At 35.3% G+C, this 121,896-nt stretch overlaps 2 protein-coding genes across 6 annotated transcripts; both read left to right on the top strand.

Moving 5' to 3' along the window:
- Positions 1-621: 621 nt before the first annotated feature.
- hivep1 (HIVEP zinc finger 1) lies at positions 622-74,320 on the top strand. Of its 5 annotated transcripts, none has more exons than XM_051136631.1 (9): positions 622-734; positions 4,426-4,587; positions 60,036-60,089; positions 62,666-68,379; positions 68,503-68,639; positions 68,730-68,905; positions 69,540-69,641; positions 70,358-70,902; positions 71,155-74,319. In XM_051136631.1, the coding sequence occupies exons 2-9, from the start codon at positions 4,548-4,550 to the stop codon at positions 72,313-72,315; spliced, it is 7,929 nt and encodes a 2,642-aa protein (XP_050992588.1). In that variant the 5' UTR covers positions 622-734; positions 4,426-4,547; the 3' UTR covers positions 72,316-74,319. The 5 variants fall into 5 exon arrangements, with proteins under 5 accessions (XP_050992588.1, XP_050992587.1, XP_050992589.1 ...); XM_051136630.1 differs by lacking the exon at positions 622-734 and adding an exon at positions 741-1,077; XM_051136632.1 differs by lacking the exon at positions 622-734 and adding an exon at positions 1,272-1,314.
- A 443-nt stretch (positions 74,321-74,763) lies between these two features.
- On the top strand, positions 74,764-78,421 carry edn1 (endothelin 1). Its single transcript, XM_051136645.1, has 5 exons — positions 74,764-75,793; positions 76,179-76,329; positions 76,431-76,574; positions 76,852-76,956; positions 77,523-78,421. The coding sequence occupies exons 1-5, from the start codon at positions 75,733-75,735 to the stop codon at positions 77,659-77,661; spliced, it is 600 nt and encodes a 199-aa protein (XP_050992602.1). The 5' UTR covers positions 74,764-75,732; the 3' UTR covers positions 77,662-78,421.
- The last annotated feature ends 43,475 nt before the right edge of the window (positions 78,422-121,896 follow it).

The following is a 121,896-nucleotide window of genomic DNA, read 5'->3' as shown; positions in this document are numbered from 1 at the left end:
CCGCTGCAAACTATTAAAGGAACAACAGAACACCTAGAGGTAAATACCTCTGGTTTTATTCATTTTAAACACACGAAAAGCGAAAATAACAACAGTGGCTGTAACATAAGTGCACATCTTTTCTTAGAAACGTCAGTCCTGAAACAAGCATACTCAGTGCTTTCAGTTTTGCATTACTGTCAAACATTACAGTTGAAGCGTTTACATTTCCGATATGATTTTGCGTATAATTACACCGCAGTCACACTCTGTGCTGCATTCTCCATTGTTTGCATGGATCTGTGCGGGAAAGCCCAGCGCTGGTTGAGGGGCACAACGTGACCTAACAAACAAGGAACCTCCGGGAACACCGTCAGTCCTGAACTATGCGCACATGGGGCCTATCTGAGGGGTCCCGCGAGAAGCGACGCTTTAGAAATGACTCTCAAAATGCGCGTTTGCATGTGCGGCTCGGTACAAGCGCATTCATTTCGCTTTAGTGCTTTGTTTATGAGGAGAGTTTGCATTATTAGTCACTCTGGTGCTGCTTATCACGTGTTATTCATGTGCCACATCGGCCGTCAGGACACTCCCTGAGCGGCTCTGCTCCGCTTGGGAGGCGGAGACGGGAACCCCGTTGACGTCAGTGGGCCTGTCGGTTTCCTGCAATAGAAAGTGAGAGAAGATAGAGCGAGAGAGAGGAAAAAACAGACCTCTGACCGTTGAAACCCTTGACAACAGTTCAGACTGCACCTGTAAGTACCGAAAGTTAAGAAATTCACGCGACTTCATAAGCGTTTGGACGCATGGTCCAGTGCGTAGCGAACGCATGCGGTGCGTAAACGCATCTCCAAAAGCTGTTGTTTTGAAACACAGTGCTTCCAAAAAAGATTTTACGGGTTGTTTAAAGTTGTGAGCATGTTTGTGTGAGTTGTACGCTGATTTTGCCTGGTGTCGGTCGGTCTGTACCGAGCCGGCCCGTGTTTTGTATTTCGCCGAGAGCGCACGTCTCCAGAATCCTAATACGCGGGGTGTAAATGTTTATCAAGCCCGCAACGCTGCTGGAGAGAGTCTCCGAAGCACCGACCGCGACGGCAGGTAAGCGCCAAAACACCTTCCCGTGACCATGGGATGCAAATGAACGCGTTTCGAATGCGCTTTGCACATCTTCGGCTGGTTTAAATGGCATTTTGTTATCGAATTAGGGAAGTGTTTCTTGTTCATGTCCTGTTGCAGAGGGGTTTTCCCCGGCTCCGCCCTCTTCATGTGTTTCTTAAAGGCAGTAATGCGCCATTCATCCTGTGCGCACCTGGATTTGGCACTGAACTGTGGCATGTAAGCGTAGTGGCTTTTATTGAAAAACGTGCTGGTTTTGTGTCAGGCTTGCACACATGGTGACTCATCGCATGCGGGTCTTATAGGCTGTAAGCATGTCAGTTTGTCACTGGCACCGGTCTGCCTTACAGGAGCAACCCCTGTTTAGTGCCATCTTTTCTGCCATTGCATGCATGCCAACTAGGCTACGTATGTGTCCCATGTGCAGCAGTTTCTGTTGGCTCTGTCAGACTGGTTTCAGGGTGTTTCCTAATAGCTTGATTGACAGATTCTTTTAACATTTTGCACTTATGCGTTTAGCAGATGCATGGCGAGTTAAAAATGTTATTATTATGATTGAATCAAACCCCTGACCTTGGCGTTACATTAATTTGGAAATAACGTAGTATTGAAATTCTGCAGTTATTTGTAACATTCTAATTCTGAAATAAGCAATATTCAGATTATGCAGTAACACTAACATTCCAATTGTGCAGTAATGTTATTATTCAAGTTCTGCAGTAACATTTCACTTCTGCAATGTCCTGTTCAAATTCTGCAGCAACATTATGAAACAACAAAATAATTAATTTATCCAGTAGCATTGTACAATTCCAGTTTTAAAATTACTAAATATTTAAATTCTTCAGTAACATTTTAACATTTCAGTATCTGAAATTATTTAATATTCAAATTCTGCTGTAACATTGTAACATTCCAGTTATGAAATGACATCATGTTCAAATTCTGCAGTATCACTGTAACGTTCCAACTCTGAAATGTTGTCATATTCAAATTATACTGTAGCACTGTAACATTTTAGTTCTGAAATAACACAATATTCAAATTCTGTAGGAACATTCCAATTCTTAATTAACACAATATTCAAATTTTGCAGTAACACTGTAACATTCCAATTCTGAAATAACATATTTTTCAAATTCTGCAGTAGCATTGTGACATTCCAGTCATGAAATTACATCAAGTTCAAATTCTGCAGTAAAGCTGTAACATTTCAATTCTGAAATAACACAATATTCAAATTGTGCGGTAACATTCCAATTCTTAATTAACACAGTCTTCAAATTCTGCAGTAACATTGTAACATTCCAATTCTAAAATAACACAATATTTAAATTTTGCAGTAACATTGCGATTCTTAATTAACACAATATTCAAATTATGCAGTAACACTGTAACATTCCAATTCTGAAATAACACAATATTCAAATTCTGCAGTAACATTGTAACATTCCAATTCTGAAATAACACAATATTTAAATTTTGCACTAACGTTGCAATTCTTAATTAACATAATATTCAAATTCTGCTTTAACACTGTAACATTTCAGTTCTGCAATCTCATATTCAAATTCTGCAGTAACATGGCATTAAAGTGTTTGTCAGTGCATTTTTCCATAATTTTGTCTTTTATGGATAGTCGAGATGAAAGGCTTTTGAAAAGTGGAGACGCAGTGTAACATACATAAACATAATTTTGCAGATTATTTTATGCTTACTATAATTCAGGAACATGTTGTATTTCTACTTTTAAATTTTGCAGAAATCTTAAAATAAGTGTGGAAAATTATGTTAAAAAGACAACCAGTTACAAGACCAAAGGTGCAAGTTTACACCTTATCAGTATATATTCATATATATTTTAGCTTAAAGTATTTGATTATTTAAAAAAAAAAAAAAGTATACAGACGCATTATGCATCAACATATTTTATAAGGATTTTTTTAAAACACACTGATTGTCCAATGACAATATTTTAATAAGTCTCTCTAAACAAACACAGCTAACTCCATGTCGTGAAAAAGAAGTGTTTCCTGAACCAGGAATGAGAAACACTATTGTAGAATTGTGTGTGTGAAACCTGGTGCATGCGCTCTGTGTGTATGAGTGTGTGTATGCTCAAATCCTAGGGGAGGTGATGTCATTGCCGTAGAGCTGCACACAGAGGGAAATCATACACACTCGTAGTAAGCGTTATGTAATGTGGTGAGACGGAACATTCGCGTGGAATCTGGCACACGCTGTGACGGGATGCATGCGGGAATGCATGGGCGAGGCATGTCAGATGTTTACTTCATGCTACAATAGAGCTGAAGAACATATAGAAACAAAAACCTCCTAAACATTGAAACAAAGAGCATCTTGTGTAGAATGTGGGGCTGATTTGCATCTGTTCCTGCGGAGCCAAGAAACGCATTTGCTGTTTTGAGAGCTGCAGTTTGAAAATGTTTTGAAGACTGGTGATTTTCATCATAAACAACCTGTCAACAATACTGGATATATATAAACCACAATCAGGCAGATTAATTGGCTATTTATCAGCATTGACGTAGTCTGTAGTTAATGCACATTTTCTGTTTTTAATACAGTTTATGGTTTTTAATGCATTAATGGTTCTTAATGGTCTTTGGGTGAATTGCACTGCAATTTTCATTTACTTTTTGTAAATTAAATTATTATTATTATTTTATTTTATTTTTTTAAATCCCAATTCATTAGAATTGTGTGTTTTAATGTTTAGGAGATTTTTAATATCTATTTAAATGTATTAAAAAAATTAAATACTGAATATCATTGCATCTACTATTTAGCCAATTTATTTTTCATAGTCGTTAAAACATTTTTGTAGGTTCTTTTTTATTATGCTGTTTGGCTGTTTGTACTATGTATTTAATGGCTATAAATTGTCCTGACAATATTTTTAATGTTTAGAAATATGTCTAATAATGAAATTATTCTGCTATTGTGCTTGTGATGGAGACCCGAATAGCATTTTTAAAATTCCCCGTAGGGTTTGCAGCACGGCAGAGATGACAGTGTCATTTCTCTGTGTTTAATGTCAGACAGACGCAGGTGCGTGTAGAAGTGCAGTTAGTCAACGCATCGACGGCAACAGACCATTAAGATCAGAAATCTGATTACTACTAACACTTCTGTATCTGTGTCAGTCCAGCTAAAACATCAGTTCTTACTGACAACACTAGTGATCTGTCACAGTAGCTGGAGCTAGAGAAAGAGGAAGCCACGCTTGTGTAGTTTCCAGCAGCAAGAGTATGTGTTTGTGGCCTGTTTTGTTATTGCTTCAGTTTACTTGTCTCTCATCTGCTCCAGATGTGCAGAGGGTGTTTTTCCTGTGTGGAATAGGAGATTGTCTTTCCTCCCTGTGACCGGACGCATTCCATCCAGCATCTTTCCGTACGATGTGTCACTGAGCCAGCGCAAAAACCCCGAAAATGCCACGTACAAAGCAAAACAACCCTAAAAACCTGAAAGGTAAGTGTTGTCTTCCGTCTGACCAGATTTCTGCTTGCTTAGGTTGTTTTTGTCCTTTCACAGGTGTCAGGAGGTCATGATGTGGTTAAAATGTCTTTGAAGTTTCTGAAAATGTTCTTAGAATGGAAACAATTGGCTGGTTAATAGAAAAGCTAGTACATTTATTTACGTGGCTTGGGCTATTTTCATATATTTTTGTTCTGTGTGAAATGACACATCTTTATTTACCACAAATTAGATAGTCATTAAGGGACTTACTTGAGTAAAAACGTTATGGTTTCAGTTTTACTTGTCTTTCAAAAAGTGTTTCTAATAATTATATTTTGTCTACTGGCACAGTTTTTTTTTTTCTGTGTTGATGCATTTTCTGTTAAAACAGGAAGGAGTTGAGGGAGGGACATTCTTTTTCTATAAAGCGTTTTTGTGGATCAATATTTATTGACGTTTTCTGGAAAAGATATATCTGCTTACTGTGATTTATAATCAATTTTTAAAAGTACACTAGCATGTAGACACCATCTGTTTAATTACAGCTAGCTATTTTTTTTGTTAGAATTCATCTGTGTATTTTAATCCATGTCATTTTCAGTAAATTAAAAAATACTCGCTGTAGCAGAGAGTGTAGCAACCCAGATTTTGGAGTGTTTGGATGGTTATTGCTTTGAGCTTGGCCAAACAACATGAATAATTTAGTTTGATTACAGAACAGCATCCACCAGAGACGGCTGTGACTTTCCCTAATATTAGTATTATTAAGTGAAGAGAGGGACAACAAAAAAAAAACAAGTCCTTTTTTGCTTTTATGATAAAGACCATAGATATGCCCATGATGATTTTTTTCTAAAGTTTATGAAGGTGTCATTACATATTACAAGCTTTAGATTATGTTAGTAAAACTTTGGTCTTGTAAAAATGATTGATTTTTAACATTGTAAATGGCAAGTACGTTTTAAATGGTGCACAGGGTCATACAATGAAAACCATCAGGGTAAAACACATGAAACTAATGCAATAAACACAGAACACCCTAGTGTAATTACTGATAACAAAAAAAAAAAAAAAAAAAAAACTTTTATTATTTAAAATTATTTATATTAAATATAATCCTTTGGGATTATTAGGAAACTTCTGGGAATGTACTTACTGTCTTTTACCAGGAATTATTCAGTAAGCTTTTACTTGCAAAAACCATAAATTTGTCATTATTTTAAAGGAAATTGCACATAATGCAATGTCTTCTGACCTTATTGTCACCCTGGACCACAAAACCATAAGTTACATGGGTATATTTGTAGCAGTAGCCAAAAATACATTGTATGGGTCAAAATTACAGAATTTTGTAAGTAATATCATGTTCCTTGAAGATATTTTGTAAATTTCCTACCGTAAATATATCAGAACTCACATTTTTGATTAGTTGCAAAGAACTTCATTTGGACAACTTTAAAGGCGATTTTCTTGCACCCTCAGATTTCTGATAGTTTCTAAAAGTTGTCTTGGCCAAATATTGTTCTTCCTAACAAACCATACATCAATGGAAGGCTTATTTATTCAGCTTTTAGATGATGTAGAAATCTTAATTTCACAAAATTGACCCTTATGACTGGTTTTGTGGTCCAGGGTCACATTTGTAAGGAAGCTTACACCCTGAAAAAATATGGAATAATATAAACAAATTTCAGACAGAAATTACTAATGAATTTCACACATATTTACAAAGAAACAACACGTTACACATTGAATTAAACAAGAAATTCTAAAGTAAAAAAACTGAAGTAGTACTTTCTTGTAAAACTAACTTGAATAATCTTTGTTTTATAAAAAAAAAAATACTGCCAGTCTTAAGTACCACAGGTATATTTGTAGCTACAGCTATTGTTAGCTATAGCCAACAATACATTGTATGGGTCAATATTATAGATTTTTTTTTGAAAGATTAAAGATTTTAAAGTACTTTATAGTAAAGATCATATTCTATGAAGATATTTTGTAAATTTCCTACCATAAATATATTAAAACTTAATTTTTGATAAGTAATATACATTGCTAAGAACTTTATTTGGACAAATTTTAAGGCAATTTTTCTCAGTATTTAGATTTTTTTTTTTGCACCCTCAGATTGGATTGCAGATTTTCAAAAAGTTGTATCTCAGACAAATATTGTCCTATCCTAACAAACCATACATCAATGGAAAGCTTTCAGGTGATGTATAAATGTCAATTTAAAAAAATTGACCCTTATGACTGGTTTTGTGGTCCAGGGTCACATTTTTTTTAACAGTGTGTTACTAACAAGGTACCAGACAGTTTTGGAGACAATCAAATGCTTTATTAACTTTAATCTTCTCCAGAACAAGTACGTTTTAGTTACGCATTTCTCAAAGCCAAGGTTGATTTAAATGTTTCTGTGATTGCCAGCAAGGAAATGCACCAAGCATGTCGGTACATGTAGAAATTGCGCTTCCATGCATGACGTTTCTGTGGAATCCCAGACATTTCCTTTTTACCAAGAAAGCCCCCACCTCAAAATCCAGCCGCTCAATTCTTGCCATTTCATGTTCACAAGCTTAGTTCCTTGTCGCTGATATCTGAACTCAATAGTTTGTACAGAATCAAAGCATAATTTGAACTAGAGCCTTAATGTTGAAGTGTAATAAAAGTTACTTGTTTGTTTATGGACTTAACAGCCTTGCATAGTGTGTCACTGGGCCGTGCAAATGAAAACAGCTATGCAGCAATGTTTTGAAAGAACATAAACGTGTGAAAGAGAAAGAAAAATACCAGAACAAGGAACTAGAGGATTCCCTCCTTTGTGTTGGGTGGCTGTGTTATTGGTGTCATGGATACAGAGGTGACCTCTGTCTGTCAGCAGAACACACCCATTCTACAGCATGTCATAATCAAGTCAGATGGCCAAAGCTTAAAAGCATAAAGCTTTCATTGTTCTTTGAGGTTGCCGTGTTTCCAGGCCGTGTTTACTGATAGGTAGCATGTTGAAATCATCGCTAGGCGCAGACTCAGCCAACATGTCAGTCTGTGTTTTGTTTTCTGCGTGTGCGTCTCGTGACTTCAGAGCAGAGCAGGAATGCTTCAGTGACGCAGTTTGCGGGCAAACGGGCAGGAAGTAAGGAACCTCTTCCCCCTGTTGGACTCGGTATGTTTACTTTTCTGAAACAGCTGGTCTCCAAGCACACAGGCGCTCGTGCTGCCGCTCGCATTACGTCGTTGTCGACCCTTATGTCACCTGTTTTTCTGTTTACAAAATTATAAACCACTGAGGGACTATGTGTAGGCCAAAGATATGACACTAATCAGCTCACAAGCATCTGTCTCATATTTTTATGCTGCTTTTTTGCTTTTATGAGTATTTTAACCTTACTAGCTAAAGGAATAGTTCGAGTTGTTTACTCACCCGCAAGTTCTTTCAAACCCATATGACTTTCTTTCTGCAGTGGAACAAAACTTCACAAATGTCTTTTTTTACACAACACTTCATGTTAGCTCCAAAACAGGCTTTTAAGTTAATATTAGTGAATTATTTCCACACAACAAAGTGAAAAAAACTATCATTGTGGCGTTACCTTTTCAAAAAGTGCACTTTTGTACCTTTTAGATGCTAATATGTAAACTTTTAGTCTAATATAAGGTACCAATAAGGACTTTGTAGGTGCGAATGTGTACCATCTGAAGAGGTACTGCCCCAGTGACAGCTTTTGTACCTTTGTAGTGTAGTAGTCGTTTAGGCTGCTTTTTGGTGTTTTTTGCATTTTATTTGAAACTTATCGGGTGTAGTCACTATGAACTATTGTTGTGCAGATAAAAGCTTTGCGAAGATTCTTCAAAAATGTAATTTTGTTTCATGCGTGCAGGTTTGAATTGGCATGAGGGTGAATACATAATCATTCCTGTGTTCAAGTTTTCATTCTTGGGTGGATGGTTGCTTTAAAAAATGAATTCATGAAGGTTAAAAGTGGCTTTTTGTGTTCAGATATTGTTCGTTTTATATGTGTGTTTTGTTAAATATGATAGAAGGGTCAGAGCTCTTGAAAAATCCGAACGGTAGTGAGTTTTCCGCTAGTAAATGTACCGTGAAAGGAGCACGAGGTGTTGAAAAGCTGGAAAAAATGTTTCTCGTGGAAAGTCTTGAAGTCATGAAATTCCAAAGTCAGTTTATTGTTAATTTAGCTGTTAAGGGTTTTTTTCTGAGAGTGTGGATTTATACATATACTGTTTAAAGTGTTTGGGCCATAAATACAGTAAAAACTGTAAAAAAGTGAAATATTATGGGGTCAAAGTGATTTTATGACCATAGAAAGCACATTAAATAGAAGTCTGCTTTTAAGGTTTCAAATAAGTTTTTGGAGAATAAAATGTCCAAACTGGATTAAAATAATGTTACATTGTCATTCAGTGTAACACAATATTTATTTAAAAATTCGAACAACATGCTTATTCTGACTTTGTATTAAAATATATAAAAAAATAAGGGAGCATATTAAATTTTATTGTGTTTCAAATTAGTAAAAAATTCTTATTGACAAATGGGCAAAACCTAGGACAGTGGAAAATTGTAAAAATGTAGAATTACAAAAAAATTAGTATTTGGGGTGAAAGTAATTAGTCTTTTAATATGTCATAAATTGATTTTTGTTGTAAATATGCCTGACGAGATTGTTACACTGAATGACATGTTACTGGGTGTCTTCTGTAAATTAGGGAAAAATGTATGATATTTATTTTTTCCTCAGAAAAACAAAAACAAAAATGCAGTTAAATTAAACAGAAAACTTTTTTTGTTTGTTTTTTTTGGAAAAACAGCAACAGTTTAAAGCAGTATTACACTTCTTGTTTTTATGCTTAAACCCTTTTTTGCCTATTGCAGTGTAAAATAACTGTTTTCTGTTTAATTTTTTTTTCAGCATCATCACTCCAGTCTAAAGTGTCACATAATCCTTCAGAAATCATTCTCATTTGCTGATTACCCATCTTTAATAATACTGAAATGCAGTTTTTAATGCTCTTTTAAAACATTTTGTAGACATCTAATTTGTATGTGTGTAAACCATTTGGTTGGGATTGCCTAGGAAAAAACAAAACTGTGGTTACCAAAACAATGTAAATTAGTCATGTCCTGGTGTCTGCTTCCTTTAAACATGTTTTGCTTTTCTGCAGAATACATTAGTTGTTTATTTGCATGCAGAAAAACCGTGAAGCATGCTCTTTAGAAATGTGGGAGTATGTTGAACGGCGGACCACGTTGCCGTTAACGTTGTCCCCGTAACATTTAAGAGCGGTATTGTTGGCACAGTAACCGTAGGTGGGAAAATTGTGGCATGCCAATGCAGGAAGTTTCTCCCGCGGGCCTTCCTTTACTTCCCATTTCTAAAGCACCTATTAAAATACATTCTCTGTCTGAGACATTGAATCAACCTGCTCTCGGTCTAACACACCTCGCCCACGCGCAGGTGGTGTGGCTCGGAGAGTGTTGCAGCTTGTGTTGGTGGTAGATGACCGCAGAATGCTGAAATGGAAAAGCCCTTTTTAGTGCAGCGGACGCTCAGTAGTCGTGCGAGACAGACGCTGCTGTCGTAATCTGGAACGTCCCTTTGAAGCTGCAAGGGTGAATGTTTTACCCAGAATGCCCGTCTTGATCGCGTGACCCGGCAAACCTGTTAATAATCGACTCCTGGGTTTGTTCGCTGACCTCTGGAGAGTCCAGGCGTGCGCGGGGTGCGATTGTGTAACCCGGTCCGGCGCTGATAATCTCAGGTGTCACGTGCGCTGGGCTTCTCTCGGCCTTGATGGATGGGTCCATAGATTCAGAGTTGTCACTTTAAATTGTTTTTGTGGCAGATGCCACTGTTTCTGTCTCACTTCAGTCTGACTTCTCCGTTGACGCAGGATGAGATTAACCTCCTTTAGGAATAGAGTGGAGGAGAGACACGCATGTTGAGTGTTTCTCGTGGTTTATGAGGTGGGGGTGGTTGATTCGATGTCCTCCTGCATGGCTGCGCCAAGTTTGACGTCAAACAAACTCTCTGTAGGTGTCTATGTATCTATAGATGCACAGTATAAGGTTTTGGGTTTGACTTTTCAGGTGGGCTCAAGCTAAAAAAAGCTTTGTTTTCCCTCCTAGATCCACCTATGCAGGCTGCTTTTGTTGACACATTTAAACACCCTTGTTACATATTAAATGATTAACAGCAATTTGCTAAACTACAGTCATGTTCATTGTTACTGTCTAAGTGGCAGAATAAATTGTGGTAGTAATTTATTATTTATGTATTATTCATTATTTGTTCAAGGATCAAATTTGCAAATAAATAACATTCCAATTCTATTCAAAGGAATAAGTCACTTTGCAGAAAACTGACACAAAATCAAAACAAAAAAACGTTGTAGCCTTTCTGGGATTTAAAATTCAATGTGATAATATTGGTCTGATATGCTAAGATTGTTTTTTTTTTTTTTTTTTTTTTTTTTTTTTTTTGAGACAAAGTCACATAATTTTTAACACACATCTAGGAAAATGGGATTTCATGGAAGTTTTTGTATTTCTTCTTACCAAATTGTACCAAATGTATTCATGTCAAGTTATTGAGCTTTTATTTACATTTTTTTTATACAATATCTCTGCTTTAAAAATACACTGCCGTTCAAAGGGGTCATTAAGGGGTCATTTTTGGCAGCTTTTATTTGAACAAAAATACAGTAAAAACAGTGATATTGTAAAAATATATTATCATTTAAAATATCTTCTGTATCAAAATATTTAATATGTAATTTATTCCTGTGATACAAAGATGAATTTTCATTCTAATATGCTGCTTTCCTCAGGAATATTTCTTATTATTATCAATGTTGAAAACAGTTGTTCCTTGTTATTTTTGTGTAAACCATGATACATTTGTTTTTTTTTCAGGATTATTTGATGAGTAGAAAATAAAAAAAAAAAAGTACAAAAAACTTTAGTCCATTCTTACTGAATTAAAATGTAATGTAATGTGTAATATATATATATATATATATATATATACACACACACTGTAAAAATGCTTTTCTTACTTAGATGTTTTGTCTTGTTACCAGCCAAAATATTTAAAAATTCTTAAATCAAGAAGGATTTTCTGGACAGGCAAAAATTGTCTTGTTTTAAAAAAAAAAAACATCAAATTTAAGGATCATTTGACACTGTAGCCTGGAGTAATGATGCTGAAAATTCAGCTTTGCATTACAGGAGTAAATTGTATTTCAAAGTACATTAAAATGGAAAATAACTATTCTAAATTGCAATATTATTTCACAGTATTACTGTTTTTTTTTTTCTGTATTTTTAAAAACACATAAAAAATCTTACTGATCCCAAACTTTTGAAGAGCAGTGTATATATATCTTACTTACCCCAAAATCTGAAGAACAATTTGCGGTTTTGGACATGCTGAGTTCTGAAAGTTACAGTATGTTTTTATAGTACAATGAACTGTTTTATTTTAAAAGGTCAAAAACATAAATTCTCACATTGTGACCTGTTGAATGAGCCTTAGTATGATGAATATTTTGTCTTATAATTCACATTAGTTGTACACTCCGGTTTAGATGAGATGATGCGATATAGAGGCTGTCTGAATGCAGAGTGTTGTTTTTCTCATGCGTTACCCCAGGCCACTCATTTGTTTCAGTGCTGTAGTGGTTTGACCCTTCTGTCTTCCCCAAAGCATCAGAGGTCAAGAGGTCAGGCTTGGGGTTAAGAACGGGTCTTGAGCTCAATGTAGTGCCTGAATTCTAGTCTGTCTAATCCCAGAGACAGACCCCATGAATATCCCGGAGTTGTTTCTGTCTAAAGTTAAACCGTTCTGGCATCTCTGTTCCTTTTATAGCAATTCAAATATAAAGCTACAGCGGCAGCTGATGTAAAATCAGCATAGTTAGGCTGTCGTTTCATAGTGATATATAAATCAGTCAGTGCGGGTCCTGTTTGAAGGCCTAATCTCGAAGTAAGAAAGTGAATATTTGTGAATATGACATGGTATTGAAATCAAAGCAGTGCATTCCTATAGATGTGTTTACACTGTCATTTATCAGATAAGAGAATAAGGGTTTTTCCCTTTTTGTTTTTAGTTGTTTCGCAAACAATTTGGTAGCTCAGCTGTTGTGCTTATTGTCTGTCCTTTACTTTTGTGATTGTTTGCTAACTTTTGTCTAGTGTTTGTTTTTTATGTTGTTTCTGGTTTGTGTTATGATTTTGCGGAAGTTGCATTGCGCCACCTATAGTACCGAAGTAAACTTCCTTTTCATTCAGTCCGAGAAATATTAGTTTTGGTGTAAACATGACTTGATGAAATAAGGTTTTTATTAGAAATGATATAATTCAGAAAGAATTTATGTTCTATTATGAGTCTATGTAAGCCTGTTTCCTCCACAAAATAAAGTAATTATGACTTTTTATAATACAATTCTTTACAAAACTTTTTCCCAGAATTCTAAGTTTATGTCTCGCAATTCTACTGTTTTCTCAGTATTGTTTACATTTTTTTGTTTTTTTTTGGACATGAAATAGAAAATAAAAAGGTAATTGTGACATTTTATCACATATTCCTGACTTTTTTTCTTCCAGTTTAGAGTTTATATCTCACAGTTTTGACTTTTTTTTCTCAGAATTGTGAGTTTATATCTTGGTATTCTAAGTTTATGTCTCGCAATTGCGAGAAAAACAAAAATCTGAATTGTGAGATAACAGATTTGCATACGGAAAAAAAGTCTTAATTTCTTTTTTCTGTGGCAAAAATGGGCTTCCAAATGTACTTTTTAAGTACTCAAATTGCAAAGAACCATTGTATGCATGCATAGGGCCCTATGAAATCAGTTTTATTTTTTCCCAAATTCCATTTTTTCCATTTGAATTTTTCTGGGCTCATTTTTTTTAATGGTGAAATTACATTGTATTAATCAAAAAGCAAGTCTAATTAATTAAAATTATGAAACTTATACAATATAACATCAATTTATTAAAAGTTGAACAAAAATTACATGTTTAGGGCCCTATGAAATGTTTTGTTTTTTTCTCACCATCTGTTTTATTGTTACCAAATTCAGTTTAAGCATGTCTAATTATTTGAATGCATAAAACTTCAAATAAAAAAAAAAAACTTTATTAAAGTTTATTTTTACAATATTTTTACAATATTTAATTTTTTTCTGGTTATGAAGGCATAAAATATAAATGTAATTTTCTTTTAATCAAAAACTTAAACAAACTTTATTTTTTGGCAAACAATGTTACTAATAAAAAACATGAAATAAATATTGTGTGATTATTCCTTAATAAAATAAAGTTTTAACTATTTTAGTAATAATAGTAGTAGTAGCATTACGTACATTCTACTAAACAATAGTAATGTAAATATGTAAATATATAAATATATTTTTTTGTGTAAATATATGTGTATGTGTGTGTGTATATGTCATTAATTCATCCAAACTTTGACAAATTCCGTGACATTCCACGTTATACAGTAAATTCCATTGTTATGACTGGATTCCATGATTCCATCCGTGTTTTCCGTATCGCAGAAATTATAGGGCCCTACATACATTGTAAGTGTACACAACAGCTGTCGATGTAACTATTATGCATTTAATTTTTTAATGTAATGATTTTATCATTTTTGTTACTCTACTACATTAATTTTAGGGTCAAATATGAGCTTATACATGAAACTATTACATAAAGATTCATATGAACTGACTCGTATGAGTTCAGACTCTGATGTTGTAGATGAACTCTGGTAACTGTTTTAGATAATCTCAAAAATGACGCTGTGATGGAGTTTTGTTGTGACTTCAGATGGCTGGATTTTTACCTGTTGTGTCATGCTTATGAGGGCAAACCAGTATTTCCTTACTTTACCGTACAGTTTGAGTAAGTGAAACCCATGCTGTTCTCTCTCTCTCTTTCTCGCGCTCCTTGTTCCCTGCGGCCGGGATCACCCTCCGTTTTAGCAACAGTAACTAAAACAGATGCGCAGCAACAGGTTTGGCCATGTCTGTTTGGCTCCCTGCAAACCTCGCAGAGAAATTTAAGAGTGTGTGAGAGAACAAAAACTGAATGTGAGAGACTGTTTTTCATAGTGACGTCTGGAACAATTGTGCATGTGAGCGTTATCAAAACCAGTTTTGCTCTGGTCAGCAAAGATATTTAAAACGTGTGCATATAATGAGGGGAAAAGATATCATTCTGCTTTTTATTCTTTTAAGGAATCATTCTTTTTCCCCTCATGCATGGAAACACTGACTCTTTCCAGTAATTAAGCTATAAATTTAACAGCTTAGCTTTTAAAAAAAGTATATTTTTAATGTCTGAAAAAATAGACTGGGTCCAGCAGTTTTGGTTTGCAGTCGTACAGCATGTTTTTTTATTTTTTATTTTTTTGCCCATCATGGGGTTTTCCTGGCATCAGTGGAGAAATGGAGGGTGTCACCTTAGGCCTGTCGGTCAGAAACTTTGCTGGAGTTAGACTTGTCTACTGTAGGATGAAAATAAATTGTTCCCATTGTAATTAATGAAATGTTGCACACTAGTTTTGTTGCAAAAATATGAAAATTTCACATTATACGTACATATTTCACAGGTTATGGGGAAAATTATACTTGGACAAAGTATTTTTAACACACTATGGGTTTCATTCATAAGTAATGAGCAGGAAACTGTAAATATGTTGTTTTAGTGAATTAGCTATATGAATTGTTACAATGAAAATTTGTTATACAATTATCCTGCTGCCTGATTACTGATTACTATTTAGATAGGATAGTATGCATTTTATTTAATAGTATCCAAATAATGTGAGAATTTAAACTATTGTTCAAAAGTTTGGGGTCAGTAAGATTTTTCACAGAGGTTTCTGTGTTGGTTTAATGTTTAGAAGATATGGTTTATTTATTTTATTTTATTTTATTTTATTATTTTATTTATTTTATTTAGTGCGAGTGTGTGTGTGTGTGTGTGTGTGTGTGTGTGTGTGTGTGTGTGTGTGTGTGTGTGTGTGTGTGTGTGTGTGTGTGTGTTCTCACACTTCAGGCCTCCGTGTTGCCTTATTTTCTCCTAATTCACAGAGGTATTTCTGTGTTGGTTTAATGTTTAGAAGAAATTGAGTATTTTTATTTTATTTTATTTTATTTTATTTTATTTTATTTTATTTTATTTTATTATTTTATTTTGTGCAAGTGTGTGTGTTTTCTCACACTTCAGGCCTCTGTGTTGCCTTTTTTTCCTCCTCAGAGGTGATTCACAGAGGTATGTTAATTTTTAGAAGAGATTGAGTACTGTATTTTATTTTATTTTATTTACAAAAATATTACAGTTTAAAATAATTTTTCTATTTGAATATATTATAAAATGCAGCTTATTCCTGTGATGCAAAGCTGATTTTTCAGTAGCCATTCAAGAGAAAGAGAAAGAGAAAGAGAAAAAACATCATATTGACCCCAGAGTTTTCAGTGGTAGTGTATATAAGAATGTTTATGGAAAAATTATATGAAATGTATGGTACATTTTAAACCGTTTGTGTAGGAATTGCTCATAAAAAAAATGATTGTGCTTGATGAATGAGACTATGATTTGTACGTCTGAGATTAGGATTTGAGATGCTGTCTTTCTGCTATGTGATGTTTATCTGCTCATATAAAAAATGATTTTAAAGCCATGACAACATAAATGACTCTGACTAACAAACTGGTTCAAATCTGTTACAATAGCAAGGTGTCATGTTTCAGTTTGTGATCGCTTTTGTGTAACAAGCGAAATCCGTTGTCAAGGTCGTGTCTAAATATATTTACCACAGTTCTTTGAATTGTTACTGTTATACAAGAAACCCTTACAAAAATTTGCCATGGTAACAGTAGTTTTTGCTAAAAGGTACAACAAGACTGCGGTAAGTTGATATCAGTCTCCATTGTCTTCGCTTTTGGCTTTTACGGTAGCAACGGTATCTGTAGTATATCAGTGTTTTGGCGTAAACTATGGTTACCATGGTAAAAATTACCTTCACTCTTAAGTGCTTGTCTTCTCCTCTGAGGCTTTTAGATGTCCTGCAAACCCTCAAATTGCTTCCTCTCATAGAGTTTACAATACAGCCGGAGTAAAATTGCAGCTCACTGCTTCCCTCTTACTGCACAGAAGGTCTTTTTTGGCTATTGTTCGTTCTTGCATTTTTTTTTTTCTCGTTCGTTCCACCCCCTCACTGTGCCTGAACACCATTCAGACTTTCATTCTGAATGTCTGTCAAGCTCTGACTGTGTATCGGACCGAAGTGACTAATGCTGGACAGACGCCACCCACCTGCTATAAGCTGAAAAGGTTGCGCGAGTGTGTGTGTTCTCACGCTTCAGGCCTGCGTGTTGCCTTATTTTCTCCTCAGAGCTGATTCACAGAGGTATTTTTCTGTGTCGGTTTAATGTTTAGAAGAGATTGTGTATTTACATGGACGTTTTCAAGGGATACGCCCACATTCGCCTGTATACAAGAGTTTAGGCCTTTTGGTTTTGTGGTCAAAACAGCTCTGTTTGGCATGACAGATTAAGATAGTGTCGAAACACTGTGTTTTTGTCTCTCTCTCTGTGTTTTCACGCAGTCGGTGCACCACATGCTCGTTGCCGCCGTGTCTGTCAGCATGCTGTAATGCTCTTTTTGTGTCTCTGTTTAAACGCATTGCAGTTCAAACACTACGTCACACTAGTAGCGGACAGAATATTCCAGTGTGTTTTGTTTCTTGCGGTTACAAAAACCGCTGCTTGTGAATGAAAAAACGCCAAACTTGTTAAATTTTACAACGTAGCTTTCAACGGCGCAGATTAATTAAATCCCACAAGTAAATCCCAGAAATGTATCCCAGATCCAGTGAACATTCTTGCTGGTCTTAAATGTGTAACCCTGCAGCGTTTGTTCTTTCTAAGCCGAACAATGGTTTGGATTTGTGTAAGTCTCCAAGGCTTCTGTTCTTAAAGTCATAAAACTGCATTTGTGACCCATTTTGCTGCCATAGTATGATATTATTTTAAAGTGAAAGTGTTCAACAAGAAAAAAAAATGAAGGCCTAATTGATTAATCATGTAAAGTGAGTTTCATAATAGAATGAAGTCATCTCTTAAAGGAGAAGTCCACTTCCAGAACAAAAATGTACAGATAATGTACTCACCCCCTTGTCAACCAAGATGTTAATGTCTTTTTTTCTTCAGCTGTAAAGAAATTGTTTTTTTGAGGAAAGCATTTTAGGATTTTTCTCCATATAATGGACTAGTATGGTGCCCCGAGTTTGAACTTCCAAAATGCAGTTTATATGTGGCTTCAAACGATCCCAAATGCGGTTGTAAACAATCCCAGCCGAGAAAGAGGGGTCTTATCTAGCAAAACGATCGTTATTTTCATTTAAAAAATAATATTTAAATACTTTTTAATCTCAAATGCTCTTGTTTTGCTCTCCTGAACCTTGTGTATTCTGGCTCAAGACAGTTAGGGTATGTCGAAAAACTCGTATCGTATGTTCTCCCTCAACTTCAAAAATCATTTCAAAACCGACCCAGTCTTTGCAAAGTGAACTTGTAAAGGAGATCAAACACACTCAACAAAAAAGGTAAAACAGCGATATAAGATGATTTTAAAGTTGAGGAAGAATATAAGATGGGAAATTTTCAACATACCCTAACTGTCATGAACCGGAAAAAAAAAAACAAAAAAACTTTACTTTATATAGTAAAGAAACAGCAGTTTACAGTTAAAATTACAAACATATTATACTATGTATTTTTTTGCACTTTAGTTTATTGCATTTCTTTTTTTCAAAGCAACATTTCTAATTTCTGTTTAAGTTTCTATTTAATATTTCTGTATTACATACTTATAGTATTTATGTTTTATTTTCATTTCAGCTGTCGCTGACACTTTAGTAACACTTTATTTTAAGGTATCTGTTACACATGTCACAAGTACTTACTAGTGGTGTCAATCAATTAAAAAAGTTGACTAATTAATCACACATTTAGTATATCACAACATGAAGTATATTTTTAATATTTGTTTAATGCCATCTTGTTTTAATGACTTGAAGTCATTAAAACTTCTTTCCTAATATTCAACCATTGACTATAGCCATTCAACATTACAATATAACTGAGAGTTATCAATTTAACACTTATTAGACTTTAAAAAATAACTTCTAATTTAAGTGAACTTAAAACAATCTTAATATAAACCCATTATAATAAATGTCAGTAAATGTATAGCTACCTGTGCCCTTCAGCAAATAAATGCAGCCTAATTTAATAAAGTTATCAAACAATAAAATCTAAATTAAATAAAGATAAAGCTTAAAGCTAGAGAAGCTATTGATTTCCTCTTTTTAAATTTGTTCTGCGCAGCAGCTGGTTATTAGGATATTTTGACACTGCTTTAAATGTGACTCATAAATAATAAATGCTTCCATGCACAGTTTTAAGGCAGTTTTAATTATCTTTTTTGTAACTAAATGACTTAAAGGAGTAGTTCACTTCCAGAACAAAAATTATAGATAATGTACTCACCCTATTGTCATCCAAGATGTTCATGTCTTTCTTTCTTCAGTCGTAAAGAAATTATGTTTTTTGAGGAAAACATTTCAGGATTTCTTCTATGGTGCAAAGTGATGGGTTATTTTCTAAAAAAAAAAATTTATATACTTTTTAACCTCAAATGCTCGTCTTGTCTAGCTCTGTGTTTTTTTTTCGGTTCATGACAGTTAGGGTATGTCAAAAAAAAAACTCCCGCCTCATTTTCTCCTCCAACATCAAAATTTTCCTTCATTGCTGTTTTACCTTTTGTGGTAAAGGTCGTTTGCCCTTCCTTAGACGTTCACTTTGTAAACACTGGGTTGGTACTTCTGCAGCGATGCAGGACGATTTTGAAGTGTTATGAACTGTTATGAAACGGAATACACAGAGTTCATGCAGAGCTAGACGAGACGGGCATTTAAGCTTAAAAAGTATATAAATTGTATATATATATATATTTTTTAAGAAAATACCTGATTGTTTCACTAGATAAGATCCTTCTTCTTTAGCTGAGATCATTTAGAGTCCTTTGAAGCTGCATTTAAACTACATTTGAAAGTTCAAACTCAGGGTCACTATTGAAGTCCACTATATGGAGAACATTTCTGAAATGTTTTCCTCAAGAAACATAATTTCTTTGCGACTAAAGAAAGAAAGACATGAACATCTTGGATGACAAGGGGGTGAGTACATTATATGTGAATCTTTGTTTTGGAAGTGAACTAACCCTTTAACTGACAACATAACCACGATATTGCATACTCGTTTCAGTTAGGTTTGAATATGATATAGCACACGCCAGTGAAGTTGGAGCGCGCATCTGAAAAGTCTTGTAAAGAGGTTCTGTGACTAAATAAATGCAATTTTTTGGCATTTGTGAGTGGGGTGGCCAAACTTAACCCCACGCCCTGCGTTAGTTGCGTTAAATATTTTTAACGCATTAAACTGAAAAAATGAATTCCCTGCATTACCACGCTAATTTTGACACCACTAGTACTTACTAATAAACTATGCACAATTACACGCAAGTAACACTAAGCCAAACCCTAATCCCAACCCTAACCATATAGTAAGTACATGTAGTTATTCAATATTACTTATAACTTAAATGTATAATTACTCCGTAACAAGGACACCTTAAAAAAAGTGTAACTCAGCTTTCTGATAATGAAAATGATTTTAATAGGTTTAGATTTAGAAATGCCAGCAGCAAACACTTTTGTGGAGGAAGTTAAAGCTGAAGGTGAAGTTCACCCTTCATCTCCACGTATCCTGATGATGATGTTCCTTTTTCGAATCTATCATAATTAGCTATACATTTTTTAATGTTTGACAACATTAAATACTGGGTTAACTGTTTTTAGAAACGTTGCCTTCAACGGTAGTCTAAAACTTGTCCTAGCAAGTGACATAAGTCAAAATGGAAAACCACTTTTCAAGTTTATAAAATATGGCACTGTCTATCATGCATTGATAGCTTGTGCACCAGATTGCATTAAGAATGTAAACCAGGACTTAATCTTGATTTTAAAGCAAAGACATCACCTAAAGTTGTACACTCTGTTTTTTTGTGAATGTGGCTTTGTCTGAAAGCAGAATTGCTCTAAAGATATCAAACCCTGACTGCAGACCACCGGAAACCCTTATAAGGATGTTGCGTGGGGCTTGCCTGTGTGTGTGTGCCCGTGTGTGTGTGTGCGAGACGACACTGGCAAAGCCTAACGGTTTACACAAGCGAAGCTCGATCTAGCTGTTGCTAGGGCAACAGGAGCAGCATGAGCCTGTGTGTGCAGGTGCCGTTCCTGCGTCTGACTGCGGGAGGAAGCGGGGAGAGAAAGAGAGGGTTTTTTTCTTTTTTAGGAAGGAGGATTGACTGGGTGAACGATTGATTATCTGTGGGAGAGACCCCAACGGGAATGGAAGGATGACGATAGAGGAAAAGAAAGGATTGAGAGAGAGAAAGAAAGGTAGTTTGATAGAGAGGCAGCCCTGAACAGGAGCCCAAGGACTCAGCGGGAGTCCGGTAACCCGAGTGACTTTCATACAGAGAGGAAAGGAAGGAAAAAAAATGTAGTACAGAGAAAAGGGTGTAATAATGCAATACATTCAGCTATAACAACTAGCAAATGAACACTGTCAAGCTCCAAAAGTGATTTTGAGTCTATCCAGTGCAGTACTGTGTTTCTGGACGAACATTTTTATATTTTGGGTGAACTATTCATTTAAGGGTGTTTTTATGTGTGTGTGAGTGTGTACTTAGATCTCACAGCCAGAAAAATCTGCTGCCTGCACTGCGTTCTCTCTTGTGTGTGTTGCGTGTGTTTTCAGAGGCGCACAAAAGCAGATTTCCCCAGCACAATGCCAGATTCACCCGGTCCGTTCTGGAAATTCCTCCACTTCTGACAGGGAATCTGGGCTTCTCCAGCAGCTGTGCCGACCGCTTTCCTCCTCCATTCACACATGTCCAATCCCTCGTGTCTTTTCTAAGGTCACAATCATACCAGACAGTACAGAGGCTCTGTAGCTTGAGACTAAAAACAGTGCAAGCAAGTGTTTTGGCAGATATCATGCAGTTGGTTGAAGATTATTTTGGTGGTTTTTAGCACAGCTGATGCAGTATATGAATGTAAGTATAGCAAATGAGACTTTGAATGTTTATTTTTATTTTATTTAAATACAGTATCGGGATCAGTACGATCTTTTTAAATACTTTTATTCAGCAAGGATGCATTAAATCGATCCAATGAGACATTTAGAATGTTAGAAAAGATTTGTATCTCAAATAAATAATAATAATAATAATAATAATAATAATAATCAGAATAAGAAGAAGAATCTAAGAAGAAGAAAAATGTTTCTTGCTCACCACATCCCCAAATCTGCTATAAAAGGAATAAATTATTTATTTATTTGTTTATTTTTTAATATACACTGCTGTTTAAAAGTTCGGGATCAGTAAGATTTTTGGAAGGTTTTTTTTAAATAAGTTTCTTATTCTCATCAAGGCTGCATTTATTTGATCAAAAGTACAGAATTAAACTGTAATAATGTAGAATATTATTTAAATGTAAAACATATGTTTTCTATATGAATATATTTTAAAATGTAATTTATTCCTGTGATGCAAAGCTGAATTTTCAGTATCATTACTCCAGTCTTCAGTGTCACATGATCTTTCAGAAATAATTCTAATATGCTGATTTATTATCTGGGTTGAAAATAGTTGTGCTGCTTAATATTTTGTTGGAACTTGTGATACTTTTAGGATTCTTTAATAAATAAAACATGAAAAAGAATTGATATAAAATTGAAAAAATAGAAATGGAAATCTTTTGTAACAATATAAACTACCATTTAAAAGTTTGTAGTCTGTAAATTTGTCTTTCTTTTTTTTTTTTTTTGAAAGAAATTAATGCTTTTATTCACCAAGGATGTGTTAAATTGATAAAAAAAAAACTGATATTGATTTCTATTTTAAGAAATAGCTATAACTGATAAGAGATTTCGATTTTGAATAAATGCTGTTCTTTTTTACTTTTTATTCTTTAAAGAATCCTGAAAAAAAAAATATTAAAGCAGCACAACTGCTTCCAACATTGATAATAAAAGTAAATAAATCAGCATATTAAAATGATTTTCCGAAGGATCATGTGAAACTGAAGACTGAAGTAATGATGCTAAAAATTCAGCTTTGCATCACAGGAATAAATTATATTTTAAAATATATTAAAATAGAAAAACATTATTTTAAACTGAGCATAAGAGAATTCTTTAAAAAAAAAAAAAACTTTAAAAATCTTACTGATCCCAAACTTTAGAACAGCAAAAAAAAAAAATAATTAAAATTTTTCAATTGCAATAATTTTTCAGAATATTACTGTTTTATTGTATATTTAGACTAATAAATGCAGCCTTGTATGCGGATAATAAACGAGCAGAAAACATTAAGACATTAAGACATTAAACAGATTTGACCGGTCCCAGACTTTTGAACAGTAGATGCTGTCAAAATAATAAGATACATATAGTTAATAAGATGCATTATAGTTAAAAGCCAGTTAATCCAATAATTGTAAAAAATTGGTTAATTAAGATTTAAGGCTGTGTCACTTCTCAAAAATGCAGATGAAAAACACATCATGTGGCCAAAAATGTAGACGTTTTGCTGCATTGCATTCTAAACAGTCATAGTCTCATTAACCCTTGAGAAGCTTTTGATAATCCAATGTGCAATATTCCTGCTCAAAAAAACAAAACAAAACAAAACAAAACAAAAAAACCTTTTACAAAAACTGTCTTTTCAAACTGGATTTTCAGAGATTACCTTCTGTTTATCTCAAGTGTTGCAGCCACACCCTTTCTCTTGCCCTCTGACCTCATGTTGCAATCTGTCCATTAAAGGAAACATTTGTGTATATGTACATATGTGTGTGTAAAATATGAATGTTCTCCTTTAAGACTGATTCACACCCTCAGTGGAGGAGAGCCAGAGTGCGTTTTGACCCTCACTACAATCTGTCCACCAGCAGGACACCTCCTCTCTCTCTCTCTCTCTCTCTCTCTCTCTCTCTCTCTCTCTCTCTCTCTCTCTCTCTCTCTCTCTCTCTTTCTGTCTCTCTCTCTGTTTCTCTCTCTCTGTCTCTCTGTCTTCAGCCTTGGCTTTGTCCTTGTCCTTCAAAGCTGAGTGAATTTTCTGTTATTTTCAGATCAGATTGTCTAGAAAAGTGATATAATATCACATACAAATAACTGATTTAGAACATCCAGCTTTCTCCACCTTTTATATTATATTGAAGTGACTTTTAATGAAAATCATAACAATAATTACATTAATTATACTATTTAATAAAGATTCATCTACTTCAATTTTCACATTCAATCCAGTGCAATACTTGCCATTACTTTTGATTCTTAAATGGAGGTTTCACATATTACATGGCAAAGTTGTAAATGGTAATGTACATTTTCATTCACACTTTTACACGTTTGCATCGTTGTTCTGTTGTTGTAGTTTTGCTGGTTGAAAAATATCACTTGCAGCATGTTAACACCTGATTTCATGTCAGGGTGATCATTTTAGATCCACCTGGTGGTTATGCAGGAGAAATCACAGAACAATTAGAGTTAGAGCTCGGAAAGCCAAATAGCCATACGGACAAGCGCTGAATGAACCATTGCGTTTGTGAAGTGCTTTTCAGACAAGTGAAGTGTTTTACATGCAAATGAGATTCAGCACATTATTATTAAAGTGAAGTACCTTGTGGATGTTGTAGATCTTGTCCAATAAAACGCTGTCAGCGGAGACGATGGATGTCAGTCCACTGATCGTGTGTTTGAAGTATGTTTCAGATCAGCGGCGCTGTGGGAAACTCATGCTGTTCGCTGTAGGGTTGGGAGTTTATGGTAGTGATGTTAGTATTGATTGTGTAGGCAGACTTACACTGTATACTGCATGTCCACAATAGCTTTGAACATCAAACCGCATTCACACTGCATTTAGCTTCTGAGTAAAACTGAATGTTCAGAGGGAAAAAAACATGGGGCGGAGCTTCATTTTGCCCTTTGAAATTTGATTAGTGGGTGCTGATGTTACAAATTAATATCCAGATTTTCCCCACCCACCCAGCTATGGTTGTATCTTTCAAAAAAAAAAAAAAAAAAAAAAAAAAAAAATTAAGTTTTATATATATATATATATATATATATATATATATATATATATATATATATATATATATATATGTGAATTAGTTTTTATATTTATATTATTAGCCTTTATTTTATACTGCTTCTTTTTTTGTTTTAATATAACTATTGTTTTATTTTTAATGTTTATTTTAAGATAGTAAACAGTCAATACTCTGAAGCAGTGTTATTTTATTTATATACTATTATAGATTTATTTCTATTTTGAATTATCTTTACATTTATATTATTAACCTTTTTTTTATTGATTTTGTTGTGTGCATTTGTTTAGATTTTTAATTAGCTTTAATATTTCTGTTATTAGCCTTTACATTTTTATTTTTCTTGATATTGTTGTGTGCTTTTGTCAATTTTTTTTTTAGTTCTTTTAAATGTTACTATTATGTTTTAGTTTTTTTTGTCTCCATTATTAAAGACAGTAAACGGTCAATATTTTAAATAATTGTTATTTTATTTATATACTGTTATAGATTTATTTATATTGTAAATTCGATTTTTTATTTATAGTATTGTCGTTTTATTTTTTAAATTTTTCTTAATTTTGTTGTTTGTTTTTTGTTATTTTCATTCGTTCTTTTAAATATAACTATTATGTTTTATTTTTAGTTTCAGTTTTAGTTATTTTTAGTTATTAATTTAGTGCTTCAGCTTATTTCAGTTAGTTTTTTTGTTTAGTTGAATTTTTTTCATCTAATTAAGTCAAAATGGAATTTATTTGTATTGCACTTTTCTCTGTACACTTTGTTTTAAAGTAGCTTTGAAGAAAATCATGATATTAATTTTTTAGAATATCTTAATACCTTAAGTTATTCAGGAATTTTATATTTTATTTGAGCTTAATTTAAATAAAAAAAAAAGTAGTTTTTCTGCATTAAAGTCAATTACCATTCCCAACTAATTTAACTTATTTCAGATGTACAAAGGGGAAAAAAAACTGTAGGGTGAGAGTTGATTACATCTATTGAAAATTTGTATTATCCAGAAACTGTGTTATTTAAAGGGTGTAAGAACTTTAATATTCCTCTTTAACCCTGAAAAGAAAGAAAAATCCATTGCAAGTCTGAAGATGAGTATGTGATGACATCATAATTATATTTGAGAGAATATGAGAATATTGAGAATATTGCGAGAGCTCTGTGAGTGCTGTGAGTGCTCTGCAAACTTAAGAGTTTACAACAGTTTATAATAGTTATTTCTTGTTAACTTGGAAGTAAGAAATAACTTGGTTAACTTGGAAGTAAGAAATTTAAAGAAGTTTCGGACATTTTGGAAATGGCACCGCCAAAGAAAACTGAGCCTAAAATGGACAGCGATATGGAGGAAATCCGCAAGTCACTCAGTCATATGTCCGGGGAACTCGTCAAAGTTACCGAACAGTTGACAAAACTAACGCAAGTTATAGAAGAGGTGAAACAACTGAAAGATATGATAAGTGCTAAAAACAAAATAATCAACGAACTTGAGAGAAGGCTGGATAACATTGAACAACATATGCGAGTGGAGGATGTATTAATTACAGGCTTGACTATTACACCTCGGACGTATGCGAAAGCCGTTGCAAGTGGTAGCAGTGTCAGCGAGGATGCGGAGAAAGCAGATTTGCAAACACTGGAAAGGCAGGTTCTTCGATTTTTGTCAGAGAAGGACATACATGTGGATCCGGAAACCATCTCGGCTTGCCATACTCTACCACGCAAAGACAAGATGAGGCCTGTTATTGTCATGCGCTTCGTTACTCGGAAACATAAAAATGAATTATTGAGCCAAGGAAAAAAGTTGAGAGGAACAGCGGTGTATCTGAATGAGCATCTAACGCAGAAAATGGCGAACATTGCAAGGGAAGCCCGCATTCTGCGGAAAATTGGAAAAATTAAGGCGACATGGACAAGGAATTGTAAGGTATTTATTCAGCTAAATGGGTCAAATTCGGAACAAGCTAAAGTCATGATGTTAAGAGACTCAAAAGATCTCGATCAATTTAAATAATGTGGCAAAATTCTGTTGTGCATTTTCGATGCGGTTTTGATATACCTCAAGATATGCCGATGTTAAACACTGTGGGAATGAATATAATTTTGTCAATATGGAAATTTGTGATTAGAATAATGGATTTATTTGGTTTTGTTGGACTGGGCCTGCACGATTTTATTAGAAGGTCTATTTGTTCTAAGCACTTACACTTTCGACAATGGTTTCAAATATTGATATAAACAGTGATAAAATATTTGACATGGAAACTGTCTGTGCTGAAAATATACTAGCCCCTGGGGAATGTCACTACTATACAACACAAGAGTTTAATGGGATTACACACAGGTTTTCTGATGATGCATTTTCCATCATACACTTTAATAGTCAAAGTTTGAAATGTAAATTATCAAAGATTAATGACTTTTTAAGTGATTAAAAATGGACATTTAAAGTGATTGCTGTAACAGAAACCTGGTTGAAGGAAAAGCAAGTTGATAGTGTACAGATTAAAGGTTACAACATGTTCTATGTTAATAGGATGGGGAAAGGTGGAGGTGGTGTCGCTCTCTATGTTGATGCTAAACTGAAATGTAAAGTAGTTGAGAAAAAAACTATAGCTGAGTTAGATTTGATGGAAGCATTAACGATAGAAATTATAAATGATAAAGGAAAAAATGTGTTAATTACTTGTGTTTATAGACCACCTGGGCCTATTACTGATTTGTTTATAGAAAAAATCATAGAAATGCTTGATGACATAAAGAATAAATCAGTAATTGTATGTGGTGATTTCAATATAGATTTAGGTAACACAGTAGCAATTAATGACTTTAAGAACTATATGGGAATTGCAGGTTTATGCCCAATGATAACCAAACCAACCAGAATTACAACTCATAGTGCCACGATTATTGATAACATATATACAAATTTACATGGTGATATTATTAATGGTATTTTCATGATAGATGTCAGTGACCATCTCCCTGTATTTACAATTTACGATAATTTCTGTATTAATACTATGCAAGATAACTCTTTTGTTATCATAAGGGATAAGTCTAGTAAAGCTATTGAGGATTTTAGAGAAGATCTTAAGAGACAAAACTGGGATCAAGTATATACGAATGACTTAAATAATGCCTACAATGCTTTCATGACTACACTTATCAATTTATATGATAAAAATTGTAAACAAATAAAAATTCGTGCTCAAACTGCGAAAATATCTTTTGACAAACCATGGATGACAAATGGGTTGAAAAATGCTTGTAAGAAAAAAAATTATCTGTATAGAATGTTTCTTAAAAAAAGAACAGAATATGCAGAATGTAGATATAAAAAGTATAAAAATAAACTGGCATCGATTATAAGAAAACAAAAAAAGGATTACTACACCAATTTGATAGATAAAAATAAAGGCAGTATCAAAAATATGTGGGGCGTAATAGACACAGTCTTGCATAAAGGCAAGGCCAAAATTATTACTCCTGATTTTATAACTAAAAATAATTCAGACATATATGTGACCGAAGAAATTGTAAATGAATTCAACAATTATTTTGTAAATATTGGCTCTAATTTAGTACAAAACATCCCAGATGAAAATATTGATTGTAGTATTATTCCACATAGTGTAAATAGTATTTTCCTAGAGAGCGTACAAGTGAGTGAAATTCTGAACATTGTGAATGAATTTGCCAACAAAAAGTCAAATGATTACACAGATATGAACATGTCTTTGATAAAGCAAATTATAGATGTAATTGTAGAACCTTTTACTTATATTTGTAATTTGTCATTCCAAATAGGGAAATTTCCAGAACGCATGAAAATAGCTAAAGTGGTTCCACTTTTCAAAAAAGGAAATAAAAATGATATTTCGAATTATAGACCCATTTCCCTGTTACCACAGTTATCTAAAATATTAGAAAAATTATTTGTGTTTAGATTAATTAAATTTATGGATAAAAATAATACGTTAAATAATAAACAATATGGATTTCGTTCAAATCATTCAACTGCTACAGCAATAGTGGAATTGGTAGAAGAAATAACGAATGCTATGGAAAAGAAACAGATCGTTGTAAGTGTCTTCGTGGATTTGCAAAAAGCGTTCGATACCATAGACCATGAAATATTATTGAGTAAATTATATAAATATGGTATAAGAGGCATAGCTTATCAGTGGGTTAAAAGTTATTTAAAAGAAAGAGAGCAGTTTGTTGAAATCAATAATACAAAATCAAAAAATTGTCAAATTACTTGTGGTGTACCCCAGGGATCGGTATTAGGTCCAGTACTTTTTCTTCTTTATGTGAATGATATTGTAAATGTTTCAAATTTACTAAAATGTATTTTGTTTGCGGACGATACTACTTTATTTTATGCTGGCAAAAATATAAATGATGTATTGCAAGTTGTTGAGTATGAGTTTGGGAAAATTATGAGATGGTTTAACGCTAATAGATTATCTTTAAACATTAGTAAGACAAAATTTATGATCTTTAGTTGTACAAATAAGGATTTTGATGCAGCATTGTCAGTACAAGGAGTACAGATAGATAGGACCCATGAATTTAAATTTCTGGGTGTTTTGATTGATGAACAGTTAACGTGGAAATTCCATATTGACTATGTTAAATCTAAGGTATCCCAAATCATAGCCGTGCTGCATAAGATAAAAGAATCTGTTAATAAATGTGCTCTGTTTTTGTTATATAATTCATTGATTGTTCCACATCTGACCTATTGCATTGAAGTGTGGGGAAGTGCTAATAAGACTTATATAGAACCAGTTTTTAAATTACAAAAACGTGCTATTCGTGTTGTAAATGGAAGTGGATATAGGGTCCACACAAATCCAATATTTATACAATTAAAAACCTTAAAATTCGATGATTTATTAGAATATAGTTTACTAAAAATAATGTATAAAGCTCACCAAAAAACATTACCTGAAAATTTGCAAAATAGATTCATCAAGAGAGTTAGTAGCTACAATTTAAGAGGAACTGAAGTCTTTCAGAAAGCTGAGTTTAGAACAAAATTAAAGGAAAGATGTGTCTCGGTGCAAGGTGTCAGTTTGTGGAATAATTTAAACAATGAAATCAAAATGTCAATATCGTTTTTTGTTTTCAAGAAGTGTGTAAAAGCATTATTGATAGAGAAATATCATGCTTCTAATTAGTTGGAAAATGAGATATTTGAATTATGACATTGTATATTTGCTGTAAATTTGATAAGTATAAGAGCTCCTCATTGGAATTGTAATTTGTTTTATGTTGATAAGGGGCAGATATTATAAGTTTATCTTCTTTCTGCTCCTTTTCATTTCTTTTTCTTTTAAAAGAATGAAATAAATAATAAAATGAAATGAAATGAAATGAAAATGAAATATTTCTGGTTTATTACGATGAAAAGGGAGTGAACTAAATGATTTGAGAGGCACCGATGATTTAAATCGAAGAGGTTGTGAAATATAATAATGCTCAGTATTGATTTCTGCAGAGAAATGACCGTCAGGGCGTGCTTGGGAATAACTCTCGCTCACAGAAGCAGCCGAGATTGATTGCTGAACCAGCGCTAAAGAGGCACATGAAAATGTGGATGTACAGTCGAGATGAATGGGAAGAGCTTACGAGCAGGAAAGGGTTAAAACCATTCTGCCGTGAACATACGGAAAGAGTGAGCTGGGATGAATGGATGTATGAAAAAAATGAATGGCAGTCGAAGGAGATGATTGGCAGAGAGGGATGAATGGGGAAGAGGTGGATTGATGTGAAGCAGGAGATGTGGTTGCGGTTCATGCGTGTTCTCATTTGCTCTCTGGCAGAGCTCTTCCTGTTGCGTAATGGGGGCTGTTCCTTCAGCAGCTGTTGCCATGGGAATTCTGCAAGTGGGGGGGTTCGAGCATTCCTGTGAATCTCCTTCGAGTCTTCCCTCCGCTTTCCCTTTCATAGATTCACAAATTAGAAACAAATTAGTTGGAAACCACGCGTTTCCTGTTGGAGAACAAACGGGCGGTACCCAGACAGATCTGTGAGCGACTGACAGAATAAAATAATGATTTCGGCTGTGTTTGCAATGGAATACTGGAGTACTATATATTATACACTACATGCTGTTTTTTCGTAGACTACCATTCAAGAATTTGAGGTTGGTTCATTTCTAAAAGAAATTGATGCTTTTATTCAGCAGGAATGCATTAAATTAATTGTAAGTGACTGAAAAGATTATGATGTGTGTTTTTTTTTTTTTTTTTTTTTTTTTTTTTTTTTTTTTTTTTTTAATTAATTATTTGCGGCTTTTGCTTTGCTGCTCAAAAAACATTGTATTATTATTATTATTATATATAAAAAAAGAAAAACTTCAGAATTAAAAATTCAGCTTTAAAATCACAGGAATAAATTAAACTTTAAAATTTATTCAGATAGAAAACAGTTGTTTTAAATAGTAAAAATATTTCAAAATTTGACTGTTTTTGCTGTACTTTGGATCAAATAAAGGCGGGTGAGCAGAAGAGACTTCTTTAAAAAAAAAAAACATTAAAAATATTACTGTTCAAAAACTTTTGACTGGTAGTGTATATATTAAAATTTCAGAACAATTTTGTGTAAAAATGTCTTCTTAAATAATGACTAAATCCACAAGTTGTTTGCACTGCGCTCTTCCGTAATGCAATTTTTCATTTTTCAGGTGCGTCAATCATTGAATCACTATTATACAAAACTCTAATTTGCACTCATATAAAGCAAACTTTTCTTTTCGTTTTATTAATTCATCACCGGAGGACAAAGACACAAACATTTTGGCTCGCGGGCCTTCTTCAGTGTGTGAGTGTGAATCAGAGTTTTGTATAAATAATGAGTAAACAAATATATTGTTAATATTGTTTTCGGTTAACTGGAACACCTGGAAATTGAAGGTCAGGTCTGATGCAGTGCATTATAGTTATCCAACACAGTTCAGTAGATATACTGCACAAAATGTACTGAATGAAAAGTTGCTTAATGCATACTGCATGCTACAAAAACCAGATAAGCATTATCATATGATGCTACTCACGACCTAGCTTTTGCTTTTATTTATTTATAGCTTTCAGTCAGTGTTTTTAGCATTTATAAGTCTGTTTGTGAATGTGTGAGGGCTTGTTTATAGGAAACAGGCTGTGAAAGCATGTGTGTGTTTGTGTGCTCTGAGCGTGAGAACTGCTGGGCTCTGACTAAACTGTGCCTGAGGTGTGTAAGTGTGTGTAAGTCTAGGTGTATGATGACTAACTCTGTGTCCGTGTGTGTGTCTGTATGAGTGTGAGAACAAAACTCATCCACCCATAACATGCAGATCTAACAGGTGTTAACCAGAGATTCACAGACAGCTGTGGAAGTAAGCGAGTGTTTGTGTGTGTTTGCACACTTTCCGGTGTGTTAGTATCTAGTACACAGGTGTGGGAACGCGGTCCTCTGTTTCTATATGTGTGTGGGCATAGTTTACCGCAGCAGATGAGAGGAACATATCATGATTATGACTGGCCATGTATTTTGTTACTTTTAGTCATTTTACATGTCCTGTACAGAGACATTTGTGTGTGTTCTTGTTTGTTGTGATGATTAAGAGTTGAGGTTAACAATATGAGTTTCGCATTGCCCAGTGCTGATATATAACACGTTTTTCGAGATATATTTAAAATGTATTATTGGTCATCATTGAGGCTGTTTGCAAGTTTTGACAAATTAGCACAATGTCAACATAGAGTTTAGGTCGAAAGTTTACATAAACCTTGAAGAATCTGCAAAATGTTAATTATTTTACCAAGATAAGAGGGATAATACAGTACAAAATGCGTGTTATTTTTTATTTAGTACTGACCTGAATAAGATATTTCACATAAAATATGTTTACATATAGTCCGCAAGAGAAAATGTTTACATTTTAGTCCGCAAGAGAAAACAATTTGAATTTATTAATATTACCCTGTTCAAAAGTTTACATACGCTTGATTCTTAGTACTGTGTTGTTACCTGAATGACACACAGCTGTGTTTTTTAGTTTAGTGATATTAGCTCATGAGTTCCTTGTTTGTCCTGAACAGTTGAACTGCCTGCTGTTCTTCAGAAAAATCTAGGGACTCATGCAACTATTACAGAAGGTTCAAACGCTTACTGGTGATTCAGAAGGAAACATGATGCATTAAGAGCTGGGGGGTGAAAACTTTTGAATTTGATGATTAGGGTAAATTTAACTTATTGTGTCTTCTGGGGAACATGTAAGCCTCTTCTGTAATAACACAGTATTAAGAATCAAGCGTATGCAAACTTTTGAACAGGGTCATTTTTATTGTCTTGTGGGCTATATGTAAATGTCTTTTATGTGAAATATCTTATTCAGGTCAGTACTAAATAAAAAAAAAATGACATGCATTTTGTATAATGCCTCATACAAAATATGCCTTATACCTTTTGGTAAAATAATTAACATTTTGCAGATTCTGCAAGGCGTATGTGAACATTTGATCTCAACTGTACCTGCTGATTAGTCTGTTATTTACCAATGTTACTCAAAATACTTTAGTGAAAATCTGACTCTAAATCTCAAAATATTGGCTAATTTCTGTAATTGGCCTGGCAGATTTGAGTGTTTTTGTGTGTGCATCTGTGCACGTCTCTGAGCGTGTTTATGTTTTTTTTTTTTTTTTTTGAGTGGGCGGCCGTGCCGTGTGGAGTGTGTGGGCCCGAGTCGTGTATTAATAGGAGTGTGTGGCGGTAACGTGGGCGGTGACTCTCTGCAAGTGGGTTAGAAGCTAATCTGATGCTGACAAACTCTCAGCTCCCTCCGCTGTGTGCGTGGCTCGAAGCGTTCAGCCGAAGGAATTAGGCAACCAGCTTTTTATAGACCTTCCGTCCTGCTTTGTGTCTCTCTCTCTCATTCGCTGAGAGAGGAAGTCAGTGTGGTGGTAGCCAGGGCTTTCCCTGATTTAGCGCAGGGATTAAAAACACTGAAAAAGTAGTTGGCAAAAAAAGAGCGCAGGAGGAGGAGACACAGATAGAAGGAAGGAGGGAACAAGGGAGGGTTGGTAAACGGTAGCTTAGATTGAGTGAGTGAGTGAGTGAGTGAGTGAGCTATCAACACCCAGCCGGCTTTTCAGACGAAAGCGAAAGAAACAGAAAGGGAGAGTTTCTAGGCGAGGTCTGTCCGCTGTGTTGTGGTCGGAGGTGGTTATGCGGTGTGTGTGTCTGCGTGTGTGTGTGTTTGAAAGAGAGGACACACTGTGAGGGGAGATCCAGGTGTTCCCCAGCGGCGTTCCTCTGCGATTCAGGGAAATCCGGCTTGTCCTGATACAGACACGCTTTCACTGGAAGACAAAAAACTGAAGCAGCCCTACCGTCTGTATATCAGCACTGCTCAGGTACTCAATGTTGATGTGTGATATGATATGTTGACCTCCTGTCTTCATATGTTGATTTACTTTTTTTTTTCTGGTCTTGTAGAGTAGAATTGTTGTAAATTTGCATGATTGGCTGTTCATCTGTCTTTTATGATTGGCCAGGTGTGATTAGTTTTTCAGTGTTTAAAATTTTGCATGATTTTCAAATTGCATTTTATGCAAGTGTTGGGCAATTTGTTCATTTTATTAAAAAAAAAAATAATTAGTCAGTTTAAAATTTTGTATTTTCAAATTGTTGCTTAATTGTTCATTTAAAAAAAAAAAAAACATGGTAGCATGATTTGGATAGTTTGTTTGTTTGTTTGTTTGTTTTTCCCTCTTTTTTTGGTTGGCTTTGCAGTTGTAATTTTGAAAGTATGCAACTGGCCAGATTAATCTGCTATTTATTTATTTATTTATTTATTTATTGTTGCACAATTGGCCAGCTTTTTGGAGTCTTGCATGATTGGTCAGCTTTATATTTGCATTTTATGAAAATGTTGCACAATTGGGCATAAAAACGTTTATTTATTTATTTATTTATTTGGTCAGCATAATGTTTGTATTGTCTGTTTATTGCCCTTTTTTAATTGTTATGTTGCTATGCAAGTCCAAATATTTATTTTATTGATTGTTTGTTTGTTTGTTTGTCGCACAATTGGTCAGGTTTTTTGGAATGTTGCATAATTGGTCATCTTTTTATTTGCACTTTATGAAAATTTTGCACAGTTGTGCATAAAAAGTGTTTGTTTGTTTATTTATTTATTTATTTGGTCAACATAATGTTTGTATTGTCTGTTTATAGCCTCTTTTTTTATTTGTTACATTACTATGCAAGTCCAAATATTTATTTATTTATTTATTGTTGTTGTTGTTGTTGCTTAATTAGTCATCTTTACAGTTGAAAATGTTCAATTGGCCAGATTTGTGCTCATCCAATTTTTTTTTTTTAATGAACTGCTGCATGATTGGCTAGCCTAACACTGTTTTTTTGAGTGTTGTACAATTGTTCTGTTAATTTATTTATTGTGTGATAGGTCAACTTATATTTATATTTTTAAATCGAGGCCCAATTTGTCATGAATGCAATAGTTTTTTTTTTTTTTTTTTGTTGCATGATACAGCCATTTCAACATTTTAATTTTCAATTTTATTTATTTATTTACTTACTTATATACTTAAATGTTGCATATATATATAGAGAGAGAGAGAGAGAGAGAAATTGTTATTTTTTATATATTTTATTAAAAATATTTAAAAATATATATTTATTAATTTTGAAATATTTGTTATTTGTCAGTTTTTTTTTAATGTTTTTAATTAAAATATAAAACTTTTGTATATGTGAATCTCTGAGCATGAAGAGTATATTTTATATTTTAATTAAAATATAGAATATAAAAATTCTTACATTTTATGTTTTTAATTACAAATATTAAAAATATATATTTTTTTATTTTACAATATTTGTTATTTGTCCATTTTTTTTTTTTTTTTATTTCTTGTGCATGTCAGTCGGCATGTCGAGATTACTGTCGGTAATCTTATGGTCGATTAGTGCAGCAAGGTCGTGAATCTCTCCTGTCTGGTCTTAGGGTTAATAGTATTAATAAGGCGGCCTACTTTAACGTTGACCACTGGCAGTACAACAACGTAGACAACAACATTTATTTATTTATTTATTTATTGCCACTTTTGTTATCGGAGATTCATACTAACCTAGGAGTCATGATTGAAATTCTGCGGGGTCACAGGGGGCATTTCCCCTCCTCTGCCCTGAGGGCTGAGTGACTGATGGGTTGGGGAGAGGATCAACCCAGAATGGATGAGCCCACAGCGGTTACGTAACACAGTCAGAGATGGACTTAGTGCTATAAACACCCAGTACAGACCTGGCTCGAGAGTTCTGGTTTACATTAACACCAGAAAGACAAATGACCCCCATTAGTGAGCAAAAGTACTGTTAACACAGTCACAGGACATTTCATGCAACCACGTGTGTGTTTGTTTGAGTAAGGGAGTTTGTTTATGGACTGCGATTTTTGGCATTTGATGGACCACAGCTGAAGCTGTGAGACATTCATATGGATGAATCGGACAGAAAGAAAGACAGGAAGTAAGACAAGTAATGTTTGTTTAAGGAGGGCTTAACCGCAAGGATGGGTTAGCTAGTGGAAATGTCCCTATCGGCTAGTGTTGTGTCACTATATCTCAATACTTAATATGATTGATCATTTTTAATGGCAGTTTTTCAAACACTCTTAACCCTATAGATGGGGTAAGCTGTGTCAGAGCTCAACTAATAGTAATAGTAAGTTCATTTGAAATGCATTCCATTACATGTAATTAAATTAATATAAATTTATTGTGTTTTTTATATTTTTTTAAAATAATTTTATAATTTATGTATTAATTATACATAAAATATTTTTAAACACACACACACACATATATATATATATATATATATATATAATATATAATTTTTTTAAAATTAGTTAGAAATTATGTAATTTATTTAATATAATTTATAATTTATTTAATAATTATTTATGATATGTAAATAAATTAATTTTACAGTATTACATATATTTTAAAATAGAAAAGCGAGAAAGAGAGAGTGAGGTGTGGGGGAATAGAGGAGAGAAAAAATTGACGTGAAATTGAGGTGCAAGACAAAAGAGGTAACGATAAAGGGAGCGATGGATAATTGTTATTTGTGGATTCTCCATTTTCACTTGTCTCACCGTGTTAGATTACATAATGCTGCCTCCAGCCAGGCTCTAACCAGAGCGGGAAAACACAGAAAGCGACTCGCAAACACGCGCACACACACGGCTGTTCTGACGGTCTGTAACTCGTCATGTTGCTTTGGCTGACACTCTGAAGCGCCAGGCTGCTTGACATACACTCTCACACACATGCTGCTCCAAAAGAGCCAACAGGAATCAAATCACATTCTCACAATATTTCCCTGTAATCTAGTGCCACAGATTTAGCGTATTGCCTGCATCCTAATTCAAACAGATCCTGAGTAGTCTAGGATTAGTGCAGTGTTTTCAGTGGATTTTAAAAAATATGCACTGGTGCATGATGTTTCAGGCTAATATTACCCACAACCCCTTGCGACATTAAGGAGTTTGTGACAGGTCTCTATAACCACAGTCTAAAATTAACACTTGCTAACTGCCACATAAAAGTACAAAAGGGATTTGTTTAGTAAAGTGTGTAAAATGTTTGTTGGCTGGTGACTTTATTAGGAGTTTTATTAGATTGGGTTAAGTTTGAATTGTGCAAACAATAGCCTCCCTTGATTATGCAAGTTACCAGATGATCTCATTTTACTGTAAGAAAGAAAAAAAAAACTTGTGTTGCGACTTCTAATTTACAATTTGCAATTCACTTCAGTGGAAAGGTTGTCATCTTAGGGCTTCTGTCATCCAGAATTTCATGTTAGAACTTGCGGAATCTTCCTTGTGTCAAGTAAGAAGAACAAAATCACAATGAGGAACAGAACTCACTGTTGAATTTGCAATGACTGACGTGATTATTTACTGAAGTAATGTTGCATCAACCAAAGACTTGATATGTTTAGTAATTTGAACTAAAATGCCATTAACAGAGACATGATGATTTGTTAATGTTAATGCTTGAAGTGTTGCCATGTCCACTTATTATAAGCGATGCATATTAAATGGATAGTTCACGCAAAAATGAAAATTCTGTCATTAATTACTCAACTTCACTCATCCTTCACTCAAACCCGTAAGACCTTTGTTCATCTTCAGAGCACAAATTAAGATATTTTTGATGAAATCCGAGAGCTTTCTGACCTTGCATAGACAGCAACGCAGTTTTTTATGGTCCAGAAAGGTAGTAAGAACATGTTAAAATAGTCCATGTGACATCAGTGGTTCGACCACAGTTTTATGAAGCTATGAGAATATTTTTTGTGTTCAAAGAAAACAAAAATAATCACTTTATTCAACAATTTATTTTTTTCTGTGTCAGTCTTGGACAAAGTACCATGGCGCATACTGACGCAGGAGCCGGCTTTGAGGTACTTCATAAGCCGGTAGCTTCATAAAATTGCAGTTGAACCACTGATGTCACATGAACTATTTTAACAATGTCTTTACCACCTTTCTGGGCCTTGAGTGTGTCAGTTGCATTGCTGTCTATGCAGGGTCAGAAATCTCTCAGATTTCAACAAAAATATCTTAATTTGTGTTCCAAAGATGAACAAAGGTCTTACAGGTTTGGAACAACTTGAGGGAGAGTAATTAATGACAGAATTTTTATTTTTGGGTGAACTATCACTTTAATATTCATTGCTTATAATAAGGGGACATGGCAACACTTCAAGAGCGTGCTCTGTAAAGCAGCCTAATAAACATAATCGAAACACGACGGCTCTGTCAATGGTATTTTAGTTAAAATTGCTAAACATGGTCACTTTACTTAGGTAAATAATCGTGTGTCAGTCATTGCAATTTCAAGAGTGAGATCTGTTCCTCACACATCCCACTATCCCTTTAAGCATCTTTGGGCTTGTTGTCTAAGCTTGGCTCATAAAGCGATCCAGTTTATAGAGTTAATAAAGTAAGCAGGTGCAGTTGGCGATATTTTGTAATGTGGCTTATTTCCAAGATAAAGCATTTGGATTTGAGTTTATTATGGGTTTGTTCTTTTTTTATTGTAAAATCTGGCAATGCTGAGTCAAGATGCACCTCATTTCCTGTGATTTCTCACACTGTGCATAAAATAGAGAGACTCTTGAGAGAAGGCAATTAAATGTGTGATTAATAACTTGTTCAGTTCTGTTCACACTGCATACCTGAATACCTGAATTTATTAGTTAATTTGGTTTTATAACATTGTCACTCCTGAAAAATTACTGAAATGTGTGTGAACAGAACAGGATTAAGCACTAAAGGGTGAATTGGCAACTGAATTTAGCTGCTGGGTGTACGTGACTACTGTATCATGTGGTTTTACAATGCAGTCCAACCGCAAAACATGTCCATACTAAAATCATTATGACTTAAGAGAACAGCTGTTGACATGTTTTTATCAGGTGAGAACCAGAGGAAACAGATCCCAGGTCAGTATGAAGGTGTTGAAGGCTTGGGGTTTTCTGGCTGATACGATAGCGTGTGCTATTCTCAGGTCAGTCTGTGTGAAGACAGGAAGTGTAAACTTCAGATGAACCAGCTAGAGGGACTCTCAGTTATTCCCAAACAGACAGAAAGAGCCCAGAGGGGCAGAGAAACACCTGTCACCTGTCTCCTGAGACTCTCTCACACACACACATATGCAGGAAGTCAGATGATTAGTGTGCTGTACTATTGACACCATAACATGACTAGTGCCATTACTCATACTTGGGTTTAATAAACTTTGCTATGTAGCTCTGCAGGGTTTGTGCTCCCGACATGAATGTTTCTTAAATCATGCGTCTGCGAGAGGTGTGGTGTTACTTTACTAAACAAATGAATGTATATTTTCACCTGGCAGATGATGAAACAAAAGCATCCCAATAGACTTGCAGTGCAGGAGGAACCTGAGTCATATCTAGAGACCACAATATCAGAATATCACTGCGACTTCAGCCAGCCAACCAGAACATCTTAGCAACCGCATAGCAATGCCATAGCAACAACTGGTCATGCTAAAACATGTTATTTTTCACCATGTAGATCATGTGATACTGAAGACTGGAGTAATGATGCTGAAAATTTTCAGCTTTCATCACAGGATTAAATTACATTTAGATATATAATAATGTTACACAGTATTACTGCTTATTGTAGTTTTCATCAAATAAATTCAGCCTTGATGAGCATAAGGAAACTCTTTCAAAAACCAAACCAAACAAACAAATCTTATTCTGTCCGTCACTGCTGAAAATAAAAACAGCTTAAAAACAAGCCTCAGGCTGTTTTCTGGTCTTAGCTAGTCTTTCAGCTAGTTTGAGAGAGGTTTTGGACAGATTGTTGGAAACCAGCTTGTCATTCAGCTACACAAGCTTGATCAGATTATGAGACCAGCAAAAACCAGCTAAGACCAGCAAACCATCATAAGATGTTTTTCTCTCTGTCTGCTTCTGGGTTTTATAACAATTTCCCCTACTGGGGAAAAAAAAAATGCTAAAACCAGTTAAAAGGAAGCTAAAACCAGCCTATGCTGGTTAGATGGACTTACCTGGTTTAAGCTGGATGTAGCTGGTTTAAGATGCACTAAAAATAATTTCACTCAGAAACGGCTAGTAAATTTCACAATTAATTACCAAGAAACAGGAAATAAAATCTGGCAAAAAAAATTGGCAGTAAAAAGGCTGAAAACATTTTGAAGACTGAAATGGTTTTAGCTTTTTTAGCTTTTCTTTTTTATCTCCACTCATATTTCCTTCAGGAAATGTGAATCTAGTTTGGAAAGTAGCTTACAATTTGATGATATGTCTATTGTCATACTGTTGTAACTAGCAATTTTTTTCATGGTTAACATGATGCATGTTTACAAAAACACCTAATTTGGATTTAGCTGCTAAATGGATTCAATTGAATTGAATTCAATTTAACTGAAATTTCAGCTAAGACCAGCAAAATCTACTTTTGGGTTTTATAACAATTTTCCCTGCAAAAAAAAAAAAAAAAAAAAGATGGACTTATGTGGTCTAAGATGGATAATGTTGCTCAGAAACTGCTAGTAAATTTTACAATTAATTTAAAGAAACCGGAAATAACACATTGAATTGAATGTGAAATTTTGCAGTAAAAAGACTGAAATAATTTTGAAGACTGCAATGGTTTTAGCTTTCTTAGCTTTTTTTTTTCATTTCCACTAATTTTTCCTTCAGAAAATGTGATTTCTAGTTTGAAAAGTAGCCTACAATTTGATATGTCTACTGTCAGGTTGCTGTAACCAGAAAAAATGTAAAAAAAAAAAAAAAAAAAAAAAAAAAAAACAATGTAAAGAAAAAAACAAGTATGTGGTTAAAATGACACATGTTTACAAAACACCTAATTTAGATTGAGCTGCTAAATTGATTCAGTTTAATTTTGTTAAAAAAGGACATTTCCAGCTGGTTTGAAAGAGGTTTTGGTCCCTTTTTCAGATTGTCAGACTCGGAAACCAGCTTGTCGTTCAGCTACAGAAGCTTGGTCATATTATGAGACCAGCATAAACCAGCAAGATTTATAATTCCCTATGTCTACTTTTGTGTTTCATAACAATTTCCCCTGATGAAAAGAGAGAGAAAAAAAAACAGCTAAAACCAGCCTATGCTGTTTAGTTAGACGTATCTGGTTTAAGCTGGATAATTTCACTCCTTTCACTCCATTCCTTATCTCCACTCATACTTTCTTTCAGGAAATGTGAATCTAGTTTGAAAAGTAGCTTCCAATCTGATAATATGTCTACTGTCATACTGCTGTAACCAGTAAAATGTTCACAATATTTTCTTGGTCAACATGACACATGTTTACAAAAACACCTGATTTGGATTGAGCTGCTAAATGGATTTAATTCAATTTTGTTAACAGTACAATCCATTAGCCAATCAGTAAATGAATGCCTAATAGCATCTACATAGTGTTATTGTTAATTAAACCCTTGTAGAAAATGTAGCATTTTCTGTGGACCAGCTGAATTCCTTCCATTCTGTTTCTTACAGTGACACTTTGGAATTTCGTAACATGTATAACCCAGGTTATCCAGCAGCACTAAGTCAGTGAGAGAATTCCCATAATGAACGCTAAACATCCCTGTCCTAATGAGCTCCCAGGGATTAGCATGTTCTCTCTAAACATGACACACGCCAATCCCCTCGGCTGCCCCGTAACACACAGCGTTTCTTGCCATTTTAGCGCTCTCGCTCTGCCTCGTCATAATTCACCAATTCTTTCACATTAGGGGTATCTAGTGAAGGCTGTAGCTGTCGACGGGTGCTGCGTAAAAAGATTAATGCGTTTCGAGAGGGAGGAGGTGGAGAGTGGCATGAGAGGTTTCCGCCAATTTAATGCGTTTGCATAAAGCCAGAGAAATCCTGCCCTCGATCCTATCAAAGAAACTCTGACTCGTGATTTGTCAGATGGCCTTGTTAAACGTAACAATGTCATGTGACAACAATCTAGTACTGGAATAGTTTTCATAATGAAAGCTTTTTTTGTAATGTTCTTTAAAAATTTAGTGCATTATGCAGTACACTTTTAGTATAAAAAATATACAATGTTTCTGAAAGTCTCTTATACTCACCAAGGCTGCATTTGCTTGAAAAAAAAAACAAAAAAAAAAACAGTAAAAACAATCAAATATTGTTACATTTTAAAATACATGCTTTATATTTTAGTATATTTATAAATGTAATTTTTTCCTGTGTTGCAAAGCTGAATTTTTATCATCATTACTCCAGTCTTCAGTGTCACATGATCCTTCAAAATCTTTCTGATATGCTAAATTGGTTCCCAATAATAATAATAAAAAAAATAATAACAGCTAAAACCAGCCTATGCTGGTTAAATGGACTTATCTGGTTTAAGCTAGATGTTGCAGGTTTAAGATGCATTAAAAAATAATAATTTCACTCAGAAACTGACATTTTGCATTAAAAAGACTAAAATAGATATGCAGACTGAAATAGTTTTAGCTTTTTTAGCTTGTTTTTCGTCTTCTTTGAAAAGTAGCCTGCAATTTGATGATATGTCTATTGTCATACTGCTGTAACTAGCAAAATGGTCCCAGTTTTTCTGGATTTGACTGCAAAATAGATTGTAAAAAAAAATGAAATTTCAGCTGGTTTGAGGGAGGTTTTGGTCCCTTTTTCGGATTAGGGTTAGACTCGGAAACCAGCTTGTCCTTATTTATATAATTTATTTATTTTTTATATTATTATTATGTTTGTGAAAACTTTTTTTTTTCTACACAGTTCAGTTAAAAAAATCCAAACTTAAACTATATTAAACTGACTAAATTATATTAAACATGAGTTGAATCTTGTATAACTTATTTTTAAAAAGTTGAAAAGTTATTTTGATGAGTTAAAATACAGTATAGAAAGTTCAAAAGTACAGCATTTATTTGAAAATAGAATATTTTTTTAACATTACAAATGCTTTTACTGTCACTTTTGATCAATTTCATGCATACTTGATGAAGCAAATAAATAAATAAATTTAATTTATTTATTTATTGATAATTTTTACATGTTAAAGTCTGTATTGCAGATCTTCGGTGCTTATGTGGGCTGCACAGGTTCGATTCCAGGCTGTGTCCCATTTTGCTGTTTTTGCAAAACACAAAGTAGTAAAATCCCAGAAAATAAATAAAATAATCTGAAAAGGAATGTCCAGTGAAAGCCAGGCTTCACTGCGTTAAACAGTCCGTCTACAAGACGTTGTGTAATTACCGTAAATGGCATGCCAGCTTTGAAAAGAATGCGTTGCCCTTTTCTTCTTTTCATACGGTAATATTAATTTTTGATGAGAGCTGGATTCTTTTGCTTCGCTGGAAGTAGGGATGAAAAAACCTCGGCGGCATAAAGGACGGGAGTGAATGTGCTTTTGTGTCGGTGCGATACAGTCGCGATGACAGCTGCATTCGACACGAACTCCGCAATTCTCTCACAGAGCGCCTCTGAAAGGAAACGGTGATGGAAGAGAGTTTTCTGCCTCCAGTGTGAGGCCTTTTCTCCTTCTTATAATTCAAACTGTCCTTTTGTCACATTCAGATCGGTTTCAGATTCATATGCAAAGAGACTCTTATTGCAAAGCTGGATTCAATCAGAGGGAGTGAGAGAGAGAGAGAGTGATTTCCTTTCAAAATGAGTGTAAAACAGGTACGTTAAAGCACAGGTGTGTTCATTTTTAACCTTTTTAAGTTTGATGTACCGTGCTAGTTTGCTGTTAACCTATTGGATTTATGATTTTCAGTGGATGTTGAAACTGGGAAATCCCATAGACTTCACATAGAGAAATCCCTTAGAGAATGGAGATTCTTTGCTCATGTCTTTTTTAAGCATTCTACTTTGTTATTAAGTTCTGCCCTCATCAAAGGTTTTTTTTTAGTGACATTTAGGGCGTTGGTTTACTATGTTTGTAACAGTCGCCTCTATGACCAGTTAACAGGTTTTTTTTTTTTTAACTAACCAAAGAGGGGCTTTGATGAAGCTGCCAAAATTCCCCTGATATAAAAGCAACTTATATCAGCAACTTACAAAAATTGAACATGGGGATTTCCTACATGTTTATGTGTTTGTTTTCACACTTACGTTTACATTTATTCACATGTAGCCTAAACGAGAATGTTAATGCACTTTTGAGCCGTTGAGGTTTGTGTGTAATAAGTGTGCACTGCACTCTCAAAAATTAAATACTAATTTAATTAAAAAATTAAATAATAATTAAAAATTAAATTAAATACTAGCTGATAGAATTGAACTCAAAAGTTTGCATACACCTTGCAGAATCTGCAAAATGTTACTAATTTTACCAAAATAAGTGGGATCATACAAAAAGCATTTTATTTAGTTAGAATTAGTACTGATCTGAATCAGTCCACAAGAGAAAATAATAGTTACATTTATAAAAATGACCCTGAGTTTACATAACCTTGATTCTTAATACTGGGTTATTACCTGAATAATCCACAGCTTTTTTTTTAGTGATTTTAGCTCATGAGTTCCTTGTTTCTCCTGAACAGTTACACTGCCCGCTGTTCTTTAGAAAAAATCATTCAGGTCTCACAAATTCTTTGCACAAATTCTAAGCATTTTTGTGTATTTGAACCCTTTACAACAATGACTGTATGATTTTTGAGATCCATCTTTTGACACTGGGGACAACTGAGAGACTCATATGCAACTATTACAGAAGATTCAAACGCTCATTGATGATACAGAAGGAAACACGATGCATTAAAGGAGAAGTCCACTTCCAAAACAAAGATTCACATATAATGTACTCACCCCCTTGTCATCCAAGATGTTCATGTCATCTGTTATGTGAAATTATGTTTTTTGAGGAAAACATTTCATTTTTCTCCATATAATGGACTGATATGATGCCTCGATTTTAAACTTCCAAAAGGCAGTTTAAATGTGTCTTCAAACGAACCCAAATGCGGTTGTAAACGATCCCAGCTGAGAAAGAAGGGTCTTATCCAGCGTAATGATCGGTTGGTTTCATGAAAATAATACAGTTATTTATTTATTTTTTATTTTTTTTTTTTTTTACAAACGCTCGTCTTGTCTTACTCTGCCTGGACAGTTTTTGTTCCGGTTCATGACAGTTAGGATATATTGAAAAACTCCCATCTCATGTTCTCCCTCAACTTTAAAATTGCCCTGTATCGCTGTTTTACCTTTTTTGTTAAGGGTGTTGATCACCTTTGCATGTTCACTTTGCAAAGACTGTGTCGGTACTTCTGCAGTGGTGTAGGATGATTTTGAAATTATTTTTGAAGTTAAGGGAGAAAATGTGATTGGACACGACATACCCTAACTGTCTTGAGTCAGAATACACAGAGTTTAGGGAGAGAAAGACAAGACGAGTGTTTAAGATTAAAAAGTATTTCAACTGTATTTTTTCTAATAAAAATAACCGATCGTTTCGCTAGATAAGACCGTTCTTCATCGGCTGGGATAGTTTACAACTGCATTTGGGATCATTTGAAGCCGCATTTAAACTGCATTTTGGAAGTTCAAAATCGGGGCACCATAGCAGTGCATTATATGGAGAAAAATGCAGAAATGTTTTCCCCCAAAAACATAATTTCTTTATGACTGAAGAAAGAAAAATATGAACAGCTTGGATGGCAAGGGGGTGAGTACATTATATGTGAATCTTTGTTTTGGACTTCTCCTTTAGGAGTCAGAGGGTGAAAACATATGGGATCAGGGTAAATTTAACTTATTTTGTCTTCTGGGAAATGTACATATTTTCTGTAGCTTCTGAAGGGCATTACTAAATGAAAACAAAAATAGATTGAGGCAAAATAAGAAAAATGTATATCTTCTTTCTGTTGAAGCATCAGTCAGCATTTGAACCATCTGAGTCCCTCAGTTGCCCTTAGTGTGAAAAGATGGATGTCAGAATCATACAGTCATTGTTGGAAAGGGTACAAATACACAAAAATGCTGAAAAACCAAAGAATTTGTTGGACCTGAAACATATTTTTAAAGAACAGCAGGCAGTTTAACTGTTCAGGACAAACAAGGGACTCACTAAACAACAACAACAACAAAACACAGTTGTGGGTCCCGTGGAATTAACAATACAGTATTAATAATTAAGTGTATGTAAACTTTTGTTTTGTTTTTTTTATAAATAAAAAAACTTTTTAAAAAAATGTTTATAAACTGTTATGTTCTCCTGTTGACTATATGTTAACATCTTCCATGTGAAATATTGTATTCAGGTCACTACTAAATTAAAAAATAACACATTTTGTATGATCCCTCTTATTTTGGTAAAACAATGAACATTTTGCAAATTTTGCAAGGTGTATGTAAACTTTTAACTTTCACATGGTTTGTAGATTAAAAAGTTCTTGCTTTATAGGTTCTTCAGATCAGATTTTTGCTTTCTGGGTTCTTTCAATCACCAGAACATTGATTGTTTTCTAGAAGTAGAGAATAAAACATTCTTTGTGGAAGATTATACAAGCTGTTTTTTGTGCTGCTTGGAAACTGTTTTTAGGGTGTTCACACAAATGCACACACGCAAAAAATGTTTCCCGTACAATTAGGACTGAGAGCTTCTTTTTTCCAAAAACAAATTACAAATGCAATCTTGTTATCCTGACTATTTAGATCTCGGATTAGGCCGTGTCCGTTTCCAAACTGAGCGCTGATTGAAAGTGACACTAATTTCCTTAGCCAAGCGTCATGGAGTTTTCGCTGTGCTGTCCAGCGCAGAATATCGGAAAAGCGGTCAGGAAGGACTTCGTAAAGAGGAGAGGCGGTGTCGACCAAAGTGGTTTTCCTTTTTCTTTTTTTTTAAATCAAAGCTTTTGTGTGTGACTCTCATGAAACCTGTCCAGAACATGTCTATAGTCCAACATTTTAACATTAACTAACATTAACAAAGATTGATCAATACTATAACAAATGTGACCCTGGACCACAAAACCAATCTTAAGTAGTACTGGTATGTTTGTAGCAATAGCTGAAAAAACATTGTATGGGTCAAAATGATAGATTTTTCTTTTTTGCCAAAAATCATTAGGATATTAAGTAAAGATAATGTTCCAATAAAGTCATTTTGTAAATTTCGTACCGTAAATGTATCACAACTTAATTTTTGATTAGTAATATGCATTGCTAAGAACTTAATTTAGAAAACTTTAAAGGCGATTTTCTCAATATTTTGATTTTTTTGCACTCTCAGGTATTGTCCAATCCTAACAAACCATACATCAATGGAAAGCTTATTTATTCAGCTTTCAGATGATGTATAAATTTCCATTTCCAAAAACTGACCCTTATGATTGGTTTTGTGGTTCAGGATCACAAATCTATTGCTTATTGTTAGGTAATGCATTAACTAACATGAACTAATGGGACCTTATGGTAAAGTACAACTGAATTATATGCTCAATTTCCATGAAATTAAAATTCTGAAACTAATTTTGGTAACAGCTTATTTTAGTTTCGTTGTTAATTATACATTATTATGCTTACTATAGTAATAACATTTAATTATGCATAATTCCATGCTACTAGCCATAAACCAAACCCTAATTTTAACCCCAAACATGTAGTTTTTTATTATATTTTGCAAAACATTTATTTAATTTTATTGTTTTTATTTAGGTTTTTGGGTTGAAATGTTACCTGGACTTGATTTTGTGAGATTTACTCTTTAAGTTTATCCTGTGGAATCACATTTATTGAAATCCCCACGGCGAGATCAGCCCAGTGCTTAGAGGGTTAAACCTGCCCGAGAGAAAGAGAAAGCAAAAGAGAAGTCCAAGAGAGACGCTCATAAAAGAGGGATTGTGTGGGATTGTGTGAGGCAGGATAGAACAGGATCGCCCACGCTGAGCTCCAGCTAATGATGACATCATCTGTTTGTTTAGTCAGGAACGGCTCGGCCTGCCCTGACAGGGATTCCCCGTCCACTCCACAGGGACACCGCGTGACTCTGTGTGTGTGTGTGGTTGAATGCCTGCGGTGCATGGTCACATTTACACAAGTGCCTCCTATTTTGTGGAGTGAAGGGTGTGGTTGCATTAACTGGACAAGCAGGAGATTTCTTAAAGAAAGAAGATTTGCCAAGAATATGTCTAGGTCATATTTAATTCCAGAAATTTCAGAAATTATATTTTGCATATTTTATTTTATTTTATTTTATTTTATTTTATTTTATTTTATTTTATTTTATTTTATTTTATTTTATTTTATTTTTTCTACTTACTGTAAAATGACATTTATGTATTAATCATTACATTTTTTTTACTGCCTCATTATAATAATTTGACAATTTTGTCAGCAGATTATTGATTATGATTCTTATATTTCTAAAATATACAAAACAAGTCAGGAGCAAAGTTATTTTAGTATCATTGAGGTATCATTTTGAATTGTGAGAAATGTTTTTATATTTTATTTTCTTACAGTAAACATTTTTTAAGTGTTTCTTTTATGGTTTTAGTTAACTATAATAACCTTGGTGCACTGTAAAAAATGCTTTTCTTAGATTTTTTTTTGTCTTGTTTCCAGCCAAAATATCTAAAAATTCTTAAATCAAGAGGGATTTTCTAGACAAGCAAAAATTATTGTTTTCAGAAAAAAGACATCAATTTTAAGTGAGTTTTTGCGTAGAACAAGCAAAATAATCTTATTTCAAGCAGAAAACAGGATTATTTTGCTTACCCCTATTGGCAGATTATTTTTCTTGTTTCAAGCAAAAACTCACTTCATTTTGACTTGTTTTTTCTGAAAACAACACAATAATTTTCACTTCTTGAAAATCCTTCTTGATTTTAGAATTTTTAGATATTTTGGCTGGAAAATCTAAGTAAGAAAAGCATTTTCAAGGAGAGACAGAGAGTGAGTACTTTGTTTTTACTGAATGAACACATGGCTCTCTGTGTGTGTGTGTGTATTTGCGTGCACTGTCCACTGTTAAGTGCCAAAGTGCAATAAGAGAATCTGATGTTATGGGAGGCGACAGGGAGCAGCTATTCTGCTGTCAGTCAGACAGACGGCTGTAAACGGACAGCCACACACACGCGCACACACTGCTGCACGGTGTTCCAGATTGCTCTGGATCAGATTTATTATCCCGACACAATGAGGAAATGATAACTCACTTCAGAGAAGTGTCACAGATGCAAACATTTCAGCTGTGGCCAAAGAAAACAGGTTTGCCAATCTTTAATTTTTAAAACTAAAAATATACTGATTCTGTATTTAGGTTTTTTTAGACTAACTACAAACCATATTTATTTGTAGGCATTTTTGTTTCCGGAGATCTCTTATTTCTTCTCAATACTATTAAAAGAGCGAAAAATGATACATGTTACTAATTCCAAAATACTGTACTTTAGCTGGTTTTACCTTGGTGTGTTTGGGTGAATATCGTATTTATGACTGATTATCCAATTTGTTTACAATTTGCTGAATATATTGAAGAAAAAGTGTAAGATATTTAATCAAAATAAGACCTTAAAATAAGTCAAATATGAACACTGGAATCTTAAATTACATTTGAAAATTATTTTTCTTATTTATGATTTCTTTTTTTTTTTTTTTCAAATGATTGTATTTTCAGATTCCAGTGTTTATTCAGTATTTTATGTTTTACTTTTACATTATATCACTAAGATATGACTGGTTACATTTCAACCTGTTGCTTTTCTCATCTGGGTTGTGCATATATATGGTTGAAAAATTGTGAAATATTGACTTGATGGTAAATTACCTAATTTTCGAGTCAGAGAAGCTTCATGCCATTGTCAGTTCTTACTCGTGTTTCCCTGTTTAAAGCAGATTCTGATAGTCTTGAGCTTTAACTTTCACATCTGAAATGTGAAAAAAGTCACAATTTCCTAATTAATTAGCAGCCTTTAATCGTAAATTGGTATATGTCTTTTTAAAGTCTCTTTCTGAGACACAGTAATTTATCTTGATCACTGTAAGTTAATAACTTTCAGCATTAATAACTTTGTGATCATATGCCACTTCTTTATGTAAATATGAAACTTTGGTTAATGTGATTTATTAAATTGTGAAATGTTTGCAGTCAGAAACAACACTGGAATGATCAAAAATGACCTTCTTGTTGGTAATGTTATAGAGTGGCCAATACCGTTTCTGACAATTGTTTTATTTTTCCCATTTCATTTCTAGAAGTTCAGTGGTGTTCCTCTACTGTTTATTTTAATACAGTGCTCTGGTTGGGAGCTGTGGTGTCAGGCTGTAATGCACTTGGCTTGTTTCATTTCCTCTTTATGGGAGGTAAAAACAGGAGCATTTTATTTTGCGCAAAGGCTCATATTCGACCGCCGAGCCTTCCCGTTTCCAGTGGTGTGATGTCTTTAGCAAGAACAGCTGTGAACATTGCAGCATCAATACGAGACATACAGCACATTTTTGTTTATCCTCATTCGCTCTTGAGCGAATCCACAGCACAACAGAGCCAATTTAATCAGTTGTGTGTGTGTGTGTGTGTGTGTGTGTGTGTAAAGATGCGCAATGCGTAAAAGTGACTCCTGCTTCCGAGTGCAGGTGAACAGCGACGGGAAGCACATCTACTATGTAGATTCTCTTTGTTAGTCTGTTTAGCATTAGTGTTCATTAATTATTTAACACAACAAGTGGTAGTCTCAGGTAGATCAGCCATTGATGAATAATTAAAGCTGTGAATGAGGTATGTGTGAGAGAGAGAAAAAGACCGCGCAGATGAATCACCCACCCAGCTGGATCCAGCGGGAACCTTCATTGAGAGACGCAGAGTAATTTATGTAGGGAGTCAGTGTGAAAAATCTCAGCATGAACTGCTGGAGGAACTCGACGGTCCTCTTAACAAAATAGAGATTTATCCATTATTAACCATCTAGAACACCCGAGCAACCACACAGCAACACCCTGATAAGCATCCAGAACACCCTAGATATAACATCACCCTGATAACAAACCAGAACACCTTAGCAACGCCCTGACAACCACCTAGAAGACCTTATATATAACATCACCCTGATAACAATCCAACACACCTGTGTAACCACATAGCAACACCCTAACAACCACCCTGAACATCCTAGCACCTGCATAGCTATGCCCTGACAACCATCTAGAAAACCCTAGCAAATACATATCAATGCCATGCCAATTTTCCAGAAGATTCTACCAAGCACATAGCAATGCCCTGGCAACCTTCCAGAACACCCTAGAAAAACATCACCCTGATAACAATCCAGAACACCTTAGCAACACTCTGACAACCACCTAGAACATCCTAGAAAAACATCACCCTGACAACAATCCAGAACACCCAAGTAACCGTATAGCAACACCCTGACAACCACCTAGAATGCCCTAGATATAACATCACCCTGATAACAATCCAGAACAGCCGTGTAACCACATAGCAACAGCCTGACAACCACTTAGAACACTTTAGATATGACATCAACAATCCAGAACACCTGAGCAACCGCATAGCAACGCATTGACAACCACCTAGAACACCCTAGATATAACATCACTCTGATAACAAGCCAGAACACCATAGCAACACCTTGATAACCACCTAGAACAGCCCAGATAAAACATCAACCTAACAACAATCCAGCACACCCGAGTACCTGCATAGCAACACCCTGACAACCACCTAGAATGCCCTAGATATAACATCATCCTGATAACAATCCAGCACGCCCATGCAACCACATAGCAACACCCTGACAACCATCCAGAACACCCTGGATATGACATCACCGAAATAACAATCCAGAACAGCTGAGCAACTGCATATCAACACCCTGACAACCACCTAGAACAACCTAGCAATCAACTCCATAACCACCCTGAACACCCTAGCAACTGCAGAGCAATGCCCTGACAAACATCTAGAAAATCCTAGCAATCACATATCAATGCCTTTCCAGAAGATTCTACCAAGCACATAGCAATGCCCTGGCAACCGTCCAGAACGTCCTAGCAGCTGCATAGCAACCACATAGGAACACTCTAACTACCATTCCCAAAACCAAGATTGCTAGTTCAACCATAATTCATATTTTCTTCAGAAAATGTAAAAATGTAGTCGAATATGATGCGCTCCGTCATCTCACACTCTCTCTGTGTGTTTGCATTATGAGATATAAATATATCTGTAGTCTAGGAGGTGTATGTTTGTACTGAAGATCTGCACTGAATCAATTTTTCACCAGCGTGCCCACGCAGACTTCACTATCAGCTCCGTCTACTGCTGCATCCACCCACCACTTCCTGCGGGGGCAGTCTCGCCACACACGTGTATGTGTGTGTGTATGTAAGGAACTGACAACAAATGGTACTGATTTGTAAGCATTCTCGGCGGGTAAGACGTGTGATTTGATGCACACAGAGATGTTAGTGCACAGGATATCATTGACAGATGCGTGTGGCGTGTGTGGGTGGGACGTGGAGGTCATGATCCACGAGTGTTGTGTGAAATCTCAGGAGAACAGACTAATCGTAGTTTGCATCTGTAGAAGTGCCGTCAAACCTGCAAACAGTGGTTATTTCAGAACTCAGCTAAAGACTAAATGAAACTTACGCTGTGCAGCATCTGTGACAATGTAGATTATCAAAGAAAATCATTTTGTTTTTGTAAAAGTGAGAACTTATGCAAAAATGGTTTAACATTATACAGTACTGTTCAACAGTTTGTGGTCAGAATTTTTAAATGTTTTTGAAAGAAGTCTTTTTATGCTCACCAAGGCTGTTTGTTTTGAATAAAAATACAGTAAAAACAGTAATATTGTAAAATATTATTGCAATTTAAAATACTTGTTTTCTATTTGAATATATTATAAAATTTATTCAAATAAAATTCAGTAATTTATTCCTGTGATGTAAAGCTGAATTTTCAGCATCATTACTCCAGTCTTCAGTGTCACATGATCCTTCAGAAATCATTCTAAAATGCTGATTTGCTGCTCAAGAAACATGTATTATTACCAGTGTTAAGACAGTTGCTGATCCCAAACTTTGAAATGGTATTGTATATGATTTTAAACCATACTTGTCGCATATACTTAGATTATAAGCATGCCGTTTTTTTTTTTTTTTTTATATTTATTGAGAAAATGCAGGAAGCTCATATACGGCTCTGCATTTGAAAGAGTTTCTCTTCACGAGTTTCTCATTCTTTGTGATTCCAGCCGTCTTTTTATTTTCATGCATTATTAAGAGCAGCCACGGGCTCACAGTAGTGCGCCTTATCAGTAATGTGCCGTTCTCTGCCGCTGACTCTAGAAACATCTAACACAAACTCTCCAGACGTTTCCTAAAAGTGCTGCTGTTCTCAGACGAGAAACACATGGAAAGACGAATCCTGAAGGAGTGGTTTTAGAGCTCTCCCAGTTTTCAGGAGATCTTGATTCTTTTGTGTAGATGAAACTATTCGGAGCACTGCAGCACTCAATGTTGTATGTCTTGCGCTCATGCTTGTCTTATCTCGACTCTCAACAGGGGAGTTAGGGAATTACAGAAGGAGAGATTACTCATTTCAGGAGGAAGATAAGAGGAAGTTTGGGCAGCAAGTGATGATGCAGCTAATGAAGACAGAGTGTTGCGTAATGCAGTTTGAGATGCTGTAGTCCTGCAGTGAAGTGTGCGTGTGTATATATTTGTTTGTGTTGGGGTGTGTGTGGGCTCTGACAGTAATGAGGAGGGGAAGGTTACTGACTCTGCTTCTGGTAAGCAGCTCCCTTGTTTGTCTCCTGCATGCTGATTGGTGGCTTCAGGCTCATCCGAGTTTCCTGTAAGGAAACCTTGGGAACCCTGTGAACTCTTGTTGATGGTCCTTTCTCTAGCAAAGGATGGTTTATATGCTGTTTTTTTTTTTTTTTTTTTTCATTGCTTGAACAGTGTTGTGTATCGTTTTCCAGTATTCATTGTGCTCTCTGGTCATTTGGCTGCAACTAAACTTTGCATTGTATTCACTATAAGGTCATGATTTAAAAGGGTCAGATTATAAGAAATCAAATTTCCCTTGACAATTTGATTGTAATTATCAGAGTTTGATGTACTATGAAAACGTTCAGAACACAAAAATTCGCCAGTTCAAAAAATTCAGTTGATGGAAACTTGGCGCATCCAGTCATGGTAAAGTAAAAAAATTAAAAGTAAAATGCAAGAGTTTTTATACAAAACTGGTCTAATGTTATACTTACTGTTCAAGATTTTGTGGTCACCAAGATTGTTATATTTTTTATGCTCACCAAGGCTGCATTTATTTGAATAAAAATACAGTAAAAACAGTAATATTGTGAAATGCTATTGCAATTTATAATACCTGTTTTCTATTTGAATATATTTTAAAATGTAATTTATTCCTGTGATGCAAAGCTGAATTTTCAGCAGTGATTATTCCAGTCTTCAGTGTCACATGATCCTTCAGAAGTCATTCTAATATGCTGTTTGGATGCTCAAAAAACATTTCTTATTATTATCAATGTTGAAAACAGTTGTTGCGTAATATGATGAATAGAAGGTTTATAAGAACAGCATTTATTGGAGATCTAATTTAAGGTCTTTTAGCATTATACACTACCAGTCAAGTTTTTGGACAGTAAGATTTTTAAATGTTTTTTAATGAAGTCTCTTCTGCTCACCTAGCCTGCATTTATTTGTATTTGAATATATTGTAAAATCTAATTTATTCCTGTGATTTCAAAGCTGATTTTTTGTTTAGCATGATTACTTCAGTCACATGATCCTTCAGAAATCATTCTAATATTCTGTTTTTCTGCTGAAAAAATAGCTTATTATTATTATGTTGAAAACAGCTCAGTAGAATTTTTTTCAAGTTTCTTTGAGTAGAAAGTTCAGAAGAACAGCATTTATATAAAAATAGAAATCATTTGTAACCATATAAATGTCTTTATCATCACTTTTGATGTTTTGATTTAAAGCATCCTTTGCTAAATAAAAGTATTGATTGCAGTAAAAAATATGGATTTTCTCCCCAAAAATGATACTGACTTCAAGCTTTTGAATAGTATAGTGTATAATGTTACAAAAGCTTTTTATTTCAGATAAATGCTGATCTTTGGATCTTTCTATTCATCAAAGAATCCTGAAAAAAAGTAATCAACTGTTTGAAATATTGATGATAATAATAATCATAAATATTTCTTGAACAGCAAGTCAGCATATTAGAATTATTTCTGAAGGATCATGTAACACTGAAGACTGGAGTAATGATGCTGAAAATTTAGCTTTGAAATCACAGAAATAAACTACAATATAAAATAAATTCAAATAGAAAGCAGTTATTTTAAATAGTCAAAATATTTCACAATATAACTTTTTTTTTTTGGATCAAATAAATGCAGGCTTGGTAAACAGAAGAGATTGAAAATCTTACTGTCCAAAAACGTTTAACTGGTATAGTATATTTGCTTTCTGTCACTTTTAATCAATGTAATGTGTCCTTGCTTTTAAAAATGTGATATGATCTTTTTAAATGTTGCAAGAGAAGCAAGAGGTCAGTGTACATGTAATCAAAAGGCTTTTCCGGGTGCCGTTTTAAAACAAACAGTTCTGACGTGACAAATAACTCTAAATGTTCTAAGCGGATGTTATTCCAGTCCTGCTACAAAATTCAAGGGTGTAAATCTCAAATCTGATCCAGTGTGGTTTTGTGTGGAAATCCTTGAGCAATCAACTGAGGTTTTTGGCTCCATTCCTCCCAAAGGAACAGCGTGGGATTGCTGGATTTGGGGGAATCCATGGAGTAAATTCCATGATAGTGTGTATGTGTCGAGTACGCGCATGCTCGGATGTTAGTTTCTAAAGAAGAAGTTTTTATGTGTGTGCGAAGTGGCAAGATAAAAGACGTGCAAAGGAACTGCTAAGTTCACTACATTCTTGCAGTATTTCCTCCTGAATGGCGTGATTCTTTTGTTCTGTCTGTGTTTTTGTGGATGTGGTAGTGTTACTGCATGCATGACAGGAGACATACAGGTTGCATAAGATACTTCAGTCATGTGATTGCCACAGAGTGACATAAAAGCAAAGATGCTGTCTGATTTAATCAGATCTGGGGTAGAGGTATGAATACTCTGTTGAGTGTTTGGACATTTCACTCTGATTTAGTGATCCACTGTTCTCTAAATTAGATTCTCTAGTATTAGATTGTGTGCTGTTTTTTTTTTTTTTCCTTAGTGCGTGTGTGTGTGTGAGCCAGGCTGGTTTACGGGCACTCAACCTCTGTATGCCATAACAAGTCCTACGCTATCAGGCAAATTACTTTAACCTTTTGACACCTACTCTGTTATTTGTCAAAGCATGTGGTGTGGAAGACTAACAGCAGTGTTACACTGCAGCACTGCGGCCTCTGATGATTTACATGTTGGATGTTGCAAACTGTTGAGTCTATTTTGCCACTGTAGATTAGATAAAATTGACTTTTTTTATGTATATGTTTTTATTTTCATTAAATTCAAATTGCCTTAAGCCACCTAAACAGATTGGGACTAGCAGGTTTTGCCAGCTCTTGCCATTTCTGTTGCATTATGCATCAGAAGGCCAATGAACAGTCTGAAACTATTTTTCTAATGACCCTGCTCTTTAGGACAGGTACATTCAGTCCAGCTCCCATTTAAATTTGTTTATGTGAATAAGCGCTACCCACACACGTACTGATATTTATAGCTCGTGCTGCCACGGCCATTAAAACCAGCGCTCTGATCACATTAAATTTCCATTAGCCTCTATGTCGTTAGCGCACATACGCTAACATCTAATGAAGTCTCCAAGACCAATCGAGATGACCAATGCGTGTTCCTTCGAGGAAGAAAGCCGTTTCAGAATTCCTTGTTGTCATGGCAGCATTAACCAGGGGAAATTTCAGCCTGTTTTATTGTCCTCATTTGCCACCCTTGTGCAGCAACTCTGTTTTCCAAATCTCACCGCTAAGTGTTCCACTGAATCTGAGGTTTGGAGTTGGTGTGGCTGTTGGTTTGGAAAGAAAATCTTCTGTGTGTGGGAGAAACTGATGGATGAAGAGAAAAAGATCTGGAGAAGCACTGAAGGTGGACCAACTGTTGCCCATCTACTGTTGTTTGGCCCATATGCCATTCAATAACAGTTGGCCGTCATTTCATTTAATAGCAGTTCAGGGAGTTCCTCACAATACACTACAGTAGATCCACCACATCTACATATGAGCTATGATTTGAGAACACTATCAGAGTTGAAAAGCGGAAGGGAAAATCTCTAGAGGAGATTCTTTGCATTGGGTTCATGACTAGCAACTTTTTTGCAGTTTCTCTTCTTCTTTCACTCTTAATTTTGTCATGAGGTTCCTTTCCTGTCAGGTCATCAGACTGTATTTGTTTGACAATTATATTCATTGCTTGGTATCAATTTTGGTATTGTGTTATGTAGCCCCACCCACAGCTGAATCTCATTGGTCTAAAATCTCACTCCACTTTGCGTTATATTAAACACCACAAACGTTCTTATTGGCTGTGATTGTGATGTGTCATGCAGCGTTTACTTTTTTAGTGTGAATGGCCAAATACTTGTGATTGTCCAACCCAGGAAAACTTTCCAGTGATATGTAGAAGTTAAAACCAAGTGTAATTATCTTTGTAATGATCTTCCTTCTATATGCAAAGAAGCCACTTTGCATTCACTTAGTCCACAGTTAAGGAAGCAACACCTGCAGCCACTCTCTTTTGCTTCAACCAGAATATTATGATTTTTGATTCACAGGCTTTGAGTTCTCTGGAGTTCTCGAACACCATCTTATTCTGAGATTTCTGGGATAGGGTTGGACGGAGGAGATCCTATTTGTGGTTTATTGAGTAACATTGTTATATGATCCCTCTGGCGTCCATAAGATCCATTGATTGCACCAAACAATTGAGGGTATGATCGGTAAATCCGGATGTGTGGTTAGACCAAGCGGTTTAAGCTCATCTGTGGTGACTCAGCATCCAGAAATCCCCCAGATGATGGTGCAGAATGCGATTGTGTTATAATTGGTGATGAATGAGATGCAGCGATGTTTAAGGCAGTTAAGTGGTAAGAGAACAAGGAAGAAGACTAGAGTGGGAATGAGTGGAGTTTCCATTCTTAGGGTTTAGATGAGCCCTCCAGAGGCATGGAGGAAGTTCAGGCTCTCACGGACACACCAGTCATGCCGACCTTGGAAATTCAAGCTGTTTTTGCATGTTTACATACAGTAACAGTTAAGTGACAAAAATCTTTTTGTTTTCACCGGGCATTGTGTGGTTAATGATGCTGGATGTGGGTTGAAGGGAAAGATTTGCTAAGTTTGGGTTATTATAAATATACTGGGTTATACAACAAATTGCACCTGTAGAGAGAGAGGGAAAGGGATGGGGGAGTTTTTCAAGGGTGTGTCTTCAGCCCATTCATCGTGACAAAACATGCTTCGACCTCGGTCACTGGGCACCCCCCTTGCAACTCCACCCTGTTCAACTTGCAGTTAAGTCTTTCCCGTTACAGTATCCGGGAGTCTCTTAGTGGCTACGGCATTTTTCCAAACAGCAAACGAGGATTCTTTCCGAAACTGCTTTGGTTCTCGTTCACAGTGAGGCGTTGTTTTCAAAGCAAGCTAGTGTTTGCTCATGCCTTGTAATGGGGTTTTGTGGTTGAAACACACCACACCAATCTCTTCTGCTTTTCAATGCTTTTTTTGTATTTGTGTATGTGGTGGGTGGGTGGGGGGGGTGTATGAGACTTAGGCTAGTGAAAGGAGATGATTGCTTCTCATTCCCCACATCTTGGAGCACATGTACATGCATACAGTACATAAAAACACACACACATTCCTGGCTGCTCTTATATAATAATCAGTAATTGCATTCTAATATTGGGTATATTCTCAGTGTGCATATCCCTCCCACACATACAGAGCAGATGATATGAAATTTGAAATGTCTGCTGTACCCGTGAGATGTGGAGAAGAACGGTCCAGTGTCTTTTGCAGGCTGTTATTGTAATTATTATATTAAAGACACAATATGTATGTATGTAATTTATTTTTTAATTAAAATATCCAAAAACCACTAGAACAGTGTTATATATTTTGTTGACTTGTGTACTTACATTATCCCAAATCTTTCGAATAATGTTTAAATCCAGAGAAATGCTTTAGAGCAGTGTATTGCACTTGTCTCTCATTAGCAATCGCTCCAGCGGCCTCGTTTCGCTTCCACGACTTTCAGCCCCACCCTGCTTCATACTTACAGTGACCTTCATAAGTCTTTAATACATTAGCTCATCAATGATTAAGATTTCTGCCCGAGTCCCGTTGTATTGCATTGGCTTGTGAGGATGAAGACAACAACTCCAACGATTCCACACTCAATCACGGCGTCATCAAACTACGCCTTTGTTTCTTGTTTGTTTTGAATATGCACCCTCTAGTAGCAAAAACGTACATATTATGCCTTTAATTAAGCCTTGGTAACCAATATCTCTAGTATTGATAATATATTGATTTAAAAAAATTCTTCTTCCGTATTTGACACACTTCAACTGAAAATAAAATTAAATCTCTTTGTTTTTCTGTTTCAGACAAAATAGAGGAGGCACAGAAGGAGCTGAAAGACCCCAAAGCTGCACACAAAGGTATGATTCATCATTTAAAATTCCTTTCAAATGCAACATCAACAGGAAGCTTCTCTCCTCCTTAATACCAAAGAGGTACGAGCATGTCTGTAGCTTTAAAGGGGAATAGCTAGGTTTCTTTGTGCAGCAGTAGAATCACTCTGTTCATTACAGCACTCACGTCCAAGGCAAAACCTTTTCTGTGTTGAATCCATGGCAAATTCCAGCATATTGTTTCAAACATACCTTCATTCGGCTTCCCAAAGCAAACACCATTTGCTTCCACTGGACTGTATCTGTGAGCAGGTTCTCTGGATGTCCTGAGGGTTTCTAGAAGCTTCAGCACCTCTGTTGGCCTTCACCTGCAGGCACTGCGTTTAGCTCTGCTGCACTTGTACTCTGTAAAAGAACCTGCCACAATTTGCATCTTTGGCTTAATCAAAAAATGCAGGGGCAGCCATTTAAAAGCCACGTTTCACCAGCATACATGAAAAAAACAGCATGGATGTTGCATAATAGGATGGAATGGGAAAGTGTTAAAGATTGTATAAAAGCAAAAAGAAAACCTCTGACGTGAATAAGCAGTTATAGTCTTTAGCTCTATGGTACTGCTATGGAATTTTTTAAGCATCTTGTACAACGTAAATAAATGTAATCCCTAGTTAAAATAATACAATAATATGACCATAATCATCTACAGTGGTAGCATTACAGATTCGTTTTGCATATGTTTAGTTTATTCTGGCCCTCTTTTTCTTAGTGTTCATGTTGGGACAGGTTACATCAGAATGCCACTGGTTTAAGAATGCGTAAACCCCTTCTCAAAATACAGCAGGCAGTGATGTCACCAGTCATCTCCATGTTAATCCTGAATCCGTTAAAGGCGGTTAATTAGCTCAGAGCTTGCGGATGTCCTCACATCCTCTTTCTACATTCACTCGAAACATGTAAGGAAGTTTGTTGATCACTGACTTAATACGGTACAAACTAAATGAGAAAGTTATACTGAAGTATTGGTGAAATCCTAACAGGCTTTTTGAATTTCTGGGGAAGTCCTAAGGCATCCAGGAAATGATGACTTTGTAGTTCTAACACTAACCGCTTCTCTCCAGCAACCATGCCAAGCAAAGTAAAGAAGGGAAACCCTAATAAGTGCAGGGTTGGCACAGATGTTCTGACTTGGTTACGTGTTTTGTAACTACTTGGCATCAGGCACACAAAGAGCCTTCAGTATAACTTTAAGACCACAGGGAGTTTAAACATAGCAAATGCGGTACACTTTGCCCATCGATGAGTAATTGTGGACAAGATTCAGTTGTGTGTGCACTTCACCATGATTCCTTTTCCAAATTAAGAATGCTTTTTTTGCCAGATGTTGACTTAGGTGCTTAGGTCTTATTGCCCAGAGTTTCTGGACCACGTTCAATCCAGGGACAGAATTAATTAATTCACACAAGCTTATTTAAATATATAAATAGCTACATGCAACTTGTTATTGTGTTTCTCTGCCGACTGACTGAGAGCTTGTAAAAGAATAGAACAAGGTAAGGCTCATCCTAACTAACACAAATGCAGTGTTGAATGAGCAAGTTAGGGAGGGTTTGGAGAGGGAGAGCGAGAGAATGATGGTGACAGAGGGTTGAGAAATGGAGAGTGGGTTTTGTACATAATGATGCGTGGGCCTCAGTAGCAGCTCAGGAGATCTTCTAGATTCCAAAACAGTCTTGTCTATGTGCTAGCTGTCAGAGGCACTGGTGCAGCTTATAGAGAATCAGGTTTTCTACACAGGATTATTTAATTTCAATGAAAATTGAAGTGAATCAGGTTTTGTTAGCAAGACTGATTTGACTTGTCTGTATATCCTAATTTTGGGTCATTTGTGCTGTTAAGCGTTGAGATTTTATGCTGATGTTTTGGTGTTGTAGAAAGTGCAATCTATGGTTTAATTTGGTTTTGCTTACAAACTCTGCATGATGAAAGGTATTCTGCTAAAGGGGGAGGAAATGAAAGCAGAAAATAACAGACTTGTTTGTTCGGAAGATTGTTGGGAAAATGCATGGGCAAATTGTGTGTTGAAAGATGACTTAAACATTGACTACAATCTGTAGTCAAGCACACTAATAGAGATTTGTTTAATTTTTAGGTTTGTAGGCTTTTTCTGTGCCTTTTTGTCTGAGAAACACATTCTATGTTATTGTGCACTACATTGAATTGCACTGTCAAAAATAAAACATATAATTACTGTAATATGTCAACTGCTCAGATGTCAGTTGTTTCAGTTAACATTTTTGTTATATTAGAAATTGTAAGAACTGTGATCAAAGAAAATTCAAAAACAAAATTTGAAACATTCATAAAAAATGTATATTATTTAACCTTTACAAATCATTCTGATGAATTGTGTAACCCTAGAGATTTTTTGAATGTTTAGGGTTTAATAATTAATGGGATTTTTTTTAGGAGTAGCCTTGTAGTTGGTCATAAAAATTGATGTATTTAAATCATTTTATTTAATATTGAATTGCTATTGGTCTGGGGAAAAATCACGTTTTTTGAATTGTTCATTACAATTTTTCTTTTTTTCCCCCCTCCTACAGACATAAATGAAAGTACTGGCAGAAACTCTGAAGGCATCAAAGGACTGAAGAGGAAAAAAGTTGTGGCACAAAACCAGCTAAAGAAAATACCTAAATCTCCTGTCAAAAAGCAATCACAGACCAAGAAATCAATTTCTTCAAGCATCTCTTCTTCATCCAAGGAAGCCACACCCTCTTCTTCTTTTTCAAGCAGTCCATCGCATGGATTGCCTGAACCTCAAGATGCTGAAGATGCACCACAGGATGCATCTGGATCTACAGCAGTAAAAGTGGAGCACAAGGAGTTATCAACCTTGGAGCCACAGGCTCTCAGCCACAAAAGTCCTGCAGAGGAACCTTGTGCTGCAGGGCCTGTGCAGGCAGAAGGCTGGTGTGGCAACGGCAGCAACAAAAACGCATCTCCCTCTCACACAAGTGCTCCCCTTGAGGTACTGCTCAAGGCTATGGAGCCAGAATTCAATACACTGAAAGAAAGGAAGAACAGCAGTCCAATAGGGCATCTTGGAAAGTCAGTTTCCATTCCTGTCACTTATTCAGACTATGCTGTGACTATGCCTGCTGTAAATTTCAATGTCCAGTCACAATCCTCATTTGTGCCACCATTCAACGCAGCTAAACAGTTCTACAGCAGTGTGGCATCTACAGGGCAACACACAGCGCAGCAGTATGTGAACATGTCAGGAAATCGTCAACAAGACAAACCAGGATTCCAGAAAAGCTACAGTGTGGGTCCTTCGCTTACCTTGACACATGCACCTGTTCCATCTGGATCAGGTGGCTTCCCTCAGAGCCAGCCTCCTGTTGTTCAAACATGCCAGTCTTTGTCAGCCACAGTACCCAACTCAATTCAAGTCCCTGTCACACCAGGTTTCAACCCTGTTCAGATGACCACTGTGGTCAACTTCGGAGCAAGCCAGGTATCTGATATCTCTGCAAAAGATCAAAAACCAAAAAAGCAAGGGAAGTATGTCTGTGAATACTGTAAAAGAGCTTGTGCCAAGCCAAGTGTGCTTCTAAAACACATACGGTCCCACACAGGAGAGAGACCTTACCCATGTGTGACATGTGGTTTTTCATTTAAGACAAAGAGCAACTTATACAAGCATAAGAAGTCTCATGCACATGCTATCAAACTGGGTCTGGTAAAAGACTCTGGAGGTGGATCCCTCTCTCAAGAGTCGGACAAAGGCCTGGCCACACATTCTGATGTGGAGGAAAGTGGGGAGAGTGATGAGGAAGGTAGTGCAGCTGACTTAGACCCGGATTCTTCACAAAGCAGCCTAACAGCATTGTCTGAGAGCAGTCTGCAGAGTGCAGGCATGGTACCAGGAAACCAAGGAGAATCAGAGCATTCGCTGGTGTTTGAAACTTTGAAACCCCTGGCTACTCAAAGAGGATGTGAGCCGAAGGTCACTGCTGCTCTCCCTAAAGTGGTTGTCCACCCTGTAAACGTTTCGCCTTTGCGTGCAGACAGCCCACGAGTTTCAGATTTGGCACCTGAACATGCCACAGCCCAGAGGCAAAGGGATTTCCAGACAGCAAACATACGGTCCAATGTAATGGTTCTGTCCTCACTGAAAGAAGTGGATTGTACAAGTCCTCTACAAGATTCAGTCAGTGAAGATGAGGATCAGCATTGTAAATCACCACTAGGAGGCAGCCATGGCCAGCTACAAAGACAACAAGCTACTGATTACTCTCAACAGCCACAAGGCAAGTGTCTGCTAAGTCCTCGGAGCCTTGGAAGCACTGACTCTGGCTACTTTTCACGTTCTGAGAGTGCGGACCAAGCTATGAGTCCCCCAAGTCCTTTTGTTAAGATAACTCCACCAGCAGAAACTGACATTACAAAAGCTCCACAAGTTCCCCCTTCCCCAGTTGTGGCAACTGTCATGCATGTAGCACCTGTTGAGAAGCCTCGAGTTCCTTCAGGACAAATGCGTCCTCCATTAGAAACCAAAGCTCTATCTCTTGAGGAGCGTATCTCAAAGCTAATCTCAGACAATGAGGCTGTTGTGGATGACAAACAACTAGACAGTGTCAAACCCAGGCGGACTTCCCTTTCCCGAAGGGGTAGCATTGACTCCCCTAAATCCTACATATTTAAAGACTCTTTTCAGTTTGATCTAAAACCACCAGTAAGAAGATCTAGTTCCAACTCAGACATACCAAAATCTCCATTCACTCCGACAGACAAATCCAAGCCAGTATTTCTTCTTTCTGTACCACCTCAGTATCCAGCTATGGACTGTTTACCAATCACAAGAAGTAATTCAATGCCTACAACACCTGGTCAGTCAGCTCTCTTTCCCAATGTAACACCTCAGCCTCACCCACTAAGGATCTGTCATTCATTTGATGAAAAGATTAGTTCGTTAAATGATGATGTGTTTTCTTCTGCTCCCTCTACTCCCAATCCTGCTGTACATCCTCGCACACTAGTGAGACAGATAGCAGTTGAGGATTTGTCCACAAATGATGGTCATGTTCTTATCTCTGTTCATTCCATGGATGAGAGCCATCATGGACCAAGTATTACACATGAACTGCGAAGTAAGTCTTTTGAGCATGCAACAGAAAGAAACCGAAAACCCCAGCAAAACAAAGGAACAATGTACGAATGTGAGACTTGTCGTAACCGTTACAGAAAACTGGAAAATTTTGAAAATCACAAGAAGTTTTATTGTTCTGAACTGCATGGTCCAAAAAACAAGCCTATGCATGCCAGAGAGATTGAGACAGAAGTTTTTGGACGTGGAATTCAGCAGCCCCTTTTAAACAGAAATGCAGTAATTACTGGCATTGTAGAGCAACCACTCATGGTAAGAAAAAGAAGGAAAATCAAAAGTGTTGGAGATGATGATGACCAGTCTCCAACTGAGACCACTCCTCCATGTTCAAGAAGTTTTGACTCCTGCCAGACCTCTGTGGGTTCAATAGGGCGACCTTATTCTCAACATACCCAGTCCTTAAGTAACACTGCTATTTTAGGACAAATACAAATCATTGGCAGAGCTGCAGAATCACAGGAGTCAAGACTATCTCCGATAAGAGAGGCTCAAATCAGCACACCAAATAAAGAAAGAGGAGACCTACAGAGACAAGGAAGTGGAACTTCAGTCATTCGACATACCAATTCCCTCAGCCGACCAAATTCTTTTGAAACATCTGAGTCCATCGACAGGTCATCTCCAGTTGATCCTGTGGAAAAGGAAGTAAAGAGCTCTGTAAAAGGTCAAACAGAGGCTGCAGTAAGTTTATCATCACAAAGTTACCATGACAGAATGTCTACACCCAAATGTGCCAGCCAAGGAATGGAACCTCATGGTAAGCAAGCCTTTGCCATTGCTAGTGATGGCACACCTGTACAGCAATCGCGGCTTGTGCGGCAGAACAACATTCAAGTCCCTGAAATCTTAGTAACAGAGGAACCAGACAGAGATCACGAAACTCCAGTTGTAGAATCAACAGAGAAACCTGCAGAAACATTCAACTGGCCTCAGAGGAGTGAGAGCTTGTCTAAACTGCCAACAGAAAAACTCCCCCCAAAGAAAAAGCGCATAAGACTTGCTCAAATGGAGCACTCTTCTGGTGAATCTAGCTTTGAGTCAAGTCTCTCTCGTAGCCTCAGTAGAGATAGTAGCTTGTCAAGGTGCTCTAGTATTTCAGCCTCTTTTGACAGAGATGATCCACCAAGATCTGACAGCCCATCGAGGGCTGATAGTGTTGGGAAGCCACCAGAAGCTCAAGGGATCCCTGTAGCAAACAACACTCTTGGAGTGCCAGGCATGATGAGACGTGCTACCTCAGAACAAATCAGCTGCACTCAGTCATCATTGGAAATTTCTTGTGACTACCGTAGCAAATCCTTTGATTGCAGCAGCATGTCACCCAGCAGGCCTTTGTCACCAATGCAGACTGCCCTGCCAAAAATTACACAGTGTCCTCCAACTACCCAGGTGCCTCTCATTGAAAGAAGAAGGGGGCCTCTGGTACGTCAAATGTCCTTGAAGATTGCACCAGACCCTCAACTGCCAGTGAAACAGACTCCCCCCATCCAAAGAGTCCCCTTCACAAACGAATGCTCTGGGTCCCAACCTAGGCCAGTAAATCTGAACACATCTACACATGTTCAGCCTTTTGTTCTACATTCTGGAGAGGCCCCACTACTGAAAAATGAGCAAGTTGTTCAAAGCATCAACCTTGGAAGCCAAACCCAACAACCCCAAGTTCATGGCCTTCCACATCCATGGCATCAGACCTCAAGGGTTGTGGCATGCCATGTGCAACCTCTGGTCCAAATGGTGGCTGGTCAGACAGACATTCAGAAGATCTCTGATGAAAAAAATAAGAAGAGCTTTGTACCTAAATACCAAATGAATTGCCCTGTACTAAAAACGGGCCAGACATATTCTTTAGCAGGTGTACAAGGCAAACAGATTACTTTGCCAGTGATAACTATACCAATTGCTAATGAAATTAAAGTCTCTCAGTCAAATGATAGAACGCAAAATGTCTATGTAGCACAACCAAGCTATCAGGCTGTAATCAATAAGCCCCCAATTGTTCTGCCTGCTGGTCCGCAAGTTGAAACAGCGTCTCATATAACACCAGTATCTACACCTGTACCACAGATTTTAATCACTCATGAGCACACTCTGGCACCTGCTTCTGCAGTTTCTAAGGTCAACTTTCCTACAGTACATGTTGTGAACAATGATTCAAAGACTGGACCAGAAATTCAAGCTCACAGGCAACCTGGATCTGTTGCTACACAGATGAAAAACAACATGAAATCTACTGAACAAAACCAAACCACCGAGCAAAGCATCCTGTCCCTTGGCTCACTGCATTGTACACAAAAACTGGCATCTGCAAATTTATGCCCCCAGGAATCTACTGCTTCAAGCAAGCGTATGCTCTCTCCTGCCAACAGCCTAGACATTGCTATGGAAAAGACACAGAAACGGGCTAAAGATGAGCATGGAGCTGCATGTCTCACTGATGGTAGATCTCTAAACTACCTGAACTCAAAGATGTCAGAAATGACCAGGCAGAGGAAGTTAATGCTGGTTAGACAGGTCTGCACCACAGAGCCAGTGGATAGCCCTATTGAGACTGATGCCCCAGAACAACTGCCAGAGACTTCAGAAGCTGACAAGAACACCCAGACACCAGTATCTCAGACAACAACTGAGGTCAGTGAACAGGAGATGGAGAGCAGAACACCTACCACGACACCTGCTACATGTTCTTCATCCAGAGTTCAGAGCTATACCATGCCAGAGAATTCCACTCTGAAGCCACAAGAGAAACCTGAGGAGCAGCGTTGGTCTCCATCCAAATCTCCTCTGAGGCCTCCAACATTTCAGGGACAAGTGAAGTTAGCCTCTTCTGTGTCTGTTGTCAACACAAGAGACAGTCATCGCCTGTCTTTCCCTAGTCTGAAAACAGCTACAACATTCACCTGGTGTTTTCTCATGAAAAGGAAACCCCTCCACATTCAGCAGTCAGACCAGAGGACCTCTGCCTACTCTGCATGGGTAGTAAACCCCAACAATCCCAATCCACTGGGGCTTCCCACAAAAGTGGTCATGTCCTTGTTTGACTCCAAACAGACATCCAAGAAAATACACTACACCCAAGCAAAAACAACAACTTTGAAATCTGATATCTTGACCTACTCTGGGAAGCTGAAGGACATCTTACCAAAAGTAAGAGCATTTTCACTCAACTGGTGCTGCTTTAACTGTTAGCTTTAACATACTGTTTTCTGTTTTACATTTAAATGCATTTGGTACATGCATGATTAACAAATCCTTTTTGTATTGTTTCAGGTTTTGATTCAGCAAAGATCTGTGCCAACTGAGAATAGTGGAAAAACAAAACCAGAGACTCAACCAATTAATCAGACAGAGTCCGACAGAGACTCTTCCAAGTCTGAACCCCAACGAGTGAAGATCTTTGATGGAGGGTTTGTAAATCTCAACATTTATCTTACCCCACTTCGCAAATACTTGATAGGAAATTGTGCTCTGATTTGCTGTCTGTGATATATTTTCAGTTACAAGTCGAACGAGGAGTATGTGTACGTCAGGGGCCGTGGAAGAGGAAAATACATCTGTGAGGAATGTGGAATCCGCTGCAAGAAACCTAGCATGCTGCGGAAACACATCCGTACTCATTCGGACATCCGTCCATTTCATTGCACGCACTGCAACTTCTCTTTCAAGACGAAAGGTGGGTTCAGTCCGAGACACTGAGTTGAAAGCTGTGATGCTTAGAGTTTGTTTTCTTCCTTGATTGGTAATTATTGAAATGTTCTATTGGACTGTTACAAATAATGAACGAATTTATAGAATGTTAAAATTGTTACAAATATTAAACAGGATAATCCAAATCTAAATGGATTTAATCCAAATAAGGCATGTCTGGTTCTTGTCTTCCATTATAAATGGACAACTAATATATACTTCTGTAAGGACAAATCTAAACATGTTAACTTGAAAGCTTTCATTTTCTAAATAAAATGTGTCAGGATTTGAGAACAGTTAGGTAATTTAGATAATTCTTAGGGATGGTTGAAAATTATTTCTGTACAAAATGTTTTTTCTTACCTGCTTTTTTTTTTGAGGACTGTGCCTGTTCTCTTAAAAAAGCCAGTATGATTCATCACAGTTGAACTTCCCACGCTGCACTGCAGAACAGCACACAGTGTCAGACCAGCCCACGTTCCTTTAAGAACTTCTTTATCAGTTACTCACCCATTACATGGAGCTAGTGCTTGGGAACATGTCATGCTTATGTAAACCACTCCCATGCCCTGCATCCGCCTCCCACCTGAGCGACCTCTTTGTTCCCTTTATCCACACAGGGAACCTAACCAAGCACATGAAGTCCAAAGCCCACAGCAAGAAGTGCATGGAAATGGGAGTTGCTGTGGGCATTATTGAGGACCAGGACACAGAAGACTCAGGTAGAAGTCTCTCATGTGTTTTCGGAAATACTGAATAGGGGAGTTTATTTAATGGGGACCAACACATAACCAACCAACTTCAGAAAGCAGAAACTATCGTTTTGTTTACGCCCTTACATATTCATTTTTAACAACAGAATCAACCTGACCATTAATAGGCTTACTAATAATAGCGCCGTCTGTTAAATGTGGATTGTCCCTGGCTATGTTCTGTTGCAGTGATGATCAATGGCAGTGCCATGGTCTAATTAGAGATTCTAAACGCAGTCTTTTTCCTTGTTAACTCTTGGTGCATGTGGGCGGCATACACAGCGTTTACTGCAAGGAAATTGCTGCATCTAATTTTAGCAGGAAAGAGAGAGAGAGAAGCTGTGAGCTTTCTCTGGTCTCAGTTACTGAGAGCATATTTGTTTTCCTCTCACACAGTTCCACACAAGCTGTCAAGCGCAGCCTACATTTGTGGTCTGAGGTGTTAATGTCTTCCCTATATAATGTGATGGGTGCTTCTAGACCTGTCATCCCTTTTTTTTGCTATGCAATAGATGTAGAAGCTTTAAACCCAGAACATTACTTAAAGATTGAGTTTAAATCTGGCATCTTTAGGTCACACTATTTAGGTCACACTAGGATTGTGTGCAGAGTTCTTGGGAGATTTTTCAAAGTAGAAATTTGTAGCTCTTTTCTCTTTTGTTCATTAAGTTGTTTTTCCCCCATAGGTGATCGAGGAAGAGCAGGAAGTGCTGACAGACAGGACTCAGATGGTGATGACTCTGATGGCCCAGACGACGAAGATAACGACGGGGAAGAAGAAGACGAGGAGGATAGCCAGGCAGAGTCTGGCCTCTCTGCAACACCATCTGTTTCTGCAAGCCCACAGCATATTCCTGCTAACCAGGCTGATATGGCTCCTAGCTCTCTGCTGGCGAAGATGTCCATCAGCCCGAATCGAACCCCAGCTCCCCAAACTCAGCCTCCTCAAGCTTCAGACTCCCAGACCTCAGACACAGAGTCTGTGGCTATGACAAGTCCAGTTTCGTTGGTCAGACAGATGTCAATTTCTGCGTCCTGCTCCAGCCCTGGCCCAAGTCCCACCTCTTTCACATCCCATCCTGCCCCTGCCTCAGAATCCCACACCTCTGATACTGACTCTGTACACATGATGAGCCCAGTGTCACCTTGCAGGCAGATGTCCATCGACTACCCTGACTTTGATGTTCCCCCTAGTCCCCCAGTGCCAGGCAAGGGTGGCAAGCTCGGCCAGGTGAGACCCGTGTCCTCGCAGTCATTGTCTTTCCCGTCATGCATCCCTCCCTCTCTACATGTACACCTCACCCCATACCAGTACCCGACCCCATATGCATTCCAATGTCTTGAGTCTCGCATGCCTGGCACGTCAGCAAAACTGCTTTGAATGCATGAAAAGGTGAATAGACTTTTAATGTAGTCACTGACTGCTATTTATATGTTGTTTGGCAGTGTCGACAAAAGTATTCATGACATTGTTCTTTAACAGGAAGGAGTGTCAAGCGCCATATCCCAGCCTGCAAGTGAGTGCAATGCCAACGTCGACCGTGGTACTCAGACCTCTTCTGACCCTCTTCAGGGACCTTTGCACTTTCCAAATGCAGATCTGATCCACGAGCCCAGAGTGGAAGCCACTACTCATCTCTTCAGCCACCTGCCATTGCACTCCCAACAGCCCCCTCGTTCCCCCTACAGCATGGTACCTGTGGGTGGCATCCAGCTTGTTCCCGCCGGTTTGGCTGCTTACTCCACATTTGTACCCATTCAGGCCGGGCCAGTCCAGCTAACCATCCCTGCGCTCAGTGTGATCCACAGGCAGACCGGAAGCCCCCTCCCAGCCCCCAACACCTCGCCCCGGCCAGAGGGTTCTCCAACCCAGCCGCTGGTAGTTCAGGAACCAGTCAGCAGTGTACTGCCTTGTTTCCCTCTGGGCCAAGTGGCAGGGCTTCAGACACTTGGTGCTCCCCAAACTGCTCTGCAGCCTGTGGGTTTGGAGACCTTGAGTGTGGTGGGCTTAGCCAACTCCACCCAGCTGGTGCCTCAACAGAGTCTGCCATTAAATGCCACCCTAGGCGTACAAGTGTTGGCAGCTAGCCCCGCCCCTCAGTGCAGCACTGCTTCCCCAGCACAAATCCCTGGCCTGCAGATCCTCAACATTGCCCTGCCAGCCCTTATACCGTCCCTCAGCCCCCTTTCAGCGCTAAGCCCACTTCCTGCAGCCCAGGACAAGCCACGTAGCCCTGAGGGTGTAGCATCTGTACCTCCACCAGCACAGGTTGCAGAATCACCACCAGCACCTATTTCTTCAGCCAGTCCTCCAACAGCCAATCCAGGAGATGTTCCTACAAATGCAAAGCCATCCACAGAGCCAAAGCAGGTCTCTCAAAACAGCCCTAGCGCTGGATCTAAGGACACGGGGGGTGCAGAGAAGACTACAGCCATGGTGGACAAACCCAAAACACCACCACAACCTCCTTCGCCCTCCTCCCCCTCATCCGCTAATGAGAGAGGATGCGATGTTGCACACAAGGCAACAGCAGGTGGGGCTAGTGAAGTGAAACCACAGCAACCGGACTCTAGACAACCAGTGACTGATGACTACAACGAAGCCTCCAGTGATGATGAGGATAGACTTGTCATAGCTACCTGAGAGTCCCAATAAAAGCTCTTTCTTTTCTGCCTATGAATTTCTCTTTCTCTTTCCACCTCTTTCTCCTCTCCTTTTTTGTAAAACTTTGTCACTTTGTAAAACTGAAACACTTCAGGAGGCTTGCAGCTCTGCGAGCCTTCTCTAAAAGCACATTTTCTGACAGTCATATTGTATGTGCAATCATAAATGATGACCAATTATTTTATTTTATACTTTTTTGTCAGCACCAGACAGTTTTTCTTTTCTTTTTGTACATGTTGTATAGACAATTGTGCCTTTTGGAGTTTCTCGTTTAGAAACCTGTATATAATATCTTATAAATCTAGTAGTTACCTATTTGGAAGTTAAGTTGATATGGAAGTTAAAGAAGAATGGAGGAAATTTGTTTTATTTTCAAATGTTTTCTTTTTGAAAAGTTTTATGTCTATCGTAAATTGATGGGGAAATTAATGTTGTACTGATATATAAACATTTCTATGGCTTTTGGGGGGCAGTGTTCTTGTGCACAGATGTTGTGGTCAAGTATTTATTATATTCCACCTGGTGCCCATTTTGAACTCCATAAGTCCATAGGTATGAGTAAAATGGTGGCTTTACATTTGCTGTATCTATACTATCGACAGTATCAGTAAAACCTTGTTTACAAGTGCAGAAATGCCTCTGAAGTCTCCTTTTTTTAAGTGGTGTAATTAGCTATCTGATTTGTCTTTTTTTTCCCTCTAATCAACCCTGTAGAAAGGGTTATTCCCAGGGCTCTCCAAGACACTAGAATTATTCAGCAGTTCAAATCACTAATGAGGAGCTTGGAGAGGCCAGCAAATGACGTCACCAATCAGCTCCCTTACGAGGTTTTATTGACTGCCACACTGTCCTTGTCTCAAGAGGCTTGGAGCAAAAGCTCTCATTACAGCCCAAGAATGACTCATTCAATTGACAGTATTTGCTGCCTGCTGCTGTAGTCTACCATGACTGTGACTCAATATCGCTACCTACTGGACGGGTCGTGTTACTGCATGCAGAGCCGAGGAGTACAGGGCACATCATGCAGGAAGGTGGGGTGGGGGAGGATGTTGCTTAGTTACTCAGCCCACAGAAGAACATGAGAGTGGGTGAGACTCTCTGGAAACGGCTCTGAACATTCAGTCCATCCAAACCTGGTGAATTTAGTCAAAGTGAAAGTATAACATCACAACAAATCACTACTGAACTCTAAACTATTCTGCATGGAATGAATACAACATTCCTAGATTTGACTTTCAAACTTTCCACCTCATTCTAAACAAATCCTTTTTCTGTCATTGGCAAATGGAAAAAAATGAATCAGTTTCACTGTTAGGACCTGTATGTACAGGTGAGGCTTAGCCTTGTCTACTAGTACGATGTCAGAATATTTGGAAAAAAAAAAAATTAATGCAGTTATGCCACCCTTGCCTGAGGAGAGCTACATTGAAAAGCAGAACTGCATATTTCCATAATTGTTCTTAATGCAGCATCCATATTCACCTGATCTTAATAGATTGCTTTTATTGTTGTCCTAATTCTCTGTCTTACATTGAGCAAGCACGAACAGGCTACATGTATGGAATCTTCACGCTGTAATATTTAACACATTTTTGGAGCGGGTGGAGAGTAGCCAATTGTGAGCGTAAACTGGCCTGAGTTTCCATTAACAGGGTTTTCCATTGGGCAGGGATAGAGCTAGAGGCTGAAGTTTCTAAACTGCTAGTATCACTTCAATCTGCAATGAATCACAGAACCCACAGATTTTAAATTGAACTGATATCTTAACAACTTTATTTACAATTATAAACTCTTTGAATATATATTTATTTGTTTGTTGGTTTGTACACAGTGTCTTTCAAAAGTTTCGGATCAGTAAGATTTTTAATGTTTTCTTAAAGAATTGTCTTACATTCATCAAGGCTGCATTTACCTAATCAAAAATACAGAAAAAAAGTGCAATATTATTTAAAAAAAAAAAAAAAATGGTTATCTATTTTAATATATTTTAAAATGTATTTTGTTCCTGTGATGCAAAGCTGAATTTTCATCAGCCTTTACTCAGTGTCATATGATCCTTCAGGAATAATTTTAATATGCTGATTTATTACTTTTATTATCAATTTTGGAAACAGTTGTGCTGTTAATATTTTTTTTGGAATCTGTGATTGTTTTTTTCAGCATTCTTTGCTGAAAAAAAAAAAAAAGTTAAAAAGAACAGCATTTATTCGAAATAGAACTCTTTTCCAACAATATAAGTCTTTGCTTTTACTTTTTATCAGTTTAACACATCCTTGGTGAATAAAAGTATTACATTTCTTAAAAAAAAAAAAAAAAAAAAAAAAAAAAAGAATAAAAATGTTATTTTACTTTTAAATGGTAGTTTATATTGTTAGAAAGGATTTCTATTTTTAAATAAATGCTGTTCTTTTTAACTATTTATTTATTAAAGAATCATGAAAAAAGTTGATAATACATCAGCATATTGAAATGATTTATGAAGGATCATGTGACACTGAAGACTGAAGTAAAGAAGCTGAAAATTCATCTTTGCATCACAGGAATAAATTTAATTTTAAAATATATTCACACAGAAAACAGTTATTTTACATTTAAATAATATTTCACAATAGGGCCTTTTCCTGTGTTTTTGATCAAATAAATGCAGCCTTAATGAGCAGAAGAAACTTCTTTAAAAAAAAAACTATTTTTTAACATTTTAGGACGACTATATTTTGATCCACTTCAAATGTGCATCTGTGACAACTTACCGCATATTGAGTGCGCCAGTGTTCAGTGTGTATTTTCTGGCCAATATGGATGAATATGTTTAATAGTTTTTTCGTCGCTAAAACTTTAAAGTTCCTCGCGTCTGTACAAAAAAATACCATTTCGATTTACCTACACAGTGAAAGTTTACCATGCACTAGGCTATAGAAACATATAACAGACAGAAACTGTAAAATATATTACTTAAATTAACAAAACATTTATTACAGTTTTCCTGAGGAGAACCTCTTATGGCGTGTTCTGTACTTGCGCGCCCTCTACTGCCCTGTATAAAAACTGTAGTCATTTAAGACACCTTACTTACCATAAAAAAAACTTGGCACCAAACGGCCGCCCGGCGTCTCCATCCCGCTGGAATCTCAGGAATACAAAGTTCTTATCTCGCTCCACACGTTGCTTGTCGGTGACTATTAACAAACAGCATTGTGTTCGCGTGAGCGAGCGGGCGGGAGGCGGAGAACGGGCGTATATAAGCGCTCTTGTACAAGAGTGTTCTCGAGAATACAGAAAGATGCAAGAGTGCATTGAGAAGACTGCAGCTTAATAATACTTTTTAGCTGTTTGAGAATTTATTGGATTATCACAATTTGTGCCACATCAAGTACTTGCAGAAAATAAATAAATAAAATGGATTTGAGGATTATTTTCCCAGTGTTGTCCATGCTGTCATCTGGAATTTTTGACTTGGGTATGTATTTATTTTAAGTATCTTTATAGCCAATATTTGTGTTGAAGATTATTTAAGTACTTCATTTTTGTTAAAAGTTTACATGAGTAATAAACATATAACGTGTCAAAATACAAACCTAAAAGTGCAAGTATAATTAACTACAAGTGTTGTATTTTATACCGATGCTTAAGCAACCTATACATACATGCAAGAGAAAGTTTTATTATTCTTGTAAACTATCTGAGTATCACTGTCGTTTTTAATTGAGCGTGACCAATTCCAGCTTTTCCAGTCCATCAAACAGTTTTGCAACTTAAGAATGTGAAAATCACAGTGTGTGTTTGTAGGTAGGCTTCTTTATGTAGCAAAACCTTATGAAGTCAATATAATTTTATGATTTTAGCTGCTCCAGCATCTTTGGGTCATGGCACAGCACAAGGCACATCAATCTCTGCTCGCCACTCCAGGACTAAGAGATGTTCCTGCGCAAGTTTTATGGATAAAGAGTGTGTCTACTTTTGCCACCTGGACATAATATGGGTCAACACTCCAGAGTAAGTCATAACAAACATTACATTGAATGATTTTAAACGTACAAATAAATTGCACGATGGCATGACTAACATGTCTTCTAATTATTTTTTCTTCCCCCCAGGCGAACAGTGTCATATGGACTTGGAAACGCTCCACGCAAGAAGCGCTCAGTAACAGAACCTGTTGTGCCCAAGTCACGCTGCAAATGTGCAGATAGCCAAGACAAAACATGCTCTTCATTCTGTCAGCCGAACAATGCGTTACGGTAAGTACATGACAGAAAAGTCATCACAGTTCAAAACCAGATAGTTTTAATCTTAAGACCAATTTCAAGGTCACGGGACTTAGCCGTTTAAAAAAAAAAAATATTTGGGACGCACTTGTTTTTCTGAGCAGGCTGTGTGTGGGAACCTCAGTAATAGTCTACAGGCATAATAGCTGTCACTGCATGACTTGACAAACTTGCAGAAACAGGTTTTAGTTCTATTTGTGGACTTTTATCAAACTGACTGCTCATGTCTCATGTGAACTTTCTTTTTTAGGCACAAAGCAGCATCAGACAAGGCAATCCATGCCGCCCAGGGCCAAGATTGTGCCGAGAAGCAATGCAAACACAAACTGGCAGCCAAACAGACAAAGATTAAACGGTAAGACAAACCACATACCCTAAAAAAAATAAAGCAGTACATTCGCATTCTCGCACAAGTTTAAGAAATAATTGGGTGCTTTAATTACAAGCCTCTGTAAGATTAATGTCTCTTGGACAGCATATTAACTTGAAAAGTAAATAGGTTTTTAAAGACTGGAGTATAAAGTGATTTTTAGCTTATGGACACAGTGTAAATAAGATTTGATTTGATTTTTTATGTTTTTAAAACCATGAATAAGATAATCTGGATCTGAGGGTGCAAAAAAAATCATAATATTGAGAAAATCACCTTTAAAGTTGCCCAAATGAAGTTCTTAACAATGCATATTACTAATCAAAAATTAAATTTTGATATATTTACAGTAGGAAATTTATAAAATATCTTCTTGGAACATGATCTTTACTTAACATCCTAATGATTTATTTTCCGCATAAAAGAAAAGTCGATCATTTTGACCCATACAATGTATTTTTGGCTATTACATATATTTAAAAATATATAACTAGTGCTTGTTCTACCTGTGTTTGCTGTGAAATTAACCTCACTGATTTGTTTTTCTATAGGGTGAAAAACACAAAACACACCGGTGACGTCCTCTCCAGGAAGCGGGGCATCAAGAGGATCCATCTTCTCCTGGAGAACTGGCGAGTGAGGCGTCACCACAGGGCACGAGCGTGGACGTCCAAAAACGCCGCCTCGTAGAAAACAAGCTCAGCTTTTGCCCTTTGCTGATCCACTACAGGATTTAGCTGAAGAAGCTCCTCTCTGCTCATTCATCATACACGTCTTGTGTGTTCATGCCATTGGGTGTCATCAGGTGTGTTGGATTACCTGCAGATGCAAGCATCTTGGATTGTGGTGTTTGTCATGTGGGCTCCACCCTAGAGGCAAGCCTGGCATCAGTATGGAGCTCAATGGGATGAAAATCCAAGGAAGATGTTGACTGAAACAAACCAAACCTCAAATTATAAACACTAACCTCTATCAACTCGTTTCTAAACTAGACCTTTCGGTGCATGGGATAACTAGAAGCCAAGTGGGACGTTTAAATTAAACTGATTGCAAATAAAGGCTATGCATTGAAGATGTTTGTTGCACAGGAGGAATATGTTGTAACTAAATGAAACTGTGGAATCAGGGACTCCAGAAACCCAAAGCGATGTGTGACGCCCATCAGAGGATACTGAACATCTAGCCACTACAAGCCATAGACTCTAGTTCTTGGATAATGTTACTGGACTCATTCACTTTATTCACTGTAAAGCAATGAAGCTCTGCGACTGCGTCAGTGCATCAACTGGAAATGCTATTTTTCACATTTATGTTAAATATTTCTTTAATTAAGCCATATTGGCTAATAAGATTTTTCCTAATGTTATTTCTATGAAATGACAACATTTAATTGCCATTTATGTGGTAAACATTGTTAGGTATTAATAAATATTTTGCATTATTTAAACAACTTAACTTGCTTCTGAATTTGTTTTTTAATTTTACATACCACTGGAATGCATCATTTAATTTGCTCAAACAATATTAACAGTTAACAGAATGTAATAATGTGCTCTACCTACAGTATATCTAACAAAAATATCAATTTTTATAAAATGTTGACTATAATAAGAACCCAAGGATGTTTCACAGATCATAAACAAGCCATTTCAAACACAAACAATCATGCATGAGTGGAACACAAAAGTAGCAGGTAACATTCAGAGACATTACAGGGATTAGTCAGTTGACAAACATCCATGCATTCATTTAACGAGGTCTTTAAGCTCTAGAAAGATGTACATCACTGAAAGCCTTACTACCTACAATAGCGTTTAACCAGGTGCAGAAAGCAAGCTTTCAATGAACACAGGTCATGGTTTATGTGTGTGCTGAAATGGGCATATGAGAGATGAAAGGTGAAGCAAATTGGATATGGCAACCAAGTCTTCATCCATTAAACAGTTATGAACCAAGTGTAATCATAAGGGGACAGTGAACCATACTACAAATCAAAAACAGAAAATGATACCTACACTACCAGTCAAACATTTTTGAACATTTTTTAAGATTTTCAACAGCAAAAACGGTAAAGTAATTACTAATTAAAAATAACTGTTTCTGTATATATTTTAAAATGTAAATTATTCCTGCAATTTCCAAGCTGAATTTTTAGCCACATTACTCCAGTCATATGATCCTTCAGAAATCATTGCAATATTCTGATTTGTTGCTCAAAAAACTTTATTATTATTATTATTATGTTGAAAACAGTTTAGTAGTTTTTGTCAGGTTTCTTTGATGAATAGGAAGTTCAGAAGAACAGCATTTATAAGAAATAGAAATCTTTTGTAACATTATAAATGTCTTTATCATCACTTGTGATCAAATTCTACACAGCGAAAGATTAGACCTTCAAATTTTAACCTTACATAGACTGAAAATAAGGTTTAGGATTTAATTTGAAAGTAAACATGAAATTTGTATTTAGGCTGAATTAATTTGTAAAATGCACTCTAATAATCTTTGTATATAAATAAAGTTACAACATTGTACATAAAATATTTATTTCTTAGAATTGTTTTTACATTCAGCAGATGAAGTGTTTTCTGTTTTATTTGGCAGTTTTCAAATTCTTTAAACTTTAAATCAACACTTATGAAAAAAAATACAGTGTCTATTTACACTAAGTGCAAATAGCCCGCCTTGTTGGCAGAGGCTATCTATACTTAGCTCCGGCCACCAATGCGTGATTTAGCTAGTGAACATCACTAAAGACGATCATCAAACACTGGCTCCAGTGGCGTAGATAGTAAAGCACATGTCTGTTTTTGACGCAATCAACCCAGGTTCTAACCAGGGTTGCAAAAATATATGTATATTTTTTTAAATCTCATATCACACCGGAAAGGCATTTATTTTAAATTAAAATGAAATAAATAATCAGCAAGTTGAAAATAAAGTATTGGGTAGGGTTAGGGTAGGTGTAGGGAGGGCTTTATTGTCCCAATAAGGTGCCACTATTTGGAATAAGTAGTATAAATAGCAGAAAATCCTGCTGTTTTAACATAGTGTAAATATAGCTATTTGCACTTAGTGTAAATAGCATAATTGCAAAAAAAAAAAAAAAAAAAAAAAAAAACTATTTTCGCTTAGTGGAAATAGATTCTATTGCTATTTGCACTTAGTGTAAATAGTATCTACTGTTATTTTCACTTAGTGTAAATAGCCTCTATCACTATTTACACAGTGCAAGTAGCCGCTGCCAAAAAATATGTACGGAAACAATGGAAGCATCAAAAATAAGGTGAAACATTTGACATTCACAGCTTTGTCCTTGGACCAAAATATCTTTGTCTGGATTCAGGTGAGAGGTCTTGGCAGTTTTGGGTCTTGGATATTTCAGTCTGACCACCGAACAAGTGTTATATGCTCTAAAGTTACCTTACATGCAATTAATTAAATTGGTTTAAATTTGCACTTACAAATGTCCAAAAATCCAAAAAGTTTATTATATCCCTTACGCTTTATTAGAATTCATAAGACTCCACCCACACTACATTCCTGCATTACAGGAGCTTTAGAAAAGACACAAGAAAATACACCCTGCAGGGAATTTCCAATAGAGCCTTTTGATTGGTGAATTTTAGCTTGTCTTTGTCCATATGTGTATAAGAGAGAAGAAAGAGGGAGAAAGAAATATTCTTGGATCAGCCTGTAAAAGTCGTGCACAAAGGCCGTCTCTCCTTCCGAGCTGTGCACTTTACGCATGCGGGTCTCCAGGGGCCTGGAAAACTGGCGTAAGTCATTAGGGCTTGAATAGAGCTTGAGCACAAATAATAGCCCATTATGGCACAAGGAATCTCCTCGAACCGACAGGCATTGAGCAAACAATGGAAGATACTCAGGGAGGGGCGGACACGCCTCGGGCTTCTGACGTCTCCGCGTGCTGCCGGGGTCACCGCCCTCAGTTACCTTCACACACACACACAAACATGCAAACAATGCATCCACCTTACACACACACACTATGTCATATAACAACACAAAACATAGACGTGGACTAAATTCCACGGACATCCTGGGACTGTGATTTTGGGTTAGTGAAGGCTGATGGCTGTTCCAGCTCAAACCCTTCAATCATCATCCCAGAATGAGGTGGTTGTTATAAGAGTTGATTGATGGGATGAGCACTTGCTGAATGGGTGCTGATCAGTGTTTTAAACAATCTAGGCTGTCTTTTACACTTGTAAAAGTTCTAATTATTCTTTAGATGGGCCAGAGATCCTCCCCGATAAATAAATGTGTCATGGGAGTGCAAAGTGAACTTTTACAGGTGAGTTGACTCACTAATATGTCTGTGGTCGTCTGTGCACCTGGTGGAGAGTGATGACACATTGGCTCTGTAGCAATACCGCTGTTGGCAGCATATGCATGTTAACTTGGTACAAAAGGGAATTGTACCCTGCTACGCTGTTTGAGGTCCAATTTTAAGGTAGATTTGCATGGGTTCTACATGATTTTAACATTCCCAGAATGCAGTGCAATAAACTAAGTGAGCAAATTTCAGGTTTAAAATGGCAGGAGAGGTGATAGAAATGAGTCTCATTCAGTACTGAAATAAAAAGTCAAAATCTAATTATTTTCCACAATACAGATTTTACAGTAGCCATTACTACAGTTTTCAGTTTCACATGATCCTTCAGAAATTGTTCTAATATGCTGTTGCATTTTTTCCCATCATCAATGTTGAAAACAGTTGTGCCGTTATTGTATATATACACTATCAGTCAAAGGTTTTTGAACAGTAAGATTTTTTTATGCATTTTTAAAGAAGATCACCAAGCCTGCATTTATTTGATCCAAAGTACATCAAAAACAGTAATATTTTGAAATATTTTTACTATTTAAAATAAATGTTTTCTATTTGAATATATTTTAAAATGTCAATTATTCCTGTGATCAAAGCCAATTTTTTTTTCCGCATAAGTACTCTATTTTTCAGTGTCACATGATCCTCAGAAGTCATTCTAGTATGATGATTTTTTGTTCAAGAAACATTTTTATTATTATTATCAATATTTAAAACAGTTCAGTACAATTTTTTCAAGATTCTTTGATGAATAGATGATTCAAAGATAAGCATTTATCTGAAATAGTATAGTCAGTATAATTTTTTTTTTTTTTTGGAAAGAAATGATAGAAATTAATACTTTTATTTAGAAAAGATGCTTTAAATGGATCAAAAGTGATGATAAAGACATTTATAATGTTACAAAACATTTTTATTTCAGATAAATGTTGTTCTTCTGAACGTTCTATTAAAAGAAATATGAAAAAAATTCTACTAGGCTGTTTTTGTGATCGTGACTGAAGTAATGATGCTAAAAAATCAGCTTTGAAATTGTGAAACATTCAAATAGAACACAGTTATTTTAAATAGTGAAAAATGTTTCTAATTTGTACTGTTTTTGCTGTACTTTGGATCAAATAAATGCAGGCTTGGTGAGCAGAAGAGACTTCTTAGAAAAAAAACAAAAAACAAAAAAAAACATTACAAATCTTACTGTTCAAAAACTTTTGACTGGTAGTGCTTGTATCTATATCTATATAATCTTTTTTTTTCTTTTTAAATAGAATACTTCAAAAGAACAGCATTCATTTGAATGTATTAACTGCCCCCAGAATTTTCAGGTTTTGAAACAGCTTTCATTTCACAAGGCCATTTACAAGAATCAGCACAGGCTTCATTCAGCACACTGTCTTTTCATCATAATCCAGCATTTTCTGTGGTAAATACACAACGCAAAGACACACACACACACACACACCTCTACGCCTCCAGTCATCGCCATCAGCGACAAAACAAAGTCTGAAAGCTATTATGGAAGATCCCCAAAACATTCTTTGAATTCTTTTTTGACAGTCAGCAATTTGCAAGCATTTAATGAGCTCATATGTACGCACTTTGCTTACTGTGCTTGTCATATCAAAATTGAACACTTTAGAACTTTCAAGCCATCTAAATTTAGATGTACACTCTAAAAACTGCTGGGTTAAAAACAACCTAGCGCTGGGTAAAATATGGACATACCCAGCGATTCAGTTGTTTTGACCCAACAGTTGGGTAAAATGTTTAACCCAACCGCTGGGTAGTAACCCAACCATATTTTGTAGTTTGTCCATATTTTACCCAGCGTTGGGTTGTATTCAACCCAGCAGTTTTAGAGTGTAGTACCACAAAGTAGACTATTGACTATTTACAGTATATAATGTCTTTTTCTCCATCAAAAGTTTAGAAAAACACTGACAATATTAACTTCTTGAGCAGTCTGCAAACTTTGAAACAATACTGTCCATGTGCAGTTCACACAAAACTGTAAAAAAAAACTGAGATGAAGAGACTGAACATTTCTACACAGTCACATCAGACATTAGAGAATAATCATATTGTACAAATTAGTTTTGTTTTTTAAACAAATTACTAAATAGCAAAGTTGTCATTTTGACTCACACATTTCCATTACAAGCTTCTTTCAGACTAATTCAACATGACTCTAATTCACTTAACTACTAAGTAGTATTATTATATCCATAACAGAGATACACTTATATAACAGAGACATGATATGACATGCATGATAACACTGTGATTTTCAGATCAGATCCTGTCTTACAGAATCTGATGACAGTGCCAGATAGGAGAACATCATGTGTTTGCACCCAGCAGCAAAAGTGAAAGTTACACCACCTATTTTACCAGAATAAAATAGTGCACGTTTCATATTTCACTTGCAGATGGTGAAAAACAAGTATAAACCTTATACAGCTTTCAGTTTACAAAAACTGGCATAAAAATAAAGACAATGAAGTGAATCGACAGTAAAGACATTTATCAATCAATCAATCAATCACATTTATTTATAGAGTGCTTTTTAACAAAACAGGTTGTGTCAAAGCAACTTTACAGTATTAAATAGGACAATAGTGTCAATAATGCAATAGTTCCATATTGCAGCAAAGTCAGACTGCAGAGGACTCATCTGGTTCCCGTGGACTTGTGCAGACGGCCGTCTAGCTTATAAGTTTCTCATTGATGGTCCGTCTCTGGGGCTCATCTAGTTGACATAGTCCCTGCTGACATTGAGGGCTGTAGAGGTCCACTCTAGGTGCTGATCCACCACCTTTGCTGGGTATGGACTGGATCCAGGGGACTGCAGTGACCCTCTGATCTGGATACTATCTGGTGGCTACGGTGACCTCGGAATAAGGAAGAAACAGACTAATATTAGCGTAGATGCCATTCTTCTTATGACGCAACGAGTACATCAGGTGTTATGGGAAGTGTTCCCGGTTCCGGTTGACCTAATTAATGCAGCCTAACAATCCTTTAACGGATTTGGATTATAGAAATGAGTTATGTGTAGGCCAAGTTAAAGAGATGGGTCTTTAATCAGTTTTAAACTGACAGAGTGTGTCTGCCTCCCGAACAGTGTTAGGTAGATTGTTCCAGAGTTTGGGCACTAAATAAAAAAATTTAAATTTTGATATTTTAGGTATTATCAAATTGCCAGAGTTTTGAGAACGCAGCAGACATGAGGGACTCACTCAAGTACTGAGGAGCTAAACCATTCAGGGCTTTATAAGTAATTAGCAAGATTTTAAAATCTATACGATATTTAATAGGGAGCCAGTGCAGTGTTGACAGAACCGGGCTAATATGGTCATACTTTCTGGTTCTAGTAAAAACTCTAGCTGCTGCATTTTGGACCAGCTGGAGTTTGTTTATTAAGCGTGCAGAACAACCACCCAATAAAGCATTACGATAATCTAACCTTAAGGTCATAAACGCATGAATTAACGTTTCAGCATTTGACATTGAGAGCATAGGTCGTAACTTATTTTAATATATTTTTGAGATGGACTAGATAATGATCTGAGATATCATCGCTTTGCTGCAGAATTTCAACGCCATTAACATCAATTCCATGTGACAGTATTAAATCTAGAGTATGATTTTGACAAAGAGTAGGTCCTGACATGTGTTGTCTAACCCCAGTAGAGTTCAAAATGTCTATAAGAGCTGATCCCAGTGCATTGTTTTCATTATCAATATGGATGTTAAAGTCACCCACTATTAAGACTTTATCTGTAGCCAACACTAACTTAGAAAATCAGCAAATTCTTTAATAAAGTCTGTATGGTGCTCTGATGGCCTGTATACAGTAGCAAGTACAAACGTCATAGGGGATTTATCATTAACACTTGTTTCTCTGGATAATGTTATATGAAGCACCATTACTTCAAACGAGTTATACTTGAAGCCCGTTCTCTGAAAAACACTGAAAACATTCCTATAAATTGTAGAAACACCTCCCCCTTTACCTTTTAGACGTGGCTCATGTTTATAACAGTAATTTTGGGGGGTAGACCCATTTAGGATAATGTAATCATCTGGTTTTAGCCAGGTTTCTGACAAACAGAGCACATCTAGGTTATGATCAGTGATCATATCATTTACAAAGAGTGCTTTTGTAGAAGGTGACCTGATGTTCAATAAGCCAAGCTTTATCACTTTTTTTTTTTTTTTTTTTTTGTAGTATATACATTTTTTATTTGTTGAACATCAATTAGATTGTTACTCTTAAATTGGTTTGGACATTTTTTGTATTTTGTAGCTCAGGGAACAGACACAGTCTCTTTAGTATGATATCTAGATGAAAGGGTCTCTATGTGCTAAGAATTAACTGATTTCGGTGACGTGAGGCGGCTAGCAGACGGTGGGTTTAGCCAGTTGGTCTGCTTCCTGACCTGCTTCCTGACCTAGTCAAGTGCAAACTCTTAGACTATATGCCATATTTCTAGAGAGAAGAGTGGCACCACCCCTGGAGGGATGAAGACCATCTGTTTTCAACAGGTCAGGTCTGCCCCAAAAACTCGTCCAATCGTCTATGAAACTTGTCTATGTTATTCTGCGGGCACCACTTAGACATCCAGCCATTTAGTGACGACAGTCTGCTATGTATCTCGTCACCACGATAAGTAGGGAGGGGACCAGAGCAAATTACATTGTCTGACATTGTACTTGCAAGTTCACACACCTCTTTAACATTATTTTTAGTGATCTCCGACTGGCGAAGTCGAACATCATTAGTGCTGACGTGAATAACAATCTTACTGAATTTACGTTTAGCATTAGCCAGTACTTTTAAATTTGCCAAGATGTCAGGCGCTCTGGCTCTCGGTAAACATTGGACTATGGTGGCTGGTGTCTTTATTTTCACGTTCCGTGCAATAGAGTCGCCAATAACTAGAGCAATTTTATCAGGTTTCTCAGTGGGTGCATCACTGAGTGGGGAGAACCTGTTTGATGTTCTGATCGGAACGGAAGAGCAGTGTTTTGACCCGCGACTACACCGTCTCACAGTCACCCAGTTGCCCTGCTGCAAAGGCAAAGTTACCGGAACCGAACAATGTACGGGACTCCCTGGGCTAGTCGCATCCAAAGCCGTATCTAAGGCCCTCACATTCTTACTATCCTCTACTAAAGTTTGGATGCGTGTCTCTAGTTCTGAAATCTTCTCTGTCAGCCTAACTATTTCCCTGCATTTATCACATGTGAATCCCTCACTGCTCACAGAGATCGATAAGGTATACATGTAGCAAGTGGTGCAGATAACAATAGTAGGAGAAGAAGCCATTACTCACCGTGATTGTAGAACAATTCCAACTCACCACTGTTGTTTGATGAACTTGTAAAGAGAAGGGCAGGTGGAGAAAACAACAGAGCCACGATTATAATGTTGCAATATATATATATGTATATATATATATATATATATGTATATATATATATATATATATATATATATATATATTGCACTAAATCAACATCCTAATTTCTGAAAGAAAACCAGTATAAACTTACAAGTTTTAGTTAAATCTGAAATACAACTGAAGATAAGTTCTTATTAAAAAAAAAAAAAAAAAATAGAGAAAATCTTGTAAAAGAATATGTAACAGGATTGTTTCGAGTAATATTATGCAATACAAAAAAGGGTGCGTGCGAATGGACTGTGGTCATGAACTCATCTAGTCTTTCAGATAATATTGTATTTCCTTGCACTTGACATTTAACCACCCAAAAGATAAAACACCATATATAGGTGCTGCAGGCAAAACCCACATGCTAACGACATACTGAAAATAGAAAAGTGCTCCGAGTGCATTCCAGCATGCTGCATCATCAAAGCATCATCAAAGCATCCTGGCACGAAACAGAGGCCTCTGGGTAATCTAGGGTCCCCTGCCGCCACATGCCAGAAAACGCCTTTTACCTTTTTCCAGGTGAGTAGAAATGTCTCCTTTGGCTGAACCATCTCTGTTTAGGTTGCTAATGTCTGATTCCAAACATTTTCTTCATTAGAAGGATACCGTTCTGGTTGTGATTCCTGTTCAAATGCAGACAGGAAAAATCAGTTTTATGCCACAATATGCTATATAATGTGCTAATAATCTGCTGTTTATATATATATATATATATACATATATATATATTTAAAAGTTAAAAATAACAGCATTCATTTAAAACAGAAATCATTTGTAACATTATAAACTACCATTTAAAAGTTTGTGGTCAGTACATTTTTACTCTTTCTTTTTGAAACTTTTATTCACCAATGATGTGTTAAATTAATAAAAAGTTATAGCAAAGACTTATATTGTAAAAAAAAAGATGTCTGTTTTAAACAAATTCTGTTTTTTGTTTTTTTTACTTTTTATTCATCAAAGAATCCTGAAAAAAAGAATCACGGGTTCAAAAAAAAATATTAAGAAGTTAAACCATTATTTTAAATTGTAATAATATTTCACAATATTACTGTTTTTTTTTTTCTGGATTTTGATCAAGTAAATGCAGCCTTGATGAGCAAAAGAAAATGTGTATATATATATGTATATATACATACATACATACATACATACATACATACATATATAAATATATATTTTAAGAAATTACTGCTTTTATTCAGCAAAGACACATTAAGTTAATCAAAAGGCATTATTTTAATTTTACGAAAGATGTTTGTTTTTTAAATAAATGCTGTTATTTTAAACTTTTAATTTAGCAAAGAATCCTGAACAAATTACCAGTTTTTTTTTTCTCCACAAAAATATTACCTGTGTTCAAGATTGATAAAAATAATAAAATGTTTCATATTAGTGTGATTTCTGAAGGACCATGTGACACTGAAGACTGTAGTAATGCTGCTGAAAATTCAGTTTTGCATCACAAGAATAAATTACATTTTTAAATATATTATGTATTACTTCACATTGCAGTTTTTACTGTATTTTTTTTGTTTTACTTCTTTCAAAAACATTTAAATAACCTTACCAATGCCCTTTGATATGCCCTAAAATATGACCTTTGACCTTACATCTAGGTCTAATACATGGCTTTGTTTATATGTTTAAGTACACTTGATGCATAACACTCATCCAACAGCTGCAAGTTTGATAGAAGTCGTCTCATTAACAGTTTGAAACAATCCAGACAGAAAATACTTGGTTGGAAAAAAGATCCAAAGATTTTCCCACCTGGAATACCACATTAATGCCAAAAAACAAAACACTGTTTCTGTGTTAGAAGCTCCTGACAGCACTAACAGGGTTCTGGTAAGCTGAGGACACACATTCTTTCATGGATTTTTTTTTTTTTTCCAAAACAACATTTTTTTTTCATACTCCTGTCACTCTCATCTACTGTAACTGAAGCCTACTTGACATTGCATACCACACTAACAGACTGAACAAAAACAAATAAGATGAGAAACACAATCCTGGGGGAGGGTTTCTCCTCTATGCTGAAATTCACTGAGCTCATTTTCAATAAAATTCCAGTGAATACTATATTTCAAGTAATTAGACACATCTTATTTCAGTGTCTTGGTAAGGCACTTTGAAGAACAGCATCAAAATCAGCATATTAGTATGGTTTTCATGTGACTTCATGTGACACTGAAGACTGGAGTAATGCCACTGAAAATTCAGCATTGCATCACAGAAATAAATTATATTTTAAAATATATTCAAACAGAAAACAGCTATTTAAAATTGTAATAATATTTCGCAATTTTAGTTTTACTGTATTTTTTGATCAAATAAATGCAGCCTTGGTGAGCATTAGAGACTTCTTCCAAAAACATGACCCAAACTTTTAAGCACATGGGTTTAAATTCATACCACTGTGCCAATCTCACATCCTGAGGTGCCAGTTTTTGTGCATAGGGTTTCTATGTCAGCATAACCCATCAACATGTCATTTCAGACACAATATGGACAGCCGGTGCTCTGGCTCTGCTTCCGTTGTGCTCAACTTTCCTACATAAGAGGACAGACCGAAAGAACAGAGCTATTATCTTACTGCTATCATCTCATGACACCAAAACATCAGCATCACACCACAGAATGTTCTGGGGAAGTTACAGAATAAAAACACAAATAAATGCATAATGTTACCGGAAAAGATTTTGTCAGAAATGTACTTTCGCAGTGTTTCAGAAGAGATTCACTGGGAAAAACAGCCACCTGCTCTTTTTGTGACATTAAGGCCTAATGACTTGACCTCGTCCCCTTCGGCTTCTCATGCACTCAACCTGATTTATGTCAAAACACTAAACACCAGCTTTTATTGGGGCAATTGAGAGGGTTTTCAAGCTATTCAGAGCGCCCTTGTGAAAATGTGAAACATTTGAAGCTGCTTCTATACGAAACCCTGCAAGTGCTTTGAAAAATACAATCAGTAGTTAATGTGTGAACTGCCTGAATGTCATTCGGATAGACCTCTGTCCAGTGAAATCATTTATACTTAATATATAATCAATTACACGGGTTTAAATAAGATAAACAAGGTATAATGAAAATCTAGTTGTGGAATATTTCAGCACACTGTCACAACTTGCAAGAAACGCAATATTGAAAAAGAAACGTGACTTTGTCAGACACTGACACAATGCCTCATGAAGCCCGCATGAGCAAAATAAATATTGCTGTGCCAATAAAGATTAGATTTCTAGCAAGCTGCGGCAGTGCGATGGATTTTCTTTGTAATATGTCCAACACACCTGCAACTATTCAGGTGTGCAAAGAGTGTTTGTTTATTAAACAGATTTATTAGAATCTTTTATCAGTCACGTGGTTTAAAATAATAATTTTGTTTAACAATTAAATAGATATTTCAATAAAAAAAAAAAAAAAAGATTCAAATTTAAGGGTAAAACGCCGTCAGCACAAATAAATAAATAAATAAATAAATAGTTTAAATTAAAATTAACATTTAAATTAAATAATCTTATTTAGGAGTAAAATGTCAACTGTATCAAAATAAAATTAAATAAAATTGTGGTTTAAAATAATAATAATTTAGTTTAATTAATGTTTAAAATAACTGAATCTAATTTAAGAGTAGAATAGCAACTGTATCAAAATAAAATAACATAAAATAAAATTGTGGTTTAAAATAATAATTATTTAGTTTAATTAATGTTTAAAATAACTGAATATAATTTAAGAGTAAAATGGCAACTGTATCAAAATACCATAAAATAACTTAGTTAAATGAATTTCATTAATATTTAAAATAAATTACTGAAACTAATTTAAGAGTAAAATGTCAACTGTTTAAAAATAAAATAATAATGATTTAATTTAATTAATTGAATATATATTTAAATTAAATAACTGAATCTAATTTAAGAGTAAAATGTCAACTGTATTAAAATAAAATAAAATAATTTAATTTAAATAATATTTCAAATAAATTACTGAATCTAATTTAACAGTAAAATGCCCAACTGTATAAAAAAAAAAAAACAACAACAATAATAATAATAATAATAATAATAATAATAATAATAATAATATTAAAAAAAACATAAAATAAAATTGTGTTTTAACTTAGTTAAATGAATTAAGTAATATTTAAAATAAATGACTGAATCTAATTTATGAGTAAAATGTTAACTGTTAAAAAAGAATAATAATAATAATTTAATTAAATTAATATTTAAATTAAATAATTTAATCTAATTTAAGAGTAAAATGCCAACTGTATCACAATAAAATAAAATAACTTAAATGAATTTAATTAACATTTAAAATAAATGACTAAATCTAATTTAAGAGTAAAATGTCAACTCTTTAAAAATAAAATAATAATTTACTTAAATTAAATTTTATCAAATTTAATAGTAAAATGTTAACTGTATCAAAATAAAATAAAATTTGGTTTAAAATAATAATTTAGTTAAATGAATTCAATTAATATTTAAATTAAATAATTGAATCTAATTTAAGAGTAAAATGGCAACTGCATCAAAATAAAATAATACAATATTTTAAAATAATAAAATTAAATAAAATGGTGGCTTAAAATAATTATAATTTAGTTTTTAATTCATTTAGAATTTAATTAACATTTAAATTGAATTACTTCATCTAATTTAAGAGCAAAATGCCAACTGTATAAAATAAAATAAAATAAAAATCACTGGTAAACAAAACATATGAACCCATTCATTCTTACAGAAATAGTGTTAGTCACAACACTGTGGTAATTTGGAAGACTAAACACTTTACTGGAAAGCAGGCGTAATGAATTAAGAACACATGACATCACTCATTACTATGACAACCATCAGTTCCTTGAACGACCTCGGGATCCAAAATAAAGTTAAATGTGATCATAGGACAAACACAGCAGCTTGTTCCATAATATTTAAAATGCAACAATGACATTTGCCTATGAAGGAGAATGACAAAACAACAATTCTAGAAAAAAAAAAGTGCTTAAATATAGTTTTAAAACATCAGTGCGACTGCCACAAACTGAGACTTTTTGCAAGATTATAAAATAAATGGGTCACAACACAAAAATAGCAAAAAGAACGGAATTTTTTACTTGAACTTCAGTTCGACTGCTGCTAAAGTTAACAACAAATCAGTGTGTGAAGTGTGTTTGATAGTGTGCGGTGAAGGAAAGCAGACTGTCTGGACTCACACTGGGATGTTTTCATACAGATACTGATGTCACTGCCCTGAATCCGTCTCTCCGTCGGACGTGTGTCTCGCGGCATGAAACAGGTCAAAGCAGGGGCCAAGAGGATGGAAAACATACAAAATACCTGTCTGTCAGTTATGTCACACTCGTTTTCAGAGAGAAATAGCTCACATTCCCCGCTGTTATTGCATTGAAGGCATGAATTACAGCACAGTGTAAAACCTAATGAGTTCAAATGATCAGCTAACAAACTGCTTTGGAAAACGAAGGAATTAAAAGTTTGGGGTTGGTACAACTGCATGTATTTGAAAAAAGTTTCTTGTGCTCACCAAGGCTGCATTTATTTGGTCAAAAACAGTAAAATTGTGAAATATTATTACAATTTAAAATAACTGTTTTCTAAATGAACATAATTTTAAATGTTATTTATTCCTTTGATGCAAATCTGAATGTTCAGTATCAGTACAAAAAAAAAAAAAAAAGATAAAATATTATATATATACATATAGCAAAGTTTTATTGTGATCTTTTTTAATTAAATCAAATTAATATTTAAATGAAATAATTTAATCTTATTAAAATAAAATACTTTAAAAAAACAAACAAACAAAAAAAAAAAACATTGTTTAAAATTATGGCTTAGTTTAATATTTTAATTTGATAAATATTTTAATTAAATAATATAATTTAAGAGTACATTTCCAACAGTTTAAACATAAAATAGGAGAAAATAAATAAAATTATAATTTTAATGATGGTTTAGTTAAATATTTTAATTTGATAAAAAAATTAAATTAAATAATCTAATTTAAGAGTAAAATGCCAACAGTTTAAAAATAAAATCAGATAAAATAAAATAATAATAATAATTAAAAAAAATAAAAAAGTTTTATTATTTTATTTTTTTCAGCCAGGTGGTATAAAGTAAAAATAATAATAATAATAATAATAATAATAATAATAATAATAATAATAATAATAATAATAAAAATGAATAAAATAATAATAATAAAAATTATGGTTTAGTTAAATATATTAATATATTAATAAATAAATATTTAAATTAAATTATCTAATTTTAGAGTAAAATGCAATAATAATAATAATAATAATAAATAAAATAATAAAATAAATAATAATAATAAATAAAATAATAAAAAAAAGTTGTTTTTTGTTTTTTCAGCCAGGTGGCAAAAAAAGGATAAAATAATAATAATAATGATAATAATTATAATAACAACAACAACAACAACAACAATAATAATAATAGTAATAATAAAAAAATAACTAATATAATATAATAAATAAATAAATAAATAAATAAGTAAATAAATCTATCTTTGTAATGCAAAGCTGAATTTTCAGCATCATTACTCCATTACTCTTGAGTGTCACAATGCTTCAAAAATCAATATGCTGATTAAGAAACATTTCTTCTCATGTATTATTTTTTTCTTTGGGTTCTTTGATGAACAAAAAAAAAAAAAACAGCATTTATTTGAAATAGAAGTCTTTGGTAACATTATAAATGTTTTTACTTCCACTTTTGATCCATATAATGTGTCCTTGCTGAATAAAATATTATTATTCAAGGTCAACAGTAGCAATATAATGAATATAAACGGTAACTGTTGCAGTAAAGCTTGTCGCAAAATACAAACATGGTGATTCACTATTCAAAAACGTATTATTGTAAGTATTGCAAGAACAGCACATCTGCTCTCAATGACGTTGAAAAGAAACATTATCTTTACATTACATGCATAGATTTGATGTGGTTGTTTTCCATCTGTCCATACAACCTCTGTTTGTCTGATATCAGGCCTAAGAAGGGGACGCCCGGAGTGTTTTTGTGGTTGCTGCAGCTGTGGGTGTCTTTGTCTCTCCATACAGACAGTCAGCAGTGGGAATTCCCTGCGTCCGGATACAAAGCAGACCTCCGCGGCCTGTGCCCAATGCCCTGCCATGGAAATCTGGGTGGCAGGAGCCACAGAGGTCACCACACAGCAATGATTCACGCCACAGACCTTGACCATACTGTGCATTCAAGGTTTGAATAAGACAAACTAGGTTTAAAGTTGTAGAAAATGTGAGTGGCCCTGTTGCAACTTGCAAGAAATCCAATATGGCAAAAAAAAGTTTCAATCACGCGACTTGCAATGTGAAATACCTCAAGAAGGCTGCATAAACAAATATTTTTTGCTGTGCCAATAAATATTAGATTTCTAGCAAGCTACGGCAGTGTGAGGGATTTTCTTTATGATGTGTCCAACACACCTGCAAACATTCAGGTGTTTATTTACTATACAGTTTTAGAAGCCAGGTGGTTTAAAATAATAATTTAGTTAAATAATTAATAATAATATAAAATAATTTGTTTAATAACATATTATTTTTAAATTTAATAATAAATAACAATATTAAATAACTGAATCTAATTTAAGGGTAAAATGCCAACAGCACCAAATTAATAAAATAAAATAAAATAAAATAAAATAAAATAAAATAAAATAAAATAAAATAAAATAAAATAAAATAAAATAAAATATTTATTTTGCAATAAATAATTTAAGTGCCCAAAGGGTGTTAAATGGTGTAAAAAAAAAAAAAAGAATCTAAAAAGGGGGTAAAATTCCAACAGCACCTAATTAAAATAACATAACTATATAAAATGAATACAATAAATTAAAATGACTATTTACTTGCAAGAAATAATTTAAGCGCCCGAAGGGTGTAAAATGGTCTAAAAAAAGAGTGTAATACCAACAGCACTTAATTAAAATAAAATAAAATAAAATAAATATTTATTTGTGAGAAATAATTTAAGTGCACAAAGGGTATATATTTACAAAACTTTTTTTTCCCAGTTCATCCAGTTGGTTTTATATTAAAACGTAGTTAAATAATCAAACTTCATAATGTTCAAATTAAATAATTTAACTGAAGGGTAAAATGCCAATAACTGCAGAAAATAAATAAATAAATAAATAAATACAACCAAAATACAATAAAGATACAGTTTTAATCAAATCTTTTATGAGCTAGATAGGTTAAAATTTGTTTATTAATTTAATTTGACTAATATTTAAATAAAATAATTTAATCTTTAGGGGCAAAATGGCAACAGCACCAAAAGAAATAACAACAACAGCAATAATAATAATATAATAATAATAATAATAATAATGTTAAAAAATATCATTTAAATATTTTAATTTGATAAATATTTAAATTATATATTTAAAATATCTAATTATTTAAATAATTTAATAGATAAAATAAATAAGATTAAAAATAAAGATAAGATAAAGATACAATATAATAAGCTAGAATAATAAAAAATAAACAGCTTTATTAGAATCTTTTGTCAGCCAGGTGGTAACAAAATAAAATTTTATACAATTTTATAAAATAAAATAATAATAAAAAATAAAATAAAATAAAATTTTTAGAACTTTTAACTTTCAGATTGCCCAATTCTTCACCTCTGTGTTTTTTGTCAGTCAGTGTCTGTGTATCTGCATGCATGCGTTGTCTGAGGAAGCATGCTGCCAGTGTCTGCGCTAACATCCTGTCGTCTGCTGTCCACAATTGTTTGTGTCTGTGCCACAATTGTTTAAGGGCCTTTTTCAACACGATCACCATCATCATGTTCGTCAAAGGAATTTTTACAATGCGGTACAGTAGCTCATAGGAGGGGTGACAGTACATGGTATCTTACGCTACTGGAATTCCAAGGCACAAATTAATAACCATGACGTATTTGCATATTGTCAAGTGCCAGGAATCTATGATGCCATTCAAAGCCACAGACACTCACAGTCTCTACTTATAAAAACACATTAGCACATTAAAAAGGCACTAGCAGATATAAACAAAACTGTGCAATACATATTTTTAAACAGTAACTGTACAACGAATATAAAGTCTATAATTCAAATTATGTTGCCATATGATTCTATGAAATGAAATGAAATTCTTAGTTCTCCTATCATATGAACATTCATAATAAGCATATGTAGAGGACTAGAAACTTCCACCTAATGTAGAGAAGCAGATTTACCTTTTTGCATGAATAAAAACTGTACAGTGACTCCCACAGGACTATTTTCTAGTGCATTACAACCTTGCATAAACTTTGTGGTTTAGCTTAGCCATAAATAGAGCTTATAATAAAAGAACACATTTTAGCACCTTAATGCCTGAAATATTTATGCAAATTAGGCATGCCAACGGTGCAAACATGCACAAAAGGCAATTCGCACCTGCTTTCCTCGCATGGGTAAACACCACCTGCAATGCAATGCAATGAAATGGGTGTATATTTACAAAACTTTTTTTTTCTTTTTTTTTTCTTTTTTAGAATCTTTTATTATCCAGTTGGTTTTAAATTGAAATTTAGTTTAAATAAATAAATAAATAAAAATATATTGTTATTCTAAAATGATTTTAATGAGTTTATCAAATAATTTAATCAAATTTAAGAGTAAAATGCCAACTACATAAAATGGGCATTATTTTAGAATGTTTTATCAGCCAAGTGGCTTAAAATAAAATAAAATAAAATAAAATAATTTGACTATTTCCTTTGCAAGAAATAATTCAAATAACACAAAGGGTGTATATTTACAAAACTTTTTTTTACTTTTTTTCTTTTTTTAAGAATCTTTTATTATCCAGTTGGTTTTAAATTGAAATTTAGTTTAAATAAAAAAATAAAAAAATATTGTTATTATAAAATGATTTTAATGAGTTTATTAAATAATTTCATCAAATTTAAGAGTAAAATGCCAACTGTATAAAATGGGCATTATTTTAGAATGTTTTATCAGCCAAGTGGCTTAAAATAAAATAAAATAAAATAAAATAAAAATGAATAATTTGACTATTCCCTTGCAAGAAATAATTCAAATAACACAAAGGGTGTATATTTACAAAACTTTTTTACTTTTTTTTTTTTTTTTGAATCTTTTATTATCCAGTTGGTTTTAAATCAAAATTTAGTTTAAATAAATAAATAAATAAATATACAGTTTTATTATAAAATGAATTTAATGAGTTTATCAAATAATTTAATCAAATTTAAGAGTAAAATGCCAACTGTATAAAATGGGCATTATTTTAGAATATTTTATCAGCAAGGTGGCTTAAAATAAAATAAAATAAAATAAAATAAACACATTCTGGTTGTTTTATTGACACATTTTCTCTATTCCATATTTTTTCCTCCCAGAAGCACTTTAGAGATTAAACTGGAATGCAGTTCTAAACTAATAGGGCCAAAAGGTCCTGTCTGGAAGCAGGGGACACAGCAGCACGAACACGTTTATCGTGCCGTCCACTGCTGTTTGCTCAAGTGACAACTGCATCCTGTTTGAAAAGTGTCGCTCTGGTTTTCAGACCTCTGCATCCGAAGCAGACTGCAGTCTGGCCCGTATCGTACACTTATCACCCGCCTCAAACACGCCAAATGCTGGCTGAAGTTCAAACATCTGCACGCTACAAGACAGTGCAGAATTTCCGTTTCATAGAGAGTGGATTGGACATGGCAAGGTATATGTAAGTTTGAAATGAGATAACTGCATTCTCTAGCAGGCTGTTTACGCACTTAAAGGGATAGTTCACCAAAACATCAATTATTTACTCACCCTTAGTTTTTCTCCAAATTGTGCTTTTGCATTCCACAATTTTTTTTTGAAAAAAGTCATTGTTTTGGAACAACATGAAGGTGATTATATGATGACAGAAATTTCAGGTTTTTTTTCCCTAGTTATCTTGCACATTGCTGAGATAACGATGGATTGCAATGAATGAGGGATGAAAAGATAGATGCATGAAACAGTCTGCCCTCACCCTCTCAGTTTATCTTGGTGCTTTGTTTGTTATTTTAGCCTTGATGTTTCATGTCAGAATTCTTGTCCTTTTGTCATGAGCAGAGATTCTACAAGAATCAAAACAAACAGCTTTCAGAGGCTCTTTTGGGATCAGGGATGGGCGCTCATGAGCGATGGACGCTGGCGCTCTCATTAGGTGACTAGTGGGGAAGCGGGTGGCTGCTGGTGTTAGTTCAGGGTCAGCTCACCTATTCACACAAGCTTCTGCGTACACAAACATGTCCACAGCTCTCACACATACAGATCCACTAAAACACACACACACAAAACACTGCAGCAGCAGCAACAGAAAAATAGAAATTCTACTTCAAATCAAATGTTTAAAAAGAAAGTATCACAATTTGCACAAAAGTATTAACACAGAGATACACTACAGAGCTTCAAGTCAACGTGAAAAATCATTTCTGGGCTTTATTGATGCATGTCATTCTGAAGAACAATTCTTTATAATCTATAATTGAAATAACTATAACTTGCCCTACAACCTTATTTTATGAGTTATGCTATCAAGGCCTCTCATTTTACAACTCTTCCAACTACCTGCTTATGTAAGAACCATAAGACAGAGGTCATTTACATACAAATCTCAGGTGTAGTATCAAAAACAAACTATGACTGTACATAGGGTCGAAAAGAAAGTAAAAAAAAAAAAGGTAATGAAGAACTGTGACTGTTTTTGTTGCAAGACTAAGTGTGAAATTTAATTTAGGTGCGGTCATTGTTCTTAAAATTTTGGCGAATTTATGTTAACGTGGATTGGAAAAACAAATAAAGAAAATATTGAAGCCTTGTGCTTTATCAGTACTGGATATTTGGTATGAAAAATAAAAGACAGAAAAAAATAGAAATTACTTAGAGCAAAGAGGTAATAAAATTGCTAAAATAAAATAAAAATGATAAAAAATATATTAAAGTTATTTTAATTATCTCTATTGGAGATTTAGGGTGACTTATAAGAGACAGAAAAAAAAAACATTAAAAGAATACTTGGAGAAAATATTATATAAAAGTAAAAAAAAAAGTAAAAAGTAAAAAAAATAAAACAAAAATGCTAAAAATATTAAAGCCACTTAATGTATTTCTATTTGAGGTTTAGGATGACTCATAAGAGACAAAAGAAAATACTTGGAGAAAATATTAAATAAAAATGCCAAAATAAAAAAAAAAAAAATGCTAAAAATAAGCAAGCCTCTTAATTACTTGTATTGTAATTTACCTCTTAATTTACCTGTATTGGAGGTTTAAGATAACTCATAAGAGACAAAAAACAAACAAACAAAAAAAAAAAAAAAAACATAAAAAATACTTGAAGAAAATATGTTTATGTATTAGTAAAAATGCTACAAATATGCAAGCATCTTGATTTATCTGTATTGGAAGTTTAGGATGACTAATAAGAGACAGAAATAAACAAAAATTACTTAAAATTGGCAAAATATTTTGGAGAAAATATGAAATAAAAAAAAAAAAAAAAAAAAAAAAAAAAAAAAAAATGAATAAATAAAAATGCTTAAAATAGGTTTAGGATGGCCCATAAGAGACAAAAAAAAACAGTAAAAAATGTTTGGAAAAAATATGAAATGAAATGCAAAAATAAAATAAAAATGCTAAAAATATGCAAGCCTCTAAATGTATCTCTATTGGAGTTGTAGGATGAAAAATAAGAGACAGAAATAAACAAAAATTACTTAAAATTGGCAAAATTTTAAAAGAAAAAAAAAATGCTAAAAATATTATAATCACTTAATTTACCTGTATTGGAGGTTTGGGATGACTAATAAGAGACAGAAAAAAAAGATAAAAACAAATATTTGAAGAAAATATAAAATAAAAATTCAAAAATAAAAAAGCTAAAAATATGCAAGGCCTCTTAATTTATATTTATTGGAGCTTTAGAATGACTAATAATGAAAGGAAAAAAAAATTGGAGAAAATATGAAATAAAAGTGCAAAGCCAATCTCTTAATTTATCTGTATTGGAGGTTTAGGCCTTTCTTAATTATCTATAATTAAAAATAAAAGAAAATATAAGTGACAGAAACAAATAAAAACTTTTGCAGGTTTAACTAGTTGTTCTCAACTTAATGACTAGTAATTGTTAGTTAGGTTAGTTGTCTATTAATTCAATATCTGCTGAACAAATACTGCATCTAGACCTCTTTTCTTGGTTTGTTGTTAGTTTCAACATTTCTAGCAGCTTTGCTTTAAAGGGGTTGAATTCAGAGACAACATTTTTCAGAGAGGGTTAGAGACAGTCTGTCAGCACACTGCTACTCTGCTAATCACCGCTACAGCCATCAAAGCCACATTCACCACCTTTACTAATATATTTCAACATAATTACTTTCATCAACCGGGATTTGAAGTTCAACAGAAGCTGGTGAAAAATCCTTCACCAGCTTTGATTGAGTTTATGATGAGGTCAAAGGTCAGCAGGGTGATGAGCCTAAAGAAAAAAGAAAAATAACCTGACTAAACAAAGCCTTCCATCGTTCCTCGACCATGTCTGCGCCCGAGTGCCGATTTCACCCCGGCTTCCCTGAAAAGCAATGAACCAGAAAAATGTATGTTACTCTGAGAGGAAAAGAAAGACTAGACAACAAAGACAAAAGGGTGCAGAGAGAGAGAGGGCCCTTTCAGTGAGAGGCTAAAGGTGATAAGTTACTCTAAGGAGGCGCCGTGGTTTAAAGAGGATCCGCCGGTGAGCCTGGACTCACTCCATGTGCTGAATGGACTACAGACGGCCATTATGCTCCAGTCAAAACCTCAGGATTGAGTTACGGCCATGCTTCAAAGGCGTTCGGCTCTATACCTGCCGTTCCACTTCACCTGCCCGTGTTCTTCGCTTCCTACCTCTCTCTTCTCTTTCTTTCCCTTTCATTAAGCTTTAGCAGCGTGTTTCCGTTAGAAATTGTTGTGAGTGCCAAGCTTTTGTGCAACTCTTTTTTTGGCTCCCTTACTTTTAATGAATGTGAATGTAAAGTTTAATTAGAACTGGGATGAAAGGATGAAAATGTTTGGTCAAAACCAAACATTTTCTTCCTTATATCAGCATTTTTTCTTAGATATACACTACCAGTCAAAAGCTTTTGAACATTAAGGTTTTTAATGTTTTTTTAATGTCTCTTCTGCTCACCAAGCCTGCATTTATTTGATCCAAAGTACAGCAAAAACAGTACTATTTTGAAATATTTTTACTTTTTAAAATACCTGTTTTCTACTTGAATATATTTTAAAATGTAATTTATTCCTGTGATCAAATCTAAATTTTCAGCATCATCACTCCAGTCTTCAGTGTTATATGATCCTTCACAAATCATTCTAATATGCTGATTTGCTGTTCAAGAAACTTATTATTATTATTATTATCAATATTTAAAACAGTTAATTAAATTTTTTTAAGGATTCAAAGCAAGGATGCTTTGAATTGATCAAAAGTGATTATAAAGACATTTATAATGTTACAAAAGATTTCTAATTCAGATAAATGCTGTTCTTCTGAATTTTCTATTCATCAAAGAAACCTGAAAAAAATTCTACTCAGCTGTTTTCAACATTTCTAAAGGATCACGTGACTGACGTAATGATCCTAAAATTCAGCTTTTAAAACACAGGAATATATTACATTTTAAAATATATTCAAATAGAAAACAGCTATTTAAAATAGTAAAAATATTTCAAAATGTTACTGTTTTTGCTGTACTTTGGATCAAATAAATGCAGGCTTGGTGAGCGAAAGAGGCTTCTTTAAAAAAACATTTAAAATCTTATGCTCAAAAACTTTTGACTAGGAGTGTATGTTCAATACTGTCAAAACAATTCACACTTTCAACACAACTTGACCCCAACGAATTAACTAATTACAGACCAATCTCGAATCTCCCTTTTCTACCAAAGATATTAGAAAATGTAGTATCCTCACAATTATGTTCCTTCCTACAGAAAAATGGTATCTGTGAGGATTACCAGTCAGGTTTTAGACTGTATCATAGTACTTAGACTATTAGAATTACAAATGATCTACTCTTGTCATCCGATCGTGGTTGTATCTCTCTGTTAGTGCTACTGGATCTTAGTGCTGCGTTTGACACTGTTGACCACAACATTCTTTTAAACAGACTTGAAAATTATGTTGGCATTAGTGGTAGTGCACTGACATGGTTCAAATCATACTTATCTCACCGTGAGCAATTTGTGGCAGTGAATGAAGAGGTATCATATCGATCACAAGTGCAGTATGGAGTACCGCAAGGCTCAGTATAGGGCCATTACTTTTTACACTTTACATGTTACCTTTGGGAGATATCATCAGGAAACGTGGTGTTAGCTTTCACTGTTATGCTGATAATACTCAGCTCTATATTTCTTTGTGGCCTGGCGAAACATACCAATTTGAAAAACTGGATTGTGTAGTTGAGGTAAAAAACTGGATGATGAGTAACTTCTTACTGCTAAATTCTGAAAAAAACAAAAAAAAAAAACAGAGGTGTTAATTATTGGACCTTCCATCAAAAGCCACATCTCTAGCATTTGCAAAAACAAATTACGACCTATGCTCTCGGTGTCTCAATGTCAAATGCTGAAACGTTAATTCATGTGTTTATGACCTCAAGGTTAGATTATCGTAATGCTTTATTGGGTGGTTGTTCTGCTCGCTTAATAAACAAACTCCAGCTGGTCCAAAATGCAGCAGCTAGAGTTCTTACTAGAACCAGAAAGTATGACCATATTAGCCCGGTTCTGTCAACACTGCACTGGCTCCCTATTAAACATTGTATAGATTTTAAAATCTTGCTAATTACTTATAAAGCCCTAAATGGTTTAGCTCCTCAGTACTTGAGTGAGCTCATATCACATTATAGTCCCTCACGTCAGCTGTGTTCTCAAAACACCTGACAATTTGATAATACCAAGAATATCAAAATCAACTACGGGCGGCAGATCATTTTTTTATTTAGCGCCCAAACTCTGGAACCAAACACTGTTTGGAATGCAGACACACTCTGTCAGATTAAATCTAGATTAAAGACCCAACTCCTTAACCTGGTTTACACATAACACATTAACACATTTCTATAATTCAAATCCGTTAAATGATTGTTAGGCTGCATTAATTAGAACCGGGAACACCTCCCATAACACCCGATGTACTCATTGCATCATAAGAAGAATGGCATCTACGCTAATATTAGTCTGTTTCATTCTTATTCCAAGGTCACCGTAGCCACCAGATCACTGCAGTCCCCTGGATCCAGTTCGTACCCAGCCCAGATGGTGGATCAGCACCTAGAGACGACCTCTACAGCCCTGAATTTTAACGGAGACCACGTCAATTAGATGAGCCCCAGAGACGGATCCCCAGTGAAGACCTCGTCACCTAGACGGCCATCAGCACAAGACCACGGGAACCAGATGGATCCTCTGTGTCTGGCCAGAGGAGAACTGGCCCCCCGACTGAGCCTGGTTTCTCCCAAGGTTTTTTCTCCATTCTATCACTGATGGAGTTTTGGTTCCTTGCCACTGTCGCCACTGGCTTGCTTAGTTGGGGACACTTAATTTTCAAGCGACATCGTATACTATTTGAACTGAACTGAGCTGGATGATGACATCATTGAATTATATGATGAACTGCCTTTAACTGAAACTTGAGTGTTTACTGTTGCCCTTTTGCATTATTGATTTCCTATTTAATTCAGTATAGCCGCTTTGTCACAATCTGTATTGTTAAAAGCGCTATATAAATAAAGGTGACTTGACTTTCAAAAATTAATGTTTTTAACTTTGCCCAACAGTTTGGGGCAATTTTCTTTTGAATAGAAAGTTAAAAAGAACAAAATTAAATTTATCCTTTCTAAAGTTACAAATGTCTCTAATGCCACAATATCAATTTAATGCATCCCTTGCAAAGTAAAAACATTAAATTGCTCAAACAAAAAATGAAACTTAACCCATGATTTGCTCAGGGTGTATATGACTTTCTTCTTTCAGACAAATACGATCTGAGTTATATTAAAAAAAAATGTCCTGGCTATTCTAAGCTTTATAATGGCAGTGAATGGATGTTGAGATTTTAAAGTCCAAAAAGGCTCCACATGGCTCTGGGTGGTTAATAAAGGCCTTCTAAAGTGAATCAATGTGTTTGTTTAAGAAAAATATCCATATTTAACTTGATTCTTAATACTGTGTTGTTACCTGAATGATCCACAGCTGTGTGTGTGTGTGTTTTTTTTTTTTTTTTTAAATTCATGAGTCCCTTATTTGTCTTGAACACACTGTCTGCTGTTCTTCAGAAAAATCCTTCAGGTCCCACAAATTCCTTGGTTTTTCAGCATTTTTGTGTATTTGAACCCTTTCCAACAATGAGTGATCCATCTTTTCACACTGAGGACAACTGAGGGACTCATATGCAACTATTACAGAAGGTTCAAACGCTGGATGCATTAAGGAAACACGATGCATTAAGAGCCAGGGCTGAAAACTTTTTGAAATGCTAAAAAAAAAACAAAACAAAAAAAAAAAAAAAAAAAACAATTTGTGTGACCTGGAGGATTTTTCTAAAGAACAGCGGGCAGTTTAACTGTTCAGGACAAACAAAGGGACTCATGAACAACTATCATTAAACAAAACAAACAAACAAACAAACAAACAAACAAACAAACAAAAACACACCTGTGGATCATTCAGGTAACAACACAGTATTAAGAATCAAGCATATGTAAACTTTTGAACGGGGTCATTTTTATGAATTCAACTATTAATTTGTCTTGTGGACTACATGTAAACATCTTTTATGTTAATTATCTTATTCAGGTCAGTACTAAAAAAAAATTACATGCACTTTGTATGATCCCTCTTATTTTGGTAAAATAATTAACATTGTGCACATTCTGCAAAGTGCATGTAAACTTTTGACCTCAAATGTACATCATCCACTGGAACACCACTCTCTTGTGAAGCTAGAGATTATGGTTTATAAAGTTTTAAATATGGATATGTTTCTCACACAAATGCATCAGTTTGCTTCAGAAGTCCCTTATTAACTCCGCAGAGCTATGTGGAGCATTTTTTATGATGGATGGACACACTTTTTTGGGCTTCAAAATCTCAACAGCCATTCATTGCCATTATAAATTTTGGAAGAGCCATTGCATTTTTTTAAAATAACTGTGTTTGTATTCATCTGAAAGAATAAAGTTATATACACATTGCTTGAAGGTGAATAAATCATCAGATAAGTTTCATTTTTGGATGAACTACCTCTTTAATATTTACATTAAAGTTTGAATTGATAGTTTTGACTATACAATATATTGAGTTACAACTATGCAAGTGCATGTAATAAAAAAAATCAAATGAAAAAAAAAAACATTAATTAAATACAACATTGTACAGGTATTTTTTTTTTTCTTAAATTCAAATTTGAATTCTGAAATTCATTTCTCAATCCTGAAAAAAGCCTATTTATAAAAACCTATTTATCTTATTTATTATTCATTTTTATGAGACAGACAGTCATAACATATACAACAAAACGATAGTGGCTCAAATGTAACATTTCCAAAGCACTGACTCACTTGTTTTGCCACTGAGGCCTTTTGCACTTTCAATTTCTGCACAAAGTTTCCTCACAGACATTAATTCAGCTTGTACAAGCACTGCAGTATTCTTAGCCGCCTCCAAAGAGCAAATATTTTCAGGCGTGTATCTACTCTACAATGAATCAGTCTCACATATTCAGTTTCTTTCTTTTCACCAAGGTGTGGCTTTATTGAATTCACCTGCCGTTGCACTGAACAGCATCTGTGGGCATGCGTTGCCAACCACTGTGTTGACACCCTTTGTTTGTAGATACCATAGAAATTTTTCGCTGCTGGCTGCACTAATCGCATACCTGATGAATCACGCACATTATCGGAGAAGTGATTACTGTAAACGACCTAGATTATGATCTTTTTTAGAAGTGTTTACTACTAAACCTTCATACATTCTTGAGCACCAAGTATATCAATTGTGTATTCTGTGGAATCATGCTGAAAAAGCTGTACATAATATTGCAACCTTGTACCACTGACGCTCATTGGCTGGATAATAAGGGTGTATCCAAAAAAAATCACATACTGGTTTATCTCTTTCTGTTATGATAACTAAATGTGATGTGTGCGTGTCTTTTTTTTTTTTTTTTTTATAACCCAGGATAACACCTACTCACAACCAACTGGACACCCAGTGCATCGTAGGAACTCATTTCAGAGGAACAAATGCATGCTTGAGTAATATGAAATCACTTTCCTCATATCTTGGGGTGGAGTAATATTTTGACTAGTTTCTATATTAGTCATTTTTCAATTTTAAGGAATAGTTCAGCCAGAATTGAAGATATGATGACCCTCAGGCCATCCAAGATGTAGATGAGCTTATTTCTATTTGGAGAAATTTAGCATCACTTGCTCACCAATGGATCCTCTGCAGTGAATGGGTGCCATCAGAATGAGAGTCCAAACAGCTGATAAAAACATTACAATAATCCACAAGTACATGAATCCAGTCCATCAATTAACATCTTGTGAAATGAAAAGCTGCATGTTTACAAGAAACAAACACATCAAGACGTTTTGAACTTCAAACCTCTGCTTCCAGCTAAAACATGATTTCTCTATCAATAATATTGGTTTCACCAAGTGAAAAATATGCACAGATCAAGCACAGTTTACAAGCAAATACAGTTCTTAACAAATATGTCTATGGATTTTGATGTGAGTGGACAAGAGGAGATGGATTTTTCCACTGGAGGAACTTTTAATTATGGCCTATAGACTTTTTTGACAAGGTTTGAAGTTAAAATGTCTTAATGATGGATTTGTTTCTTACAAACATGCAGCTTTTTGCTTGAACAAGATGTTAACTGATGAACTGGAGTGGTGAGGATTACTTGTGGATTATTGTAAAGTTTTATCTGGACTCTTATTCTGACGGCACCTATTCACTGTAGAGGATTCATTGGTGATAAAGTTATGCTAAATTTCTCCAAATTTGTTCTGATGAAGAAACAAACTCATCTAAATCTTGAAATATCAGATCATGTGACATGTGACTGGAGTAACGACTGCTGAATATTCAGCTTTACAATTACAGGAATAAATTACAGTTTAAAATATATTTAAATAGAAAACAGTAGTTTTAAGTTACAGTAATAATTCAATAAATTTGCAATAAAATGAGACTTGTTAAGAGAAACTTTCATTTGGGGGATTAAAAACGTATTTTCTCTCTGTGTAGAAAATAAAAGAGCCAAGTATTTAGTGCGTCTCAGATGTCGAGAGTATTAGGCTCCAGTGCACGGCCTGTTATGTCACACTCCAAACCCCAGAGGACTCATGTGCTGTAAATTCCAATAAACTGCTCTTTTTGCTGGTATGAAACAGCACTGGTTCTGAGCACAGGGCTTCAAGTTTCATCTTATGCTAAGCAGTCTCCCCTGACACATGGAGAGCACGCTAACACATATCAGGGAGGAACCCCAAACACGCTTAACTGCTCTCACACACACACACGCTGACAGGCGGCTCTTTTAGCCGGCTAATCCGCAGACTGATGGGAGGATGAGAGAGCGACACGGCAGGCGTCTGGGACCTCCGGACTCGGAGGGTGTGAGCTGATGTCACTCTGCTTGACCGACCCCCAACAACCTTTAATATATACATCCATTAGCACCACAGGGACATGACACACACTGGGCCTGCACAGCACCAGAGTCCCAGCTAGAAAAACATCTTATTATATCAACTCAGATTTGATACAGAACTTAGTTTTCTATGAGCATAATTCATGTGTGGTTAAAGTTCACTTTTACATATTCTAGAGAAAGTATGAGTAGTTCTTTCTTGTGCAAAGAGATGTTTATCCAAGATTAAATCACTTAGTAAAGCAACAGCACAACTCTCCCTAATAAGACATACAGTTGGAGTCAAAAGTTTACATACAGCTTGCAGAATCTGCAAAATGTTCATTATTTTACCAAAATAAGAGGGATCATACAAAATACACTCGATTCTTTACATACAGTTGAAGAGTTCAGATGCAGAACCAGCTAAAAGCCATCTCGGTCAAAAATGAGATAATGATACCGAGTGAATGCTCTCGACACATATTATATGTCCATCAAGTACTTTTTCTTCAAACTCACTAAAATACCAGCCTCAGCCCAATTAGAAGTACCGGTACTTACATAGAAACCTATATATCTGAGCCTGATAAAAATGCATTTTTAAAGAAAGACGTCAGATGGATTTAGCTGGTTTTGCATCTGAACTCTTCACTTAATTCTTAAAGGGGTGATATTATGCTTTTTCACTTTTTGAACTGTAGTCAGTATGTGGTGTGTATCTTTCGGTATAAAAAAGAAAGATCTAAAAGTTACAAATCTCAAAGTCTACTTCAAAAGGAGATATTTCGTTTTTTTTTTTTTTTTTTAAATCCCTTTTCAAGTACTACAATGAGCGGCTCCTTTGGACTACAACGTTTGTTTTCCACATGCAATGATGTCACAACGTGGTTCATTAGAATATCATTAAATTAAATCCCGCCCACGGAAATTCAAATTGTTGGAGGGAGGGTAGGGACGAAGTGGGGGATTAGCCTAACTTTAGCAATTCTGTGCGGAGAACCGCTTCAACGAGCCGTAGCACGGCAGGTATCAATGCAAGCATTGACTAGAGTGCCCGCTTCAGAGCTGTGTGCAATACAGGGGGCGAAACACATGCCGAGACACATGCCGAAACACATGCCGAAGCCGCGATCTACTCCGGTTGGCACATCAGAGCCATAACGGGCCGCAGACGTTTGCAGGGCGTTGTAAAAGATTTATTTATCATACAGTGCAGATAGCTTCACTTATAACATGAGTGTTTTTTTTTTAAATGCATAAACTTGCACTAGAATAGGCTAGGCTGATCAGTGATGATGTTCTTTGATGATGTTAGGCTGCTTTTGGCCTTATGCTGGAGCTGGTTTTGGGCAATGAAACCAAGTATGTAAATAATTAAATACATTAGCATGATAATATCATGGATTGGCGATCTCACAGGCTGATGATAGGACCCAACACTACTGTAGCGTATTATTTACTCACCCTCCATGTATCCTAGGTGTATGTGACTTCCTTCTTTCAGACGAATGCAGCCAGAGTTATATTAAAATTTATCTTGGCACTCCCAAACTTTAGAATGGCATAAACGGGTGTTTCTCCTCATCAGTCCAAAACAAGTGCAATATTATGCATCCATCCATAATAAAAAGTGCCTCACACGGCTGTGGGGGGTTAATAAATGCCCCCTGTAGCGAATCGATGTGTTTTTGTAAGAAAAATATCCATATTTAACATGTAAGAATCACTTTAATCTAGCTTGCGCTAACAGTTGTACAGGGAACTTGCTTCTTTGACAAGGGGCGTGGCAGTACTTAAATACCGTCTAAGCTGTTTGCCAATCGCAACGCAGTGGGAGAGCTAACCAATCACAACACATTTCGTTTTTTGGAAGGCAGGCCTTCATTAAACCCAGAACTAATCAAGCCTTATGTGCCAGGCTGGGAGAAATGTATTGTAGTAATGTAAATTATGTTAAAAATAATGTGTTTCTCAAACCACCAAGCATGAAAGCATGTTCTAATACATCCCCAAAACAAAAAGACTTTGTAAAAGAGCGTAATAGGACCCCTTTAATTGTGTTGTTACCTGAATGATCCACAGCTGTTCTTTTGTTGTTGTTGTTGTTGTTGTTTATATTAAGTGATAGTTGTTCATAAGTCCCCTATTTGTCCTGAACTGACTGCTGTTCTTCAGAAAAGTCCTTCAGGTCCCACAAATTCTTTGGTTTTTCAGCATTTTTGTGTATTTGAACCCTTCCAACAACGACTGTATGATTTTGAGATCCATCTTTTCACATTGAGGACAACTGAGGGACTCGTATGCAACTATTACAGAAGGTTCAAACGCTCACTGATGCTTCAGAAGTAACACAATGCATTCAGAGCCAGGGTTTTTTCAGTTTGAAGATCAGGGTAAATGTAACTCATTTTGTCTTCTGGGAAACATGTAAGTATCTTCTGCAGCTTCTGGAGGGCAGTACTAAAAGAAAAACTATGATATTTTGGCAAAATAAGAAAAATGTACACATCCTCATTCCGTTCAAAAGTTCTGCAGCTGCAATGCATAAAATGTTTTTATAAGGCCTTGGAACTGGGACATGCAGTGCAACTGACCATCAGGGGTATCTTGGATGAATCTGTGCTGTCAGCAATTAATAATCAAGACCTCACAGGCATTTCACGTCTAGTTTAAGTGCCTGAAACAACTCTTGGTGATTGACGTCAATGGCAATACATTTTTAACACATTTTTACTCTGGTAAGTGTGCGGTAGAGCAAGACATCAAGACAGGATGACGAATGACTCTCCTTAAAATAGGAATGTGAAGTTCACATTCGGAATGTAAAGTTCTGAGTTTGGAATCTGTGTACAGTGATGGAATGGAAGCCATCAAAAACATGCGCTTGACACGTGTGGAAAATATCGCGAGAAAAATGGAGTATGAAGGAGTGATAGAGACAAACTCAGCATGAGTAATGATGAGAGAACAGACACAGCACTCTTAAATAAAAAAGGTTCCTCAATGCTTCTTTGCAACACTTTAGTTTCAACAAAGAACCCTCCTCTTATCAAGAAGCCATTAACACAAAACTCACGTGAGATTAATAAAGCTGTTCATATTTCATTATAGATTCAGGACACAGAACTAGAGAACAAAAAGTTGTGTTTGGTATCTAAAGTTTCCAATGACATTAGACTGTAACTAGAAACTTTGTTTTCAAGAACGAAAGAAAGAAAATGACCAAAAAGAAAGAAAGAAAGGAATAGAAAGGAATGGCCTATGTGTGTACAAAGAGAAGAATGCTTCAAAGTTCAAACGCACACTAATTCCAAATTGTGTGGAAAATGAGACCGTGCAGAGCCCGCAGGGAGCGTTGCAAGTACAGTCTGGGTGCCGTGGGGCACCTGCAAAGAATTTTCAGGCGAGAAACATTCCATTCATGCACAGTGACCTCACAGTTCACACAGGAACATTCCAGGGGTACTAAGGTGGAGAATCAGAGCACATTCCAGAACCACATGTGAAGCTTCAGATATCATACTGCTGCAATGCGATCTCAAATGAGTGCAATGTGCAAATCTAATATGATTTTGTGGGTTATAGAGTAAATGGATTGTAGTTGGGAAAACATGGTGCAAGGTAATACAACAAACTACAGAGAGTCAGTGAATTCACGTATGAAATTCAAGAATCAGTGACTTTGAAAATATCGGTGCATGCACACACACACACACACACATACACACACACACACACACACACAAAGCCTTCACCTAGAAAACTGATGCATTATGGCATAAATTTTGCATGGGCAAACATCACTGTATGACTATATTTCTATAAAAAAAATAATAATAAAAAAACTGAAAAATACTTATTTGTGAAAAGTATTTTATTTCATGCTAATTTGTTGTACTCATTTAAACTGATGGTGATTTAATTAAAATAAATCTTTAGTTATATTATTAAAAAATATATTTATTTATTATTTTTTTCTTTTTTTCAGAAAATATAAATAAAATCTCTGAAAAATAAAATAAAAACTTGATGTTTTAGCACTGGAAAATGAAGCAATGAAGACAGCCAAACAAAACTATATTATTGTAATACCATAATAATAATAATAATAATAATAATACTAAAATAAAAAAAGCCTAAAAAAAAACTCAAACTCATTAAAAAAGTTGGAAAGTATTATTTTATCCTTGTATTTGCTGTACTCACTTAAATGGATGCTAATTTAATTGAAAGAAATATATATATATATATATATATATATATATATATATCCCCATTTCCGCATAAAATGCCTATTAGTGGTTCTCTGAAAAATCATGCATAGTTTTATTTATTTATTCATAAAATGTCAATTACTGGTTCTCTGAAAAATAAAACCTTTTTGTTTAACACATTTGAAAATGAAGAAATTAAGACAACCTAACAACAATATATTACTGTAACACCAAAAATAAAAAATAAATAAAAATCAATGCTTGGTGAAACAAAAATATATTTTGTTTAAGACATTTAAATATATATTTTTAAATATTACTGTATTTATCTATCATATATTTTATAGTAATATAAAGTAATATAACAATATTGCAAAAATACTGCATAATTTATTTATTTAATAAATAAATTATTAAATAATTTATTATTTAATAATTTAATAATTTTCTATTAGTGTTTCTCTGAAAAAATAAATAAAAATTGACTTTTTTACATTTGAAAATAAAGAAATTAAGACTATATTACTGTAATACCCAACAAAAATCAACTCAAACTCATAAAAAAATTAGAAAATTATTGTTTTTTGCTAGTATTTGTTTCACTCACTTAAACTGATGCTATTTACCATAAAACAATTTATGCATTATATTCTTTTAACATATAATGGTATATTTTACATTATTTTACATATTTACATATGTTTACATATTAATAATATAAAAACACTGCACACCAGTAATTGTTTGACCATGCAACACCTTTTATTTTTAGAAAACATAAAAATCGAGAGTTTATTATTACCCAGGATAAATTCAATTTAAACCTAGATGTTTTTAACATTTGACAATGAACAATTAAGACAGTCCAACAACACGGTATTACTGCAATAAAAAAAAAAAAAAAAAAAAAAAAAAATCATCAAGCTAGTATTTTTTTATGCTCATTTAATTTGATGCTGATTTAAATCAAATTATGCACTATATTATTTTTCACTGTCAAATATATACAATTGTATAATGTATTTTGGAATACAATATAAAAATATTGCATTACAGACTATGCAACAATCAAACTTGCTAGTCTATTAGAGTTTTTCAACCACAGAACGACAGCACAAGAACGAGAGTAGATCCTCTCATTACACATCTTGTTCTGTTCTGGAGTAACAGATAGCGTGCATCACTCAAAGCGCTCATATCTGGTGTTTGTGTATACTTCTTTGAGGAATCTGGGCCGTATGAAGGATCACAGAGGATATTTGGGCGAGGAGCGTAATGTGATATTTATAGATTGAGATGTGTTGGCTGACCACAGGGGGTCTCAATGCCCTGACAGGAAGAGCCACGCTGGAGAGCCGCCACCTGGAAGTACTTCTCAGAGGTCGGAGGTCAAATCTATTGAACATGAGTGACAACATCTACACATAAACATACTGACATCAGTCTGTGGATTAAAAAGAGACACTGAGATTTAGCCTCAAGGCTGCTGTTTAGATAGCCTGCAAAAATGAACTCAACATTGTTCATTAAAGGTAAAAATAAGTTCTGTGTCCATTTCCTTGCCCTCATGTCCTTCCATGTGACTTCATTTTTACTGTGGAACACAGAAAGTTCATGCTGCTTTTTTCATATAACAAAAGCAAATGAAGAAGGATGCTGTTAAGTTCCGAAGATGACAAAAAGCACTTGAACAATATTATAAAATACTCCGTACTACTTGTGTATTATATTGCTATTCTTTTAAAGCCATATGAAAAGGTTTCTGCATTCCACAGAAGAATAAAGTGTATGTAAATAACATGGCTGCATGATTAACTCCAATAAACTGAAATTGCACATTTTATTTACTAAATATTTACTAGGGAAATACAACTGTTGTAATTTTACATTTATACTGTACTAAAATACATTTATTTAATTAATTATTTATGTTTATTTATTTATTTGTCATATACTAACAAAAAAATCACTAAATCACATTTTTTATGTAAAAAATTTACTTTTACATTTAAAGAAAATTAAATTTATACTGCTTTCGAATTCAGGGTTTTTTTTTTACTTTTAGTCAATTCAAGTTCAAATTCATATTCAAATTCAAAATCAAATCAACTTTAAGTTAACTAAAGTTAAAATTTTTGAATTAAATTTACAGTTATACTGTAATAAAATAAATGTATTTATTTATTTATTTATATTATTATTAGTTATATTATATATTATATTGTCATATACTAATATAAAATCACTTAATCACAATCATTTTATGTAAAAAAAATACTTTTACATTTTAAAAAAATAAATATTTATACTGCTTTTTTAAATTCATATTCAAATTCAAATTCAAATCAACTTTAAGTTGACTAAACTTAAAAAAGGGGAAAATTTAAGATTACAGTTGCAAGCACAGTAAAGATACACTTTTTTTTTAAATAAATAAATAAATAACCATATGTCACATGTCACAAAACCTGAAACACATGCTGAAGAAAAATGAGTTCACAATGAACTCACGATCACTTATTAATGACAAACTCAAATGAGCCACATTTCCTTCTGGTGTCCTTGAAACTACTGCAGTTGCTTCAACAAATGGAGTTCCTCACACAATGATAGGAAACATTAAAATGCATTAATATCGTGCCGTGCATCTCCTGCAACAATGAGACTTGATAAGAAGCCAGAAATAAAAAAGGGCTGTTAAATGTCAATGGCCGAGGTTTAATTATAGGGCCTGTGTTCACATGAACGGGCCAGACGAGAAGAGCTATTTCAATCAGTGACTGTAAACTAGTTCTGTTTCCTTTGTTTATTGTACAAAAGTAAATTAAAAAAAAATAATACTATAATATTTCACATAAGTCAACAGTCTACTAAATTCATCAATTAGGTTTCTAAACGCGGAGACAGGAAACTACAAATGCTGCTATAATCAATCACTGAAATCTATTTAAAATAAAATAAAATAAAATAAAAATAATTATATATATTTGAAAATATTTAAAGAAGGGGACCAGGAAGACCAAACGCAGTAAAAAGTGATAAAGCGATAAAATTTGCCATACCAAGTAATGGAAAACATTTCACAAGTTTCAACAAATCGTATCACTAGTTTGTGCGTGTCGCAGATGATAAGACGCATCCTTGTCTCAAGAATGCACTCCGTTTTTAAGTCAACAAGCAAACGTCCTGATCCAGAACCAGGCTGATAACCATTTGCTCAGATTAAGTTCATCTGAAATGAGGGAAAGAAACCTGCTTTACTGTGCTGACCTGAAACCTGACCCAGTAATGTGGGTGACATTAGCAAAGGCTGCAGGCTCGACCGAGGGACCCTTATTTAGTCTGTTCAGCCCTCTGACAGAAACAACATCAGCGGGATAATGTTCATCATGTCTCGACCGATGAAGGAATGCCAAATACTGTGATCTGTGAGTGCAGTTTGACCTGAGCGCAGTCATGGGATAACATGGATTCACGAAGGCGGAATTCTCAACACTTGTGACCCTCTGACTAACACAAGGGGGGCAACTTCCTGTTTTGCTCTTTTGCTCTTTTTAAATTACCCATCAACGATTGCTCTGATCTATGTTCTATGATCTATGTTAATTCATTCTTTGCATTCCAATGGAATGGGAATTTTGGAATTCTTAATTATTATCTCAGTGGTCTCAAAATTGTCAGATTTTTCATTACACAAGATCGTATTTCTTTTGGGATGAAACGTAACCAGGATATGTTTTTGTTCAATTCGCCCAGTTCTGTCCACAAAAACGCCATGTACATTGTTGTGAATTTTTGATGTCAAAAACAAAATTCCTCAAACACAACAGCCTCGGAAACTAGCCATTTAAAAACAATTAACTTGTTATGTCACATATTCTTCTAAACCGCAGAGATTAGTTTCTAATCAAACCCTCAACTATTAATATCAGCAGCATATGGGCCATATTGTCTTGCCTCACAACACAATATAAACTCTCCAGCTACAGGAATAACACACTGGACCCGGTTCAAGCTTTCCAGCAATCCGGGAAAACCATCGCAGCGCGCGCACGGGGAGTACAGGGTCTCCTTTTATTGCAAACGCTGATTGTTCTCGAACGTCAAAACAACGTGCGCTGGGCCTACCACAGGCTGGCATTGTAATAAACAATCGAAATTCTTTGCTACGGCACAGCACACAATCTGAATTGTTTGATGGTGAAAAGGCCGGTGGATCGCTGCACAGCCAAGCTGGGTGCACGGCTCGGCCTCCGTGACATGAAATCGCAATAACAGGAACCACTAACCGGCCTCTGCAGCAGTGCAGATAAGAGCCGTGCTGAATGAAGCCCAGAACGTACCGTTACTGTAATGATAACAACAGAATAGTGACTGGAATGCCAAAGATGCAGGTAATAAAACAAACACAACCTGACTTCAAATAAAAGGTGGAGAACTGATGGAAAGTGATACAAACAAGCCCATAACAACCATCCCAGCACACCTTTAACTGACTCTGGAATGCCATTAACTATAAGGACGTGTCAGATGAAATGTGTTTCTTTTGACAAGCCGAGAAACCACACAAAAGCCCGGGCGAGTGCTGGTAGTTTCCAGTGTAATGGAAAACTCATTTAAGAAACACTTCACAGTGTACTCAGAGTCTGTTATGTCTGTTCAACCATGTGAAAACTCATAATTCCCAAAAAATAACAAAAGACGTTTCAGATAGCATAAGCACCATCAATACAGCCTGGCATGTTGATTTATAGTCAGGCTTGTTAAACTAATTGCGTTATGGAATTTAAGTGGCTTTTAAAACAGTGTGAAGTTACTACTTGATTATGTCATGATGCAACACAAACCACATCACTTAAATAGAATGCAACAGTCGCAATACAGAAAATGATTTTTAACGATAACTTATAAAGCTTTAAAGATGAACATTTTGTGAGCTCCAGTGGATGCTCTGCAGTGAATGGGTGCCATCAGAATGAGAGTCTAAACAGCTGATAAAAACTTTAATCCAGACAACTCCAGTCTGTGAAATACTCTTAAGAGAAAAATCGGCATATTTGAAAGAAATCAAACCATCATTAAGACATTTATAATTTCAAACCGTTGCTTATGGCAAAAATACAAGGACTCCATACATACTAATAGTTCTTTTTCCATAAAACTCATCTTGTCTGAATCAGGAGAAAAATATGCACAGATCAATCACTGTTTACAAGCAAAAACAGTTCTAAACAAATATGTTGGTGGATTTTGATGTGAGAGGACAACAGAAGATGGAATTTTTGCACTGAAGAAGCATTATTATGGATTATGGACTCATATTTTGGCTAGAAGTGACGATTTAAAGGTAAAGGCCTTTATGATGGATTTATTTTTTATTTACAAATATGCAGCTTTTTGCTTTATAAGAATCATGTGGATTGCTTGTGGATTACTGTGATTTTTTTATCAGTTGTTTGGACTCATTCTAATGGCACCCATTCACTGCAGAGGATCCACTGGTGAGCAAATGATGTAATGCTAAATTTCTTCAAATCTGTTATGACGAACAAACAAACTAATTTATATCTTGGATGTCTTGAGGGTGAGTACATATTCAGCTATTTTTAAAATGATCATGTTTAACAGCAGAATTCACAGCATTCATTACCCATGATGCTGTATGAAAAAATTCACCAATCAGAGTCACAAGCAACTTTTTTTTTAAATCCCTATGGAAAAAAATTACTAGGAAAAAAAAAACAAAAAAAAAAAAACACTTATGTAACAAAAAAGTGGGCTGGCACAAATGCACTCATTACAATTCTGAGCAACACATAAAGAAGTTAAAGTGATAGCACTGTCCCTTTAAGTAAATGTGCTAGTTTTTATGGCCCTATACATAACAATGAACAGTATTTTCCAAAATTAAGATAAATCCAGTAGTTTTCCTAGAAGCATGCGTTGATTTGATACGCTGGCGGGCCAAAATTAAATGTTACGGAAACTGTAGCAAATATTTGGAAAGCCAAAATAATCGTTATCAGTTATGATGATCGGAATGGGAAAAGAGACCAAAGGGTCAAATCTTGGGAACTAAATCTTACATAAGTGTTTTTTCTTAGTTCCCTCATCATGACCAGCCTAAACTATGGCAACACTCTGTCTCATCAAGATGTTAACCTGCTAATGGGGCTTCTGTAATGTGCCTGGTGTAAACACAACCGCACCATTGCCCAGACCTGCCTCTCTGAGTGCACAGCCTTGCCCTCATCACAACTATAGATTAATCACTACAAATGCAGACACACAAGAAACCGTCCTGTCTTGAGGCGTTGGGCGCGTGCCAGTACAGAAGCCAGGTATTAGGGTCAATGGAGAGCCAGTGCCTGTAGGGGTGGGGCAGGGCTTGTTCGAGTGAGTTTGGACAATTCTTGTCCACCTCTGTATCTACGGTCTCTGTCCGCCCTTCTTTTCACATGTTAGCAAGCATATTCGAAAAAGAACATTAAGGAGTGGTTGAACTGACAGTTTCGCTGGAATAGGAATTTTTAGACAGGGTTGACAACTCAGTAAAATGCACAAAACAACCCAAAATTAAGTTTGATAAATTCTATCCATCTATCTATCTATAAAGAACTCTGTTGTCAACACACGTGGTACATCTTAAGTGTTACGCCTGTAGCACCAAAGCCATGAAACTCTTCCAAATTTACTAGAGCACAGCATAACAGGAAATCACCCTTCAGATTAGTGGCTGTGCTGAATTTATGCCTAAATGCGGGAAAACCAAAGGGTTGGACCAAACTAACACCGTGTTCTCCTCCGACAGAATAACAATGCCCTTGCCTTGACGCCCATGTTTGCCTTTCTGTTCTTGGCTGTTTGTGTGATCCACATTTGCCCAGGAAAGCAACTCACTCCATCTTCGATGCTTGTGTCAGCTCTGCCGGCTTCATCTGGGGTGTAGTTTTGGGATGTTATGTTGCTGAGGACAGTTTTTTCCTGTAATAGGAGAAAGAACAGACTGTGATTGCAATGTTCTGTGCATGTTAAGTATATTCCCAAACAGGCCGATACAAGTTCAAATGGATCAGCTGTCTACTCGACTGATCCCAGACAAACCACAGCTCATTTACAGTCTACTCGTGACAGCTAGAGATTGCTGCATGTCTAACATCTGCTTGCATACTGCGACCTAAAGTGCATTCTTGTGATTTCTGCCATTTCTGTTTTAATTGTTTCAAAAATTGAGGAGATCATCCTCATTACATAAGGCATACTGTATTTGACCCATAAAAACAAACAGATCAGGTTTAAATCTTCAAGATCTTCGAGTATGCCAAATTAAAGCAATTTATTTCAGTGGTGTTTTTTAAAGGGATGCATAGATCTCTCAAAAATGGAAATTTGCTGGAAATGTATTCACCATCAGGCCATCCAGGATGTAGATGAATTTGTTTCTTCATTTGGAGAAATCTTTTGCTCACCAATGGATGCTCTGCAGTGAATGGGTGCTGTCAGAATGAGAGCTCAAACAGCTGATAAAAACATTGCAATACCATAACACAGTGTTGCCAAGTCTGTCATATTTAGCCCCTGAAATGTGAATTTACCAGGGGAACCCCAACAAAAAAAAACTTGTATTTTATCCCCCGGAACATGGTTTTTAATGGGGGACCCCTCGAAACGCGACTGGGCTAGTTTTGAGTAGCAATTGGGCGAGTTTTGTTATGAAAACCTGGCAACCCTGCCATAACATGACTCCAGCTGATCAATTAATGTTTTGTGAAGTGAAAAACTGCATACTGGTTTTTAACCTCAAACCATTGATTCCAGCTAAGCACACAGTCCTCTATTTATTATATTGCTTTCTTCTGTGAGTTGTCTTGTCTGAATAAGAGAAATATGCACAGATAAAATACTGTTTGCAGATCTAAACAAATGGATTTGTTTCTTACAAACATGCATTATTTTACTTCACAAGATGTTAATTGAACGACTGGAGTCATGTGGATTACTTGTGGATTATTGTGATGTTTTTATCAGATGTTTGGATGCTCATTCTGACAGCACCCATTCACTGCAGAGGATCCACTGGGGAGCGAGTGATGTAACGGTAAATTTCTTAAAAAGCTGTTCTGATGAAAAAACATCATCATGAGGATGAGCAAGTTTTAGCAAATTTGTGACACTGGACCACAAAACCAGTTATAAGGGTCCATTTTTGAAATTGAGATTTAAACATAATCTGAAAGCTGAATAAATAAACTTTCCATTGATGTATGGTTTGTTAGGATAGGACAATATTTGGCCAAGATAACCAACTATTTGAAAATCTGGAATCCAAGGATGCAAACAAATCACTTTTAAAGTTGTCCAAATGAAGTTCTTAGCAATGCATATTACTAATCAAAAGTTAAGTTTTGATATATTTACAGTAGGCCATTTACAAAATATCTTCATGGATCATGATCTTTACTTAATATCAATGATTTTTGGCATAAAAGAAAAATTGATAATTTTAACCCATACAGTGTATTTTGGCTATTGCTACAAATATACCCTTGCTACTTATGACTGGTTTTGTGGCCCAGGGTCACATTTTCATTTCTGAGTGAAATATTCCTTTAAGCTAAGAGTGTGATGTGCATCAGAGTTAAAAACACTGGTTGTGCAATACATTGACCACCTTAAATTAGTAAGTTAAACTCTTAAAAACATCACCATCTAAGAGTGACACACATGCCAGTTAAGTTGTCTAATTATACAAAGCTTCTTTAAGACCAACTATTCATTCCAACTCACCAACTAGTAAATGATGAAATGGTGCTGTTAGTAAATATTCAATGTAGTTAATGTCAGAGCGAAATAGGAGGTCAGAGAGATCTTGCATAATGTTTCTCTAAGGCTTCGATTCTGTGAAAAGGCATGTAGAGGCAATGGCATCTATAAAAACAAGCCCGGTATGCTGAACACACGCCAGTCAGAGGACCGACAAAACAGAGCCAGGTACCAAAAACCAGATCCATGTCAATCTGGATGACCTATGACAGCACATTTATGCGAATAACGTGCCCTTCGTTTCCATGTTACGATGACGCAAACAGTGCTGACTGGAAGTGGGTGGCAAAGTGGTTTTGAATGGGAGCCCAGATGCCTAGAGAAACATCTTCATATTTTACACTCTCCTGAGACACCGTAGACGAGCACGTCACTTCGCGTTTTTGGCAGAAACTGAGGTAGAGGTTACAATTTGCGTTTTAGACCCCGGGGTGTATAAATATTTGCTGAGCCCATGTCTGGTTGCATAGGGGATTAGGGAAGCCAATCTCTTTGCACGCTTCATTCCTGGACTCACGCCATTGAGACGGGATGCGTCAAAGACAGCGTGCTGCAGAATTCACAGTTATTGCACAGTGTGCCGCATGCATGACTTTAGCCTGTATGCGGGACGGCGCTTACAAAGTGTGAAGTCACGAACACCCATATGGGATTACAGTATGAGAGCTGCCAATCATGTCACATTGGACAGGGCAAACGAATCAGTCAGGGTGCACATGTGCTCATCAAAAACACCTGCATGAAATGCAACTCACATTCACAAATCTGCTCACACGGTTCACGCGGGATGAAGAAAAGTGAAATGCAAAAAGCAAAAGTGCAGAAGAAAGAAACAAGCTTGAATGTTGGTATGTTTAAATTCCATACGTGAATTTTATTTTTATAATTAATATTTTTATTCATTCATACATTTCTTTCTGGCCCTCAAATCTGATTGGCTGATTATTCTAGTGATATTAGAACTATCGGATATCATCGTTTGTATCACTCCGCTTGTGGTATTTCTCACAGTAATAGTCAAGGTGGATGCCCAAATCCACTATAATTTTTTAAATAGTACTGATTTTGTGTCCTGCATATGATTCCAGTGGTGGCCAAAATGATTAGAACACTAGTATTTTCACCAGCTAAAAATGGTTTTAAGTGAGTTATTTCTAGTAGGGGTTGGCGGATCAATCCTAATATCGATAGTATCGATACCAAAGCTGGTAATTGTATTGGATCGATACTAGCCTGATGAGATTGATACTTTAGGTTAATTTTCTATCCTCTACACTTTATACATTCAAC

Source organism: Labeo rohita, chromosome 19 (assembly GCF_022985175.1).
Source record: "Labeo rohita strain BAU-BD-2019 chromosome 19, IGBB_LRoh.1.0, whole genome shotgun sequence".
Classification (NCBI taxonomy): Eukaryota; Metazoa; Chordata; class Actinopteri; order Cypriniformes; family Cyprinidae; genus Labeo; species Labeo rohita.
The sequence above is the reverse complement of the archived record's forward strand: the minus strand, read 5'-3'. Positions and strand labels throughout refer to the sequence as shown.

What these genes read in the sequence shown, in the direction of transcription:
- hivep1 (XM_051136629.1), top strand. Translation starts at nt 49,568, where the DNA reads ATGATAACTCACTTCAGAGAAGTGTCACAGATGCAAACATTTCAGCTG. An exon ending in TGAAGGACATCTTACCAAAA is followed by an intron (nt 68,380 to 68,502) that starts GTAAGAGCATTT and finishes GTATTGTTTCAG; the next exon opens with GTTTTGATTCAGCAAAGATC. An exon ending in AGGGTGGCAAGCTCGGCCAG is followed by an intron (nt 70,903 to 71,154) that starts GTGAGACCCGTG and finishes GTTCTTTAACAG; the next exon opens with GAAGGAGTGTCAAGCGCCAT.
- edn1 (XM_051136645.1), top strand. Translation starts at nt 75,733, where the DNA reads ATGGATTTGAGGATTATTTTCCCAGTGTTGTCCATGCTGTCATCTGGA. An exon ending in ATCTGGAATTTTTGACTTGG is followed by an intron (nt 75,794 to 76,178) that starts GTATGTATTTAT and finishes TTATGATTTTAG; the next exon opens with CTGCTCCAGCATCTTTGGGT. An exon ending in ATATGGGTCAACACTCCAGA is followed by an intron (nt 76,330 to 76,430) that starts GTAAGTCATAAC and finishes TCTTCCCCCCAG; the next exon opens with GCGAACAGTGTCATATGGAC.